The sequence below is a fragment of the Populus alba genome, chromosome 8 (genome assembly GCF_005239225.2).
Source record: "Populus alba chromosome 8, ASM523922v2, whole genome shotgun sequence".
Classification (NCBI taxonomy): Eukaryota; Viridiplantae; Streptophyta; class Magnoliopsida; order Malpighiales; family Salicaceae; genus Populus; species Populus alba.
In genome coordinates, this window is record NC_133291.1 from 9,963,175 (window position 1) to 10,104,029 (window position 140,855).

General features: G+C 34.2%; 13 protein-coding genes, 1 long non-coding RNA gene and 1 pseudogene across 23 annotated transcripts; 7 read left to right on the forward strand and 8 right to left on the reverse strand.

Moving 5' to 3' along the window:
• The first annotated feature begins 5,526 nt into the window (after nt 1–5,526).
• On the forward strand, nt 5,527–13,052 carry LOC118054873 (plant UBX domain-containing protein 7). Of its 4 annotated transcripts, none has more exons than XM_073411100.1 (10): nt 5,527–5,802; nt 6,213–6,340; nt 6,470–6,580; nt 6,785–6,980; nt 8,167–8,244; nt 8,336–8,404; nt 9,288–9,431; nt 9,581–9,680; nt 10,791–11,071; nt 12,576–13,052. In XM_073411100.1, the coding sequence occupies exons 1-10, from the start codon at nt 5,695–5,697 to the stop codon at nt 12,783–12,785; spliced, it is 1,425 nt and encodes a 474-aa protein (XP_073267201.1). In that variant the 5' UTR covers nt 5,527–5,694; the 3' UTR covers nt 12,786–13,052. The 4 variants fall into 4 exon arrangements, with proteins under 4 accessions (XP_073267201.1, XP_073267202.1, XP_034922541.1 ...); XM_073411101.1 differs by having other exon boundaries at nt 5,531–5,802; nt 6,222–6,340; XM_035066650.2 differs by having other exon boundaries at nt 5,537–5,802; nt 12,682–13,052.
• Nucleotides 13,053–13,572: 520 nt separating this feature from the next.
• On the reverse strand, nt 13,573–15,603 carry LOC118054890 (pentatricopeptide repeat-containing protein At5g13770, chloroplastic-like). The gene is given in 2 exon segments (XM_073410778.1): nt 13,573–15,229; nt 15,231–15,603. Coding segments are annotated over 2 exon segments (1,812 nt in total). The 5' UTR covers nt 15,507–15,603; the 3' UTR covers nt 13,573–13,693.
• Nucleotides 15,604–21,191: 5,588 nt separating this feature from the next.
• On the forward strand, nt 21,192–33,417 carry LOC118054932 (uncharacterized). The gene is given in 16 exon segments (XM_073410663.1): nt 21,192–21,513; nt 22,250–22,795; nt 23,309–24,526; nt 24,633–24,960; nt 25,413–25,662; nt 25,744–25,960; nt 26,079–26,431; nt 26,575–27,120; nt 27,454–28,651; nt 28,982–29,332; nt 29,690–29,765; nt 29,768–30,169; nt 30,172–32,027; nt 32,029–32,559; nt 32,654–32,802; nt 32,896–33,417. Coding segments are annotated over 16 exon segments (8,481 nt in total). The 5' UTR covers nt 21,192–21,387; the 3' UTR covers nt 33,230–33,417.
• Nucleotides 33,418–43,446: 10,029 nt separating this feature from the next.
• LOC118054901 (uncharacterized) lies at nt 43,447–55,491 on the forward strand. Its single transcript, XM_035066672.2, is given in 16 exon segments — nt 43,447–43,947; nt 44,686–45,231; nt 45,425–46,642; nt 46,747–47,074; nt 47,410–47,659; nt 47,741–47,957; nt 48,076–48,428; nt 48,573–49,118; nt 49,454–49,483; nt 49,485–49,941; nt 49,943–50,650; nt 50,971–51,321; nt 51,682–51,919; nt 52,058–54,687; nt 54,782–54,930; nt 55,024–55,491. Coding segments are annotated over 16 exon segments (8,493 nt in total). The 5' UTR covers nt 43,447–43,821; the 3' UTR covers nt 55,370–55,491.
• Nucleotides 55,492–56,365: 874 nt separating this feature from the next.
• On the reverse strand, nt 56,366–57,974 carry LOC118054910 (protein SLOW GREEN 1, chloroplastic-like; annotated as a pseudogene).
• Nucleotides 57,975–59,516: 1,542 nt separating this feature from the next.
• Nucleotides 59,517–66,205, reverse strand: LOC118054940 (uncharacterized protein At2g02148). Of its 4 annotated transcripts, XR_012170432.1 has the most exons (10): nt 66,086–66,205; nt 65,753–65,934; nt 65,458–65,581; nt 65,036–65,377; nt 64,702–64,864; nt 63,052–63,163; nt 62,633–62,698; nt 61,164–61,427; nt 59,952–60,042; nt 59,517–59,747 (listed from the first exon to the last, which is right to left on the reverse strand). XR_012170432.1 is itself a non-coding variant. In XM_035066713.2 (9 exons), exons 2-9 carry the CDS (start codon nt 65,921–65,923, stop codon nt 59,646–59,648), a joined length of 1,335 nt encoding a protein of 444 aa, XP_034922604.1. In that variant the 5' UTR covers nt 65,924–65,934; nt 66,086–66,205; the 3' UTR covers nt 59,517–59,645. The 4 variants fall into 4 exon arrangements, 3 of the variants coding, with proteins under 3 accessions (XP_034922604.1, XP_034922598.1, XP_073266780.1); XM_035066713.2 differs by lacking the exon at nt 59,952–60,042 and having other exon boundaries at nt 62,642–62,698; XM_035066707.2 differs by lacking the exon at nt 59,952–60,042.
• A 1,571-nt stretch (nt 66,206–67,776) lies between these two features.
• Nucleotides 67,777–69,388, reverse strand: LOC118054960 (F-box protein At5g65850-like). Its single transcript, XM_035066730.2, has one exon. The coding sequence runs from the start codon at nt 69,237–69,239 to the stop codon at nt 67,929–67,931; it is 1,311 nt and encodes a 436-aa protein (XP_034922621.1). The 5' UTR covers nt 69,240–69,388; the 3' UTR covers nt 67,777–67,928.
• Nucleotides 69,389–70,025: 637 nt separating this feature from the next.
• Nucleotides 70,026–73,377, forward strand: LOC118054970 (26S proteasome regulatory subunit 8 homolog A). The gene is made up of 9 exons (XM_035066740.2): nt 70,026–70,303; nt 70,577–70,674; nt 70,790–71,014; nt 71,137–71,199; nt 71,284–71,447; nt 71,974–72,130; nt 72,247–72,345; nt 72,430–72,540; nt 73,051–73,377. Exons 1-9 carry the CDS (start codon nt 70,078–70,080, stop codon nt 73,189–73,191), a joined length of 1,284 nt encoding a protein of 427 aa, XP_034922631.1. The 5' UTR covers nt 70,026–70,077; the 3' UTR covers nt 73,192–73,377.
• A 2,220-nt stretch (nt 73,378–75,597) lies between these two features.
• LOC118054978 (zinc finger CCCH domain-containing protein 17) lies at nt 75,598–79,192 on the reverse strand. The gene is made up of 3 exons (XM_035066748.2): nt 78,713–79,192; nt 77,958–78,068; nt 75,598–77,806 (listed from the first exon to the last, which is right to left on the reverse strand). The coding sequence occupies exons 1-3, from the start codon at nt 78,857–78,859 to the stop codon at nt 75,830–75,832; spliced, it is 2,235 nt and encodes a 744-aa protein (XP_034922639.1). The 5' UTR covers nt 78,860–79,192; the 3' UTR covers nt 75,598–75,829.
• Nucleotides 79,193–80,188: 996 nt separating this feature from the next.
• On the reverse strand, nt 80,189–86,669 carry LOC118054983 (uncharacterized). Of its 2 annotated transcripts, XR_012170440.1 has the most exons (7): nt 86,050–86,669; nt 85,665–85,806; nt 84,806–85,423; nt 83,232–83,724; nt 82,592–82,673; nt 81,405–81,709; nt 80,411–80,549 (listed from the first exon to the last, which is right to left on the reverse strand). XR_012170440.1 is itself a non-coding variant. In XM_035066762.2 (6 exons), the coding sequence occupies exons 1-6, from the start codon at nt 86,077–86,079 to the stop codon at nt 80,346–80,348; spliced, it is 1,569 nt and encodes a 522-aa protein (XP_034922653.1). In that variant the 5' UTR covers nt 86,080–86,651; the 3' UTR covers nt 80,189–80,345. The 2 variants fall into 2 exon arrangements, 1 of the variants encoding a protein (XP_034922653.1); XM_035066762.2 differs by lacking the exon at nt 81,405–81,709 and having other exon boundaries at nt 80,189–80,549; nt 86,050–86,651.
• Nucleotides 86,670–93,337: 6,668 nt separating this feature from the next.
• LOC118055000 (uncharacterized) lies at nt 93,338–101,774 on the reverse strand. The gene is made up of 3 exons (XR_004688587.2): nt 101,496–101,774; nt 95,766–99,064; nt 93,338–95,582 (listed from the first exon to the last, which is right to left on the reverse strand). It is a non-coding gene; the product is annotated as an uncharacterized lncRNA (long non-coding RNA).
• Nucleotides 93,406–101,252, forward strand: LOC118054993 (protein TOM THREE HOMOLOG 1). The gene is made up of 11 exons (XM_035066774.2): nt 93,406–93,570; nt 93,738–93,828; nt 93,927–93,979; nt 94,075–94,167; nt 94,247–94,318; nt 97,397–97,469; nt 97,564–97,609; nt 99,039–99,102; nt 99,443–99,496; nt 99,842–99,919; nt 100,716–101,252. Exons 1-11 carry the CDS (start codon nt 93,406–93,408, stop codon nt 100,806–100,808), a joined length of 882 nt encoding a protein of 293 aa, XP_034922665.1. The 3' UTR covers nt 100,809–101,252.
• Nucleotides 101,775–104,257: 2,483 nt separating the features above from the next.
• Nucleotides 104,258–108,444, forward strand: LOC118055005 (inositol oxygenase 1). 2 transcript variants are annotated; one of them, XM_073411157.1, is made up of 10 exons: nt 104,258–104,608; nt 104,739–104,853; nt 106,482–106,563; nt 106,726–106,930; nt 107,035–107,147; nt 107,271–107,393; nt 107,582–107,651; nt 107,743–107,821; nt 107,935–107,998; nt 108,164–108,444. In XM_073411157.1, the coding sequence occupies exons 1-10, from the start codon at nt 104,575–104,577 to the stop codon at nt 108,188–108,190; spliced, it is 912 nt and encodes a 303-aa protein (XP_073267258.1). In that variant the 5' UTR covers nt 104,258–104,574; the 3' UTR covers nt 108,191–108,444. The 2 variants fall into 2 exon arrangements, with proteins under 2 accessions (XP_073267258.1, XP_034922691.1); XM_035066800.2 differs by having other exon boundaries at nt 104,262–104,608; nt 107,917–107,998.
• A 4,869-nt stretch (nt 108,445–113,313) lies between these two features.
• LOC118055012 (aldo-keto reductase family 4 member C10) lies at nt 113,314–121,174 on the forward strand. 2 transcript variants are annotated; one of them, XM_073411162.1, is made up of 4 exons: nt 113,314–114,492; nt 116,028–116,279; nt 116,956–117,009; nt 120,753–121,174. In XM_073411162.1, the coding sequence occupies exons 1-4, from the start codon at nt 113,926–113,928 to the stop codon at nt 121,011–121,013; spliced, it is 1,134 nt and encodes a 377-aa protein (XP_073267263.1). In that variant the 5' UTR covers nt 113,314–113,925; the 3' UTR covers nt 121,014–121,174. The 2 variants fall into 2 exon arrangements, with proteins under 2 accessions (XP_073267263.1, XP_034922703.1); XM_035066812.2 differs by lacking the exon at nt 116,956–117,009 and having other exon boundaries at nt 113,323–114,492.
• A 5,377-nt stretch (nt 121,175–126,551) lies between these two features.
• Nucleotides 126,552–130,449, reverse strand: LOC118055031 (phytosulfokine receptor 1). Its single transcript, XM_035066821.2, has 2 exons — nt 126,923–130,449; nt 126,552–126,795 (listed from the first exon to the last, which is right to left on the reverse strand). Exon 1 carries the CDS (start codon nt 130,026–130,028, stop codon nt 126,951–126,953), a length of 3,078 nt encoding a protein of 1,025 aa, XP_034922712.1. The 5' UTR covers nt 130,029–130,449; the 3' UTR covers nt 126,552–126,795; nt 126,923–126,950.
• Nucleotides 130,450–140,855: the final 10,406 nt, after the last annotated feature.

A 140,855-nucleotide genomic window follows, 5' to 3' on the forward strand; every position in this document is an offset into this window, starting at 1 on the left:
TGGAGTGGCCAGTGACTCTCCGTCAGCTTTCATACCAAGGAGGCAAACTTTGGATAGTTCCTTGATTTCCAATGAAAAGGAGAAGAATTGGTGGATTTATCTTCAAAATGGATTTTCAGAAGGCCTTTGACCCTGTTTTGTGGGCAGATTTGCTTCATGTGTTCAGTTCTATAGGGTTTGGGCGTAAATGGATTGCTTGGATTCAACAATGTGTCTTCGTTGCTCGAATTTCTATCTTAATTAATGGGTCTCCACCTACTGAATTCAACTTGGAAAAAAGAGATTCGGCAAGGAGATCCCTTGTACCCTTTTCTTTTTTATATTGTAATAATTGAGGGCTTATCTGTTCTGTTTAAAAGTGCAGCAGAGAAGAGTACTTTTAACGGGCTGAATTTGAGTGGAAGTTTATGCATTTCTCTTTTGAATTATTGATTGTGAAGAGGTTGTTAAGGTAGTTTGAGTTGTGATCAGGATTGATGGTGAATTCTCATAACAGCTCACTTATTGGAGTCGACTGTGGGTTCTGAATTCTGTTCTAGTACGGCAGAAGTTCCGGGATGCCGAGTGCATTCTTTTGCTCCGGTCTGCCTTTAGGGGCTAGTCCAAGACATGTTTTTCAGGTCAGCCATCTCCATATTGGAAGGTTATTTGCTCTGTTTACTCTTCTTCAAGCACGTGTTCTTGGGTGTTAAACAATGAGTCCAAGTTCAGTATTGAAAATGGCTTGTCTGTGTCCTTTTAGAAAGATGTGCGGGTTGGAGATGCAAGTTTACAACCATTATTACCTAGTATGAATGGAATGGTCCTGCTCCAAGGTTGTCAATTCCGTTTTGTTCTTACTTGGAAAATGGCCGAAACATTTTACACCAATTTAAAAAACGGAATAAATTTCATCTCATGTTAAATTTTGGTTTGTTCCGGATTTTTTGACTAAATTCCACCCGAAACGTTCCGGTTTCATTCCACATATTTCATTCTACTCTTGAGAAGCCATTGAATCCGTGCTTAATTTCATTAATTAAACCACCCGATTATAAAAAACTCTTTTTCATTACTATTTTCAATAGCAATGATATTAATAATAATATTAAAAATTATTATTACTATTTTCATTAACAATGATATTAATTTTTTAAAATTAGATTTATCACTAATATATATGGTTTATATTCATTTTTTTTTTTTTCATGTTTATACTTTGTAGGAATTTGAGCAAAAACAAGGGATGTTTTAGATTTCATTAACTACTTGATAATATTGACCTTAATTTTAAATTTAAAATATTTTTAAAAAAATATTTTACTTTCATAATATTTTGTTTAAGTTGAATTAATTTAAGTTAAAGATCTATTTAATCTTGACTATTTAGAAATATTTTAAATTTTAAATTATATTTGTTTGACATTGTGTTTGTATGGTATAATTTATAATTAATTTATCTTGAATTTAAATTATGTTTGTTTATATATATATATATATATATATATATATATATATATATATATACAGTATAAACCCGAAACGGTACGCCAAAACACTTTAAACTTAAAATATTTTATTTTAATTAAAAAATAAAATATTTATTAAATAATTTGACAACTTGATTCTAGCTGGGTCTGGCGGTTTAAGTGAAGAAGGCAGCTGTGGGATACAGAACTTCAGCAGGTTTCAGACCTGGATGCTTCGATTTCAGAGGTTGTACTGTGTGCAGACATGAAGGATAGATGGATTTGGAAACATGATGGAAAAGGGACCTATAAAACAAAGTTTTGGAGCTATGTTCTTGATCCAGTACTGCTGGGAAGTGACTGGAATCTTTGACTCCTCCAAAGATTGAAGCTTTTGTCTGGTTAGTTCATGTGAAGTTACAAACAGGGGAATTTCTTCCGGGAAAACAATTGTTCAGTATGATGTAAATATTTGTAGAAAATAAGTATCTATAAATTTTAGAACAGTGTAAATATGTGCAAAATTTCGAATAGTGTAAAGAGACTACTTACTTGCTGAATAAATAGTGTAACCCTGGCCAGCGCGGTGAACGAAGTGCACAGTTTCTCATATATTCCTAGCAAGTTTACTTATCCCACATAGGTCCAACCAGGCATAAACGGGATTTCTTTACTTATTGATATTCATTTTTTAATTATTATTTATTTTATTTTAAATCAATATAACTAAAAAAATACATAAACTAACCGATTTAACTCGTTACACTCATGACCAGGTCATGAGACTGGAATAAATAAGCCCTATATTAAAAGTTGAAACTAAAAAAAAAATAATAATTTGAGTCAATACAAGATAATCTGTCAAACTTATTACTTAGATAATAAAACTAGAATAACCTCATATAAAACAAACCGAATAAAAAATTATAAAGTCTAATTCTAAATCAACAAAATGTTAAAAGAATAAAAATTAGAAAAAAAAAAACATGAATTAACTCTCTAAACTTATGATCTAAATCATAAGATTAAGATAAGTAAATTTAATATTGAAAAAAAAAATTAAAAAAAATTAAGTCTTAAGAAAACTCAAACTAACAACTTGGATCATAAGATTAAATGTTGAAGGATAAAATAAAATAAAAATTAAAAAATAACCCAAGTCAAGTCGAGATAACATGTCAAACCCGTAATCCAGGTAATGAGATCGAGATAATATCATAAAAATAAATTAAAAAGGATCATGAAGCCTAATTCAAAATTTATTAAATATTAAATGATGAAATTAAAAGAAAAAATCAACTAAAAATAAAATAAAAAATTTAAAATAACTCTTTAAACTTGTGATTTAGATTATCAGATAATTTAATAATAATAATAATAAATTATTAAAAAAAAAAGAACCACGGTAGAAGATGAACAGTGCTTTGGCCCTCCTCGATTAGTTTATGTTAAGAAGCTTTTTGTCGGTAACCATCTGTGCACACAATTTGACCTGCATTAAAGCGGAGGTGTTTTTCTCTAGACTTGTAATAAACAATAATAAAACAACTAGTACAAAATTATTAACCGATTTTGGCTACATCACCCTTCAAACTTTACTGGAAAAATTACACATACACAGTCATAACAGAAGCTTTTCAAGGATTAGGTGAATTACACACGCATCACTGCAAAAAGAAATCCAATAGAATAAAAACTCCTCAAAAGCATATGCATAATATAAACATAAAATCATTGTCCTCCGACAGTCAGCAACTGTCCTCGTCCCTTCTCGGACATTGCTTTCACTTTCCAAAGAGAAGGTCGTCGTGTATACCAAGAGTTTCTTGACACGTCCTTAAAGTTTGCACGGGCGCACCACCTTTTTGTGAGAATAGAATTCGATGAGACAAGCTCGAGTACTGCAATGGCGAGCTACACTTTAATGAAAAATAAAATATACTTGTTTATATATTTTCGATAGGCATCGAAGCTCCATGTTGTGCAGGACACAGATGCGTGTTCCATCAATGACAGTGGTGAGGTTATAATAGTCATCTTGTGAGTGCTTAGCATACAGATGCAGCAAGATCATAAGCATAGAATAATACTTGTTGACCTGTACTTGGTTAATTAACGGGTTATCGGCTCGTTGGGATCCTTTTTTTACAAGTCCTGGTGGAATTCTGAAGTCTTTTGCTATCAGTCCAGCTCCATTGCTGGCTACTCGTGCTTCCTCTGATGGTGACTTCTGCAAATGTCAACTGTATATAAACTTTTCAAACCCTAGTGGCGTTGAGTCTAATAATATAGTAAAGAGAAAGCTTAGGCGATGACGTTTTGTTCGTGGCACCAAGGTTAGAGATCAAAAAATGTCAATGGATGATGTGGTTAGGGCATACAAAATGTTTGAAGATTGAATTGTTCAAGTGTGAAGATATTATATATATATGGGTATATAATAATGAATTTAAAGTTTAAATCAAATATAATTAAAAAATACTTTTATTTAAAAATATATTAAAATAATATTTTTTTTTTTTTTGAATTTATTTTTAATATTAATACATTAAATAATTTGAAAATATAAAATAAATAATTTAAAGCAAAGAAAAAAATAATTTATTTTTTAAAATTATTTCTTTAGAAAAGAAAATATAATTTGATTTGAAGAGTAAAATTAAATAATAATAATAGTAATTAATAATATATAATTATTAATAAATGTGAAAAAAAAAATATTATTGCTAGTGGAAAAAAGTAGTGATAAGGTCACCTTGGTTTGACATAGCAAGATCCCTTGGGTCTTGTAACCCGCTTAACCCAAGATTTTATGATTTAGCCTGGTGTCCGAATTCAAGGCTCTTACATCTGTATCTAGACTAAATCTAATGGGTTTTGTGTCCGGAACTCAAAACTCTTGAGTCTAGCAGGGTTAAGAGGGGTTTTCAAAGCTTTTTCAGCATAGTATTGCAGCAGATCCCACTTAAATTGGGTTAAACAAGCTTAATATTATTAGTACTATTAAAAATATTATTATTTGTATTAAAAATATTATCATTTTTGTTATAATTAATATTATTAATATAATAATTAATAAATTTTAAAAAATATTATTAATATTAAAAAACAACCATAAATTTGATTTGAAGGGTTAAATTAAAAATTATTATTGTTATTATTATTATTATTATTATTATTATCATTAATAAATTTTAAAAAATATTAGTACTATCGAAAAAAAACTATAAATATTTTTTGAAGAAATTAAAAAAATATAATAACTTGAGTTAGACAAGTTAAATATTATTATAATATTATAAATTTGAAGTTGTAGCCAGAAAATTGCTCAAACCTAAGCATTGCAGCTAGACAGAAAAATATTGAGTATGACTTCAATGCCAAGTTCTTGAGTCTTAAATGAGGTTATTTTGATATTATATATATATATATATATATATATATATATATATATATATATATATATATATATAAAGGGGTTACATGGGAAAAAACTTGTCTGACTAGTTCGATAATTCTATATTTTTGCTTGAAGCCTTTTGGGTATAAAACTGGAGGAGGACCTGCCGTTTCAGACTCGATACACGGTTGCTGATAAAGAAAAAACAATAAGTTTATATTTCATGAAAAATATTTTTTATTTTATATATATATATAAATATAAGAGGGACGTGGGACAACAGTAACCCATTTAGAGATAATAGACTGGATAGAGCTGGTCATGGATTGATGATAGGGCTCAGACCAGACAGTTGCTTTCCAAACAGGTATAATAATGGGCCTACATTCTTTGGGCCTTGTTCAATCCTGATCATGATCTCTCCTTGGAAGGTATAAATTCTTCTTACCCAGGAGGTTGATGCCTTTCAGTTTTCAACTACCACTAGCCCAAAAAAAAAAAAAAAATTATCAAAATTCCTTTTCTTCTTAAGGAAAAAAAAATCACTTTCTGTTTCCACATCATTACATAAATACCCCCGGTTTCCTGGGAGTCGGAGCCTCGGAGGCATAAATAATGATAAAAGGGTACTTTCTTAAATTATTCATAAATTCCGAAATATCTTCGGATTGCATAAATTATATAAATAAGAATAAAGGTCGCATTCTCCATCAACCTCCCCCGCCCCCTCCCTCTCTAAAATAGTGTGGAAGATTGAAGACTGCTGGAGTTTAATTTATTCTCTTTGTGTGATTGATTGATCGAATTAGAAGTCAAATTAAATTAAATTAGGGTTTTGGATTTATAATGTCAATGGAGGGAATGTTATCTGCGAATGATGAGCAGAGTATGGTGTCTTCCTTCCTCGAGATCGCAGTTGGCCAAACTGCCGAGACTGCCCGTCAGTTCCTGCAGGTTTTCCATCAGTTCCCTCTCCTTCTCTCTCTTTGCCCCCCCCCTCTCTTTTCAGTTATGAATTGAATCTGTGAATTTTTTTTATGTAGTTTAGCAAGCATAGGGTTCTGTTTGAGGTTGAAAACATCAGTTTTTTTTTTTTTGCTATTTATTTTTCGAATCGTAAAAGCATATTTTCGTTGCTCAAAGTTTATAACTTTTTATGTTTTTGAGCTTGTGCTGTCCTACATTAACAAGTTCTTCGACTGCTTTTGGTTGTCAAGCTGTCTGCATTGAGGAATTTTATAACGAAGTCTTTTTGAATCTCGCCTTGGTCTAAATATTAGTGTTGTTGTGGTATGTGCTTGTATATGATTTTGGTCATGAAGTGTTGTTCTTATATTAAACTCGATTGATGGTGGAATGTTGAGGGTGGACAGGCCACAAGCTGGAAGCTTGAAGATGCTATTCAGTTATTTTATGTAGGGAATGAAGGTGGGGTGGTTGCATCTGCTTCACACCCTCCTCAAACTGAAACCCGGACAGATGTACATGAAAGGTATTTCAGGGGTGTGCTTTATTTTCTGATTGTTCAGAGATCAATTTGTTTGATATTGAATTTGTTGGTTTGTGTTGGTTTAGTTTCATTTTTCCTTAATATCGGTTTGGTGGTGACAAATTATTTCAGTGGATTGAAGGACTTCGGAAATGAAAATGTTGGACCTAGTGGTGGAGAGGAAGTACGTGCTCCTTTACCTGTTGTGAGGGATACCCTCTATGATGATGCCATGTTATATGGGTATGTTATCTATGTATGCCCACATATTGTGTTTCTGTAATGCTTTTTTTATGTATTTCCTTGAAAATTTCAGCACATGTTTTTCAAATGCTACTAACATGCGCTCCCTGCCCCCGTGTTTTTCTGGTTAGTCATTGTTTATTTTATCCCTCGTTGGTTATTTTGTCTGGTAATGGTTACTTCCTTTTTGTTCAACTAATCTAGAGCGTCAAGGATGGGACACCCACCACACGAAGCCAGTTCATTGATTGCATTTCGCAACTTTGATGAGGAAATGAAACATTCTGGGGTCTGGGAATCAGACCAAGGTTCTACATCCACAATAGATAACCCTCGAGATAATCTTGCTTCTTTATATCGACCTCCTTTTCATTTGATGTTCCATGGATCATTTGAAAAGGTAAAGGGATTTTCTTTGAGTCTATTGCTTCATGATTTAATTGAAATATTTATTATTCAGTTTTAATGGCTCTAGTTAGTTGCACTGGTTTCTTGTTGCTGTTTATGTTGAAGTATCGGGTTTCGTACGATTCTGACGCAACACATGCCGCAGTTTAAATTTCCTAGATTTCTGAAAAATGGCTTGAAGGCATGATTTTAGAGTACAATTGGGAACTTGGTGTTGGCTATATCCGTCACGTGAATTGTCGTTTCATTAATTACTCACACACACCCCCCCTTTTTTTTCCAAGTGCATTCCTTGTTTGGTGTGCAATTAAGGGACTAAGAAATAATATTGCAATTCGATTTTTTTTAAAAAAAATTCTGGACCTAGAGTTTCTTTTATTTTCCTCGGAGTTGGATTTTCGTTTCTGGATCAGAATTTCTTTGAGTTTAAATAGAATCATCATAATAGTTAGATAGGTATCTAAATCCCTACCTATCTCTTTTTAAGTCTTTTTGTATCTCTATAGTTTGGAATTAACCGAAAGAAGAATCCACACCAGAAATTTGCAAAAAACTAATCCAAGGAAGAAAACTTTGAATTTATTAAGAAACATGTTTGATACAAAGGAACGCTTCACCTTCCTGTGATTTGAACAACTCTATGGCCTTGATATACCTAAGAGCAAAGCTTAAGGTATATCGCTCTAGATCTTCATGCTCAGGTTAGTTATTTTTGTACACTGGTATGCTAACTATAAAAGTCCTATGGTTTAACCAGAGTTGAAAATTTGAACGAGATTGAGAAAACATCGTCTTAAATTTAGCTAATCCTATGTTAGAATTTATTATTATTATTTTTTTTAATTTTCTTCAGTTTTCCTTGGATGTTCTCCTGCCATTTCTCAATCTGTAGGCCTAGAGGGGACCTGTGTGTAGTGAAGATTGGGTTGGATCACCATTGGTTTAGTTGGAGAATGACTAAGTATGAAGCATTGACGGGCTGTGCCTGTATTGTTTTAGTGGAATTTATGTCATGTTATTATCAGTGGTGGCATTAATTTGGCCTTGGCTTCTTGTCTTTCTGGTTCCACATCAACCTTGATGTGCAACCTTAATAAATGTGAATGCTTTATCTGGTATCATTTGGTATTTTTCTATTTGACTTATTTGATTGAAAATTCTATCATTTTTTAATCCAGGCAAAGGATGCTGCTTCTGTTCAGGACAAATGGCTTCTAGTGAACTTGCAATCCACAAAGGAGTTCAGCTCTCATATGGTAGCTTTCAAGTGATTCTGCAACCTAGAAATGTTCCATTATGTTTAATGTTGAATCTTGATTTTGATGCTGTGAATATTGTCTTCTGAAGTTAAATCGGGATACATGGGCAAATGAAGCTGTTGCTCAGACAATAAGTACCAATTTTATCTTCTGGCAGGTGAGTATGATGATTTTGTTCAAGCACGTAATTTTTCTTTTCTACTCGGTGCTATGAAATGCTATCAATGTGTATAGCTTCCATGAAACCCACTAAAATTCATAAGAACATGATGGAAATTGATTTAAAAAGACGACTTTGTCTTTATCATGCCATACAAGTAAGAATAAATTCGAACGTAGGCCTTATGTGGCCTTATTGATTCTCTTTGTGTCTGTGCTCATGTTTTTTTTTTAGTTTTGAGGTATTAGATTGTTAGGAGTTAGGATAGGGTGGTCAATCTATTCCCTGAGCAGACCCTGTTGAGAAGGGAAACACTATTGATTAAATTGATTCAAGGAATGGAAGCAAGAACTATTTCCCATGGAGATGCTAAAGGTAACAGGAAAGGGAAAAGAAACATGTTCTCATTGTTATTAATGTGATATTTGATCTTGTCTGGAATCATTAAAAGGTTAAGTTGATGACTTAATAAATCAAACATGTATCCGTTCCGGCCATCTTGAGACTATGTGAGGGTTTAAATTCACCCTTCTGATTATTATGGCTGGTTAAGTTAGGACTGTTAGCTGTTGATAATCCTTTTATCCACTGTCCCAAAATGATCTTTGATTAACAAAAGGATTCAAAAAGGAAATATATCTAGCGATGAACATATAAATAGAACCATGGAGTATTTTACATGAAGTGTTTGCTGAAATTCCACTAATGTTTCATGTATGCAATGTTGCAATAGGTACTAATATGCTGTTTTCATCAGTTATGATCTATGGTGATGTCGTGGAGTCACAGTATTTGGAAATATGAATCAGTTTCTTTCGTTCTATGAATGTCAAGACTCATAGTTAGCACTCATCTTTCTTATTATGGTTTGTGGATGTAGGTATATGATGATACAAGTGAGGGAAGGAAAGTTTGTACATATTACAAATTGGATTCTATACCAGTAGTCCTAGTAATCGACCCAATCACAGGTCAAAAAATGCACTCATGGGTTGGAATGGTACAGCCTGAGAGTTTGCTGGAGGTGCGCTCTTTGTGTGTATTTTAATACTTTCTCTGATAAATCATGTAGAAAAATTGTTGACAGAAGAGGGGAACTTTCTATGTTAAAATTTAATCCAACTTTCAATTTGTTGCTCCACTGATATGAGGAAACACATGCTCAACTTATAGGATCTGGTACCATTCATGGATGGTGGCCCAAGGGATCATCACAAAACCCTGTCTCATAAACGTCTAAGGGGCAGTTCTCTGACTCCACAAAAAAGCAAAGGTCAGTTATGCATGCTAATGTTCTTGAATTTGTGATGATGGATTATTTAATTGGAGAGTTGTAGATGAGTTATCTAATACATGAAAACTAATTCTTGTACCTTCCATAGTGTTCCATTTCTAGATGTTGATAAATTTCAGTATTTAACCACGATGTCCTGGGTGCTGTTATCTATTGTGATACTTGTTGAATGACCAATGGTGGTATTATTAAGTGATAATGACTATGGTGGAGGTGATAGGATGTGAGTTATAATCTAATTTCGTGGCATCTGATATAAAAAACTAAGATGTTTGAAATAGAGTGTATAACAAAGTTCAATGCTTTTGTTAAAAGGAATTTTCTCCCATGAAATGGTATATTGGGCTCTTAAAATTTGTATTTGAGAGTTCAGTTGCATGGGTGCTTCTTGGTCTCATTTTCTTCACATTTTGATTTTCATTGCCAATCACCCAAATGCAGTGGATAAATTTTTGTTCTTTTACATTCTGTTAAGAATTATATATACATATTTATGTAGTGTTCCACTGGATTTTTCTCAAATTAGTGCATTTTAGTCGGTTCAATCTTGATGGTCCAATTTTTCTCGAGGCTCAAGCTGCCTCATTGAATGTTTGTACTGTCATTTCTTGAATGTAACTGTCCTTCATGTAAGCTGTCAGGGTGGAAGTTATCAAACGTATTTTGTCAGACAAAATGGACTTAATGCATGCAACAGTATCCATTTGTGGAAATTATGGTACCATAACATTTAGTGTAAATTTATTTTGAAACTCAACATGTCACTGCAATTTACCAAGCTCTCATCAAATAATTTGCTTGTACCAGGGAAGTTAAGTTCTTTTTTACCAAAACATTCCTAGATTCTAGTAATTTTAAGCATGAGGAGAAAAGTGTTTTCATCTTTTATTTCTTTTATTTATTATAAGATTCCAATTTTTCCTTGTATCTACAAATGTTATGAGGTGTGTGCATGCATTCATGTGCATGTATTGTGTTCTTGTTTCTCAATGTGTGCATGTTGCAGTAGGTGTGGTGTGATCCTTCATCCTCTGTATGAAGGTTTGTTCATTGTGTCTGCCTCTGTATATAACTATACATAATTTTCAGCTCCGGTGCCTGCTTATGAAACTAATGAAGAAGATGAGGAAGTGCAAAGGGCATTAGCTGCTTCAATGGAGAGCATGAAAGAGTCCAGTGCAGTTGCTTCCAGTGATAAAGATGAAGTCAGTACCACTCAGGAGGAAGAAAATTGTTCAAGTAGGATGCCAATGTATCCACCTCTACCTGAAGAACCCAGTGGTGATAAGAGTCTCCTTTGTAGGGTAGGAGTTCGTCTTCCTGATGGACGCAGAGTCCAGAGAAATTTCTTGAAAACTGATCCAATACAGGTGAGAACCTTGTTTTATTTGTACTTTGGCTATCCATGCTCATTTAATGCATAGCTGTAAAACCTGACCTAAGGGTTGACCCCTGATTTTTTTTATTTTTTTTTAAAAAAATGGATCAAAACACATTTTTTTGACCAAATTTTTTTTATATATATAAAAAATAGACAATAGGTTGAGGGCTAGGTTTTGACCGGGTCAGCAAATCAACCCAGTTTTTGACTAGGTTGGTTGAGGTTTTTTCTTCAACCTGTACTAGTGCACTGGGTCTCGAGTTGACATGCCAAGTCGGTTCGAGTTTTACAGCTATGGTTTAATGTTGTGGCCTTTTCTCTTTGTACATTTTACCCTTTCTTATTTGCATGCTTAGTTACTCAATCTTAGGCACATAACCTAGGTGAATAGGTACTAAATCTAGCAGTTGGTATTCTCACCAAAAGCGATGGCATGGTGCAAAATGTTTGCAATTGACGCATTCTTGGTTAGACTTGTAGAAAACTTTCTATATGCCTTGGTTGTTTTGAATCACAAGTACATGGAGATGAACTATTTTGGTGTTACTGGCCAGCTTATCTCAGTTAGGTAGACCAGTATACTGCATTGAACTGGCCAGGTCTTCCATTAGACTGTTTAAGAAATCCAGATAAAATGGTTGCTTCAAATGGTTTTATTTGACATATTCTTGATTAAAATGGTTGTTTTTTTCTTTTTTGCTATTCAATTTTTTTCTAGGTGAGTGACACTTGAAATAATTGCTTCTTGTTCTTTATTTCTTTATTTATTTTAGTTTTTTGGGTGTGAGATGGTTTTTGTTCAGTGGCGTCCATTGCAGAAGGAAACCCTGTATTAATTGGCTGTGCTCACTTTATCTGTGCCATTACGATTGAAGTGCCTTTTGTCTAAACATTGATGCTTTCTCTTGGGTTTTGTTTATCAATCTAATGCTTTATTTGTGGTACCTAACTTTCAGCAACTATGTATGCTATTTTAGTACTTGCTTTCTCTTGAGTTATAGATCCTATTCTCTGCAAACTGTGACCCGTTGTTTGTATCATGTCGTCTGGCTGCTCTCCTTTCTCTACTGCTTGTTTATTTTGTTTTCCCTCTTTTTAGTTATAATCGATCTGTTAATTGAATCACCAGCCTGTTGATCCAATTTCTTGACTGTTTTGGTTTCAAGTGTCTAATAACCACGACCCTTTGGAATTGAGTTCAGCTTGTATTGGAGTGCTTCAGGATATGTTCACTTTTTCCCTTGTATTAGGTTTCACTCTTCTGCAATTACAATAAACATTGGAACCATGCTATCTGATTTTTGTCGAAGTGTAGTTTGTAACTGGAGAATGATAAAGTGGGCCCCACTTTATCATTAAACTTTATCTGCGTGGGAGGGCGGGAAGATGGGTTGCATGATTTATTTCATGTTGTTTTATTTTCATGGTGAGTAACGTGCTTGAATAGTGATATTGTATCTGTGCCATGCTTGAGATGGGCGCTCCTTGTGCAGCTGCACTGTAAGAAATTTGTTCTGCAGATTAATAGGAGGGATCTACTAATGTTTTATCCCAAAAGAAATGCATTAGTTTCTGAGTTGGGATTTACTCTTTCTTCAGCTGCTATGGTCATTCTGCTATTCTCAACTAGAAGAAGCTGGGACAAAGCTGTTTCGTTTGACGGAGGCAATTCCAGGAGCAAAGAGGCTGGATTACGATGGTAAAATGACCTTTGGGGAGTCGGGCCTGGCCAACTCTATGATCTCGGTTGCTTGGGATTGAAATCAAACTTCAAGACCTCACTCTTGTTTTCAAGGCTTCCGGTTGAAGTTTCGTACATGTCTGGTCCTGTTTTGCTCTGTTTGGAAAGTTGACCTATGGAGCCATCGAGTCCTATTTAAAATTATTTACTGTGTACATACTGTTATGTATTGGACAATAATTTACAATCTAATGTACTACTGCTGCTGTTGTGGCTTTCACAGATAGAATGTGTCTTAGAATGTGGAATGATGTTTTTCAAAATATTTTTTTATTTAGAAATATATTAAAATAATATTTTTTAAAAAATTAATTTTTGATATTAGTGCTTTTTTAAAAATAATATTTTTTTAAAAAAAATTTTAAAATATTTTTTTTAAAATAAACAAGGATGCAATTTAATGCACGATCAGTAAAGTTGAGGCAGAGTAAAAAGAAACCAAGCAGCAGGGGACAAACTTCTGAATCTTAATTTTATCGCGTGGAGATAGATTCACGAAACATTAACTGATTGCGAGAAACCAAATCACTATTTTCTTGTTGATTTACAATAAATCAAACCAGTACACGTAGAGTGTAACTAATTTCTACACAGATAGCTTCAATTTGAAGAGTCTTTATATTTTTTTTTTCCAGTTTTCCATATTATTATAGGCACTAGATGTTATTTGAAAAAGCATCTACTGCTGATGTTCTCAAGTAACTTTTAAAATCGTATATTATAATTTTCACTTATTTATTTGATCTGGATAAAAGAATATCAATCTGTTTCTAATTTATTCTCATGATGAAATCACTATTTTTTCATGTAAAAAAAAACACTTGCTTCATTGTACTTGTTCACTAGGAAAAAAAACAAAGTGTAATCAATCTATGTTACTTTGCCTCTAAGCTCTTTTGCAACCATTGCATTCGTAGCAGATATATAAAGCCTCTCGTCGATCGGAGCTCCTTCAGATTTCATGTCCCTCAAGAGCTTCAGCAACTCATCAATCCGACTAATTTTAGAGAAAACTCCAACCATAATTCCTGCAATAGCCCCATCAATCACACCCCCATTAATTCTATACTCGTGGAAGAACCTCACACACATCTCATACTCTTTGGACTTGCTATAAGCACTTATAATACTAGTGTAAGTCACTTTATCTGGAGCCACTTTTCTTCTCTTCATCTCCTTCCAGAGCTTCTCCACCCTCCTTAAATCCTTGGCTCTTCCATGCATGTCCACCAAAGAATTGTATATCCATGTATTAGGCTGACAACCTTTTAGTTTCATCTTTGCTACAAGCCTCATAGCATCTCTTGGCCTCCCTGTTTTCCCATACATCGAGATTATGCTGGAGTATGCCACGACGCATTTGTCGAACCCCTTTGCTTCCATCTCGAAAAACACAATTTCAGCTTTAGAATAAAGCCCAACTCGGCAATAGGCATTTATCACAGAAGCATATGTCACCTGTCCTGGTTCACAGCCATCATACTTCAACTCCTCATAAACCTTAACAGCTGCATCGAACCCTCTTCTTTTAGAAAAGCCATTGACAACTGCACAGAAAATGCAATCAGACACCTTCAGTTTAGCAGTACCCTTCATTTCCTTGACGATTTCAACTGTCTTCTCCATCTGTCCTCCTTCCATATAGATCAACACAAGCTTTAAAAAAGTTTCTGGATCCTTTAACATTCTCTTCTCTTGAGCTTCTTTATACAGCTCCTCAGCTAACTTCACTTCTCGAATATTTACCAATGAACAGATCAAGGAAGAGTAAATTGAAGAGTCCTCCAGAATCCCTTTCTTTTTCATGTCTCTGAAGTATTCAAGAGCTTCAAAAACTTGGCCTGATCTCCCCAATGACTCGCATAATATCTTGTACATTTGACTTAAGATCATTGGTTTTGAATCTATTTTTCTACTTTGAAACTCATTAAACATTTCGACAACTCCCCCCGCATCTCCTAATTTATGGTGTGCCTTCATTGTCTGGAAGTAACACCCAGAATCCAAAGGAATGCCTGCTAATTTCATCTTTTCGTGTACAGAAAGTGTGCTACCATACATATGTAGCTTGTTATACCCTTTCATTGCTGAATCAAAAGCCAAAACAGCAATTTTACTATCAGATATAGAAATTTCAAGCAATCCCTCTACAACTTTGAATTTTCTAGCTCTAATGCAACTGCTAACTAGTGTTGAAAAAGTATAGCTATCTGGCAACACACTGTACTTTTTAAAATCATCAGCCACTGACAAAACCAAACCCCACTTCTCTGATTGTATCAAGTACCTTATTAGAAGCTTTAGCATTGGTCTTTCAGGCCTAAATTCTTGCTTTTCTTTTGCTTTCTTGTAGTACTCGTATGCTAGTTCTTCAGACTTGGGATCTCGCAGTACCCCACATAAAAAAATCATTTAACTTGTCTGAATGGTCTGGAATTGGATAGTGTTGAGTATCTTCAAGTCTCAAGTCTAATGGGATGACAGGAGAATTCGTGGATGACTCTTCTTCTATGATAGGGGATGGACAACTAGAAGAATTCACGTGAAAAACAGGAATATTGAAGCATGGAAGAGGGAGAAAGTGAAGGTTTTTGCATGTTTGAGTGAAGATAACCTTGTGAGGCTTTCTGCAAGAGTTAATGGAAGGTACTGACCAATCTGGAGAACTACTAGGAATGGCCATTGAAAATGAGGTTTCAGAGTTTCTGGATTGTTGAGACCATATGAAATTAAATTATAATAAAGATGCTCCGATCCGTTAAATACTGATGCGCACTTTCCCTTCCTCTGGATTTGTTTTCGTCTACGTTCGGATCTTATGAGCCACTGAGAAGACATGGCACGTGGAAGATTTCCGTACATAGAGATAACCTGCTCTATAAGTAGCCACGTCGCGACTCGCTCAAGTCCAAAGTTGAAGTTTATCTCTTTTTGTAAATAAATAAATAAATTTTAAACAGTAAAAAAATTGAAAACACGTGGTTTAATTTTTTTTTTTTAAAAAATCAAATCGGATCTATTTTAATGGGGTAGGTCAATTATAAGTTTATCTATTATATTAATTGGATTTAATTAAGTCGGTTCTTAACTAAATTTGATATTAAATTTAACTTAATCAAGCTCTAATCTAGATTAATAAATAAATGAATCAAACCATAAAATCAAATCAAGCTTTATACTATATCAATTTCAAACAATTTATTTAACTTATTGAAATTAAATACTTTATTGAAATCTCAAGAGACTTTCATTTCAACCTATCAACAATTTGAATTATTCTTTCACTGCCTCAAACTTATTTTGTAAATATATATATTTAGTTGATACTTATCCATGTGTTTATTCATTGATTGAAATGAATTTCTCCCATATAAAAAGTAAGAATATTAAAAATACCAAGTGAGTGTTTGTTTTTGTATTATAATATGTTTTTTAAAGTGTTTTTTTAAAATTATTTTTTGTTTAAAAAACATTAAATTAATACTTTTTATGTATTTTTAGATTTTTTTGACATGTTTATATCTAATAAATTATTATTTTAATATATTTTAAATTAAAATTAAATATTCTTTTTTTAAAAAAAACACACACCATAATAACAAGTACACAGCAAAGTCTAGACTGTTAACTTCATCAAAATCTACCCATTTCAAAAAGAATATATAGTAAAGTATCATTATTTATTCAAAAGGCAGAGGAGGCAACTAATTATGATCGTCAACCTTAAATTAAATTGAGATGGAGGCGCCAACCCAATTAATTTGATTTGCAAATTCTATCTAATATATAGAATGAACTCTCTGTGTGTTGTGTTGAGTCTCCCTGGCACAGACACGCTCCAAGCAAGCTCCAACCATCCGCTCCTGATGTGCTGCCATTGCTTGACAGTCTAATCGGATAGAAGCATGCCAATGTCCAGCGCTATTTTCACATCCTATTTCGATTTCCCTTTTTAAAGTCATGGAGTTTTTTATTGAAATTCAAGAAGAAAATAGAGGTCTTCTTCTTCTTCTTCTTAATCTTAACACTTTTAAAAAATGAGGAGAATTCTTGTATAGTTATCTGCTTTTAAGAGACATTACCTTTCTTTGCTTTTCTGTAGAAATTCGTTAGCCCTTCATTTTCTCTTATTCCAACAGCTAGCCTTAAATTTGTCCGCGAGTGTAATTTCTATGCTCTCATGTTGCTCCATTAGAGCAGACATTTGAGAGTGGCGGGTAGAAGAAATCGTGTTAGAGAGTGTGGTGTTGATAGAGCTTGTGAAATTTTAATGGGCAGCTCTAGTTTTTCAAATTGTAATCATAATAATCATAATATGGAGAAAACCCTCGAAAACTTAGGTTAGAGCTGATTACTGACTTGGTCCTTGAAGTGCTCGATAGGCTTAATTTCAAGGAAAAGATTGCGTTCAGGTTCCTTAGGTGGCCAGGGCATCAAGAGAATTATTCCCAGGAGCCTTATGCTTGTAATGAAATGATTGATATTTTAACTTGTACGAAATATAAGAAGCAGCAGTTTCGAATAGTTTGTGACATGTTTGATTACTTGAAGAGGAATAACAAGAATGTGGTTCCTGCTGAGGTTTTGTCAACCATTTTGAGGAATATACCGAGAAGTATATGACCGAGATTAGAAATTATACCCTTCAAATCAGGTTAACCCGTCAATTATTGAATTCGTGTCGTGAAAGTTTATTAACTAAATAAAAAAAATTTGACAGGTTACCCATAATTAACTGGGCTAACCCATCAAATCAGGTTAACTCGTCAAACCCGGGATCTATGTCATGAAAGTTTGATAAGTAAATAAAAAAAAATTAAACATTAACAAACTAAAAATTAACTCGGAAGAAAACTAAAGGCATCAAACTTTTCATTGTGGACTGCATATAATATTAAAAGATGAAATCGGAAGAAAAAAACTAATAATGAAAAAGAAAAAAAAATCTGAATCAAAGGATTAACTCGTTAAACCTAGGATTCGTGTCATGAAAGTATGATAACTAAATAGAAAAAAAATTTAATATCAATGAACTAAATTTGAAAAAAAAAAGGATTAATTAAAAAAGAAAAAGCAAAGAGAAAAAAACTCACATGAAGAAAAAAACTAATGAAGAAAAAGAAAAAAATTTGAATCAACTGGGTTAACTCGTCAAATCAGGGATCCGTGTTATGAAAGTCTGATAACTAAATAAAAAGAAAGTTAATACCAACAAACTAAAATAAAAAAAAATAATTAAAAAAAAAGCAATGAAAGAAGATAAAAAAATAAATAAATACATCAGCTTTTTCATTATGGACTGCACTGTGCAGTCCACAATAAAAACTTTAAAAAGGAAAAGAAAATGAAAAAAAAGATATATGTCACGGGTTAATTTTTTTCTTTCATAAAAAATATCAAAAACAACTAAGATTTAAGAGTGTTAGGTCTTTATGCAAAAGATATGCCCAAGAGCCTTGGATCTAGCTGCAACGATTGACTTGAGAGTAATATTTATAATATTATTAATAATATTAAACTTAAATTACTCAAGTTTAAGTGAGTCTGGCTGCAACACTGGACCCAATAGCCTTGGATGCGGGTTTGGCAGCAAGGTCGTGTTATAAAAATATGATAATTAAATAGATTAATAAAAAAACAAAGAAAAAAAACCAACAAGGAAAAAAAAAACTAATGAAGAAAAAAAAAAAAAAAATCTGAATTAACTGGGTTAACCCTTCAAACCAGGTTAACCCTTCAAATCTGAGATTCACGTCATGAAAGTTTGATAACTAAAAAGACAAAAAAATTGACAGGTTAACCCAAAATTAACTGGGTTAACCCGTCAAGCCAGGAATACGTGTCATGAAAGTCTAATAATTAAATTAAAAAAAAATTAACATTAACAAACTAAAATAAATGAAAAAAAATTAATTAAAAAAAAAAATAAAATTTCGGGTTCACTCGTCAAATCAGGTTAACCCGTCAAACTCGGGATCTGTGTTATGAAAGTCGATAACTAAATTTTAAAAAATTATTAAAAGAAAAAAGGAAAAAACCTTAAAGGCATAAAAAATGAAAAAAAAAAACTGCTCAGCTGGGTTAACCCTTCAAGCTGGGAATACGTGTCATGAAAGTCTAATAATTAAATAGAAAAAAAAATTTAACATTAACAAACTAAAATAAACAAAAAAAATTAATTAAAAAAAAACAAAAATAAAATTTTAGATTCACTTGTCAAACTAGATTAACCCGTTAAACCCGTGATCTGTGTTATGAAAGTCTAATAACTAAATAAAAAAAATTAACATTAACAAACTAAATTTAAAAAATCATTAAAAAAAAACACAAAGAAAAAAAAAACCTTAAAGACATAAAAATTAATAAAAAAAGCAATACTTAGCATTTCATTGTAGATTGCACAATAAAACACTGAACAGTTTTAATATATTTCCAATAAATCAGAATACTATGCTGATCTCAATGTTTTTAGAAATGGGTGATGTTGATGGGGGCATTTGAGGCTTGGAATGAGATGGATAAGAGAGGTTGCGCGCAGGATGTTGTTGATACTTGTATTCTGATGATCGATGGGCTTTTCAGTTACAATAAAGCAGAGGATGCTTGTTTTCCGGTAGAAGATATCGTGAAATTTCCATCTCAGAAATTTGACACTTTTCTGATGCAGCTTTCAGTGATTGATAATACCTGAGCCATCCACAGGCTCTAAGAGCACATGAGGATATTCTATAACCATCCCATGGCAAGACGCTTTGCACTAAATGAAAAAAGAACCAGCTTGAGCGTCAGAGGGAAGTAAGGCAATATTTTAAGTTACCTAGAAAAGTAAAGAAACATGCTTAATGTTCTTATTGATTGTTGCAATATTTTAAGGTGCACATGAGATTCCTCGTACGAAAATTAGGTTTGAGGAAAGGTTTCAAAATAATCATCCCGGGCTGCGAACAAACTGCTTCGACGCTAAGTATTCTTCCGACAAAGATTGCTGCTAACGAGAAAAGAATCAAAAGATAGTGCGGCCTTTAACAAAAAAAACAACACTGAACATTATTAACTTAAATTAAGGAAAAAATAATAGTACAAGTAAGTAATCATGTTATTCCACAGTGTAGTGATTTAATTCGCATTTTAAAAGAAGATGGTAATAACTACATAACTAACACTAACTAAGTAGACAAATAAATATTGATCCTTATCATTATATTTTTATAATTGGAAGTTAACCTAACCAACAAATTGGATCTCAAATTATACATTAATCCAGATCAATAAAAAATAAAAACTTAAAATTTTAATATTTCATTTAAAAAAAAAAAATCCCGTTAATATATATTATAAAAAATTACTTCATAAGGTTTTTATTCAATATTGAAAAGCTATTATTTTTTTTTTTAAATTACATTATTTAAATAAAAAATATTTTTTATTTTTAATTAGAAAAACACGACACACTAATAAGTTTTCAATTTCATATTTTAAAAAATAAAATATTATTGAAGTGTTTACTTTAATATAAACTAATAACCACCAAAAAAAGAAGAAGAATAGAATCACGCGTATAAGATGCCAAAACAAAAGGAATACCTTCGATTCCTCTGCACGAGACATCTCCTATGTTTTTCCCATTTGTCAACGATGAGCTCGTCTCTGTCATGTTGGATAATATTCGATTCATTCGTCCATTTCATACATCCCTGTCATTTGTTTCACAGCAAAAACCTTTCTTCGAACAAACCTAGAAGAATCCTTCCACTACTTTTGACGAGCTGATTTTAGTTTATAGTCTACACTCTTATCGATTATATATATATATAAATCCTTGTAGATGTTTACGAGTTTTTTTTTCAAATAAAAAAGTTATAGTCATAATTATGTTATTCATTTCTTATATTAAAAAATTAATTATCTATTTTGAAATAAAAAACTACATTATCTAATTTTATTCTTTAACATTTTATGTATTTTAAAATAATCATAATAATTTAATTTAATTTTTTTAAAAATTATCATAATTTAAAAAAAAAAACATCCTGAAAGTAATTTATGAGGCGGAGTTTAATAATAATAATACCATAAAGTTTCCCGTTCAGTAAATATTTTTTTAAATTAGAAAAATTTAATCCAATTTTGTAGTGGAACACAAGTCAAGAAAGTAGCATAACCTGAATGAAAACAAAGAATATACACATAGATGTTGAAGAATTCTTTTTTTTTTTTTAAAAAAGTTATACAACACCTTACTTCAAAGGAGTTACATTATTGATACCAATGACATTTCCATGTGCAGAAGGAGCACAAGAAAAAAAAAAAGGAGCTTTTTTAAGTCAAGAAAGGAACCAGAATACTGCAATATTGTATAGTGGTCCTTCTTTTCAAGAAACGAACCAGAATTTTCACAGCATTGTATACTGCATTTTAAGTCAAGAAGGGAACCACCTTTTCTTTCCTTCGGTGTTTATACCTGTTTCTTTGTGGCGAAGGAACTCCCCCCCCACCTTTTTTCCTTCCTTTATAAGTTTTAAAGTAGGAAGCTTTTTTCATCATCGCAGACAAACGAGAAATTGATGATGGAAAGATCAGAGAGTTCAAGCAAGATGATGAAGAAGAAGAAAATTACTAATGATCATGGCTTCGTTGACACCATTTTTTCATGGTCTCTTGAGGATATTTTCAATGAAAATCGTTTCAAGGTTTTTACCTTTTCTACCTTCCATTTTAATCATTCTCTCTTTAGTTATTTATTTTGTAAAATTAGATTGTTGGCATGCGACTATTATTTGCAGCTTTTGGATTATTTTACTGAGCTGTGAATTGACGTTTCCTTTATTAAACAACTTCTTGATTTAAGAAAATTATTTGGTTCTTACATCGATAGTGGGTTAGACCCTTACAAGTCCATTCCATTTTGAATTGCACATTGCTTGCCCTGAACGTAAGCTGAGGCAGAGCAGCTCCAACTCACCATAAAAAGGGAGTTTTGGAAATTCTTTTAATAATGGAGTTTGTTCTTGCATGCATGCTTGGTGTCAAAACATTTTTTAGGAGTTGACAATTGGTAGCTGTTTAGATATATGCGTTAGTCTTAATGCTACTACATGATTGATTAATTGTGCCAAAACTCTTGACATGGATACTCACTTGTTTATTTGTTGAGCATGTGATGTGATGCAATGGCGCAACCTGTTAAATAAATGTGTAATTCGATTATACAATTAAATATTGTTCAGTGTTGTTTATATTTTTGTGAAAGCTCCTCGCCTTTGAAACCAGCCGCTGTGTTCCCTGGAAATAATTTTGTTGCAGTTGAGCTGTCCTCGCATCGTGTAAAGAGATTAGATTATTGTAGCAGCCGAATAATTGGAGATAGCATGCTTTGAGGTGCCTTCATGTCCTTTGAATGACCTCGTGTTTTGCTTTCCTTTATAGGTGGAAAATATTCCGGAGTCATTTTACTCGGTTCGGCATTATCTCGGATCATATGTAACTCCTTTGTTGGAAGAAACCCGTGCAGAATTGAGCTCAAGCATGCATAATATATCCACAGCACCGTTTGCTGAAATGGTTGCTTTCTTTGAGGCCAAGCCCCACGGCACATTACTGTATGATGTTAATATTGATTATTGGAGAAACAGATCCCGTGGCAGTGGCAAGGAGCATTACAAAACATTGCCCGGCGACATCGTTATTTTAACAAGCGCTAAACCTGAAAATGTCTCTGATTTGCAAAGTGTTGGATGGACATGGACATTTGCTGTGGTCACCACTATAAGAGGAGATGAGACTGAGGATGCTGCTACATATACTTCTTTCACAGTCAAAGCGCAAAAAGACATTGAAATTAGTGATGGACTGCAGAAATCACTTACTGTGGTTTCATTGACTAATATAACAACTAGCAAAAGAATATGGAATGCACTCCACATGTCCGGAAACTTGAATATCATCAAAGAGATTCTGTGCACTGATTCTGTGGTAAGATATATATATATATATATATATATATATATATATATATATGAATGTGATTACTGTCTCTAGTATCATGTAGATTTTGCATTACCTTAGGTCACATGTAGATGCTATATTTTCACACGTGGAAACATCATGGAGATAGCCAGTTTGGCTTAAAATATGCTATTAATTTCCAAATTGTTCTTGAGGGATGGATTGGTGGTATTCAAAACCAAATTTGGAATAAAGCCGGAGAAAATGGACGGACTGAGTGGTGGATCTGCTCGCTTTTCTACTCGTATCATCATTTGAGCTTCTTGCTTGGAATGTAAAGTAAAATGTTAAAAAAATTATTTTAATCTACTTGTACCCTCACGCTCTCACTTTCTCTCTCTATAATTTTTATCTTTCTACTATTTTTTTCTGTTATATATATATTCAGTTGCAGACATAACTTCCAGGAGACGAATTTGTGTCTGTTTTGCATGTAATATATTGTTTCGAACTTGATTGAGTTTCCCTGTTGGATAACAGGTTGAGGAAAACTGCAACCAATATTCTATGTGGGAACGTGCAATCTATGATGAGAATGTTGTGAATTTGTCATCTGAACTGAATGAATCCCAAAGCAAGGCGGTTTTGGCATGTCTGCTTAAAAAGCAACGCAACCATAAGTCGACAGTTGAACTTATTTGGGGCCCGCCAGGGACCGGGAAAACCAAAACAATCAGTGTGTTGCTCTTTAGCCTCCTAAAAATGAAATGCAGAACTCTAACATGTGCCCCAACCAATGCTTCAATTACAGAAGTGGCCTCTAGGGTGCTCAAGCTGGTCACAGAATCTCATGAAGCAGATTCAGGAACTGATTCTTTGTTTCATTCTGTGGGAGATATTCTTTTGTTTGGGAATAAGGACAGACTCAAAGTTGATTCTGAAACTCAGGAAGTCTACTTGGATTATCGTGTCAAAAGGCTTATAGAGTGCTTTGCACCTCTGACTGGTTGGTGGAATTGTTTCAATTCGACAATTGATTTTTTTGAAGATTGTGTTTCTCAGTATGCCATTTTCGTGGAGAATGAATTAATCAAAACGCAGGAGCATGGTGATGAAAATGAAGAGAAAAGGGAATCCTGTAGCTATCAAGCTGGTGCCCTCAAAGGAGAGCTGAAAACGTTTCTCGAATTTATGAGAGATAGATTCCGCTCTACTGCATTACCTCTAAAAAGATGCCTCACTTTATTATGCACTCACATACCAGAAACTTGCATTCTCAAACATAACATTCAGAACATCGTATCTTTGTTTGGGTCACTTAACTCTTTTGAATCTTGTCTATTCCATGCGGCTGTGATTTCTGATGAATTGCATGAAGTTTTTTCACACCCAGAGTTAGATGAGGATTCTTTCAAAGGTTTTAATGATATATTGTTGCGGTTGAGGCTAAAGAGAAGTGAATGCCTTACTATGTTGAAAAGTGTCTGGGATTCTCTCCGCCATCTGGATCTTCCACGTGCCATGAGCAAGCGGTCAATAGAGGAATTCTGTTTCCAGAAAGCAACCTTATTTTTGTGCACAGCTTCTAGTTCGTATAAGTTGCATTTGTTGCCTATAGAACCACTGAACTTTTTGGTAGTTGACGAAGCAGCTCAGCTAAAAGAGTGTGAATCAACAATACCCTTACTACTTCCCGGTATTAGGCATGCTATTCTAATCGGTGATGAGTGTCAATTACCAGCTATGGTCGTAAGCAATGTAAGAAAATGCTACCTCGTTGTTTTATTAATGTCTTTTTTGTTGAACTGAATTTTAGATTTGTTACTTTCTACACTATTGGCTTCTTATAGCTTATGGTTCTTAGGTTTGTGATAAAGCTGGCTTTGGAAGGAGTTTATTTGAAAGGCTCGGCTCATTGGGTCATTCCAAACATCTTTTAGATATGCAGTACAGAATGCATCCATCCATCAGTTGCTTCCCTAATTCAAAATTCTACTTCAATAAGATCTTAGATGCACCAAATGTCAGGGCTAGAAGTTATGAAAAGCATTATCTTCCAGGGCCAATGTTTGGTCCCTATACATTCATAAATGTAATTGGTGGAAGAGAAGAGCTAGATGATGTCGGGCATAGCAGGAAAAATATGGTTGAGGTAGCCATTGTGCTGAAATTACTGCGAAGTCTGTACAAAGGTATATTATGCAAGAACATGAAGTTTCTGTTACCATCGTGTTTAGGACTTTTTATATATGATTACAGCCGAAGGCTTGGAATTTTTTTGTGCAAACTGATGCTTACAATTGTTTTGCTTTGGCATATGAGGAAATTAAATGATCTTCAACTACCAAACTTTCTCTGACGGTGTTTTCATCTTGCATTAAAAACACTTGTATGACTGTTTAGCTCCTTTAAAGTCGATGCTTATTGACATCTTGTTTTCAGAGAGACTAATAATAGAGAAGTGAGACAATGCAAATGCCCTTTCACTTTTGAAGAAAGCATAGACACAATGAATTTGATACTTTTCTGTGATAAACTTTTGGCTTAACATCATTTCATCGAAACAATTCCTGCCACAAGATTTTGCTATCACTTCTTATTATTGTTATTATTATTTGACATCCTTTGATGTTTCTGCATGCAGCATGGAGTGGACAAAAGGTTAGAGTTGGTGTAATATCTCCATATACTGCTCAAGTTGGTGCGATTCAAGAGAAGCTTGGTGAGAAGTATGAAAACATTGATGGTTTTTCAGTAAAGGTGAGTTCAATCGATGGATTTCAAGGTGGTGAAGAGGACATCGTAATAATATCAACTGTGAGATCCAATACAGGTGGAAGAATTGGGTTCATGTCTGATTCTCGGAGAATTAATGTTGCTCTTACACGGGCGAGGTAGTGCTTCCAACTAGCTCTTTCCTGGTGTCTTTTAATTGTTCTAACGACAGTTCTTACCTTTTTTTAATGCCATTTCAGGCATTGTCTTTGGATTTTGGGGAATGAAAGAACCCTATCAAATAGTAAATCTATTTGGGAAAACTTAGTCCATGATGCTAAGGAACGCAATTGTTTCTTTAATGCTGATGAAGACAAGGATTTGGCCAAAGCCATTTTAGAAGTCAAGAAAGAGTTTGATCAGCTGGATGATTTGATTAAGGGAGACAGTGCACTATTCAGAAGTGCTAGATGGAAGGTATTTATCTCGTAGTTACGTTTCTGCCATCCATCATATTTGTATTATGGCAGTCCTTATGGCAGATGTTTCGTGTTAAGCATCATAGTTATTTTCTTTTGATATTTGTGCGGTCCAGGTTGTTTTCAGTGAATACTTCAAAAAATCATTTGGCAAACTAGCATCAGTAAGAAAAAAGACACTTGTTCTGTACCTTCTACTGAAACTTTCCAGTGGCTGGCGTCCTAAGAAAAGGAATGTGGACTTCATTTGCGGAAGCTCTTCTCAAATCTTGAAACAGTTCAAGGTTGAAGGACTTTATGTAATCTGTTCAATTGACCTAGTGAAGGAAATACGCTACAAACAAGTTTTGAAGGTTTGGGATTTATTACCATTAGAAGATATTCCTATATTGGCTGAACGTCTAGAGGGCATCTTTAAGACGTACACTGACGATTTTATCAGTCATTGCAATGAGAAATGTCTAGAGGGGTATGCCTTTGCAATATTTATTCTATCTCTAGTTGTGCACTTGTGTTCTTAAATAATTACATAGAAATTTGCTTAAATTTGGCTGAAACGGTTAGATTTCCTTTTCTTTTGTTGAGTTTTTCTTATTGTTTGTTTTTGTTCAGAGATCTGGAAGTTCCAAAAACTTGGACAACCTCTTTTGATATTCCCAGATATAAGAGTTGCAGCAACAATGAAATAAGAAGCAATTCAAATCCTGATGGTCCTGATGGTTCCTATTATGTAGAGAACTCAAAAGTGAGTGATAGTTTGTTGTTGATAAAGTTCTACTCAATATCTTGTGGGGTCGTGAGCCACTTGCTTTCTGACCGTGATGGAAGAGAATTGGAACTCCCATTTGAAGTGACTGATGAAGAATTCGAGATAATCATATTCCCAAGAAGTACATTTATACTAGGACGATCAGGGACTGGTAAAACGACTGTTTTGACAATGAAGCTGTTTAAGAAAGAAGAACTATATTATACGGCAACACAGGGATACTTAAATACTTCAGAGGACAGCAGCAGGAGAAACAATGTTGCTGATGACATTAAATCTGTTGGGGATGGTGTTGGAGATGCCAAAGAAACTGTCTTGCGTCAACTTTTAGTGACAGCCAGTCCAAAACTCTGTTATGCCATCAAGCATCATGTGATACAATGGAAAAGGTTTGTATTGTTTTAGAAAATACACTGTACGCTAGAGCTGATACCTCCAGGTTAAATTTTTTTCTTGCAAAGTGTGCTTTGCATGATGCAACTTGTTATTAAGGAAATTTTATTGTCTAAAACAAGCATTTGTTCTTATGCATTGCTGGATTGAACTTTTAGAAATTTATAGCAGGCCCTTCAAATTAGCTTAGCTTACTTCTGTACTTCATAAACATTTCTTTTTAATCAGATCACCCCATTCTATTATTGTTAACCTTCGAAAAATTCTTCCAAAAATTACCCTGCTTTCTGCATTTGTTTTCTTATATTAGCGTTGTTGTGTGTGTACAGCTTTGCCTCTGGTGGAAAATACTCAGCAGAAGAGAGTTCAGTTGATATGGAAGATATTGATGACGCAGCACAATTCAAAGATATTCCAAACTCTTTCTTAGATATTCCTTCAAAGTCATACCCACTTGTTATCACTTTCTTTAAATTTTTAATGATGCTCGATGGAACAGTGGGTAATTCGTACTTTGAAAGATTTTCTGACATGAGGCAGCTTTTGCATGAAAAAGTGGGGAATACAGGATCAATCTCAGCACAAACTCTTATAAGAACAAAGGAGGTTAACTTCGAGAAGTTTGGTGCAGTTTATTGGCCACGTTTCAATGAAAAATTAAAAAAAAAACTTGATTCATCGAGGGTATTTACGGAGATAATTTCCCACATAAAAGGTGGCCTGCGAGCTGGAGAGTCTGGTGATGGCAGACTGAGCCGAAAGGATTATGTTTTTCTGTCAGAAGGTCGTAAATCCACTTTAAATAGGCAGAACAGAGATTTAATATATGACATTTTTGAAAAATATGAAAAGATGAAGGCAAAAAATGGTGACTTTGATATGGCTGATTTTGTAAATGATCTTCATCTTCGTCTTAAAACTTACAAGTATAAGGGTGTTGCCATGGATTTTGTTTATATTGATGAAGTCCAAGATCTTACAATGAGGCAGATTGCTCTCTTCAAACATATATGTAGAAATGTAGATGAGGGATTTGTTTTTTGTGGTGATACAGCGCAAACAATTGCTAAGGGGATTGACTTCAGGTTTGAAGATATAAGATCTTTGTTCTACAAAGAGTTTGTTTTAGCATCAAGGAGTGCAGGAAATGACAGAAGCGAGAAAGGTCAAATATCTAATATATTTCATTTGAACCAGAACTTCCGTACCCATGCTGGTGTACTCAATTTAGCTCAAAGTGTTATTGATCTTCTTTACCGTTTTTTCTCTTCATTTATTGATATTTTAAGCCATGAAATAAGTCTTATTTCTGGGGAAGCTCCTATTTTACTTGAATCTAGGAATGATGAAAATGCAATTGTAACTATTTTCGGGAATAGTGGGAATGTGAGAAGCAATTTTGTTGGATTTGGAGCAGAGCAAGTGATACTGGTGCGGGATGATGCTGCTAGGAAAGAGATTGATAACTATGTTAGGAAGCATGCTCTTGTTTTGACTGTTGTAGAGTGCAAGGGCCTAGAATTTCAGGTCAGTGGTTTACTGTACATCTTGTTTTTTCTATTTAGAACATCATCTTTGTTATTTGCACTTCTTTCCAGGCGCTTTTCCTTTTGTCCAAGTCAACACATTTGATCACCACATCCATAAATTTTTACCATGCTCGTAATTTCAGCCTTTCGATAATTTGTACATCTTTAGTTCTGAATTGTTGTTTGAGTTTATAGATGTGGTGCCAGAGAGCGGATATTTTTTTTTTTAAAAAATCTGATGGATGCTTACAATCTTGAAAAACATTTACATTTCTTTTAGGCACAGATGTCTTTGCCCTTTTAACTCTTTGCCTCATCATTTTTTTAGGATGTCCTCTTGTACAACTTTTTTGGCTCATCACCTTCGAAAAATAAATGGAGAGTTGTCTATGAGTTTATGAAGGAACAAGATTTACTTGATGCCAATTCCCCATCCTTTCCAAGTTTCGACCCAGCAAAAGATAATGTCTTGTGCTCTGAGTTGAAGCAATTATACGTTGCTATCACTCGTACACGGCAAAGGTTGTGGATTTGTGAGAATGTGGAGGAGTTCTCCAGACCTGTGTTTGACTACTGGATGAAGAAGGGCCTTGTCCAAGTGAGGAAACTGGATGATTCGCTTGCCCAAGCAATGCAAGTTTCTAGCAGTCCTGAAGAGTGGAAGTCTCAGGGTTACAAGGTTTGCTTCTTGTTATACTAATGTAGCATTTAACTTATAATTTCTTGATTTTTATGTTCTTAAAAAAAATTAATATGCAATCTCTATTTAATTATTTTTTGTGATTGATCAAAAGTTGATGCATTCACTTGAGGTAAAATTTGTCTTGGACTGGAGGTTATCCGTATTGTTTTACACAATTTTTTTTGAGTTTGGATATCTTGGTTTATTGCTTTCAGTGATATTAGATGTTTTCAACATCCCGTTCCTACTTGTTTGAAAGGACATAAAAGTGTCTTTCACACTGCATTCTTGTCGTCTCGCCATGCTCATACAAATGTAACTTGCCTTTTTTTACCTTTTGTTGGTGTCACACAGCTTTTACGTGAGGGTAAATATGAGATGGCAGCTATGTGCTTTGAAAGAGCAGGGGACGAATGGGGAGAAATTGTCCAATTACTGGGCTTAGAGCAGCTGCTGACAGAATGCATAGTTCAAATCCTGAAATGGCTTCTGTTGCCCGTAGGCAGGCTGCAGAAATTTTTGAATCAATAGGCAAGGAGTATGCTGCGAATGCTTTTACATGTTGACAGGTATGCTTTTGCTTGGGCACAGAATGGACTGACTTAACCTTACAGTTATTACCGAGTAGGATTTTCTGGCTTCTGCAGGTAGGAATTTACTTGCAATGTGGGGAATCTGCAATGGAAAGAGCTGGAGAATGTTTTTTTGCAGTTACTGTCTGCAGCTGAATATATGCAAAAGGCTGCAATTTCTTCCAAGTGCTTGTCTGCGGTACATCTTCGACACAGGGCTTGCATTATATACAGTGCTGGAGACAACACGGGACTGCAGATTCAATGAACAAGAGAGCTGTGCTTGTCATTATTACGAGCTCAATGACAACAGAGCCATGATGAGATATGTTAGAGCTTTTGATTCCATGTCTTTAGCTCGTACTTTCTTGACTAATTTAGGGTGCCTTGATGAGCTTTTGTCATTGGAAGTGGAATCAGGCAACTTCCTGGAGGCGGCGGGCATTGCAAAGCTGAAAGGTGATCTTGTCCTTGAGGCAGATCTACTGGGCAGGGGTGGACATTTTAAGAAGGCATCATTGCTTATTCTGTGGTTTGTGTTTGCAAACTCTCTCTGGTCAACTGGGAGCAAAGGCTGGCCATTAAAGCAGTTTCCTCAGAAAGAGGAACTTTTGACAAAAGCTAAGTTACTTGCAAAGGATGTGTCAGCCCAGTTTTATGAGTTTGTTCACACAGAGGCTGAAATTTTATTGAATAGCCACCACAACTTATTCAAGATTCATCAAAGTCTAGATTCTTCTCGGAGACATAGTAGTATCAGAGGTGAAATATTATCAGCTCGAAAGATTCTGGACATGCATCTTCATTTAAATACCTCAGAGTATTGGTGGGAAAATGACTTCGTGTCTGATTTAGCAAGGTTGTCAGAAAGAAACTTTTTGAACAACCAGGTCTCTGCTGAGACACTTGTTTACATTTGGAATTTTTGGAAGGATAAGATTGTGAGCATATTCAAGTTTCTTGGACGTCTTGAAAGGCAAGATGTAACTGAATATGGTGATATTGGTGAATTCTGCTTGAATTACTTGGGTGTGAAGAGACAGTTTAATAATCTGAACGCTATCTGTTTTCTGATGATCTCGGATGCTCAGTGGGTGAGGGACATACCCAGAAAATTTATTCAAAGGAAGGGGAACTTGGTTTCTGTAGATGTTCATGAGTTTGTCACTGCTGCTCAGGATTATTGGTGTTCGGAATTACTTTCTGTCGGCATGAATGTATTAACCAATCTTGAAGCCCTTTACAATTTATCAGTTAGGAATTCCTTGTCCCTCTTCTGCCAAAGCAGGTCTCTTACTCATATATATGAGGTGGCAAACTTTCTTTTGAATTGCCAGTTTCTAAGTAGTCAACACGGTGATATCAAGGCACTGCAGAAATTCACTCCACTGGCCACTAGATGCTTCTATGATTGCATCTATCCTAGGGACTGGAGAGAATCACTGAAAGAGAATATGATTTCGTTGAGGAGAACTGAGATTTGTAGGAATTTACTCAGGGAAGTTATCTTTGAAGATGTGAGCTCAACGAACAATCTGTCTTATGCGCAACTTGGAAGGATCACATCGATGATTCTTGGTTCTGGTGAGATGGTATGCGAACCATTTGAGAAGATGGCAGATGGTTTACAATGGAATTCTACATGGAAGGCATTCATTGAGGATCTCTGTAGGAATGTGAGCGAGGTGTCCTATATTGGGAAGTTGCATGAAGCTCTGGTAGATACTTATAATGCCAACTGGGGGAAAGGAGATTATATCTTGCCTGGTTGTTTCTTATACATGCTCGAACGCCAGCTAATTTTGTTATCCTACTTCGAAGGCTATTGTTTTACAACAAAGTCTTCTTTTGTGGAATGGCTTATCTACCAAGAAGGCCACGGGAGTCCAACTTTTGAAAGTTTGACGGGACTTGCACCCCAATCTACAGACAGCATCCTGAAGTTTATTGTTGACACTGTTCACCTGTTGCTTTATAATGAGAAGGATATGATGGAGTGGATAAGAGTATCGGAAAAGAACGTGAAGGTCCTGAATGACTACCATGCTGTAGTAGTGTTGAGATTGGTTGTCATAATATGTTTAATTTATGTGAACTTCGGATGGTGTGAAGGCTTGCTTTTCTGACTTGCTGGGTAGGACCTCTATCACCAAAAAACTGCCTAGTCAGTTTTATGATGCCATCCGGAAGAGGCAGAAGTATAATTCTCTGAATGTAAATCCAACTGTGGTCGCTGAAGCATTTAGCAAGATTGGCAATCCTCTGGTAGTTGTGAGTTTTGGTAAAAATTACTCAAGATTTTTATGTCCAGATGCTATTTTTGTGGACATGAAGGTCAATGAAAGCAAAGACAACGTATTAAGAGTCTTGTTTGCAAAGACTGATGCTACAGCTCAGGATCACACGGGAGATGTTGAAGCAAACACTGGGAGCTCATTCAAAGGAATAGTGTCCCAGGGCATTGAAGATTCAGGGAAGATACCTGAGCTTCCATCTAATGTTGGAGATACGGCTAACTGGAACTCGAGGTGTGGGAAGAAGGATGAGGGTAACCCTCCATTGCGCCAAGAACGGCTTTGGGAAATATTTGAAGCACTAAAATCTCCAAACGTAGATGAAAGAAGCAATATTGCATGCGATCCAACATTTAAGGTAATGCTGCTTTTCGAATTATTTTTTATTTTTTTAGCACGCTCAGAGACATGGTTATCTCTTTCTGCTAATCATTTTATTATTTATTTTTCAGGTGGATATAGACACAATTAGTTGCCTTTTAAAAGCAGCGATTGATGGAAATTTTCAGAACCCTCCCAGTGTTGATAATAAAAACCTGCTTGAGGAAGCTTCCACCATGCTTCACGAAATGCGGCAACTTGATGCTGCATTAGAAATGAGGTCAGTGTAAACATGATGCCTAGATCCATGGTATTTAATGAAGTATTTCATTCTACTTGCTATGATAATATTTCAAGTATATTTTATTTTCAGGGAACCAGAACATGAGAGCGACATTTCTACAATTGGAGAACTTCTCGAGAAGCTGCTGTCAAGAAGGCCCAGAATGGAATTTTTTCTAAGCCAGATATTCTTGCAACACGATGAAAATCTTAAAAGAGAGATGTCAGAGAGAAGCATTGCGTCAGATGGCCAACGTGATGAGGAATATAATAACAGCAAGGCTGAGGGGAGTTGCGTTAGCTGAGATAAACATTTCAGAGATACTGTTGAAACTGGAGGCAGCAATCGTGATATATAGAACAAGGGGAAGGGAAACAGCAAGTCGAATAAAAACAAGGGAAAAGGAGGGCGGAAACGCAAGTAGCCTTAAACCTTTAACGAATTAAGGAAATAATATTTCTCAAAAAAATCACCTTTTCTTCTGCATTTGTTTATAGCAGTGTGATTTTTCCTTTCCTTTTTTTTTTTTTTCCTGTATGGAGAAAGAAAAAAAGAAATATTATGAGGTCATAACACCTACAAAAAACTTGCAATATACTGTAATTATTTTCAGTTATTTATGTTGACTTGTTCATCTCTCCAGTGGCAGGATCGTCAATGGTCAAATCTTACACCATTCAGCCTCTCAAGATAAAAGAAAGTTTGCACTCCTGGTATAGTAGTAGAAGGAGCTTGTTTCTTTTCTCTGCACCAGGGTCATCCCCCGCGGTGCCTTACATGCTCACTGGGTTTACAAGATGTTTAGTGTACCGTGGAATTAGTCGTGATGCGTGTAAGCGGGCCCGAACATCTATGTAAATAAATAATAAAAAAAAAAGATTAAAGGAATTGTTCCCTCCATAATTGCATCCTGAATGTGCACCCTATTAATATAAATCACTTCAAAAACGTGAAAGCAATATCATGAAAGAGGAGCCCAATCCTGCCGAATATGGGCAAGGAAATTCCCCTAAAAGCATAAAAACCATGACGCAACGAAGAAGAAATGAAAACTATCCTATCCAAAACAATTGTCTTGAAGTGCACCATTTAAAATTCTATCATTTCTCTCCAACCAGGAACACCATTTAGACATCACAGACAGTACGGATACTGCAAAGAGGAATAACATTCAATATGCAAACATAATAAACTGTGGAGAAACTTTATTCCTAGGGTCCCCTCTCTATTGCTAAAATGGTATTTGCTCTGAATTAGAACTTCAAGTACCACTCACAGAGCTTTAGAAAGTGTTCCTTTAAAATTAAAAAAAAAAAAAAATAATTGAACTGTGGAGACAAATCTCTTCCTTAAATGCACATCATGGAGGTTGGATTATATCAAATACTACAAGAATGCATCAACTTCCAAGTCATGGGAGATGGACAATTCATTAAGGAAATCAGGAAAATCCGTGCAGTAAATATATTATCTAACTTATTCCTAAAAAAATTCCACATTTCAAGATTGATTCGAAGAATATTTTAAAACCACAATATTCCAAACACAAGAAATGCAGGCCAACAAGATATCATGTTTGCAAGTGAAGCCAATAGTTTTAGCATTAACATGGAGACAATCCTCAAAAGGAATGATCAAAACCATTGCTGTGGTAACAATGCAAGTGTCACGGCTCTATAAAACTCAGTTCTTTTTTCTTTGTTCCTTTTAATTATCCTTGGTGAAACTTCAGCCACGTTTCCAGATGAATCCTGAACAAAATGAGATGGAGGATTATTACCCAAAAATCCAATTTCTTCCTTCTCTATCTGGACAGTAGCTGAATTCTCCAAATCATTATTACCTCAAAACTTCAAAAACCAAAACTCAGTTCTTCTCATTTGACCCAAAAAGCTTCATCCTTGATAATGAGGTCTTCAAATACCCCTCCAACTCAAACTTCTTTGGCGAAAGCTCACGATACTTGGCAAACTGCTCTTTTGCCTCCTCATTTCTATCAAGTAAACTATATATCATCCCTCTACAAAAATAAGGCCTGAAATCTTTAGGATCCTCTTTTGACAACTCTTGATAACTCTTCAGCGCCTCCTCCACATTCTTTTGCAGGAACTGTATCTGTGCCACAATCAGCCTCACGTCCCTCGCTTCTTTCACTTTATTCTCCTCTCATGCAATATCTAAAGCCTCTTGTAACCTTCTAATAACCGCCTCTCCTTCTCCACAGCGGTCCATTAGTAGTGCATTCTCGGACAAAGCCTCAAAAGACAAAGGATTTGAAGGTGAGAGCTGCGGGGGTTTCGGCTTTTGCAGACAATACAGGGAATTTGCCAGCAATGGAAGCTGCGACGCCAATCAAAATTGCTGTTTTGGTGAGGGTTTTCAGCTTTTGGGTTAACGGGCTTTTGGAGGTGTGATTTGAGGAGGAGGCGGCTGCTTTTGGTATTTTGAGAGAAGGGGTAGAGATGGAATTGTGGAATTTGAGAGTGGTGGAATGGAGAAGTGAAGGTGAGGTGAAGGAAGTTTTGAGGTGGATAAAAGACGCGGTTAGAGTTGAGTTCATTGTTTTTTTTTTTTTTTTATTGTTTTTTTTTTATTGTTGGTTTGGAGAGAGGATGGTGGTTTTTTTTTTTTTTTTTTTTTTTATGGTTTTGAAGGTTCAAGGCTGAGTCGCGGAGGAGAGAGAGGGTTTTCTTGGCCTTTTAGTTGGGTGGGGAGTGGTGGTAGGTGAGAGAGCGGGAAAGTGCATGAGAGTTGGGAGGGTACAGGAGGAAGGAAGTTCTATTCCACCAATCACCGCATCAAATATACTATAGTTTCACGCATCATCGTCATAATAATAATAATATATACTCTTAATTTTCAGTCATTTTGCAGCAATAACTCCACAAGCAATGAATCCTGAAGCATAAATTTGCAAAAACAAAAATATGGCAAAAAAAAAAATAGCTGCGCCATTCTTGGTGGCACTTTCTAAGCTATTTTTCTCAATTTTTTGTTCAGCTTTGCTGGCTCTCAAAATATTTTTTTCTCACCATTCAATTTAAAAAAAAAAAAACTCAAATCTTTTAATGTCTTAAGCTTGAACCGATCCTTGAATAACAAGGTGCTGAGTAATGAAAAAAACTCGATCTTTTGATGTCTTAAAACTCAAACTTAGACGCACTTTTCAACTATTTATATGGCATAATGCACAAAGAAAAAGAGATGGAAATATTAAAAAAAAATGATTTAATATCTTATCCCCACTAAATAATAAGTTAATAACAGTAAGCGCCTCAAGAACACTTTTCATCAGAGGTACCAGTTAGCTTTGTCTTGGTTCCAAGCAAGATCCATTAACTATCCGCTCCTGATGTGCTGGCGCCATTGCTTGACAGTCTAATCGGATAGAGGCATACCAATCTCCAGCGCTATTTTCACATCCTATTTCGATTTCCCTTTTTAAAGTCATGGAGTTTTTTTATTGAAATTCAAGAAGAAAATAGAGGTCTTCTTCTTCTTCTTAATCTTAACACTTTTAAAAAATGAGGAGAATTCTTGTATATTTATCTGCTTTTAAGAGAAATTACCTTTCTTTGCTTTTCTACAGAAATTCGTTAGCCCTTCATTTTCTCTTATTCCAACAACCTTAAATTTGTCCGCGAGTGTAATTTCTATGCTCTCATGTTGCTCCATTAGAGCAGACATTTGAGAGTGGCGGGTAGAAGAAATCGTGTTAGAGAGTGTGGTGTTGATAGAGCTTGTGAAATTTTAATGGGCAGCTCTAGTTTTTCGAATTGTAATCATAATAATCATAATATGGAGCAAACCCTCGAAAACTTAGGTTAGAGCTGATTACTGACTTGGTCCTTGAGGTGCTCGGTAGGCTTAATTTCGAGGAAAAGATTGCGTGCGTTCAGGTTCCTTATGTGGCCAGGGCATCAAGAGAATTATTCCCAGGAGCCTTATGCTTGTAATGAAATGATTGATATTTTGACTAGTACGAAATATAAGAAGCAGCAGTTTCGAATACTCTGTGGCATGTTTGATTACTTGAAGAGGAATAACAAGAATGTGGTTCCTGCTGAGGTTTTGTAACCATTTTGAGGAATTATACCGAGAAGTATATGACCGAGTCCAGAAATTCGCCAAGAAGAAGAGGATAAGGGTCAAGTGCAGCCGGAAATTAATGCCTTTAACTTGCTGGATGCTTCATGCAAGTGTAGTTTGGTCAAGGATGCCGATGCATTGTTTAAGACGGTGAAGAACAAGGTTAAGCCTGATGCTAATACTTACAATTAATGAATTGTTTTTTCGCTGGTTTGGAGTTAGGAATCCGACTAGAGGAAGAAGGTTTTGGAGGAAATGATCCAGCCCGGCCATACCCCTGGTAGTTTTACATACACAACTTCCATTGATGCACTTTGCAGAGCAGGGACGGTGACCAACGCTGCTGAACCTTTTGTGTTCGTGAGGATAAGAGATTCAACCATGTCTTCGCCCACTGCAAGAACTCATGCAATCATGATTGGGGCTCTGGTCCGGAATAATAGAATGGACGAGTGCTTTAAGCTTCTGGAGGATATGACAGACAACGGTTGCCTCCCTGATGCTTTAACATACAAAGAATCGATTGAAGGAATTGTTCAGCTGGAAAAATTGCGAGGCTTATAAATTTTTGCAAGAAACGGGAAACATAGGTTACCCTCCTGGTATAGTTACTTATAAAAGCTCATTTGGCGAGGTAGAAGTTTTGTTTCTTCAAAAACACACTAGTTCAGTATTTGGTTAAGAAAAAAAGTTATTTATTATTCATGGGTTCCTCAATCTTTTTAGGAAAATAGAAAGCAGCAAATTGCTGCTTTTTACTTGGCAGACAACTATTCAATAAACAGTGGAGGTCACTAAACATTTTTTTTTTCCAGTGAAAAATGGAGACATGCTCCATTATTCCCTTAACAACTTTTTTTATTATTATTATTTAATCAGTGTAATTAATTGATTTCACTCACATTATTCACTGTTCATGTAAACAACAATTTGTTTTTTTTTTTTTAAATTAGTTTAAGGTGAATTAAAATTTACTTGTACTGTAATCGTAATTTTATTTTTGATAATATTTTATCTAATTTTGTAATTTTTATCGGATGAATTTTGTACATAATGGAATTGTAGATAGTTTTTTGTTAAAGTAATTTTTTTAAGTGTGATTTATTTCATGATGTAATAGCAAAGTTAAATCCATAAAATTTAAATTAAAAATTATCAATATTAAAATATATTTTTTAAAATTATTTTATAACCTCAATTTTAAAAAGCATTCTTAATCAAACACATTAAAACTAATTTTTTATTCAACCTCAATTTCAACCACATTTTTAATCAAATATTTATTTTTTCAAACCAACCTCAATTAAAAATATTTTTTATAAAACAATTTTTTTTCAAACCACAACTACAACAGCTACCACAATAAAATCAGAATAATATTTGATTTCAATGTTTTTTGAAATGGGTGATGTTGATGGGGGCATTTGAGACTTTCCATGAGATGGATAAGAAAGGTTGTGCACAGGATGTTGTTGATACTTGTATTATGATGATCGATGGGCTTTTCAGGTACAATAAAGCAGAGGATGCATGTTTTCCGGTAGAAGATATCGTGAAATTTCCATATCAGAAATTTGCCCATCCCATGGCAAGACGCTTTGCACTAAATGAAAAAAGAACCAGCTTGAGCGTCAGAGGGAAGTAAGGCAATATTTTAAGTTACCTAGAAAAGTAAAGAAACATGCTTAATGTTCTTATTGATTGTTGCAATATTTTAAAGTGCACATGAGATTCCTCGTACGAAAATTAGGTTTGAGGAAAGGTTTCAAAATAATCATCCCGGGCTGCGAACAAACTCCTTCGACGCTAAGTATTCTTCCGACAAAGATTGCTGCTAACGAGAAAAGAATCAAAAGATAGTGCGGCCTTTAACAAAAAAAACAACACTGAACATTATTAACTTAAATTAAGGAAAAAATAATAGTACAAGTAAGTAATCATATTATTCCAAAGTGTTACATTTTCTAATATTATAAAGGATTTCGAGATTCAATGGCATGCCCATGTTATGTCATTGGACGACAGTGTTGCGTCATTCTATGACAACATCCATGACAACACAACATTATAAAGTTTTATCGTGCATGGGAGGCCTAATATCTCTGATTTTATATCCACTGTAATTTGCATGCCCTTCAAGTGTTTTAGCCCCACCAAAATCCATAATTTTTAAAGCTTGCCCGTGTTTTTTTCTCTCTCCTCTTTCTCTCTTTTTTTGTTAGATGAACTTGGAGTTTGTTGAAGCAGTAATTTGAATTTAATTGTTAATTTATTATAATTTTTTATATTAAAAATAAAATATTAAATCACATAATTTAATTTAATTATATTGTTTAGAATACTTATGGAAATGAATTGAATTAAAAATTCTATTTATTTTACCTTTAATTAAAAAATCATCTCTTTTTATTATAATTTTTTTTTTTGGTTGCAGTGACCCTTACATTAATTTATTTAAAATAACATAAAATATAGACATTTTAAAAATATGTAAATTTTAAAAATATATAAATAAACATATCTTGTACTTAAAAGTATATATTTTTAAAAAATAAATCAAAATAATATTTTCATTGGGATGTTGAGAAAAAGATTTATAGAAATATTCCAATAAAAATTCTAATATCTTACTCAAATTAAACTTAAATAAAATAAATATCAAATAAACTCAAAACACATTAGCAAGTAGACTGATAACATGATTTTAGCAATGTTAATAATTTATAAATAGACAAGTCGATTCCATTAAAAACGGTTAAAATCTTATGAAAAAGAAAGCAAATAACAGAGATCGAGCCCCTGCAGCAAACCCAGCTAGGTAGAGCATTAATTCGGGAACGGCAAAGCCAGCACGTTACTTGGTCGAGTGCATGCGGATGTTATCTCAGGAATGTGAGTGGAGTTTCCTGCCTTCTTCTTGAAGAGATTCTCTGCTTACCAATCCGACAAGACCTCGGCCGAAAAAATCCTGGTCGGAGTCCATTTCAACAAATGTAAAAACCAGGCTTCAAGATGCCAGAATAATCTTGCAGCCATCAGGGCGATAGCATCCAGAAAGAATCCTTGCTTTCTAAAGATCCAACTGCTCTCGACCACGTACCAATACAATTATCAGAATTGTTGGATTTTCAAATATTACTTTGAGGAGGTGTTTGTTATTATTATTATTATTATTATTATTTTGCCTACGTACATAACTTTATGATATTTTTATGATAATTGTCCATCCCATTCATGGTTTCTGAGTCACTTCCTCATGGGTCAACATATATATATATATCCAGTACAACAACAGAAAGGGATTTATTCCCTGCCACTATAATCAATCCTCTACTTCTAAGATATAGTTCGGTATTGTGTTATTATTTTAAAAAAGTGTTTTTTTAATTATTTTTATTTTGATTGATGTATTATAAGTGTTTTTTTAATGATTTTAATGTGTTTATATAAAAAATAAAAATATATTATATTGATATATTTTTTAATTGAAAAATACTAACAGTTTTTTTTTTATAAAAAGTGACCGTGGGTTTTAAATGTAATAACATATTCCTATATTATAATACCAAACACTTACTATAGAAGAAGAGGCACAAGGAATAATGGAGAGAGGAAGGGTAAATAGATGTTTTGTTTCATCACGAGCGAAAGGAAAGTGACGGTGGGTTTTGTTTTGTTTTTTTTTTTAAATGAAAAATAAGGTTTGTATTATTAAAAGTATTTTTGAAATGTTGTTTCTAAATTCGATTTTAAAAGAAATTATTATTATAACAAATCGAATAGTCTCCCCTCTGATTTTTTTTTATATTTTTTAGAAACTAAATTTCATTTATAATTTAAAACCATACCATAAAAAAAATTCAAACATAAAAAATAATCTAACCTATGAATTAAATTTAATTCACATTTCAAAAGAACATGGTAATAACTACATAATTAACTAGACAAATAAATATTGATCCTTATCATTATATTTTTATAATTATTAAACTTGATTTTGAGGTTAACTCAACCAATAAATTGGATCTCAAGTTATATGTTGATCCAGGTTAATCAAGAAAAAAAAATACTTTAAATTTTAATATTTCATTTAAAAAAGTTAAGAAACAATCTACATGAATATATATTATAAATAATAAAATTTAAAAGATTAATTCAAAAAAAATTTATTTAATGTTGAAAAAATATTATTTTTTATTTTTAAATTAAATTATTTAAACAAAAATTATTTCTTATTTTTAATTAGAAGAACACGATTATATATATACACACACACTAATAAGTTTACAATTTTATATTTTAAAAAATAAAATATTGTTCAAGAGTTTACTTTAATATAAATTAATAACCACTACCACCAAAAAAAGAAGAAGAATAGAATCACGCGTATAAGATGCCAAAACAAAAGGAATACCTTCGATTCCTCTGCACGAGACATCTCCTGTGTTTTTCCCATTTGTCAACGATGAGCTCGTCTCTGTCATGATGGACAATATTCTATTCATTGATTTATTATATATATATAAATCCTTGTAGATGTTTACGAGTTTTTTTTTCAAATAAAAAAGTTATAGTCATAATTATTTTATTCATTTCTTAATTTCTTATATTAAAAAATTAATTATTTATTTTGAAATAAAAAACTACATTATCTAATTTTATTCTTTAACATTTTATGTATATTAAAATGGTCATAATAATTTAATTTAATTTTTTTAAAAATTATTATAATCTTAAAAAAACATCATGAAAGTAATTTATTAAGTCGAGTTTAATAATAACACCATAAGGTTTCCTATTGTAGCCGCTACAATTATTTTGAAACACCATTTTTAACTCAGATCAAGCAATTATTTTGTTAACTATTGTAGCCGCTACCTTCTATCTTCGGTGATAAATGTTTTTTCTTACCCTCGAACTTCAACCGCTATTTTAACTCACAACAATTTTTCTATTAATTATTGAAACCGCTACATGCTGTGAAAATTCTATTAGACCCTCACGCCCTCAGCCTATCAAAATTTTACACGCGGTTCGCATGTATTCATAAATTCATTTTTAGTTTGTTAAAAAATAAAATGTAAATAGAAAAAACAAATTCGTACGGGATCGCCCGAGTTTCTCGAGGCAAATTTGAAATTACAGAATACAGACCTAGATTTTTACCTCTCGAGAGTCGAGACCCAGCTCGTATCCCGGGTCAACCAGCCTGAGTAGACATGTATATAGCACGTGTCATTCGCATATTTGTTCTTTTACTGGCTTTATCTTTTTACCTTTTGTGAACGATGAGCTCATCACCGTCATGATGGACAATATTCGATTCAGTAGTCCGTTTCACACATCCGTGTCATTTTTCGTTTCACAGCAAAAACCTTCGTTCTTACAAACCTAGAAGAATATCGGTTTATAGCCTAAACACTTATCAATAATGATTAAATTTAAGAAAGTGTGATTTTGCATTTTTAATCTCGGAGTTGATTTCTGGCTTTATATCCAATAATAAAAGAATTTAATATTAATATATTTAACTTCATTTAAGAAAACTACGTCACCCAATTAACTACCTAAATTATATATATATATATATATAAATATATATATATATATAAAATCTTTTAGATGTTTAAGACTTTTTTTTTTCAAATAAAAAAGTTATCCAGTCATAATTATTTTATTCATTTTTAATTTCTTATATTAAAAAATTGCTTATTTATTTTTAAATAAAAAAACTGCATTATCTAATTTTATCTTTTAATATTTTATGTATTTTAAATTGGTCATAATAATTTAACTTATTTTTTTATGAAATTATTATAGTTTTTAGAAAATATCTTAATATTAATTTGTTAAACCAAGTTTAATAATAATGTAATTTTTTTTTAAGTTAAAACAAATTAATCCTACATGACATAAGCTGAGAAAATGGCATGACCTAAATTAAAACAAAAAATACCTATAGATGTTGAAGAGTTTTTTTTAAAAAAAAAAGTTATACAACAACTTACTTCAAGGAGTTACATTATTGATAAAATAAAACAAATTCTCAGAAACTACCCATGATTCGGGAGAAATTTTATGATGCTCTAACTAATGAAGTTCGATAGTTGGAATTTCAAGAAAGAAAAGTGAGATTTTTTTTTTTTTTTGAAATTGCTAACGTAAAGGTGATATGATATATTAATTAGTATCATTCTATTAATTATTAATTATTAGGCATGCCATGTGGGCGTTTATATCAGCAATTCCAAAAATAAAATTCTAATTTTCTTCTTCTCTAAATTCTCAATCCTTGAAATTCCACTAATTACTCCTTTTAGCACTATAAAATTTAAGGCATCGGTAAAGATGAGGTCAGGTGAACTACTCCACTTATTTATATAGATATATATAAAAAAAAAATCTACAAATCACCATCTATATAGCTGTACGGTATCTCTGTCTTGTGTTCTTTCGGTGATGTCAATTTCATGTGGAAAAGAAGCGCAAGAAAAAAAAAAGAAAAAAAAAAAAAAGAGGAGCTTTTTTAAGTCAAGAAAGGAACCAGAATACGAGAAGGCTCGAGGGAAGACCGACCTTTTATTTTCTTTCTCCAGCGATACAGTAGCACGGAAGACGAGAAGACTTTTTTCCTGTGGCTGCCTTTTTCTTTCTCAATAATAAAGAAGCAACACTCCCTCTTACCTATAATAAAGGCAACACAGAGATGGATAATGCTCGTCTCTTTCTTTCTTTCTTTCTTTTTCTCTTTGAATCCATAGCCAGGGAGCCTCCGTACTGCATTGTATGGTGGTTATTCTTTTCTTTCCTTTCGGTGTTTATACCTGTTTCTTTGTGGCGAAGGAACTCCCCCCCGACCTTTTTTCCTTCCTTTATAAGTTTTAAAGTAGGAAGCTCTTTTCATCATCGCAGACAAACGAGAAATTGATGATGGAAAGATCAGAGAGTACAAGCAAGATGATGAAGAAGAAGGAAATTACTAATGATCATGGCTTCGCTGACACCATTTTTTCATGGTCTCTTGAGGATATTTTCAATGAAAATCTTTTCAAGGTTTTTACCTTTTCTACCTTCCATTTTAATCAGTCTCTCTTTAGTTATTTATTTTGTAAAATTAGATTGTTGGCATGCGACTATTATTTGCAGCTTTTGGATTATTTTACTGATCAGTGAATTGACGTTTCCTTTATTAAACAACTTCTTGATTTAAGAAAATTATTTGGTTCTTACATCGATTGTGGGTTAGACCCTTACAAGTCCATTCCATTTTGAATTGCACATTGCTTGCCCTGAACGTAAGCTGAGGCAGAGCAGCTCCAACTCACCATAAAAATGGAGAGTTTTGGAAATTCTTTTAATAATGGAGTTTTGTTCTTGCATGCATGCTTGGTGTCAAAATATCTTTTAGGAGTTGACAATCGTAGCTGTTTAGATAAATGCGTTAGTCTTAATGCTACTACATGATTGATTAATTGTGCCAAAACTCTTGACATGGATACTCACTTGTTTATTTGTTGAGCATGTGATGTGATGCAATGGCGCAACCTGTTAAATAAATGTGTAATTTGATTATACAATTAAATATTGTTCAGTGTTGTTTATATTTTTGTGAAAGCTCCTCAACTTTGAAACCAGCCGCTGTGTTCCCTGGAAATAATTTTGTTGCCGTTGAGCTGTCCTCGCATCGTGTAAAGAGATTAGATTATTGTAGCAGCCGAATAATTGGAGATAGCATGTTTTGAGGTGCCTTCATGTCCTTTGAATAACCTCGTGTTTTGCTTTCCTTTATAGGTGGAAAATATTCCAGAGTCATTTTACTCGGTTCGGCATTATCTTGGATCATATGTAATTCCTTTGTTGGAAGAAACCCGTGCAGAATTGAGCTCAAGCATGGATATTATATCCACAGCACCGTTTGCTGAAATGGTTGCTTTCTTTGAGGCCAAGCCCCAAGGCACATTATTGTATGATGTTAATATTGATTATTGGAGAAACAGATCCCGTGGCAGTGGCAAGGAGCGTTACAAAACATTGCCCGGCGACATCGTTATTTTAACAAGCGCTAAACCTGAAAATGTCTCTGATTTGCAAAGGGTTGGATGGACATGGACATTTGCTGTGGTCACCAGTATAACAGGAGATGAGACCGAGGATGCTGCTACATATACTTCTTTCACAGTCAAGGCGCAAAAAGACATCGAAATTAGTGATGGACTGCAGAAATCACCTACTGTGGTTTCATTGACTAATGTAACAACTAGCAAAAGAATATGGAATGCACTCCACATGTTCGGAAACTTGAATATCATCAAAGAGATTCTGTGCACTGATTCTGTGGTAAGATATATATATATATATATATATATATATGAATGTGTATAATGTGGATTTTGCATTACTGTCTCTAGGTACACGTAGATGCTATATTTTTTCACACGTGGAAACATGGAGATAGCCAGTTTGGCTTAAAATATGCTATTAATTTCCAAATCGTTCTTGAACTTGATTGAGTTTCCATGTTGGATAACAGGTTGAGGAAAATTGCAACCAATATTCTATGTGGGAACGTGCAATCTATGATGAGAATGTTGTGAATTTGTCATCTGAACTGAATGAATCCCAAAACAAGGCAGTTTTGGCATGTCTGCTTAAAAAGCAACGCAACCATAAGTCAGCAGTTGAACTTATTTGGGGCCCGCCAGGGACTGGGAAAACCAAAACAGTCAGTATGTTGCTATTCAGCCTCCTAAAAATGAAATGCAGAACTCTAACATGTGCCCCAACCAATGTTTCAATTACAGAGGTGGCCTCTAGGGTGCTCAAGCTGGTCACAGAATCCCATGAAGCAGATTCAGGAACGGATTCTTTGTTTCATTCTGTGGGAGATATTCTTTTGTTTGGGAATAAGGACAGACTCAAAGTTGATTCTGAAACTCAGGAAGTCTACTTGGATTATCGTGTCAAAAGGCTTATAGAGTGCTTTGCACCTCTGACTGGTTGGTGGAATTGTTTCAATTCGACAATTGATTTTTTTGAAGATTGTGTTTCTCAGTATGCCATTTTCGTGGAGAATGAATTAATCAAAATGCAGGAGCATGATGATGAAAATCCAGAGAAAAGGAAATCCTGTAGCTATCAAGCTGGTGCCCTCAAAGGAGAGCTGAAAACGTTTCTCGAATTTATGAGAGATAGATTCCGCTCTACTGCATTACCTCTAAAAACATGCCTCACTTTATTATGCACTCACATACCAGAAACTTGCATTCTCAAACATAACATTCAGAACATCGTATCCTTGTTTGGGTTACTTAACTCTTTTGAATCTTGGCTATTCCATGCGGCTGTGATTTCTGATGAATTGCATGAAGTTTTTTCACACCCAGAGTTAGATGAGGATTCTTTCCAAGGCTTTAATGATATATTATTGCGGTTGAGACTAAAGAGAAGTGAATGCATTACTATGTTGAAAAGAGTCTGGGATTCTCTCCGCCATCTGGATCTTCCAAGTGCTATGAACAAGCGGTCAATAGAGGAATTCTGTTTCCAGAAAGCAACATTATTTTTGTGCACAGCTTCTAGTTCGTATAAGTTGCATTTGTTGCCTATTGAACCACTCGACTTTTTGGTAGTTGACGAAGCAGCTCAGCTAAAAGAGTGTGAATCAACAATACCCTTACAACTTCCTGGTATCAGGCATGCTATTCTAATCGGTGATGAGTGTCAATTGCCAGCTATGGTCGTAAGCAATGTATGAAACAGCTACCTCATTGTTTTATTAGTCTTTTTCGTTTAACTGAATTTTAGATTTGTTACTTTCTACACTATTGGCTTCTTATAGCTTATGGTTCTTAGGTTTGTGATAAAGCTGGCTTTGGAAGGAGTTTATTTGAAAGGCTCAGTTCATTGGGTCATTCAAAACATCTTTTAGATATGCAGTACAGAATGCATCCATCCATCAGTTGCTTCCCTAATTCAAAATTCTACTCCAATCTAATCTTAGATGCACCAAATGTCAAGGCTAGAAGTTATGTAAAGCATTATCTTCCAGGGCCAATGTTTGGTCCCTATACATTCATAAATGTATTGGGTGGAAGAGAAGAGCTAGATGATGTCGGGCATAGCAGGAAAAATATGGTTGAGGTAGCCATTGTGCTGAAATTACTGCAAAGTCTGTACAAAGGTATATTATGCAAGATCTTGAAGTTTTTGTTACCATCGTGTTTTGGACTTTTTATATATAATTACAGCCGAAGACTTGGATGTTTTTCTGTGCATACTGATGATTACAATTGTTTTGCTTTGGCATATGAGGAAATTAAATGATCTTAAACTACCAAACTTCCTCTGACGGTGTTTTCATCTTGCATTAAAAACAATATGAATTTGATACTTTTCTGTGATAAACTTTTGGCTTAACATCATTTCATCGAAACAATTCCCGCCACAAGAGTTTGCTATCACTTATTATTATTATTATTATTATTTGACATCCTTTGATGTTTCTACATGCTGCAGCTTGGAGTGGACACAAGGTTAGAGTTGGTGTAATATCTCCATATACTGCTCAAGTTGGTGCGATTCAAGAGAAGCTTGGTAAGAAGTATGAAAACATTGATGGTTTTTCAGTAAAGGTGAGTTCAATCGATGGATTTCAAGGTGGTGAAGAGGACATAGTAATAATATCATCCGTGAGATCCAATACGGGTGGAGCAATTGGATTCATGTATGATCCTCGGAGAATTAATGTTGCTCTTACAAGGGCTAGGTAGTGCTTCAAATTAGCTCATTCCTGGTGTCGTTTAATTGTTCTAACAACAGTTCTTACCTTGTTTTAATGCCATTTCAGGCATTGTCTTTGGATTTTGGGGAATGAAAGAACCCTATCAAATAGCGAGTCTATTTGGGAAAAGTTAGTCCATGATGCTAAGGAACGCAATTGTTTCTTTCATGCTGATGAAGACAAGGATTTGGCCAAAGCCATTGTAGAAGTCAAGAAAGAGTTTGATCAGCTGGATGATTTGATTAAAGGAGACAGTGCACTATTCAGAAGTGCTAGATGGAAGGTATTTATCTCATAGTTACCTTTCTGGCATCCATCATATTTGTATTATTGAAGTCCTTATGGCAAATGTTTTGTGTTAAGCATCATAGTTATTTTCTTTTGATATTTGTGCGGTCCAGGTTCTTTTCAGTGAATACTTCAAAAAATCATTTGGCAAACTAGCATCAGTCAGAAAGAAGACACCTGTTCTGAACCTTCTACTGAAACTTTCCAGTGGCTGGCGTCCTAAGAAAAGGAGTGTGGACTTCATTTGCGGAAGCTCTTCTCAAATCTTGAAACAGTTCAAGGTTGAAGGACTCTATGTAATCTGTTCAATCGACATAGTGAAGGAAATATGCTACACACAAGTTTTGAAGGTCTGGGATTTATTACCATTAGAAGATATTCCTATACTGGCTAAACGTCTGGAGGGCATCTTTGAGACGTACACTGACGATTTTATCTGTCATTGCAATGAGAAATGTCTAGAGGGGTATGTCTTTGCAATATTTATTCTATCTCTCGTTGTGCACTTGTGTTCCTAAATAATTACATAAAAAATTAGCTTCAATTTGGCTGAAACGGTTAGATTTCTTTTTCTTTTGTTGAGTTTTTCTTATTGTTTGTTTTTGTTCAGAGATCTGGAAGTTCCAAAAACTTGGAGAACCTCTTTTGATATTCTTAGATATAAGAGTTGCAGCAACAATGAAATAAGAAGCAATTCAAATTCTGGTGGCCCTGATGGTCCCTACTATGTAGAGAACTCAAAAGTGAGTGATAGTTTGTTGCTGATGAAGTTCTACTCATTATCTTCTGGAGTCGTGAGTCACTTGCTTTCTGACCGTGATGGAAGAGAATTGGAGCTCCCATTTGAAGTGACTGATGAAGAACTCGAGATAATCTTATTCCAAAGAAGTACATTTATACTAGGACGATCAGGGACTGGTAAAACGACTGTTTTGACAATGAAGCTGTTTAAGAAAGAGGAACTATATTATACGGCAACACAGGGATACTTAAATACTTCAGAGGACAGCAGCAGGAGAAACAATGTTGCTGATGACATTAAATCTGTTGGGGATGGTGTTGGAGATGCCAAAGAAACTGTCTTGCGTCAACTTTTTGTGACAGTCAGTCCAAAACTCTGTTATGCCATCAAGCATCATGTGATGCAATTGAAAAGGTTTGTATTGTTTTATTACATACACTGTACGCTGAGCTGAATACCTCCAGGTTAAATGTTTTTTTCTTTCAAAGTGTGCTTTACATGATTCAACTTGTTATTAAGGAAATTTTATTGTCTAAAACAAGCATTTGTTCTTATGCATTGCTGGATTGAACTTTTAGAAATTTATAGCAGGCCTTTAAAATTAGCTTAGCTTACTTCTATATGTCATAAACATTTCTTTTTAATCAGATCACCCCATTCCATTATTGTTAAACTTCGGAAAATTCTTCCAAAAATTACCCTGCTTTCTGTATTTGTTTTCTTATATTAGCGTTGTTGTGTGTGTACAGCTTTGCCTCTGGTGGAAAATACTCAGCAGAAGAGTTCAATTGATATGGAAGATATTGATGACGCAGCACAATTCAAAGATATTCCAAACTCTTTCTTAGATATTCTTCCAAAGTCATACCCACTTGTTATCACTTTCTTTAAATTTTTAATGATGCTGGATGGAACAATGGGTAATTCGTACTTTGAAAGATTTTGTGACATGAGGCAGCTTTTGCATGAAAAAGTAGGGAATTCAGGATCAATCTCAGCACAAACTCTTATAAGAACAAAGGAGGTTAACTTCGAGAAGTTTTGTTCAGTTTATTGGCCACATTTCAATGAAAAATTAAAAAAAAAGCTTGATTCATCCAGAGTATTTACGGAGATAATTTCCCATATAAAAGGTGGCCTGCGAGCTGGAGAGTCTTGTGATGGCAGACTGGGCCGAGAGGATTATGTTTCTCTATCAGAAAGTCGTAAATCCACTTTAAATAGGCAGAAGAGAGAATTTAATATATGATTTTTTTGAAGACTATGAAAAGATGAAGGCAGAAAATGGTGACTTTGATATGGCTGATTTTGTAAATGATCTTCATCTTCGTCTTAAAACTTACAAGTATGAGGGTGATGCGATGGATTTTGTCTATATTGATGAAGTCCAAGATCTTACTATGAGGCAGATTGCTCTCTTCAAATATATTTGTAGGAATGTAGATGAGGGATTTGTTTTTTCTGGTGATACAGCACAAACAATTGCTAAGGGGGTTGACTTCAGGTTTGAAGATATAAGATCTTTGTTCTATAAAGAGTTTGTTTTAGCATCTAGGAGTGCGGGAAATGACAGAAGCGAGAAAGGTCAAATATCTAAAATATTTCATTTGAACCAGAACTTCCGTACCCATGCTGGTGTACTCAATTTAGCTCAAAGTGTTATTGATCTTCTTTACCGTTTTTTCCCTTCATTTATTGATATGTTAAGCCCTGAAACGAGTCTTATTTATGGGGAAGCTCCTATTTTACTTGAATCTGGAAATGATGAAAATGCAATTGTAACTATTTTCGGGAATAGTGGGAATGTGAGAAGCAATTTTGTTGGGTTTGGAGCAGAGCAAGTGATATTGGTGCGGGATGATGCTGCTAGGAAAGAGATTGATAACTATGTTGGGAAGCATGCTCTTGTTTTGACTGTTGTAGAGTGCAAGGGCCTAGAATTTCAGGTTAGTGGTTTACTGTACATCTTGTTTTTTATATTTAGAACATTATCTTTTCATTTGCACTTTTTTCCAAGCGTTTTTCATTTTGTCCAAGTCAACACATTTGATCACCACATCGATAATTTTTACCATGCTCATAACTTCAGCCTTTCGATAATTTGTACCTCTTTAGTTCTGAATTGCTGTTTGAGTTTATAGATGCGGTGCCAGAAAGCGGATAATCTTTTTTAAATCTATGGATGTTTACAATCTTGACAAACATTCACATTTCTTTTAGCACTAATGTCTTTGCCTTTTAACTCTTTGCCTCATCTTTTTTTTAGGATGTCCTCTTGTACAACTTTTTTGGCTCATCACCTTTGAAAAATAAATGGAGAGTTGTCTATGAGTTTATGAAGGAACAAGATTTACTTGATGCCATTTCCCCATCCTTTCCAAGTTTCATCCTAGCAAAACATAATGTCTTGTGCTCTGAGTTGAAGCAATTATACGTTGCTATCACTCGTACACGGCAAAGGTTGTGGATTTGTGAGAATGTGGAGGAGTTTTCCAGACCAATGTTTGACTACTGGATGAAGAAGAGCCTTGTCCAAGTGAGGAAACTGGATGATTCGCTTGCCCAAGCAATGCAAGTTTCTAGCAGTCCTGAAGAGTGGAAGTCTCAGGGTTACAAGGTTTGCTTCTTGTTATATTAATGTAGCATTTAACTTATAATTTCTTGATTTTGATGTTCTTAAAAAAAAAATTAATATGCAATATCTATTTAATTATTTTTTGTGATTGATCAAAAGTTGCTGCATTCACTTTTCGAGATAAAATTTGTCTTGCACTGGAGGTTACCATGTTGTTCAAAAAATTTTTTTTGAGTTTGATATCTTGGTTTATTGCTTTCAGTGATATTAGATGTTTTCTTCATGCCATTCCTACTTGTTTGAAAGGACATAAAAGTGTCTTTAACACTGCATTCTTGTCATCTCGCCATGCTCATACAATTGTAACTTGCTTTTTCTATACCTTTTGTTGGTGTCACACAGCTTTTACGTGAGGGTAACTATGAGATGGCAACTATGTGCTTTGAAAGAGCAGGGGATGAACATGGGGAGAAATTGTCCAAGGCTTCTGGGCTTAGAGCAGCTGCTGACAGAATGCATAGTTCAAATCCTGAAATGGCTTCTGTTGCCCGTTGGCAGGCTGCAGAAATTTTTGAATCAATAGGCAAGGCTGAGTATGCTGCCGAATGCTTTTACATGTTGAAGGAGTATGATAGGGCAGGTATGCTTTTGTGCTATCTTCACTTCTTTTTGTGTGAGAAAATTATTTATGAAATTCACAGATTTTCAAATTAGTTGACTGGATGATCTTAACCTTAAGTTTCAGTTATTACCGAGTAGGATTTTCTGGCTTCTGCAGGTAGGATTTACTTGCAATGTGGGGAATCTGCAATGGAAAGAGCTGGAGAATGTTTTTTGCTTGCTGAAAATTATTGTTCTGCAGCTGAAGTATATGCAAAAGGCTGCAATTTCTCCAAGTGCTTGTCTGCGTGTACCGAAGGAAAACTCTTCGACACGGGCTTGCATTATATACAGTATTGGAAACAACAGGGGACTGCAGATCAAAGAAGCAGAGAAATGGATACAATTGAACAAGAGTTTCTGGAGAGCTGCGCTTGTCATTATTACAAGATCAATGACAACAGAGCTATGATGAAATATGTTAGAGCTTTTGATTCCATGTCTTCAGCTCGTACTTTCTTGACTGATTTAGGATGCCTTGATGAGCTTTTGTCATTGGAAGTGGAATCAGGTAACTTCCTGGAGGCGGCGGGCATTGCGAAGCTGAAAGGTGATCTTGTCCTTGAGGCAGATCTACTGGGCAGTGGTGGACATTTTAAGGAGGCATCATTGCTTATTCTGTGGTTTGTGTTTGCAAACTCTCTCTGGTCAACTGGGAGCAAAGGCTGGCCTTTAAAGCAGTTTCCTCAGAGAGAGGAACTTTTGACAAAAGCTAAGTTACTTGCAAAGGATGTGTCAGCCCAGTTTTATGAGTTTGTTCACACAGAGGCTGAAATTTTATTGAATAGCCAGCACAACTTATTCAAGATTCATCAAAGTCTAGATTCTTCTCGGAGACATAGTAGTATCAGAGGTGAAATATTATCAGCTCGAAAGATTCTGGACATGCATCTTCATTTAAATACCTCAAAGTATTGTTGGGAAAATGACTTAGTGTCTGATTTAGCAAGGTTGTCAGAAAGAAACTTTTTGAACAACCAGGTCTCTGCTGAGACACTTGTTTACTTTTGGAATTTTTGGAAGGATAAAATTGTGAACATAATCAAGTTTCTTGGACGTTTTGAAATGCAAGATGTAACTGAATATGGAGATTTTGGTGAATTCTGCTTGAATTACTTGGGCGTGAAGAGACAGTTTAATAATCTGAAAGCTATCTATTTTTTGATGATCTTGGATGCTCAGTGGGTGAGGGAAATACCCAAAAATTTTATTCAAAGGAAGGGGAACTTGGTTTCTGTAGATGTTCATCAGTTTATCACTGCTGCTCAGGGTTATTGGTGTTCAGAATTACTTTCTGTTGGCATGAATGTATTAACCAATCTTGAAGCCCTTTACAATTTATCAGTTAGGAATTCCTTGTCCCTCTTTTGCCAAAGCAGGTCTCTTACTCATATATATGAGGTGGCAAACTTTCTTTTGAAATGCCAGTTTCTAAGCAGTCAACACGGTGATATCAAGGCACTGCGGAAATTCACTCGACTGGCAACTGGATGCTTCTATGATTGCATCTATCCTAGGGACTGGAGAGAATCACTGAAAGAGAATATGATTTCGTTGAGGAGAACTGAGATTTGTAGGAATTTACTCAAGGAAGTTATCTTTGAAGATGTGAGCTCAAAGAACAAGCTGTCTTATGCGCAACTTGGAAGGATCACATCGATGATTCTTGGTTCTGGTGAGATGGTATGTGAACCATATGAGAAGATGGCAGATGGTTTACAATGGAACCCTTCATGGAAGGCATTCATTGAGGATCTCTGTAGGAATGGGAGGGAGGTGTCCTATATGTGGAAGTTGCATGAAGCTCTGGTAGATACTTATAATGCCAACTGGAGGAAAGGAGATTATATCTTGCCTGGTTGTTTCTTATACATGCTTGAACGCCAGCTAATTTTGTTATCCTACTTCCGAGGCTATTGTCTTACAACAAAGTCTTCTTTTGTGGAATGGCTTATCTACCAAGAAGGCCACGGGAGTCCAACTTTTGAAAGTTTGACGGGACATGCACCCCAATCTACACAAAGCATCCTGAAGTTTATTGTTGAGACTGTTCAGCTGTTTCTTTATAATGAGAAGGATATGATGGAGTGGATAAGAGTATCAGAAAAGAACGTGAAGGTCCTGAATGACTACCATGCTGTAGTAGTGTTGAGATTGGTTGTCATAATATGTTTAATTTATGTGAACTTTGGATCGTGTAAAAACTTGCTTTCTGAATTGCTGGGTAGGACCTATATCACCAAAAAACTGCCAAGTCAATTTTATGATGCCATCCGGAAGAGGCAGAAGCATAATTCTCTGAATGTAAATCCAACTGTGGTAGCTGAAGCATTTAGCAAGATTGGCAATCCTCTGGTAGTTGTGAGTTTTGGTAAAAATTGCTCACGATTTTTATGTCCAGATGCTATTTTTGTGGACATGAAGGTCAATGAAAGCAAGGACAACGCATTAAGAGTCTTGTTTGCAAAGACTGATGCTACAGCTCAGGATCACACGGGAGCTGTTGAAGCAAACACTAGGAGCTCATTCAAAGGAATAGTGTCCCAGGGTTTTGAAGATCCGGGGAAGATACCTGAGCTTCCATCTAATGTTGGAGATACGGCTAACTGTAACTCGAGGTGTGGGAAGAAGGATGAGGGTAACCCTCCATTGCCCCATGAACGGCTTTGGGAAATATTTGAAGCACTAAAATCTCCAAACCATGGAGTAGATGAAAGCAGCAATATTGCATGCGATCCAACATTTCAGGTAATGCTGCTTTTCGAATTATTTTTTGCTTTTTTAGCATGCTCAGAGACATGGTTATCTCTTTCTGCTAATCATTTTATCATTTATTTTTCAGGTGGATATAGACAGAATTACTTGCCTTTTAAAAGCAGCAATTGATGGAAATTTTCAGAACCCTCCCAGTGTTGATAATAAAAACCTGCTTGAGGAAGCTTCTACCATGCTTCACGAAATGGGGCAACTTAATGCTGCATTAGAAATGAGGTCAGTGTAAACATGATGCTTAGATCCATGGTATTTAATAAAGTATTTCATTCTACTTGCTACGATAATATTTCAAGTATATTTTATTTTCAGGGAACCAGAACATGAGAGCGACATTTCTACGATTGGAGAACTTCTCGAGAAGCTGCAGTCAAGAAGGCCAAGAATGGAATTTTTTCTAAGCCAGATATTCTTGCAACACGATGAAAATCTTAAAAGAGAGATGTCAGAGACAAACATTGCATCAGATGACCACCGTGATGAGGAATGTAGTAACAGCAAGGCTGAGGGGAGTTGCGTTTCTGCTAAAGGTGAGATAAACATTTCACGGAGTAATGTTGAGACCGGAGGCAGCAATCCTGATATGGAGAACAAGGGGAAGGGAAACAGCAAGTCCAAGAAAAACAAGAGAGGAAAAGGCGGGCGGAAACGCAAGTAGCCTTAAACCTTTAACGAATTATGGAAATAGTATTTCTCAAAAATATAACCTTTTCTTCCGCATTTGTTTATAGCAGTGTGATTTTTCCTTTCCTTTCCTTTTTCTTCTTTTTTTTTTTTCCCTGTATGGAGAAAGAAAAAAAATATATTATGAGGTCATAAAACCTACAAAAAACTTGCAATATGCTGTAATATATATTATGTCGACTTGTTCATCTCTCTCCAGTGGCAGGATCGAACTCAGAACATTGTTTCCTGAGTCCGGGATTCACTTCATTTTTAATTTTCAGACTTACGTTCATTTTATGCACATAGCAATTGTGCATGTAACCGGAAATTATCTCCTTGTTTATTTTGAGAACTCTCTGATATCTTGAGCCGCCTAAGTTTGGAGCCTAGTTGAATGAGTTTTAGCTGAAGGGTAGAGAGGCTTTGGCAAGAGCCAAGCCATAAGCCAGCCTCCATTCTCTTTCCTAATAATCGTTAATTGGTTTTTCCTGCTAATCATTAATTGGTTTTGTATGGCATGACCCAAAAGGTCATTGTAAAGAACCAACAGGAGGGCCTTTGGCCAATTTTTTCCCAAAGTAATGACGCATCCACTGCATAGTTCTTGTGTAATGCTAGCAGGAATAAGTACACACGAATGAATAATCTATATAAGCCACATAAAAACTAAACAAATTTCAATAGCAAAGCAACCAAGACATAAGAATCCACAATTCATGCCACACTCAGCAACCCTTCACTTTTCATAGTAAACAAAATTGAACTGTGGAGACAAATCTCTTCGTTAAATGCACATCATGGAAGTTGGATTATATCAAATACTACAAGAATGCATCAACTTCCAAGTCATGGGAGATCGATAATTCATTAAGGAAAGCAGGAAAATCTGTGCAGCAAATATATTATCTAACTTAATCGTAAATTATTTCCACATTTCAAGATTGATTTGAAGAATATTTTAATACCACAATATTCCAAACACAAGAAATGCAGGCCAACAGGATATCATGTTTTGCAAGTGAAGCCAATAGTTTTAACATTAACATGGAGACAATCCTCAAAAGGAATGATCAAAACCACTGCTGTGGTAACAATGCAAGTGTTACAGCTCTATAAAACTCAGTTCTTTTTTCTTTGTTCCTTTTAATTATCCTTGGTGAAACTTCAGCCACGTTTCCAGATCAATCCTAAACAAAATGAGATGGAGGATTATTACCCAAAAATCCAATGTCTTCCTTCTCTATCTGGAGAGTAGCTGAATTCTCCAAATCATTATTATCTCAAAACTTCAAAAACCAAAACTCAGTTCTTCTCATTTGACCCAAAAAGCTTCATCCTTGATAATGAGGTCCTCAAATACCACTCCACCTCAAACTTCTTTGGCGAAAGTTCACGATACTTGGCAAACTGATCTTTTGCCTCCTCATTTCTATCAAGTAAACTATATATCATCCCTCTACAAAAATAAGGCCTGAAATCTTTAGGATCTTCTTTTGACAACTCTTGATAACTCTTCAGCGCCTCCTCCACATTCTTTTACAGGAACTGTATCTGTGCCATAATCAGCCTCACGTCCCTCGCTTCTTTCACTTTATTATCCTCTTCTGCAATATCTGTAGCCTCTTGTAACCTTCTAATAACCGCCTCTCCTTCTCCACAGCGGTCCATTAGTAGTGCATTCTCGAACAAAGCCTCAAAAGACAAAGGATTTGCGACAAGAATTTCTTCAAACACATTGCGAGCATCTTGTGCTCGACCCGTTTCGTTCAGCAATCTAGCCATTAAAAACTTCCATTCAGTTACCTCCGGTTGCGCAGATACGAAAAGCTTTATAATCTTTAAAGCCTCTTCGTCTTGGCCATTTTCAAGTTTTTGTTGTAAAAGTGATTTCAGAGACTCGATCGCTTCAGCATTAGATTCAATTAATGCTTGTAATGGCGTTGATGGGTCACTTTGGTTCTGGTTTTTATGTTTCTCTATATCTACCTCTTCTTCTTCTTCTTCTTCAAGGGCCGGGTTTTGTTCAGTGAGAGCTGCGGGGGTTTCGGCTTTTGCAGGCAATACAGGGAATTTGCCGGCAATGGAAGCTGCGACGCCAATCAAAATTGCTGTTTTGGTGAGGGTTTTCAGCTTTTGGGTTAACAGGCTTTTGAAGGCGTGATTTGAGGAGGCGGCGGCCGCTTTTGGTATTTTGAGAGAAGGTGTAGAGGTGGAATTGTGGAATTTGAGAGTGGTGGAATGGAGAAGTGAAGGTGAGTTAAAGGAAGAAGGGGTTTTGAGGTGGATAAAAGAAGCGGCTAGAGTTGAGTTCATGGTTGGTTTGGAGAGAGGGTGGTGGTTTTTTTTTTTTTTTTTTGGTTTTGAAGGTTCAAGGCTCGAGTCGCGGAGGAGAGGAGAGGGTTTTCATAGCCTTTTAGTTGGGTGGTGAGTGGTGGTAGGTGAGAGAGCGGGAAGGTGCTTGAGAGTTGAGAGGAGACAGGAGGAAGGATGTTCTATTCCACCAATCACCTCATCAATTATGTTTTAACAAAATTAAAAACATTCAACCTCGTCACCTAGAACTCGATGTCAGAATCAAACAACCGAATAATACCTTGGATCTGGATTTACATTTACATTAGCCGCAGCAGGAATCTCCCTATTTGTTTCCCTGTTATAATCTGTTTTTAATCTGAAAAGAATAATATTAAAATAAAATTATTTTAATTCATTATTAATTAAAAAACACTTTAAACCACTATAACAAACACTTTCCAAATATTTTTCATTCAAAAAATTATTAAAATAATATATTTTTATTTTTAAAAAATTATTTTTAATTTCAACATATAAAAAATTTTTTTAAAAATACTAAAAATATTAATTTAAAGAAAAAAAATATAAAAAAATTCTATTTTTTAAAAAAATACTTTTAAAATACAAAAATTTACACTAACCAAAAATAAATTAAGAATCTAGTATAGTTTCACGCATTATCGTCATAAGAATATATACATCTCGCGAGTTGAAAAAAAAAATGCACTATTAATTTTCAGTCATTTCGCAGCAATAACTTCACAATCAATGAATCCTGAAGCATAAATTTGCAAAAACAAAAATATGGCATGGTTTCACTGGCGCAACCTTGTTGAGTCATTTCATTGGGGCACAACCTCACCAAAAAAAAAAATAGAAAAACAAAATAGCCGCGCCATTCTTGGTGGCACTTTCAAAGCTATTTTTCTCAATTTTTTGTTCAACTTTGCTGGCTCTCAAAATATTTTTTCTCACCATTCAATTTTTTTTAAAAAAAAAAAAAACTCAAGTCTTTTGATGTCTTAAGCTTGATCCGATTCTTCAATAACAAGGTGCTGAGTAAAAACCAATTTCGAAAGTCACTTTTTTTCTTCTTATTTTAAAGAACTCGGAAATTTTGTTACGAGTTTTATTTATTTATGTTGTGAAAACTTGTTATGAGTTTTCACCTTTCGTTTTCAAAATTAAAAAGTAATAATAATAAATAAAAAAAATGAAGAGGTATTTTACTATTTTTAAAATTTTTGCAAGTACGTTTAGAAAAAGGCTGCAATTATAATTTATATGTAAGATATTGCAATTTTTTGGAAAAGAAAAAAAAATATCTAAATGACGGTCTAACCAGCATCTAGACAGCACAGTACATTGTGGTTCATCTGAATTTTAGGCTTACTTCTGTATAATTGCTTATAACTAATGTTTCAGTTTTGAACATTCAACAAATGAACGTATTTTTAAATGGTCATTGATGAGATTGTGACATGTACGAAAACAACGATGAACCCAAAATCAAATGGAAAATAAAAATAAAAATCAGTAAATCTTCTATTATTTGCGTGTTAGTTTTTTGGTTGGAGATTATCTCTTAAGCAACCATACAACTGAATGATGTATTCATAAAAAATCATTTTCCTATCTTAATCTCTGTGCTTTTTATGAAATAATTAGTTAATTTTATTTTAATTTTTTTGAAGATCCCAGCACCGAATCCTTGTATTTTCATAGTTGATTGTACTTAATCTTACTCTTAATTTTCCTTGATAATTTAATTGTTTTTTTTTTTTTTCTTCTAAAATGTCCTTCATTTGTAGTCAAGTTTTCAATCTCACCTAAAACATAAAAAATACTGAAAAAGGGAAGTCTAGATATTTTAAAAAAAGTTTACAGTCAACTCATATCAAGCACCTACAATTTTACAATGGCGGAGATGAGTATATCATAGGATCAGAAAAAAGATATTTTTTACCATAGTTTCATGTTCCTAGCCTCTTTGTACCACATTCGGAACAGAACTTGGAGGTTTCTCTTAGATATGGAGCTCCACATTCATCACAATACTTCGGAGGACTCGTAGGCTGCAGTTTGTGAAAGGTTAGTAAACACACTACTGTCATGTTCTAACTTCTACGTAAAACTTAAACGCATTTTCAACTATTTAGATGGCATAATGCACAAAGAAAAAGAGATGGAAATATTAAAAAAAATAAAAATGATTTAATATCTTATCCCCACTAAATAATAACAGTAAGTGCCTCAAGAACAATTTTCATCAGTGGTACCAGGTAGCTTTGTCTGGGTTTGTACAGAAGAATTTGGATCATCAGATCCTGCCTTTGCATGGATTCATTCCATGGGAACGAGGGGTTCCAACTTCCAAGCGAGGAAGAGATTGACAAGCAAATGAAAAGGGAAAAGATATACAGAATGAATAAACGGATTATACTCATAAAGATGAAGCACCAATCTTATTTACTATAAATTGTGGCAGGTTGCAATTCCTACAACATGCGTTCACGAGAGAATATGTACATTTCAGGATGCTGACTACGCTATACATGCTATAACCACCAAGGAATAAGATTAGGAAGGAGAAGAAGGAAAGACCGACACTATGATTGCTCGGTGCAATAGCATATTCTTACCAAATTATACATGGATTTACTTGTAAAAACAAAAACCAATCATATAACTAGATATTGCACCAAGAACCAGAATGGTGACAAAATGCATTGAGAAAAAAATAAATTGAATTTGTCAGCATTGAGAACCAGAATCTAAAAACGCATCTCATCATGCAACAATTTTCGTTATAAATTTATATGGTGACAAAATGGTTGACGCTTTGTTAAGGGTATCCCTTTTAGTCCTAAATGTTGTGACGGAACCCTTATTTTCTTCCTAGAAACTCGTCCTGCATGCATTTAGAACCCCAAGCTACACCAATGATACCAGGAATATCACATCGTCATAAAGAAATCTTGCACTGGTTTTAGGACTGATGTACAAGTGAAATCTTCAACATTATCAAGCAAAATGCAGAAATAGAATTTCACCTTTCCCGGTGGCATTCCATGCTTGAGAATGCATACTCATTGACATGATTAAATTAGACTGTTAGCAATGTTTAATTCATCAGGAGAAGAACAGTCAGCAAACTGGAGAGCTGAGATTATTTTCTTTAGGTATGACGTAGGAGCATTGTCTAGTGCAACAGAAAAAATAGTTGTACTTGCTAACAGGAGTGTTATAGATTGACGGCATCAAGAGCCACTTCGTGCAAAACTAATGAAGGATAGAACTATTCCAGAGTGTTAGGAACCCTATCTGTACGACAATAATTAAAAAAGGACTGTCAATAACGTAGGAACACATGTCAGCAATAATAGGCTATTTTTAATTAAAATAAGGACTTGGCATGGCATTTTCTCAAACTTGTATTTACTATATCATTAATTGAAATAGAAGAGGAAGTCCTAGCAAAGAAACCTCACCATTGAATGCAAGCGCCCTCCAACATGGCCTCCTGTGAGGGGCTGCAAGTAGACCATGTGCTGAGGAATGGTTGGAGACTGGGTAGCATGAGCAATTTCAGGCATGTGTGAAGGTGGCCCACATTGATGATTTTGAGAAAATTGGGTTGCATGTTGACTTTGGTGAACTTCTTGATGATGGTTCTGGTTTATTGGGTGAAACTGAGGTTGATGTGACAAAAGTTGCACATGATGCTTTGAAGGAGTCTGCTGCTCGTTTTGTGGCTGCAAAAATCAAAAGGCAAGAAAATATGCGCACATAAATTCCCACAATATAGTTTATTTACAAGTGCAGTTCATACAAGGAATCTTATATGTTAGCAGAATAGCAAACAAAGAATATGAAAGTGAGATGTGTCAGATAAGGGGTGACATTTTTTATTGCATCTTCCCTCCTTGTGAATGTTAGAGAAACTAAAACTGAAAGAAAGAATTCTTCCATGTCTGTAACAGCCTCGTTGCTGGCCCGCCATAAAACTCTTAAAACAAAGCATTAAATGCATTAAGAAGCAAAAGTTAATTCTGGCAAATAATACCATCAGCATAATGATTCTGGCAATAGATTTTGAAGCAAAAATGTAACGTTGCCAGGTATCATGCTCAACACAGAGAGTCAAAGGAAGCTTCAAGCATGTGGATCAGTTGTAAATTAAGAACAGAGTCAAAGGAAGCTTCAATCATGTGGTTAAGTTGTAAATTAAGACAGCACAATGAGATTCAAAGTAGAATTTGGGAGATAGCAATAACCTACTATCAAATGAGGGGCAATGGTTTTTTCTAAAGTATTTTCCCCACAAAAAAATCTCTTTGGCTAGTTAGCAGCTTTAAGTAACCATCACAAGTATCCTCTTGGTTAGCACATGTAAGGAACCTCCTTGTTACCTCCTATCTAAGCAGAGCTTTAAGTAACCATCACAAGTGTCCTCTTGGTTAGCACATGTAAGGAACCTTCTTGTTACCTCCTATCTAAGCTTTAAAGGACTTAATGTATTTAATGGATGGGTAGAGAAGACATGCATCTTTTTTTTTCCTTTCATACTTTGTGACAAAAATCTGTCATGGGTTAGTTATTTATACCTGCACAGAGAAGTTATTCTAAATTAACTACAGAATGCTATTATTAGGATTTTGAAGACCTCCTACCAATCCTAGATAGTAGATAGTATCCTGATTTTGACTTCTTCATTGTCTAGAGGAAGTCAAACACCAACAAAGAATAAACATACTCATGGTAGTACTTTCCAAGAACGGCTAAAAAGGAAAAAGAAAACAATAAAAGATTTTTGAAATGTGTTATGTCATAGCTGATTACTTTCGGACTCCTGATTACGGCCTGTGTACATATACATTTACTGATAGACAACCAAAACAATTACAACCCTGCATAGAAGACAACTCACAGTAATTGCAAAAAAGGAGCTAACTCATACTTCACTTACAGATCGGAATCCTTGTGCAGTAGTCATTGTTGAAGAATTATCTTCTGAAGGAAGTGTCTGAAAATATAAATATACGATTGTGACATTCACCTTCAAATATAGGATAAAGGAAGTGATTATGTATACAGTTAAATAAATCTGCCATTATGTGCTCACACGATCCAGTGAATAAATTTTTCATATGTAATGCGGCAAACCAAATTATGTCAGCCATCATAATAGGAAGATGATGGACCTTTAGAATTGACATCGTTTAAGCAATGCCTATTTTAAAAAAAAAGAAAAAAGGAAAAAAAAGGTTCCTTATTCCTTTATCAAATTATTATGCCATCAAAAGAGCTCCAAGCTAGATCCACATCTTAAAATAGGGTAGATCAAATCTTGCTAGCATAGCAGGGACTCAAACTTACAGCCAAACCAGGAATATTAGACAAAACACGCCTAAACTTGTGCCTCGGGGAGTAGAATTTATAATCTTGAGCAGAGACAGCAACTTCACTCCGACCTGTCAGTCGTCTAAACCTGTCATATGAGCATCATAGTCAGAGAGCCAAAAATGCTGTAAACTTCATCGCCATCCTAAATTTGTCATTCATTTTTCAAAACAAAAAAAAAACCTGTTTAAGGAATTTCATTTACCCCTTGAACTTTTAATACTGAATACAGCAACCTATATAGTCTCCTGGTGAACTTCACTCAGTTTAACAGGTTCCTTGATCCTAAATGGAACCATTTGTAAGATGGATCATTGGTGATCCATATATTCCGGTAAGCAATTAAAATCAAAAGACACATGATAATTTAATCTGTTCTTGCATTATGGATCTGTTCTTCAATCTGGATGATATCAATCATGCAAAAAAAAATGTTCTCTCAAGAAGGCCTCAGAGAAATTGGGGGATTACATAAAATTGGTTTCTGACCTGGCAGCAAATTTCTTTATTCGAGTTTCCCATTACAGGTTCCTGTCAGCGGTTTCTGCATGATGATAGCTAAACCCCCTATAATTCCAACTTGGTAATTCTGCTAGTTTTAGACAGATAATTTCAACATTCAATTCTATATAAGACAGCTCGTACATTAAGTACGAAATTATACTTGATGGTTCCACAACGCTAGAAGATAAATAACCACTTTCATTTCTTTCTCCAGATAAGTAAAGTATGATCTTTTCATAGAATCTCCTTTTATTTCAGGACATAAATATCAAATTAATATTTGTATCTTAAATGAAGCTCTTTGCTTAGTGGAAGCAATGTCTGTGTAACGAAGCTGTGGGAACCATTTTTAGCTTCTCTATCAAAGTGTTATCTTTCCAATACATTCAGGCTTTTTCAGAGCACACTTTAAATAAAATTTCCAATATAGCCTCTCCTTGTGGCCCTAAACCCTTACATTCCCCAAGATAAAAATGTTGACTTGTTTGAAGATACAATAATTGGCCTTCCATTGTGCATCTAAATCAATGTCCATTTGGCTTGAACTCAACTCTTGATCCACATAACAAGGATATGTAGGAGTGATTCAGAATTACAGCAAATGAAGAAAATCAACAAAACACGAGAATTGATGAAGGAATCAAAACCAAAATCACCAACAAGCGAGAGACACTTGATCTTGAGGGGACCAAACCAAAAGAGACACCCTCAATCTTGGAGAAGAAATACAAGAGAGACACACAATTGAAAGAAAAAGCTCCATTTATTTTATATGATTCAACAATTTCAGGTGCTTAATTATATGCACCAAACCAAATAAAATAGAAAAACCCAACAAGTCTTAATTGAATAAAAAAACTAAAATTCTAATTTAACTACTGCATAATAAAAACTAATATTCCTAAATAATAATAATCTAGAATAGTCATACAATATTATAATTTCTAAATAAATAATAATTCCCATTGTTGCACTTCATTCTCTATCAAATTCAGATATCATGCAATAACTATGGAAAATCACCTCATAGTACTGGCAAAGAATAGGAATCAAAGAATGAAAATAGTGCAGCAAAGTAGCCATGAGATTGAAATCTATGAGCAGTTAAATAGTCCAACTTACCACTCAGCATCTACAATAGGCATGCTACTTGGTTTCTCGACTATATCCAAACCATTGACCACCACGAAGCGAACTCTCTTCTCTTCTTGTATTACTAATTCTGGAAATCTGGTCCTTGTTTCAAGAGAAGTTGCCAATTCTCTTCTTTTAAATATACAAGAACCTTCAGCAAATAGAATAATCAGAAACCATTAACTTCTACTTGGAATTTCCTTATCCCTATTCCATATACTTTCAAAAAGAATCAGATCAATTCGTTTTATGGTAATTCACAGATAAAACAGTTCAGTTGGTCAACTAAAAAGGCTCGTGAAGAAGAAGAACGTTTTAATACCTTTTTTGGGAAATTTCTTGGCCATTCTTCTATACAAACCACCAGCTGCTTCAAGGGCTACTCCAATGGTCTTATCACGAACACCATTCAAAGAAGCCAATCTCATATTCACATCATTCACTAGAGTTTCATACATATTAGCAACATACATCAACGGCAAAGCGAACCTCGGATCACCTTCATATTGCACATCTCCAGATTTCCTCTTAGTTAGTTTATCCTGTCCCGGGTGAGCAGCATACTCTGACTCATTATCAGCCACTTCAATCACATGATCACTAATAAAGTGATCCACAATTATTTGCAAAAATCTTGCTCTTGCAGATTCGATAGGTGAAACATCTGCTTGGAAATGAAATCCAATTGTAAACAAGAATAATTGAAAATGAAGTGTGAATGGTTTAATTCAGAAATGCACTTACCATCAAATGTCAATATATCGTATGCACCTCCAGAAGACCCAGTATTCTCAAGGCTAGTGTGATCTTCTTCGACTCCTACACTGTGAAGTGGTAAGGAATTGCTATAGGAATCATGAATGCAGTCCTGGAAAGACCAAAATTACGTGGAATTCATTATTCATCACATAAGTTTAGCTTCTCTCTCCCTCTCTTCATAAACAAAGAAAAAATGACTCTCTATTTAGGAATAATAATGAGAGTATGGATCGATGAGAAGAGATGAAACAAAAAGAGAGTGAGAGCGGTGTTGACTTACAACAGCATCGGAATCATCGTCTGCGTTCAAGGTATGATCGGCGTCTGCGGACATGGAATCGATGTTAGATGGACGAGAATCGACGGTGTTGAGATCATGGAGAGAGTTGGTGGCAATGAAGGATCCAGCTGATCTCAGGTTGCAGTGCTGCACTGGAACCCTACTCCCCATTAATTTTACCACTGAATTGAAGAAGCTATTTGAGTTAGAGACTAGAGGGATAATTAGCGGGAGAGCACGCAGGAGACAATCTTTCCTTTTCTTTTCTTTTATTTTGGTTTGGAGAAGAGCAAGTTTTTTAACGGCTATACAGACTGAGAGAGATAGACATACCTGAGAGAGAGTGAGACTGCGAGAAAACAAAGTGTCCAAGCCTCTCTCCGATCTCCGCACCTGCTTCCAAACCGCTAGGTTTTGTTGGACTCTGGATGACCTCAAATTTTGTAATTTTTTTCTTAAGTGAATCCCTGACATATGCTTTATAACAATCGAGTCCCCACTTTTCAAGGAATTCTCAATTAGATCCTTCTACTGACAAATATGCCTAAAGATGTCTCCTAAACAGCTAAAGAACTCTAAAACCCTCAGATTTAGCACCATAAACAGGCAAAGAACACTATTCTATCCCGCAACGGCCACTTCAGGATAAGAAAATAATCATTTCCCTCAATAGCTACTTCAAAAGGAACTGACTTTAAATTAAGTTCTAGAGTTCTCTGTCCAAAATCTTTTTTGTCTGAAAATGTAGCATGTCTTCATATGATCAAGTTAAAGAGTTGCGTATCCCAAGCTGATTCCTTCAAAAATAGTGTCAGCTTTTTATTTGTGCTATAGATTATGATAACTAATGCTTCTTCAAATCTTTTCAATACTGATGATAAATTATAGCTTCTTCATGATAAAAAGTCTGGTAATAATTAATGGTTGGAGGTTATTTCAAGGGTTTGGTTGGAAAATGTTGATTGTTGAGGTGATGAATGCAGGGTACAGGTTATGGATCCATTAGCGAAAAAATGAAAATTGTGTTTTTGTGCATGCATTTATAACTTTTTGCTGTCCAGCTGAAAAGGAATCGTTGTTGAGATGGAAGGGAATTGCAGCACATATACTATGTGCAAAGGTAGGGCACAGAAACTCATTGCGGCTTTATATCTCCACACTGTGTTCTCATGCCTGCTGTCTGTAATTTTACCTTATTAAGAGTTATAATGATACACGGCCTCGTCTGGCTGTCTTCAGATGTTTCGGTAATTTTTATTATTATTATTAACGTTGATGTCCGGACCAATTTGTGCACATCTCGACAAATCCCACGAGCCTTGAAGTTAACGATGATGTAAGTCTCCAGTAATCCTGAGATTTATAAGACTTAAACTGATGATCTCTAGAGAACAAATAATTTAGGATCTGATCAGTTGAGTTACATCTCAAGGTTGGTATTTCTGTATTTTTTTCATGGCTTGGTGGTGGCAGCTCTGTTGATTCATGCAAGGCATCGATTCATTCATAGCTCCAGTTTTATATAGGAGTTTTAAGATATCTTTGTTCAAAATTCAGAACCCAAAACTAGCTTAAATCGATTTTAAGCACATCGTTGTCCTTACCAATTAATTTTTTAACACACACGTGCCATCATACTTGTGAATGTATGTAATGAGAATGCTCTAGTGCCTCTGGTTTACTGACTTCTGCTTATGATGGTTGACTAGAGCAGTGTTGATTCACATCTATACAGCCTTCAGCACATTTTATGATGTATTTGGCATGACAAAACTCGCTTAGGTGCCATCCTCAGAGTCAATTAGCTGATGCAGTACCAATCAAATTGTCCAAAATGAGCGTATTTATCCCTTTCCGAACTTGAAGCAACCAGAAGAAACATGAAAAAAAAATTCATGGGCAGGTCTATGTGAGCCAAAACAGTTTGACTGATTGTTATAACGCAATGCATCCAACTGTTATTGTTGATTGTTGCAGTAAATCGCGGTATTAATTTATTGGTTTTTATATGCTGTGGTAGATAAGACTCTTTCAATGGCACAATAAGAGTATGAAAGGAAATGAAAAGAATAAAACATCCATTATATGATCTAGAAAGGGAAATAAATGTTGAAGAAATTAACTCGGGTGAAGCACAGAATGAATCTTACATAAAAACTCTCAAGCAAAGCGTGGTTCAAAAGAAAAATCCTGCAAATTGCTTAACCTTTTCTTCTTGAATGCTTGAGTACACATTACTTGTTAGCGACAAAAGATTCTCAGTGTGCTCTGTAAGAACAACATCAGAAGGTTTTCCAGCTTCACCGCAAGGAAGTTTAACTGACTTCAGCTCGGGGACTTGAATCATGCATAAATTCTTTGTCTCAAGGTCACAATAGTATGCCGCCCAGGCAGCCGGATCTGCGTATCCATGTTGCGCAAGCAAAATCAGTCCCGTCTTGAAACTGCCGACAGGCCACAGACATGGGCTATGTGAGGGGAAAACAACGTTCTCCTTCATCCAGATTTGGTTATGTCGATCCTCTAGTATCCACAGAGCAATTTTATTTCGATTATAACCACTAATTACATGACCCATTAGCACTAGACATCCTTTGACTTGTTTCATGAGATGAAATTCTAATGCTTCTTTTGGGACTTGGATGATTTGGAACTTCTCCTGTTTAAGGTCGAATGCGAGCAAAATTTCCTGGTCAAAAACTCTGTGCCTCCAATGTATAGCTCCATCAGCGCAGACACTTTCACTTGATAGACCATGAAGTTCTTGATCATAAGGGTAGCCAGGATCAATTTTTCTCCATGAACCTGCGCCCCTGTCGCAGCCTATAGTGAAAATCTCGAACTCCACAGTTCTCTGGCTAACTTCCCGAGTGGACAACCCATTGTTAGGATTGACTTGCAATTTGTATCTACTGATGCTACAAATATTAAGAACTTTGTAATCCCTTGTAGAGGAATTGAAACCGAAAGAATATCGAGGTTCATAAACAATATCGAAATCAACACCAGCACCCGACCTAATTGGTATATTTGTACTCCGTGGAAGGGTTATAGTCTCTTGAGTGGTGATATTACATATGTCAACACGATGGCTTCTGCGATCATGTATGCAGAGAATGCCTCTAATGATTTCAGAAAGGCGAGTACATTGTTGGTCGACATTGGAGATTTGAAGGTTGCGAAACCCTTGTTTGCGTTCGAAAAAAGAGAAAGATGTTGATGAGGATGATGGATCAGGGTAGGAAAGAAGGAGAGCACTGCCATTATCCCTTGTTAAAGAACGAGCGTGATGCAAGCTAGCAAAGAAAGGATCGTGAGTAAAGGAGTACCAGGTCCTGGATACACACCTGCATCGTACAACGGATTTAGCGGGGAGTCTTGAAAGGATATCAAGAATCACGTCGCCCGGAATCTGCTGGCGATTAATATTAATGGATTTTCGTGAAGACGACGACGATGTTCTCATCTGGCTAATGCTATTGCCCATGGCGATCAATCTGCTTCTTAATTAATCTCGACTCTTAATTGTGTTTCTTTCTCTCTGTATATATACATATATTTATAACAGGTAGAGCTTTGATTTACTCTCATTATCCGTCATGGATTAGGATTGCACCTTCAATTTTTTCTTCTATTTTTTTTTTCTTTTTTAGACTTGATGTTTCTTTATTGTAAAAGAATAAATAAAAACTTTTGTCCTTTAATGTAGGGTGTCAAGAATAAAAAAAAAATTTAAAAAATTATTTTAATAAATATAAATTATGATTTATTATTTCAATGCAAAGTTTCTTCAGTTAAAGGATTGATTTTCTGTTTTTCAAGCTAGTATCTTCAGACTAAGCTTTAGAAAAATATATTTAATGTTTTTTCAACTCTTTTTCCATCATTGTCCAAAATATTATTATAATATTTTCATATTTTATCGATATCTTGATTTTTTAGATATAAATTTAATATAAAATAGTCCTTTTTTACCGACAAGTAAGGATTATAACACCATCTCATAATGAAATTAAACTCTATGGGAAAAGAGATAAAACTTTGCAATCCAGTCCCTGGTGGGGGAAGAAGATTATATTGAAATGAAATTTGGTTGGCAAAAATAAATAGAATGGACCACAATACTACCAAATTTGGGATGGGGTATGGGCCCGATGGATCAGCGATTGATTAAGGGATTAACCGACTTCGGCCCAAAAAACCATGGGATTGGACTGCCTGGCCTGGTACGGACTACGGACTACTGACTTTCTATAAATATGAATTATATCAGAAAAGGAAAGGGAAAACAAACCTTTAAACCAGACCGAACCCCATCAATCGCGATGGCAACAGTAGCAGTGGAGAGTAGGCAGCAGCAGCAGCAAACAGAATCAGCAATGACGATGACGGCGGAGGAGAGCTGCTTGGCGAAAACGGGGGCGGCGAAGCAAGGAGAGGGATTAAAGCAGTATTACATCCAACACATCCATGAGCTTCTGCTACATGTCCGTCAAAAAACCCACAATCTCAATCGCCTAGAAGCTCAACGCAATGACATTAATTCCAGAGGTGGGTTTAATTCGATTTAGGTTTGTCAATTTTTGCAATTCTTTTATAGATAGATAGATAGATCAGATCTTATTAGCTAGCTAGGGTTTAATTATTTTTATTTTTTTCAATAATCATAATTGAAAACCAATATTTTGGGGAGAGGAAAAGGCCAACAGGATACAATCATCTTTTTTATAAATTCATAATCTTAGGTCCTTTATTTGGAATGCCTAATACCAAACCTGCCCTTGGGATATATATGACGTTTTATTTCCCGTTTGATATGCTCAGTGAGGATGCTTAGAGAAGAGTTGCAGCTACTTCAAGAACCCGGGTCATATGTTGGTGAAGTTGTCAAAGTAATGGGGAAGAACAAGGTGTTGGTTAAGGTACAGTGTTTTCTTTTTCTTGGTTCAATGCTAGTTGAAATATTGATGTGCTCAATATGTTTAACGGCCTTGAAATATTGATGTGTTATTGATAAGAATAAGCGCCTTCATCCAGGTTCATCCAGAGGGGAAGTATGTTGTTGATATTGATAAAAGTATTGATATCACAAAGATCACTCCATCAACAAGGGTTGCCCTTCGCAACGACAGCTATGTTCTTCACTTGATCTTGCCTAGCAAAGTGGATCCTCTGGTCAACCTCATGAAGGTTGAAAAAGTTCCAGATTCTACCTATGACATGATAGGTGGTCTTGACCAACAAATTAAAGAGATAAAGGAGGTTTGTATATTCTTTTGTTTTTGGCTGTGCCTGAGGATTCACTTGATCCATGAATATGACTGTAATGTTATGCTGTTGATTTTCTCATTGTTTCCTGGTACTTTGTCTTGACTCCTTGGTAGGTCATTGAACTTCCAATTAAACACCCTGAATTGTTTGAGAGTCTTGGAATCGCTCAACCAAAGGTATTATGTAACATCAAGCTTTTTCCATCTGTTATTCACACTTTGGTGCATTTGGATTTTGGACCAACGCTCTGTCTCTCTTAGGGTGTCCTCCTCTATGGGCCTCCTGGCACTGGAAAAACTCTACTGGCTAGGGCAGTGGCTCATCACACTGACTGTACTTTCATCAGGGTTTCTGGTTCTGAATTAGTTCAGAAATACATTGGAGAAGGCTCTAGAATGGTCAGAGAGCTCTTTGTTATGGCAAGGTCTGTCTTTATTTTTACTTGACTGCCTCACTCTCAGTTGATTCTTAGTTTCTTAAGGTCTTTTTCTTGATTAAATCCATGCCCCCTGTTTCAATTGCGGTGACAGTATGCAATAGGGCTTGCTTTTCTAATAAATAAACCATAATCAGGAAAAAAGGGGCTATGTCGCCAGATTAATTATGTTTGTAGGATTGTTAAACTACAATTTTGGCATGCTAGACAGCACACCTTAAGCCTCCATTTTAGAAAGTTGCTGATTGGGAGAAATAAAGCAACCTTTCTGGTTTGAAAACTGTGATCCATTAGAAAGATAAAATTTAATAATTTTTCCTATAGAGTTCATCTCATATGCTCTAATCTTTTACATTTCAAATGCGTAGTAGTAGCCTAATATACATCAATGATCATCATTTGCCTCATCTTTTGTAGCCTTATGCTCTGCTGCACCGATGTTTGGTTATATACTCTGCTTTGTCTTTCACATCCTATATCTGGTATGGTTTCTGATTTTATGGTTTCATCACAGAGAGCATGCTCCATCAATCATTTTCATGGATGAAATTGACAGTATCGGATCTGCTCGAATGGAATCTGGGAGTGGCAATGGTGACAGTGAGGTTCAGCGAACTATGCTGGAGCTTCTAAATCAGCTGGATGGATTTGAAGCATCAAACAAGATAAAGGTACTGGAGTACCCTCAGAAGACAATAGAACAAACAGGGGGAAACTATGCATTGTATTGACACAGTTATTCATGTTTCATGTTACTCAGTACCTTTTCTGACCAACTTTTTAACAGGTTTTGATGGCTACAAATCGGATTGATATTCTGGATCAAGCTCTCCTTCGGCCAGGACGAATTGACAGGAAGATTGAATTTCCAAATCCCAACGAAGACGTAAGTAACATTTTCACTTGTTTGACTATTTTGTTTCCTTGTGCTGTTTCGTAAAGAGTGATGTTCAGAGTAATGAATATGCAGTCACGTTGTGATATCTTGAAAATCCATTCAAGGAGGATGAATTTAATGCGTGGGATTGATTTGAAGAAGATAGCTGGGAAGATGAATGGTGCCTCTGGTGCAGAGCTCAAGGTATTATTCTCACTGTATAAGTATATTTTATACCTCTTGCTTTTAGTGTTCACAGATCTTAAGTGATTGGAAAATTATAGATCTCCAAGAGCAATTCATTAAAATTTGGAAAGAGATGGTGTGGATCTAAGCTTGATTTTATCTCAATAAATGAAATTAAATTAAATTAACAACAATAAGAAAGGGGGTAGCTTGATTTTATTTTAATAAATGAAATAAAATAAAATAAGCAAAGATAAGAAAGGGGGTAACAGTAGATCAATCAAAAGCTGTTTAACTTGATCTTGTGATTCATACAGTTTTCTTCTTTTTTTCCTTCTCCTGCTACCGATGACTAATGTATCAGGTAGTTTTTCTTTGAATGTGAATGCCCTTGGTGAAAAAAGGTGGGGGGAAATTGTTTTGTTGCGTGTATCATGATAAGCAGAAAAATGTGTCCGCACAGATGCACAAGTGGCTTTGACTAAATAGTGACTGCGATGGTTACTTGCATCTTGTTATGTTTCACAGGCGGTGTGCACAGAGGCTGGAATGTTTGCTCTAAGAGAGAGGAGGGTCCATGTTACACAAGAAGATTTTGAGATGGCAGTGGCAAAGGTCATGAAGAAGGAGACAGAGAAGAACATGTCATTGCGGAAGCTCTGGAAGTAGACTGTAACTTGATTTCTGTTTTTTTGTTTTTCAGTCAATGAAAATGTCAAGAACAAGAATCAAACACGACAGCACTTTATGCATATGGAATATTTGCCCACTGGATTTCCTGCCTGGGCCTCGGCAGTACCGTGCGTGTGCTTTTTTTTCACAAGATTAAGGATTGCTCGTGGACTGTATTTGAGATCCTGATTGTACCAGTCCTGATATGAATTATATAAATTATGTGCGCATGCGCATGTCTGTGCCTGTAGGCCTCCATAGCTTGACGTCATCCTTCGCGGGTTTCTGAAGTCTCCTAACCAGGGCCTGAATAGCAGAAAATCATGGTCCTGGGGCTCCCGGTTATCCATGAATGCCATCTCCAGGCGCTATTCATTTATGGTCGTTCACCATATGCGTTTTCATTTTAAAAAAATACTTTTCATAAAAAAAATAATAAAAAATAATAATAATAACATCCGTTTAGTCAATACTTCATCCGCATCAACAAGAGAAGTTTGATGGTAAATTTGCTTGTGTTTAGCTTGGGGTTATGGCAGTGTGGATGGTGGTGTTCAGCCGCATATATGGGTGTGTCGTTGCGAGGCCGTTATAAGCATGCCCCTAACTATTTTACTTAGGAGCCGTATCCCCATAATGTAGAGGAGTGAGGACTCGTCTACCATATCTTGCTAACAAGAATAAATGAATAATATATTATTCAAATTCATACGTGTTTCTTTCCTCCTTTTTTTTAAAAATCTTTATTTGAGAGTCATCATGAATGTAATTTTATAAAACAGTGACTCACATTTAAAAAACTCATTCACGGACTATAAATTATGAATATTTTCACTGTTAATTGAAGCAATGTTTATTAGAGAAAAATTAGTTAGTTCTTGCGGCAGTTAGTTTTTTGCTATTTTTTTGTAGTGTGTGTGGCATGTTGTATAGTCTAATATTCATAGTTTTACCTATTACTCTCAATCTATCAATTTGGTCTCTATATTATTAAATTGAGTCAACTGAATTATTCAATTGCAATCACATAATGCCAACTAGATCAATTAGCTAGATCATGAAAGTCTTTGTCAAGGAGAGCGTATACGTGAAACTATCTTCTTAATCATTTTTTATTTTTACAAAAAATAAAAATAATCGTTTCATTATCCGCATGTCTTTGTAAAATGTTATTTTATTCAAAGATAAATCCATATACACACATTTATACAATAATGAAATTTCTTTAATCATATATATGTATGAAATGTATGAAATCTCTTTAATCATATATATATATATATATATATATGTGTGTGTGTGTGTGTGTGTGTGTGTGTGTGTGTGAAATTTCTTTAATCACTAGCAAAATACTCATAACATCAATATTCTTTCAAAATCTGGTTCAGACTTGAGACTCAATTGGCTTTATCTTATCATTGACTCAATTAATCTCAATCAAATTATATTTACAGATTGAGGAAATCATAGAAGATAGATTATGGATTTAGCCTCTGGTGATATAAAAAAGATATATATATGAAAAAAAAATACTGTAGACAAAAAAGTGACTCTAAGCATACAAATGCAAACCGAGGTGATTACATGACTAAAAAAAACTAACTTTTTTTTTTACATTATAATTGTAAATTTTATTTACGAGAATAACAGGTACATGATTTAAAAGAAAGAGGAAAAAGAAAGAAACGTCCATCAAAAGTATAGCATATCCAGGAGCAAAGATAGTAACCATGTCCGGTTATGGCTTATTAACACTCTTGTTGAGTACAAATTGCAATTTTATTGAGAAGAAAAAAACTAAGACAAGTAATTCAGCCAATCATTGTTTCTTAAATCGTATTTTAATTGCCTTATTTGCAATAGTTGCATTACTGGCTAACTTCTTCAATATAAAGAAGATGCACCATACTGATTCTACTGAGAAAACAGCATCGTGTAGGCTACGGAGTAAAATTATCTTTAAATTTTTTTATTTTTTAAAATATATTAAAATAATTTTTATTTTTATTTTTTTATTTTAACATATTAATATCATTCAAAAACACTAAAAAAATTAATTTTAAACTAAATATTTTTACCACAACTCAAAAGCAACAAAATGCAGGAGAATATAAATGTATTTGAAAATGTGATCGTGGTTATTTTTTAAAATATATTAAAATAATATTTTTTTATTTTTTTAATTATTTTTAATATAAATACATTAAAATAATCTGAAAACACCAAAATAAAAATATATTAATTTATAATAAAATAAATTCAAAATTTTTGGCGACATGTAAGTATAATTTTATTATCTAGCAAGCGACGTGGTTGTATAAGCATGCTGCGCTACCAGATCCAAGCAGAAAAATAAAATAAAGAATCAAGTACTGGTGCCAAGTTATGGCTTTGCAAGCAAAGTAAAATGCCCGAAGCACAAGCAAAATTCTCATTCAATCAGTTTTAGATACAATAAAAGGAGTTTCTTTCAATTAATACAAGAAACGAACTTGATATCTCTACTTTTACTTCTACAAGGAAAAATAAATCCATAGCAACTACCCCTTGCTCATGAAGAATCCACTACTGATGTAAATGATCTTGCAAGGTCGTCAAAAAACACAATTAGTGCTCCTTAACTATCTATCATCCTTCATGAGATCACTGCCCCAATTTTCTTGGCAAAGTCTTCTCCATCTTCTTCATCTTCATATTCCTCTTCACCATCTATATTTTCACCCTCTTCGTAATTGTACTCTCCTTCATCAACCTGCTCATATTCATAATTTTCATCCCTCTGATCATCACCTTCGTACTCAAGATCTTCCATTCCATCATCAGCAATCATCCCATCTTCAGTCTCAATCTCACTTGGATTTGGAAGTTGAGAAGAATGACCATGAGCAATTTCAATATTTTCTTCTTCTGTTCCAATGGCACCATCAGTTGCAAGCTTGGATTCTTCTTTATTTTTTAGCATGTGGCTACTGTTATCATCCTTTGATACAGAGGAAATGCCACTTTGCATCTCTGCATCTGCCTTTTTATTGGAATTGCTGATGAGGCTTTGCCTGCTTTCCTTCAGATTGTTGTTGTCCTTAATAACAGATGATATTCCACTGCCAGAGGCTGCAGCTCCACCCTCTCTCTTTCTCTTGAGAATCTCACTAAGAGGCATTGGCCCTTCAAATGAGAGATCAGCATCAGATGATGGATTATCTTCCAAGTGCTTGCGCTTTCCAAGGGATTGCTGCAACTTACCCTCAGCATTTTTCCCACCTTTCAGCTCTGCAAGACGTTTAGGACCAGCAAAATTAGTACTTCTATCATCCATTAATTCTCCTCTCACTTGAGGACCTCTGAAACTTCTCCCCTCATTGTAATCCTCTTCCACCCTAGCTTTCATTCTGTCTCGTAGCCTCCCTTGTTGGGAGGTGACCGGGGACCTCACCGGTGACAATCTTCCCCGATTCCTGCCCCTGTCAATTTCCCTTTCTGCACGCACATCACCACCATTGTTTGGAGATCTTCCCGGAAGCTTGATTCTGCCACGAAGGCGACTGCTAATGGAGCTCTCATGTGAAGGTAAGTGATGAGAGTCTCTTCGTGAAGAACCCCGGTAACCTCGCTCCTCAACATGGTTCTCTGAGACAAAATCATTACTAACAACTGATCTCAAGCCATTAACCCTCCTTTGTTTCGATAAACGATAACGCAAATCTGATTCCTCAGTGTGCTCAGGGCTATCAGCTTTCAAGTAACCTCGCCTTTCTGGAAGAACTGGTGCCATTAACATTCTTTCTGATGAAGCCCTGTGCTGCTCCCAAGCATGCTGCCCTGGCGTGAGTTCATAGGAATCATAGCCTCGCGGATCACGATACATTTCTTGGTCATCATGTAATAAACCATAATCAGCAGAATGACCCGTGTCATATTCATCAACAGAGTTCAAGTTCCTCCCTTCATTTCCTGTTGTTCTCCCAAGCTGCTCTTCACTGTGGTAATAATCTGAATCCCTCAACTCATTGTCCACAAGAACATCAAAACCAGGAGAGGACTCCCTCAAATACTCATCAGCATCCTTGCCATTCTGGACAACATGATCATCTGCTACCTGTAACTGATGCAAACGACTGGAACGGCTTAAATTTCCATTGACCGTGAGAGGAAGATTTGCTGCTTTATATCTAGGAATTTCACCATCCATGCTTTTAGGTGGCACTGCACTCCTTACAACACCGGCAATGTTTCTTGCATGAACAATTTCAGCTTTTGACACAGGTTTAGCCACAGAGGGTGCTTCAACAGCCTTTGAGATTTTTGTTTGTGGAATCTTATGTTCTTGAGTACACTTTTGAAGGCTGCCAAAAGCCTTTTTTGGAGGAAGGGCCTCAGCCCCAGGGGTAGGTGCCATTGGTTGAGAAACTTTATTACCAGCAAGATTTGGTCCATGGGAGAAAGCACATTTGTCACCTTTTACACATATACCCTGCTGGAAGAAAATGCAGGGGACTGCCTGTTTGCCTGGATTGTGAGGAGCATGTGTGGCAGATGCCACAGCAGTATGCGATGGTGGCAAGGAAGATCCAGCAGAGGCTATTGCTTGGGTTCCAAACAAGCCATCCAGGGGCTGAAATAAGAGCATAGGTATTAGATACTAATAAGTTGGATAAACAATTTAATCAAGACAAATTTGCAAAATTAAAAAACCCCCCACTATCTTAAACTGAAACCAAGCAAGAAGAGCGTTACATTAAAACAAGACAAGGAAAGGGGCTTACAGGATGACGAAACCCACACTTGGGATTCAAGCAATTACCATTCAACCAAAAATAGCAATCCCTGGGATTAACCCTGGCATATTCACTGTGGCGATATTCACACTCACTTCCCTATTGAAACAAAGAACAAGTGGGCTTCAGTTAACAAAAATTAAACTGCATAACTGAAAAGCATGGCGGTAAGATCATAAACTTAGAGAGCAATTGGGACACATGATATTGATTTCATAGAAAGATGACAGAAACGCAAAGTACAACTCGGACACTTTATGCACAGCCTAGCAAATATTACTATTCATGTAGCAAATCATAAATACGAATGCATTATAAAGACTTCAAAAACAAAGCAATTAATGAAAACAGCAGTAATATCACTAGAAATTTCAGAAAACAGCAGTACTATCACTACACATTTCAGAAAAATTAGCATTCCTGAGGAAGCCCAGCAAACATAGAACATATGAACTAACTAACACGGCTGGATAAGGATCGGAAAAGAAAACCCACAAGGCAAATGATACTTACAGGCCCAATTGAACATTGCCCACATAGATTCAGTAAGAAGACATTGGAAAAACAAATCGTACGATAAGATCTAGATCGACAATTTTATATCGAGAAATTGATTAGGGTTTTCACTCAAATTCAATTCAAGACCCAAGATAAACCTAATTAAAATATAAAACAAAGCAAATTGTAAATCCGAAACCCTAGTAATTAGATCCCTAAAAATCGACAGAGAAAGAAAAGCGAACCTTTTTGCAGGTTAAAGGAGAAGCAAGAAAGTAAACGCAATCAGTATTCCTTTTCAAGGCTTCATCTTCAACGGATGTTGCGTTTGCGGTTGTTGTCGAAGCAGCAGCTGTAGATGGGTGCTGCTGTGGTTGGGTGGCTGCAACCATGGCGGTTCTTCTCCTTTATTATTATCAATTAAAGAATTGGATGCAGATCGATATATCAATTTGCAGCAGCAGCAGCTGTACTGATAGTGGGATCGCGCGAGTAGTAATGATAATAAATAAAAGGAGAAGCGATCCTCCAAGAATCCTTGCACCCAACGGAGATTATTATTTACTTACTATTGTTATTACAAGTAAAACTAAATATAAAAGAAGACGAGAGAAAGTATATATATGAGGAGAGCCGCCACGAACGAGGACAGATAAAAAGGGTGAGAGAAAGGGAATGGAAAGGGAACGAAACGAGTGTGTTGTATGCTGATGGTGCTCGTATGCGCGTGTGTGTCTCTATATATATATATATATATATATATATATATTCTTTTGGTGCTGTGAGACGTGAGCCGGACAGGTGGTGTTTAAAAGTTATTTGTTTTGTGAAATATTTTTTATATAAAAATAATATATTTTTTATTTTAAAAAAATATTTTTAACATTAGTATATTGAAATAATTTATAAATATAAAAACAATAATTTCAAGCAAAAAAATTCAAAACATTACAAAACATGATTTCAACTGCAAAAACAAACAACCCCTATAATAATTTTTTTGAAAAATAGATAACTTTTCAAAATTATTTTGCAAATTAACACATTTAATAAAAAAAAAATTAAATGTAAGAGGTTTTAAAGAAAAAACATGGTTTTTTGTTTTTTTATAAATTTAAATATTATATTTAATGATTTTTTTGTATTTAGAATTTTTTTTTTCTTTATTTTCAACTTCATGGTAAACATTTGAATGAAATATTCCATATAATTTTGTGTTGATTGCATTTATTGTTTTTCTTTGGCTTATACTTATTGCTTTTTTATATATATTATTTTTGTCTACATTGGTTGTAATGCTTTTAGATAGTGTGTATTATTTTAATAATAGTTGTTTTAAAGGTTTTTTTATTTAAAAATATATTAAAAATAATATAAAAATTCAAAAAATAATTACTACTAAATGATGTTCGAACCACCTTTCCAAATCCTATTGTCTTTGAATGTTACTGATGCAGAGAGAGGAGGGCATGAAGTAGAGCAACCAGAGGAGACTTCATTTTAGATTCACTGGTTCATTACGATTCTTCGTAGTAAAAGACCATCTTAGAGCATTTTGTTTCTACATTTTAAAAATATTTTTTTAAAAAATTAAAATTATTTTATTTTTTTATTAACTTCAAATTAATATATTTTTAATGTTTTCAAATTATTTTAATATACTGATGTCAAAAATAATTTTAAAAAAATAATAATTATTAACATATATTTTAACACAAAAATTATTTAAAAAACAGCACCAACCACACTATTAAACAAGCTAATTTTCAAAGACTGGCTTTTATGTACAAAGGGCACAGGGTAGTAAAGTAAATGGTAGGTTAGGACCAAAAAATCCGAGAAGGAAGACTAGTTCATTTGAGTAATATGTTTCAGGTTTCACCAACACCAACCACAAAAGGTAAACGAGGAAGGAACACGACCAGTTCTACGAATGTACTCTGCCTGTTTGTCAGTTTTCGCAGCCTGCCTGTTACTCTTGGCTTCTGCTGTTGCTCGCTTCTCTTCAGCCTTGTGCCTTGCTGCTGCTAGTTTGTTCATAAGCCTATCTTGGGCCTGCCCCCTTATCCTTTCAACCTCCACCTGAAAGGAGTATGGTCAATGAGATGAGTTTCACAGTTCACAATCTCGTACATATAGCAGCTAGAGGCAAAGACAGGGCATTTTATTTTTTAAGGAAATTAGCTCCTGGTATGTTGCAGTATCAGCTGCATGAAAAGCACAGTGCACTGGCCATAGAGCACAATATCATGGAATCAGTGTGCAAGCATCCTGGGGTCCTACTATCTTGAACATAATGATTTTGAAATGTGGAAGTAGATTTTAAGGACTTGCAACTGAAAAAATGAATAACAAGGAAGGCATAGGCACCACTAATGTTACCAGGATGCTCAATACAGGTTCCTGCATATCTAGCTGCAACGTTTTAAGAGATATAGACAAGTAGAACTTTGCAGGAAGACAGACCACACAACACCACATTCACATCAAGACAGACAAGTTTACAATCATATGCATGCTCTCGCGCAAACATGGTCGGCACAAGGATTTCTAGAAATTACTAGTGTAAAATCAATACCTGTTTGTCACATGCTTATTGTTGCAATCTACTGCTTTGCAATACTAGTTACAACAAAGAAAATCACCGAGGAGCTAATGTACCATGCTCCATTCGTATCACCTACTTGGCATGCTTGGAATCACAACACCTATCCAGCACGCTTATTATGCTTATGATTTATGAACAGGAAGGAGCCAGCTCATCACCTCCTATAGCCAGCAGACAGAACTACAGGGGGGATGGAAACAGTCTCCGGCCCTTCATTTGTATTCAGAGTGAGTTCCACATTATATATTGGTGGGGCACTGGACCTATAATTCATGAAAGCAGACTTCTAAATTAATTTGACCATTGCTAACCATGTCAAATCAGCCCACCTGCTCTTTGCTGATTTCCAACATCAGAATCTTCTTTCCCAAGTTTATGTGGTTGCATGTCAAGCTCTCAATCTTGCACTGGAAGATCCTTTTCCAACATCCAAAGAAAACTCTATTTCCAACTCATCATGTATTAAACCCTTCCTCTTATCCCCCTCACACACAAATGATAAACGATGTCAAAGCTCTACTTTCTAAACACGTGCTACATCTTTGGTGAAAACCACTTTAGCTGTGCAGCTTTGCAACTGGATCTTTGCGTACACCAAAGTTTCAATAACAGGAAGGCAGTAAAACACGATGAACTGTTCTCCAGCCAGAACATACCAAACCAATTCAAACTTCAGCACTTCAGTTTTAGGTGTCAACTCACATGGTGCATGGCTGAGTTGCATGGATCAAATAACGTTGTATCCAAACCATGCACAATTAGCAACAAAATTAAGATACACTAAAAATCATCTACATTCACATTTAATCCCAATGTTCGCATAAAAAAAGATTTTAACTTAATAAAGTAACCTTTTTCTAGTAAAAAAAAAAACATTTATATTGTAATTCTAAATATCAACAATGCTTTTAAGTTCATATCACCAAATTTGTCATCGTTCAATTTCTTTTGAAATAACCATCCAAAGCACTTATATTTTTTTTGGTCTTGCATTTGAGTCAGAATACTATACAGGTTAAAAGTCAAGAAAGTGAGGATTAATATACATAGATGACCTATGAACCATGCTTTAAGCTTCTGGTTTAAGACCCAACATATCAAATGACTCGTGCAAAAGGACTTTACAGTGATTTTCCCTAAAACAATTTTGATAATACAACTAGTCAAAACCACCAGGAGGCTATATGACCAACACTACCCAAGGGTAACAACAGAAACTGGTCCAAACCACTAGGGGTTTTGCAGCAACTTTCTCCTTTTACATACATAGAAGCAAGTTGGCTAGTCTAATAGGATACAAACATGCATTAGCACTTAGCTGAGTTTCAAGATGTTCAAATTTCAGTAGCATACACATACAATTCTTTGTATAGGAGGGATTCAATGCATTCCTATGCACCAGGTGCATCTTCCCCCTTCGTATATTTTTTGGCCAATTTGTTTTTCAAAGAAAGGTAAAAGAGAATTAAAAGATAAAAACATTGCTACAATAGGGAAGAAAAAAAATATTAAATACCTCAATTTTTCTCATCTCAGCTTCAGTTTTTGCTTTTTGATGATTCTCCCATGCATGAATTTTCATCTCTTCACGTTTAAACCTGAGGAATTGCAGGTATTTCCTCTTCAAGCCACATATTGAAAAATAGTAAGCAAATATTAATCAAGCAAAAGTAGTTGTGTGTCCTTTACATTATGACCAGAAAGTCCAGAGAAAACTTTTCAGATACATCTTATATTTCCTTGCTTGAAAAACATCATCTATCCAACAGGGATTTCTACAAGTAATGCAGAGCAACTACTTTCTGGAGGCCCAAAAGGAAATCTACCGTGTTGCTTATTCTGGATGAGGCAATGTATACCATGTTGGACATCACCAGATTATTCTTTCACCTATACCTGGTTTAAGATGTCCCTCAAATTTCTATCTTGTCCAACAGAAACACATCCACCTAATTTCTACTCTATATGCGTATAACCAAAGTTATGCCATGACAGAGGAGTGAAGTTCAGTCATGTTACTTAACTTCCTATTAAGTCAGGTAATGTGTTTATATGTTAAAGATGTCATGTTAAAGGTGAGTGATAAAAAAATATTTGAGAGGGGATAAAAAGAAAGGGAAAGGAAAATTTTAATTAATGGTTTATAGTGAAAACACCTGGCCATATACTTGGCCTTCTCCGCCTCCTCCCATGCTGCTGCACGTGTTTCAATCACAATTTTACTCTGTTGATCAGCTGCTATAATTTTCTGTGAAGTGGATGCGTCCTTGTCCTCCTCCTCTTTGCTAGCCCAGGCTGCAATGTTCATTTTACCTAGCTGTGTCCCTAGAACCATTATTTCTCTCTTGGTTTTCAGTTTTAACTCCTTTTCAGACAATCCCTTGTTTGGATCTAGACGGTCATTGGGAGGATTTGTTGGAGATGAAGCTGGTGCGGTTCTGCCAGGACTTGAAGGCCTGGAAGAAGTTGGACTGCGAATTGGTGTTGTTGCCCTCACTGGAGTTCCTGTCCTAGAAGGCTCTTGACTAGCAATAGGAGTCATTTCTGTACCCATATCTCTCATTGACACAGACCTAGCAGTTGAAGGAGGCGGAATAAATGTAGTTGCACTGTGAATAGCCAAAGATGAATCATGCCTGCTGAGACTGACTGCGAGGGAAAAAAAAAAAAGAATATGATATACATTCTACAACATTAATCATTCTCTATGCATAAAAGTATGCATGGATTAGATCTATAATGTCACAATACTTTCTTCTATGCTAAAGGATGTTAATATAATAATGGAAGTAAGAACCTGCTTCTACAGCAGTTGCCAACACTTTCAGACATTTTACAGCTGCAGGTAATACCAGTTTTGTTTTGTTCCATATTTTCACGCTTGTATTGAAATCCAAAAATAATATCAATTTACTATAGAAGAATATTGAATCTATCAGTTTCTACCGAAAACTTAAGAGGAAAAAAGGATAGACTCGTCATCTCTAGCAGCAAAGACATATTGTACAGCCAAAGACCATTTGAATTTAGGAGAATCTGTTACGGAACCTGGAAAATAATTTAGGGAAAGATATAGAAATCAGACGCATGCTACCAAAAAATGGATTAACAAAGTGCAGAAATACCACCTTCATGCTCTCATCCACAGATTTTATTTTTCTAGGTGTGCAAAGGAAATAATAAAAAACCTACTAACTAAACACCAAAATGAAATCAATGCTGTTTAAACATCAGCAGTGAGCGTGAAGAGCATTTGCCGTGAAAGAGATTCCTAAGGCTCTGCTATGCAGAGATGCTACTAGCTACAATATAGTGGAGAAGATTAATGGAAGACCTAGGATCTGAAAAGGACCCACATAGAACGTGAGAGAGACTGTTTGCATTAGGCAACCTTTTCAGCTACCCGAACAGCTACTTTAATCACGATCAATTTGAATGATAAAAAGTTTTTCCTGAAATGGCTGAAGTTTGGAGGAAAGTTGAGAAGCAATGCACATGGATGTTGATTCATGTTTGCACGTATGCCATCAAATCATCAAATTAATATACCATGAGATTGTAACCAGTTCTACCTGATCCATTTATCCAACTATGTTTAACACCCAATGTAGTAAATCTTTGCGATATCGAAAGTGTGGGCGATATGAACAAAAAGCAAAGCACGAGTACTATATCAACTGCAGAAGATGTTTAAGCATATGAACCAAACTCATTAACAGTTATTTCTTACTTGCTGATTGCCCAGCAGAATTCTCATTCATAAGCACAGGCTTGCCATAGGAATCAACTATTGGGTATGAATCAGCCTCCCAACTTTGAAGTTTCTGCAGACAAGTTTCCTTCTTAGCCTGACTAGTATCAACCCGTTTTGTATCTGGTTCTTCAAATGTAACCACCTTTTGTTCTGGAACTTCTACAACAATCTTTGTAGAAGATTGCCGACTCAGAACATTTCCCGTCTTCCGTGGTCCTTGTCCACCTTGCACCTGAGCATGCCCTGTTTTAGGCCGGTTCCAAGTGGGGCTTGCTATCCACTTCTGGGCATCATCCCATTTGGATGGTGCTGGTTTTGAGAACGGAGCAAGGGGTACTCTTTGTGGGGCCCACTCAGCCTTTTGAAAATCAGAAATCGAGGAGAGCACAATTGCAGTTTCATTACTTTTATCATAATCAAAAGATGGGACTTCCTGGCTCCTGATTCTTGAATTGACAAAAGATTGATCCTTCAATCTACTACCATCACTGACCATCTGTGATGCAGCCCTGGAATCAGCTGTCGTTGAAGCAGGGAATTCAGGAAGCACATTGAAAACATCTACATCTTTGCAATTATCAGAACTGCCGCCACCTACACACGTTATGAAATATAGAATCGGATATCAAATGCAGAAACACAATCCAACTGGATCCCTTTATTCGCATTTTAAGGCCTTGTTTGATTGAATATCACATTTCTTTTATTTCTTGTTTTAGTGAGCGTGTGATCAAATCTAACCCCTATCTCCCCAGCTCGAAAAATAAAAAGAAAAGGAAAACAAATCACAGATGCAGACATAACAAGAATAAAAAAAAACAGGCATCTTCCCAACCAGTTTCATCGAGGTGATTAAGTTGAGATCTGCACGCGTAAGAGGATTCAAGCTCTTCCTCTTGTTCTTGTTGATTCCTCTTCTTTTCCACTCCTAGTAACATGCTTCTCAGTTTCCCCGGTGACAATCCTCCCCCTCCTCCCTGTTTTCCACCCCCAATATACATACAGCTAAATTAGTACAGGGTCCATCTTTTTTTTCTCACAAAAATTAAAAAGAAACTATGGTAGGGTTCTGGCGTGAATGTGTGTGACAGACCAAAGGGTGAGAAAAAAGAGAGATCATTATTTCTTATAAAAGGAAATGGTGAGCCATTAATAAAGCACATTGAATGAAGAGAAAGTGATAAAGAAAAGAAAGAAAATCATGATGAATCAGTAAGTACCTGAGGCTTTTCGATCCTTTCGTAATCCATTCTTTCTTAACGCTAAGCTATTTCAAGCAAAATCCATGCTGTTGCTGCTGTGTTTGTACATTGTGTGTGCTGCTCGCCTTCCTTTTCTTGCTTGCTTCGGCTGCTCTTGTGTTTCTCGGACTGGTGACTGAGGAGTCATTTCAGCTGACAAATGTTGGAGTTTGGGCCTCTACTCTGGTCTGGACAGACAAGCAATCCTGACAAGAAGAAAATCCCTCTATACTCTACAAGTGTCTGTTTTTCATGGGATTTCTCTTGGACTCTGGTCAAAATATACTGACGACATATTTGGTAACTGGAAACAGTAATGAATCCATTTGTAAGTTATTTTCCCATCCCTGACGTTTTGATGATGTTAGACTTTAGTCTCTAAGTTCCAAAAACCCTGCGTTGTAGACTTGTAGTTCCTGGGGGTCTAAAACAGTCACAATACTAAACCATTCTAGGTTTTTTATAAGTTTTATAGGACGAGAGAATATAAGTATCTTCTCTTTGTTTTACATTTTGTGTTGTCAATTTATATTAAAATTGACAAAATGTTCATCAATTGACCTCAATCAATAAACGTCATCATTTAGGGTTAGGCTATTAGAAAGAGATCGAATTACAATTTTCAGATTTATAGGGACTGTAATGAACGTTTTGCTAAGAAATTGAGCTTTTCGTCCTCTAGCCACTATCGGAGTGATTTGGTGGCCGAGCGGTTCTGCACCAAAAATAATGATTTTTTATTCGTTTTAAGTGTTTTAAAAAAAATATATATTTTTTTATTAATTTTAAATTAATATATTTTTAATATTTTTAAATTATTTTAATTTTAATGTACTAATGTTAAAAATAATTTTTAAAAAATAAATTAAATTATTTGCATGTATATTAGTAAAAAAAATTATTTAAAAAACAATCGTAAATACTCTACCAAAAAGCTGTCTCGATTAATAACGGTTCTTTTTTATAAAATTTACAATTAAAAAAAATATTTTTTTATATTTTTACATTGTTTTGATATTTTGATATTAAAAAATATATATATATATATATATATATATATATATTATTTTAATATATTTTCAAGAAATATTTTTTAAAAAAAAACTATTATTATAATATTAACCACTACCTGAACAACATCATGCAAGGAGGGGTTCTTTGATAAATTGCTTGCATGATTTAGGTTAGTTGCTTGGTATTTGAATGTTAAGGCGCTATGAATCCTTTAATCCAAAATCCACTTGTTTTTTATTTATTTATTTTGAATCTTAAACGGAGAAAGATACATATATCAATTTTTTATTGCTTCCGATTTTAGAAAGATAGGAATACATTTTTATTGAATTTTTTATGAAGTGATTAAAAAATGATTTTTTTGTAAATACTTATTTTTTTTATTTTTAAATTTTAAAGTATTTCTTAGATTTTATTTATTAATTAATTGCTGGGAATTAAATTCATGCACAAAAAAATAAAAACTACATGGAAAAGTTTTTAAAAATAAACATAACTGGATATTTATAGTCTACAACCTGCTATTTGCGTAGCTATATCAAAACCTGCTGTTGCAGATTGACAGAAACATAACTGGTGATAGTAAAACACTATCGATAGAGAAAACATTTCTCAGTTGTGTAGTTTAATTTATTAGGATTTAAGTTTTCTCATAAGAGGTTATTAATTTGTGTTATAAATTTTAAAACCACTGAATATTTATATAGTTATTAATTTTAGGGTTTTGAGAGATTAGTTAAGGTATGTGTAAGTTAATCCGGACACATATGGTTAACAAAAAAAAACACTATAGTTAATTCTAAAGGGTGTAGCTCATCTAATTAGGCCCTGGATTTGCTCTTCAGATATCACTAATTTGAGTCTCGCAAATCTTAGGGTCATTGAAGACTTATATAGTTGTTAACTTCAAAGTCTCGAAGGATTTATTGAGGTACACATATGCTGGTCTGAACACTCACGATTAACAAAAAAAACCACTATAGTTAACCTTGAGGGATGTAGCTCATCTGGTTAGGTTTTAGATTTGCTTATTAAATATCACTAGTTCGAGTGCTACAAATCTTGGAGTCGTTGAAGACTTACATGATTGTTAATATCAGAATATTAGGGGATTAGTCAAAGTACGTATAAATTGGTCCGAACACTCACTGTTAACAAGCAAAACAATATAGTTAACCCTAAGGGATGTAGCTTATTTGGTTAGGTCTTGATTTTACTTGTTAGAGTTTACAAGTTTGAGTATCAGAAATCTTAGTAAGCTTATATAATCATTAATTTTAAAATTTTAAAAAATTAATTTAGATGTGGTAAACTGGCGCATAACTGCTGTAAAAAAAAACTATAGTGTACAAAACATGCCATGCCAAGATGACACCCCGTGATTGATTGAGGGTTTTGATCAGAACAGCTGAAGCTGTTGCGTGTTACTAACAGGAACTTGTCGTCTCTGTGAAGGACAAACTTTCCTTCCCTCACTTTAATTAACTCGGGGCCAAACTTTTAATTATCCTTGACTGTAACTAAATCCAGTTGGCATGGATATATTGGCGAGTCCGATACGAATTTTTTTTAAGTATTTTTTATTTGTAAATATATTAAAATAATATTTTAAATATTTTAAATTTATTTTTGATATTAATCTTATATATATATATATATAATTTTTATTTTGAAAAAATATGAAACATATCGAAAACATCTAAGTTTCCCACGGGGCCATGGCTTCCATTATCGACGACGACAGACATTTCTGTGTATTCTTTGTTGTGCACGCACCTTGAATGGAAACCACCGTTGCATCCCTGGTTTTTAACTAACAATATTATTCGCGCAATTCTGCATGGTTGTTTTAAAATGTGTATTTATCTAAATATATAATAATTAAAATAAATATTTGTACATGTCTTGATAATTTAAAACTCAAGAAAAAAAGTGTTTTTTTAAATTCTCTTTTCTTATTTATGTATTTCATTTTTGCTTTGGAAAAGACATATATTTTTTTATTGGTTGGTGTGTATTTATCTTTTTCTTATTTTTTTAAATAAGAACTTGAGATAATTAAAATAAATATTTGTAAGAATTTGAGTGATTTAAATTAAAAAACAATGCTCCTTCTTTATTCACGCACTTCTTTTTTGTTTTGATTAAAATCATGTTTTTATTAAAAAAACAAAAAAAAAAAACCATCCATAGCGTAGAAAGCAAATTTCAATAATAAAATTAAAAATTAAACCTTGATAATTTTCACCCAACCATATGAGAGAAATAAAATAATAATTAATGTAATAAAAATATATAAAAATAAATATAAATAAATATTTTAATTCATTTAATTATTATGAGCCATCTTTTTAATGCATACATGATAATTTATTAAGTAACTACTAGTATTACCAAGAAAACTGTAATTTTATTGGGAAAATATGATATAATCAAGTGATTTTTTAAATATTATAAGGATATTTTTATTCAAAGAGAAATTTATTTTAAAATATAAAAATTAATTAATTAAATAAAAAAGCTATTGAAATGTTGAAACAACAACTTTGCTTTTCTTGAAATTACGAGCTTATATAATATTATAATAATATTTTTAAAAATATATATATAAATAATTTTTAATTTTTTTAAAATTATTTTTAATGTCAATATATTAAAATAATTTAAAATTTAAATTAGATTAAATTTAAAAAAAAAACTTTCAAAACACAAATATAAACATGTTACATGAAAAGGGTTAGATTTTCAGAGCGCACAGTTTCCCAATAATGCCTTTTTATCCCCAACGAACAAGACAATTTTTTTTTTTTCAATCTCTTGCCCTTTCCCCGTCTCTTACCAAGACACCGTGCAAAGCAAGATAGTAAATGATGGGTCATGATCTTCTTAAACCTCCCTCTTTTAAAGGTTAGCATAAAAGTTATAATTAAAACTGTAGTTATATCTTTTGTGGTGATTAATTTTAGGCTGGGTCATAGCATACCAACGCTCGACTTCAAGTTACGTAAGGACATGTTAGGCGTCCAATCCCATATAAAGTGAAGGACGTGTCCACACCTGATTCTATGTTGGGTTAGAATATGTCTACATCCTACTACATGTTGGGTTAAGAACACTTCTCGCCCAACTCCACCTTGGGCCATGGGAGGTTCCGCACTCAATCCTCTATTGAGTTCAAGATGGGACCATGCCTAACTCCATGCTTGGTTATGATGTGCCCGTCCCTAATTATTCTTGGATGTAGTCGCAAGTTGAACTCAATTTATTTTTGATTTAGTGTGTGAGTTGAACCCAACACTTTTTTATATTAAGTGTGGATTTAGGTTGGTAATTATAATACTCATCGCATCTTATTAAATACGAATAAGTAGTCTATGCTTATGTTAATTAAATGTGATAGTACAAACAATAAAATAATATTATTCTATTGGTACAAGATTACATTTCCACTCATTTTACATTGCATGAAGCATGTTGAGTCAGGTAATATAAAAGATAATAAGAATATACATAAAGGGGTTCGAAATCGTATACCTTGAGACATAAACACACTTCTTCTTCTTCTTCTTCTACCTGAATTATACATCTTCTTCCTTTTCTTATTTTCTATCTTCATAAAAGCCCATTAATGTATTTATTAATGTCATTTTACCACATAAAAATACCTTATACTAACTTAATTTTCAGAGGGTCTCCCATCAACACATTTAGGATCTCAATGAAACTTTGTACATGTATTTATTCAGAAAAATTTTACATCCCTTTACAAGATCCATTAAAAAAGAAACCAATATATTAACAATATCTAAATGGTGTGGGGGAATCACTGTTCCCCCACACACAAAGCACTGTGGATTACAACAGTAATCCACAGTGTTTTCCTTCTTTTTCTTTTTTTTTTTTTCTTTTCTTTTTTTTTCTTCTTTTTTTTTTCAACTTTTCAACTTTTTCATTTTTTAACAGTGCTTTACTCCTTTTTTGTTTTTTTTTTTTTCTAACTTTTCCTCTTTTTTTTTCCGTTTCTTTTCTTCTTTTTTTTTTTTTCAAATTTACTTTTTTTTTTTCAACTTTCCTATTTTTTTTTTTTTTCATTTTTTATTATTTTTTTTTCAAAATTATTTTTGTTGATTTTAACTTTTAAATATTGACTTGGTTAAAATGTTTTCTTTCTAATTTTTTTCATTAAAATACTGTGGAGTGCTGCGATGTTTTTTCACATATTTTTTTATGTTATTTTTTTATTTTTTAAAATTATATTTGTCGATTTTTTTTTTTTAATATTGAGCTAATTGAGAGTTTAGTTTTGTAATTTTTTTTTCTTTAAAACATTGTTGATTTCTACAATGTTTCTCTGCATGATTTTTTTTTTCTCTGAAATTATCTTTTTTATTTTATATGGAGCTGGTTAAAAATTACAGTTATAATGTGGGAGGAAAGCACTGTAAATTTCCTCAAAAATTACTGTTGATTGCTACAGTTTTTTTTCTCACATGGTTTTTTCCTGTTTTTGTTATGTTTTTCCCTAAAATTATCTTCATCAATTTTATTTTTTAAAATATTAAGCTGGTTAAGAATTGCAATTACAAGTTTTTCCTCACAAAACACTATGGATTAATACAATTTTTCCTCATATGGTTTTTTTTTCCAGTTTCTTTTGTGTGTTTTTTTTTATAATATTTTTTCCAAAATTATATTCGTCCATTTTATTTTTTCTAATATTGAGTTGGTAAGAATTTAACTTTGTAATAAAGCTTAATCATGTGGGGAAAGCATTGTAGCTTTGCTCATAAAACATTATGGATTGCTACAGTGTCTCTCCGCATGGTTTTTTTTGTTATATTTTTTTTTCAAATTATCCTTTTTATTTTTTTTTAATATTAAGTTGTTTGTGAATTACAATTATAAGTCATTACAAATAAGATTAAATAATGTGGGGAAGCACTGTAGCTTTCATCACAAAACACTGTGAATTGCTACAGTGTTTCCAACATGATATTTTTCTCTTTTTGGTGTTTGTTTTGGTTTTTTTTTTCCTAAAATTGTCTCTATCGATTTTTTTTTTTAATATTGAGCTGATTAAGAATTTAGCTTTATATTTTTTTTTTCTTTAAAACACTATGAATTGTTGCAGTGTTTTCCCATTGATTTTTTTATTATTTTTTTCAAAATTATCTTTGTTGATTTTTTTTTTAATATTGAGTTGGTTAAAAATTATAATTACAATAAAGCTAAATCATATGAGGAAAGCGTTGTAGTTTTTCTCACAAAACACTGTGGATTGTTACAATATTTTTCTAAATGGTTTTTTATTTTATTTTATTGGAAAAAAAGCTATAGTTTTCCTTACAGAACATTGTCAATTGTTGCAATATTTTTTCTCATGGGTTTTTTTCCTTCCAAAATTATCTTTATTGGTTTTTTTTAATATTAAGTTGATAGAGAATTTAGCTTTGTAATTTTTTTTTTCTTTTTATTAACTAAAAAGCTAAATCATATTGTGAAAGCATTGTATCTTTTCGTCATGAAATATTTGCTCTATCATACCTTTAATTTCTATTACTTATCTAGCATTGGTTCACAGTTATAATATTATCAAATGTATTTATTTTATAAGCCCGCGGCAGCGCGCGGGCATGTCATCTCGTAATATTGAAATGAAGATCATAGAATATATTATGAATGACATCAGGGATTTTTTGGAGTAATTCATCCCAGAAGACCTCTTATGATTTTGTATCCTCTTCGGCAAATATATTATTTTATGTATTCTTCATGAATTTTCAACAATGAATCAACCACGGCATGGATATATCATTAAAAAAAAAACACTTCCAGCCAAATACAGATATTGTAACAATCATATTTTAAAAAGGCATGCAAGTTTTTTTCCTACTAAACAACCCCTCTAGTTTTTTTCACTTTTTTTTTCACCCCTTCGGTATAGATACTGTTTGTTGCTGTATTGTTGTTTACATTTTAATTTAATTTTTATTTAAAATATATTAAAATAATATTTTTTAATTTATTTTTTTACATTAAAACAATCCGAAAATAATTAATTTGAAATAATAAAGCTAAAGATTTTTTAAATTATTTAAAAAATGTTTTTAAAATAAAAAACAAACAAGATAAAAATGGGCAAATAACCATTTCCAATAAAAACAAAAAAATTCCTAAAAAAAAAGGCGACCTGATTCCATTTTCCTCCCCTCACAATTTGTTTTTTTATTAAAAAAACACAAAAATCGAGCTGTTTTCTTCTTCTCTATTTCAAATTGATTAAAAAAAGCAATCGGCGTAAATCAATATCTCCGGCGAGTAATGGAGGAAGGAAGCAGCAGCGTAGAAATGGCCGGGTCGGTTATCGCTTTCAAATTGAAAGATGCGTCGAGCTGGTGGCAAGATATTAACGAATCACCGGTCTGGCAAGATCGCATCTTTCACGTCCTCGCCGCCCTCTACGGTCTCGTTGCCGCCGTTGCTCTTGTACGTCCGCCACACCTCCCTTACCTTTTCTTATGTCTGCTAAACTAGCCCTATATTATCTATATTTTGTCAATTTATGCACGCGGATGATGAGTCTTAGGAATTTCTAGGGTTCAAATTGATGAATGAAGAGGTGGGTAATATGAACTTGTTTGATCGTGTTGTAGATTCAATTGATAAGGATACAATTGAGAGTTCCAGAATACGGCTGGACTACGCAGAAGGTTTTTCATTTTCTCAACTTCCTCGTGAATGGGGGTTTGTATTTCGACACTCTCAAATTTCACGAAGTAAACAAATTTGGTTTTCATTGTGATTGTATTATGTTATATCCACCGGTTCATTCTGTATCGCAGTTCGATGCCTATTGTTTGTTTTTCGCCGGAATATAGAAAGCATCCATCCATCGGTATGGGAGTGCTCGACTTTTAATATATTTTTTTTATAATTATCTTGGTTTATAATGATTTCTGATTGGTAAACTTGATGATTTTTGTTACTCAGATTTTCCAACATATCCTCCTTGATTCCCCTAGTCTTGCATTCTTTACAACATACGCTCTTTTGGTTCTGTTCTGGGCAGAGATTTATTATCAGGTTGACATTTTTTGGCAGTTTAGTTAATTAATTTAATATCTGGTCCAACTCTGTTATGACTTTGACATATATTAAACAGGCACGTGCCCTATCTACTGATGGACTCAGGCCAAGTTTCTTTACAATTAATGCGGTGGTTTATGCCATTCAGGTGAAATTTCTCCTCCATGTTTTCACTATTAATTGAAGTGAAGGGGAGGATTCAAAGTCGAATACCTTCTTTGTGGAAGCTAGTCAGCTTCATTAAAGGCGTGATATTTAATGTAATATTTTGCAGTTCTTTTTGTTACATTCAGCTAATTGTTTTGAATGTTATTGAAGAGTATTGATTAAGGCAAACCCTTAATCAGGAATATTCTTAAGATGAACCCACACAATAACTTTGTAAATACTAGATACTGTGATTTAGATTATCTGGGTGACCACTTGTGTGTAGATATTTTGTCTTTTACATGCAAAGGAGATATTATCTTTTACCTTATTTGGCAGATTGCCTTTTCATTATTAAGGTTTCAATTATTTCAGAATCAGATGCATGAAATTTTTTTGAGGTTTGCATATTTCACCCCATTAGTGTAATGACTAGGAACAATTGGGATATCTTGTGATTTGTTGACGAGGTAGCACTTAGTATTGTTGCATGGGATTCCAGACATGGAATCTGAGGATTAGGGATTGAGAAAGTGATCTAGCATAAAGAGCATGCCCAGCTGAGCGGGGAAAATTGGTAAATGGAGATGGTGTGTTGGAGTTTCTGATGTCAATTGGGTTTTGTTTGGTTTAGAAGTCCTATGACTTCATAATCGGTTTTGATTTTTAGGTGTGAAGATATAGAATTGAAGATCAAGTATAATAGAAGTGACGGATGCTATGATTTCATGGAGAACATTGTTTTTCTTGCCATGTTGCCTCCTTGACAAAGATTTTGATAATAAAGAAATCATAATGACCTGCCGTTGATGCATACTACTCATTTGGATGTCCTATAATTGATTGCCTTGACAGTGTTGGCTGGTTGTATGGAATTTTTTTCACGTGTACATGTAAGCACGTATGTTTCTGTATAGTCCTTTTTTTGGAAGTTAATGATTGTTGACTGGCAAGTCCAGTAGGTCTGTCGTCTGTTTTGGGCTTCCTTAAAGCTTATAAATGGGCTTTTTTTTGTGGAATAATGGAATTATGCACAAGTATGACCAAAATTTACCTATGTGCTCTGTCTCTTGCCCACTTTTCAAACTCTCTCTTCACACCCTTCCTTATTCTTCATAATTTTCTTCTACCTCGTTATCTTCTTTTTTTAAGTTCTTCATCCTGTTATGTTATTTTTTGGGAGGTATGGAGATGCTTTGAGCTCTTGGTCTTGTCTTCTCTCCTTTTCCTTCACACCCTCCTCTTTTTATGTGCTCGCATCTTGCCTAATCAAAGGATCAAGGTGAAAATTTCATTTTATGCTTTATTGAGGGTGCAAACTACAGCTAGAGCATGTGATACCAACGTTTCAATGCGATCGTTAGTAAATGCAAGTATGAAGCTACTGGTTAATTGACACAAGGAATGCATAAAAATGTTTTTAAAGTTAGACATGTAGATTTTCTTACTCCATATCAGGTATCAGGTACTATGAAACTTGCGATCATATTTCTCGGCACCCTCTAATGACACTGAAGCGTTGATGAAAGCTAGGGAGTGTTTGTATTTTAGGTCCAACTTGCTTTCCAAACTACCTTTTGCTTGAAAAGGCATCAAATTGATGCTTTTTTAGGTGCTTTTCGTTGTTCTTGATGTGCTGATGTAAAAAATGAAAAACAAATATGAGAAAACATCATTTTAATGCATTTTCAATTAAAAAGCATTGTTGAAAAACACCTTGCACCACATTACCAAATACACGCTTGGGACCTTCCCTATCCAATTCTACCTTTTAGAAAAGAAGTTACATTTTTTATTACTGTTGCTAGTGGGTGTTAACTTACTTGTGTTTGTAGCTGAACTGATAAACCAAATATGTTAGCAATTTCTTTGGCATATATATTCCCATCAAAAGGGCTGCTAGTGTTCATCGTAGATGCTTCTCTGAATTTTTGAATTATGAACTTGGAAAATATGTGGTGTTCTTGGTCAAAGCCTTTTTTTCTCAAATGGTGAAACAAATTGTCTTTTTTGGGATTCCCAGGAATTGAAATTTTTGTAATCTGCTGCATAGTTCATTTGAGACTTGATTCTTGTACTTCCAATTTCAGTTTTCACCTCCCTTGTACTTTGGACCATTTGAAATTGTGTCTTTCTGTTAGGTTTCCATTCATTTTAATGACAAAAAAAGAGAAGCATCAAATCCCCTTTTGTTTCTCTTTCTCCTGTTCTTTTCTTTTCTCCACCCTCCTCTTTCACTTTTCTATCTACCTCCCTCACCAGCCACCACTTTTATCCTCCCTCCTCTTTCCCTTCCTTCTGCTGTTATGTGTCTAATCTTTGTACAAATGTCGGTTTTGGTCTTGTTGGGATTTTGCGTTTTGGAGATGGTGATTGTGGACAAAAAGGGTAGTGCTTGTTCCTCCTCCTCCTCCTTCCCTCCTACATGTCTTGAATTTGGGACTATGTTTTGAAGATGATGATGATGGGGTCTTCTTGGGGAACATCCTGCAATTCTTTCATTATTTTGTAGTAAAAGAGAGAATGGGAGTAATAAATATTGTTTGATGGCTGGTGAGAGAGAGGAGAAAAGAAAGAGAAGGAACAAAAAGAGAAAAAGAAAGGAGCAAAAAGAAAAAAAAAGGATTTTATGTTTTTTCCATTAAAATGGATGTAGACCTAATAGAAGGATCCAATTTCAAATGGTCCAAAGCACATGGGAGGTGAAACCTGAAATTAGAAGTGCCGAGACTAGGTCTCAGATGACCTAAATTTCAAAGGAGGTTAGGCTAGTTTAGCCTTTTCTAAGCCCGTCATTTGGTCCGGACCATAATCTGGCTATGCATAGGAACATTTGTAAGATTTGTTGAAGGATTGAGAATTTTGTGTGATACTTTATGGACTATCCATTTATATATCCGGGCAAGTTCAGTTATTACTGGACTGTTTGCCAAATTCTTTGCAGGCCTGGTTTTTGTTTGTTGGTCCATACTTATGGGCACACTGGGGTATTGCTGTATTGACCACTTTGCAAATTGACCAGAATGATCTGCAGCATATTAACTTTAACTCTGGTTTTCTTTGATTTAATCAATTCCAGATTGCTATGTGGTTGGTGTTGGCTTGGAAAAATATTCCGATTGCTGTCATCCTATCAAAGATGTTCTTTGCAGGTTCTTTACTTTACACAATAAACTTCTCTGCATCCCTGGTAACTCTCTAGTGGTAATCCAGACAGTTTGTTCTTAACATCGATATTCTTGGCAGGCGTGTCTTTGTTTGCAGCTCTTGGTTTCCTACTCTATGGAGGAAGGTAACACACTTCTGTTTTTTCATTGCTATATATGCTTGACGCACAAGCAAGTTCAGTATATGCAGCGTGTCATATAGGGTATTAGCACTTGGAAAATCTATCAATGCTATTTCAATTCTATATGAATGTTTGGAAAATCTATAAATGGTATTTCAATTCTATATGAATGTTATCGGTGGGCGTGGATTGAGCCCCTATTCTATGCTAGTCAACATATTTGTTTATCAGAATACTCAAAGCCATGGCAGTGTTTTAATATCCGGTACTAAATTATTGTCAATGACACACAAAATAGTGATACTTCTGTTGGGCATTGATATAGGTTCAGATATCCTTTAAAATGCAACTATCCTACCTGTCAATAACTATTTGTTTGTGACATCATATCCATCTGGAAGTTTCAGGGCTATGTTAACTGGCTTGCCAAATTCATGTGTCATTTCACCATTCTCTTACCTGGAATGAGGTGTAAAAGTTAATTTATTTCAGGTCTAAAACGGATCCATAGCTAGTTGCTAGTTACTGGTGGAGATTAGTTAGGTTGAGAGCATGGTTTTTTTATTTTTATTTTTTATTATTATTAAAAAAAAAGAAGCAATTGGAGATCTTATTAGACATATTTCTACGGTAGCAAATGCCAACTGCTATTTACTTTGATGATTTGATCTGATGGGATGGGATTTTCCTCCAAGCGAGTTCTGGTGGGATTTTCTTATGAAGGGACTCTGCTGGAGCAATTTTTTAGGTGTTCTAGTTGTTGCTTAAGTTGTGTTAGTTTCTGGGCATATTTTCATGTTTCATACACCACTCTATAAAAGATGCTCTCAATGCTCGGTTCATAATGGGTTGTGAGAATCAGATGCTTTCTGTGTCCTATCCCACCTACTATCTTATTTGTCTAGCCTTCTTCCTGCAGAGGAAGTTAGACATTAAACATATTTGCCAAAAAAAAAAAAACCAAGAAGAGATGGTGGGTTCTGACATCGCTGCTGCATCAGATCTGGCTGGCAAGATTGTCTGACTTGTCTATGATGTCTCCAATTGTTAGGATCCTCAAGCTATTCGTGTAGTGCATTTTGATCATCTTAATCCTAGGGTAAACATTCAACCAATAAATTGGTTCCTTTATGGGTCCAATCATGGTTCTGTTTTTCGTGGAATGGGTTGAAATAAAGTCTTAGTTGCTTGGGGCCACTTTAAAAGTTTCATGAGGAAGCCAGTGGTTGCTGCTTATCTAGTTATCTCTGTTCAGAGAGCTGTGTTTCTTCTAATTGCAATGTGTTTGCACAGTTGTGCAAAATGATTAACTTGTATGTGAAAGCCTTTTAGCATGTACCTTTGATTCCTCTTCTTGCTTGATTTTGTTCTCCTAGAAGATAAAGCATCTCACATAAATATCTGTACCTTTTGAATTGTCATCTTTTGGCAGGCTCTTCTTAATGTTGCGGCGATTCCCTGTGGAATCCAAAGGGAGGCGTAAGAAATTGCAAGAGGTAATTATAGTTTAGAAGTACATTTCTGTAAATCAAGTTCCTGAGTTTCTTGCGTCATGATGTGTTAGTTGCGCAAATGAACCCAGTGTATATTATATGATTCAGATTAAACAAATTACTCAAAACTTAGATTTACAATCTAAACCCGTTCAAATCTCGTATTAATCAACTACCTTGATAGTAATGCAATCTGTATGACCCTCCACTATCTTGTTTTGCCTGCTGTGGTAGAAAATATTTTCCATTAGACTATATGATTTTCTTCTTTAATATATCTCTGTGTACACGGGTTTTTCATTTATCAAGTGTTTTTCTTTTCTTCTGTTTGGTTTTTGAACAGGTTGGCTATGTGACCACCATATGTTTCTTTTGCTTCCTCGTTAGATGCATTATGGTGAGTTTATATTTATGTTTTTGCATATTCTCTTTTCTACCCAACTTTTGGGGGGATGATGTCTTGTATTGGATAGAAGTTTTAAAATGGTCAACTAAGTGCTTGCATGAAAATTAGAGTCTATATTTCTGTTTAACTATCGTAAATGACAATGTTTCCTTTAAATTGGTTAGCTGTTTATTATTAAATGAGAAATGGAGTCCGTATTACTTTATGTTTCTTGTAAATTGGTTACCCCTGAAAGTTACATTTGCTTTGCTAAGACCTAAAACTCTTTTTGTTTCATGATGTCTAGATCTGAAGTTTCTCTAAGTTTAGCTTGTACTGTTTTTTTCTTATGCTCAGATATGCTTCAATGCATTTGATAAAGCTGCAGACCTTGATGTGTTGGATCATCCTGTTCTAAACTTCATATATTACTTGGTAAGTTTGCAATGTTTTCATACAGACAAGCTAGTGAAAGTTTGTGGCGTGTTTTGTTTATCAAAACATTAATTTTAAAGGCTGCTTCATGATGGTTTTCTCACTGGTAGCTAAACATAAAGTAAAAGGTGCAGACACACACATCACAAACATCAAGAAAGTTCCCCTTTATCAATCTTCTCATTGAATTATCTTCAGCTGTTTGCAATTTTTTCTGGTTTATGATATGAAATATCTGGATCTATAGATGTTGGAGAGTTTGAGAATGATAGGAGTTTGGTGTTCCTAAATGGACCTTGTTTGAACGCGATCAGCTCTGCTGGAATTTATATCAAATATTATTTTGAGGTGGCTTGGCATTGTATTTGGTGAGATTTTGCTGTGAAAATATAATTTGTGAACTTAGAATTCCATATGCTTTTGAAATTTGAATAGAATCATATGGATGATAGTTGTGCATCTCTGGATTTCCAAAGGTGGTTTTTTGAAGTTCTCGAAGAATTGCTTACCTTTTTCCTTTGATTCTAAGATTTCATTTCCTCATTGCATCCTTCACAATATTCAATGATTCCTATTTGAAGTGGACTTCTACACAATGGCTCTTGCTTCGTTAGTTTTTGGTTTTTGGGATTTTTTCTCTAATCTAATCATGTGAGTTGTGTATCTATGGCTTGCTACGGTGTTCTGATTGCATGGTTCTGATGTTTGTTTTTGAACCGCTAAGAAGTGTAGTTTCTATCTACCTCTTAAAGAGAGTGCTTTTGATATGTCTGTCTTTCCATGTTTTTCCTTGCAGCTGGTGGAGATTTTACCTTCAACTTTGGTTCTTTTCATTTTAAGGAAATTGCCTCCAAAACGTGGTATCACACAGTATCATCCCATTCGTTAAAAGAATTGGATGTAGTGTATGGTGGAATGGAAATCTCAAGAATAGCTTTTAATGCTTCCATTCATTTTGGAGATGCTGTGATCTTACAAAGAAGAGACGGGGGAGAGCCAAAGTGAGTTGTTACTTTGGAATCTGCAAGCTATTTTTATAGATGTAAAATGACACTTATTCTTGGTAGGAGGCCATGGATGTGTTGAAAAAGCAATGACCTTCCAAGTACTGGAGTATTTCTTACAGTTAGTGTTCTAATCTGTGCTTCATGTCCTGCGTTGTATGCTTGGTGCTCTGTTGTGTCTACAAGTTTGCAAGCAACCATACATGCACATGAAAATAGTGGAAAAAAGTTGTTTGTTGTACCATAGGATTGTGTTTCTTATACTGGATTCTGTAAAAAGTTCTTCAGTGCTCTGAGTTCTGTGAATGGATGGGTATATTCTCTCTTCATCTTGTCTAATTTGTTAGAGAAAGATGTAATTGTTTGTCCTAACAAGCCTTAAAATCAACTCTAATGGGCCAATTGCTCTTGAAAGTCGTAGTAAGCGAACAAAATTTAAATTGAGCTTTCGGAAAATTTCAATTCTAGTAAGTTTTTCATATATATATATATATATATATATAGACAAATCTAATCATGAAAATTCTATTAGAAGCATTCATGAAAATTATCCACAGCTGAGAAGAACGTACCTGGTATATTTCCTGTGCAAGAACATCTATGAACTGGTGGTGCTGGTTCTTCTCCCCATGCTCTGCTGTGATTCTTTCACCAAGCTAAAAAGATTTTCGATCTGAGGAGTTTGGTCTCTTCAAAAGGAGTTTTGAGTTTCACGAAGTTTGACTGGTAGATAATTGCCTGTTTGGTTCCGAGCTCTTCCTCTCTGGTCTTCGTAGCATTCTGAATGGTAGGTTTGCAGGCATATGCTTCACGCGTATATTTCCTTCTTCCACACCGTTTGGAAATGGAGTACAAATCATGTTTTTAAAAAATTTATTTATTTTTATTAAAATTTAATATAATTTATATTTTTTAAATTGTTTTGGTGTGTTGATATTAAAAATAATTTTTTAAAAATAAAAAAATATATTATTAATATATATTTTAACACAAAAAATTATTTAAAAAATAACTATTACAACGCTATAAAAATTTACACGTTGCGTTGCGTGCTGATTCATAAAAAATCTACTGCCAGGTTCACATTTTCATTGTGGTCTAGAACCACAGGAACATATAAATAAAGAGAGAAAAGGGCCGGTTATAGGCAAGAATTAAACAAGATAAACAAAGAATAAGATCGTGAAAAAACAAAAATAAATAAATTATGATGCAAGGCTCGAAGGAAGCGTATATTTTTGGGCTAGGCCTAGGACCAAGGAGAATAGTTTGCTGTTGATATAATATTAATTATTATATTACAATTACAATTGTAGTTGTAATTTTATGATATAATTATAAAAGAAAATGTTTGGGGTGTTTATACAATGTTTTAGTATTGCTCATATACTCAAAGATCATTATTTATTGGAACTTGTTTTTGCATTCTAATCTTTTTAGTTTTTAAATTTTATGTTTGGGTAATATAACTTAATTTTAATAATTATTTTTGACAATCGAGAAATAAGGAAGAGGAGAGAGAAAAATTTTGATCTGTCATTAAAATATAACCATGATTTTGGTGTTAAAGTTAGTATTCAAAAGAGGAGTTTAATGAGATGATTTAAGCTTTAAATTGAATTGAAAAAAGCAAATCAAAACTCAGAAGTGTGATATATTTTAATTTGATTTTGAGTTCTTTAGATTAGTTTGATTTTTTTGTGGCTTGAAAATAAAATTTAAATGTTTATATAATGTGTGTACGCACGTGTGCGTATGCACGAGTATGTCAAAATAAATTAAAAATAAATTTTAAGGTACAAATAACCTAAAATTTTAATTTTTTAATAACAGGACAAGTGAAGTCTGCATTTCTTTTTTAAAAAAAGCCAGGCATGATGGTTGTGCCTTCCAAGTATGCGCACAACTAGCATGTTCTTTTTCAAGTAAAAGCACGATTGGTCTGGCTCTTTATTCTCTTTCATTAATTTATTTTTATTTATAATTTTATTTTTCCAAAACTTTCTACTGAAATCTACCATTTTTATGGATGCAAATCATTTAATTTGTTTTTTGATCCGCTGTTTTTACACTGGATAATAAAATCACGGTTTCAATAAGTATTTTTTTCAAAATTGACAACCTTCAATCGAGCTATTTTGTTGCTCGTAGGAGGATCATGTCTCGTGTTATCTTCATCTTCATGGCAATTCTCCTATCAATCTCAAACACATGGGTAAACAAGAGTGCTCCGTAATCTATCTCGAGTCAACCGAAATGATTTGACGACCTTGTTAAATTTATCGAGCATGTCGATTCTAGCCCCCTACACTGTATGCTCATCAATTGAAGCTGAGTTTTCCATCTGATTCTAGACTCGATTCTATATATAACTGATGGAATTCTCCATCTGCGAATGCAATGATCCAATCTGACGATGGTTCTGATTGTTTATCCGAAACAAAATGATTTTTCTGATCGAAGATAAGCGAACCCAGTTTTTTTGAACACGTTGATTCTCTTCCTGAAATGTATGTCGACTACAAACCTGCGAGCTGCACTCTCGAACTAGCTCAAAGAGCCGCAACGGACGGTACACTAGAGATTCATCGACCCTCATGGTCGAACAATCATTAATAAGCTGACCTCAACACTCCGAGTCCATCTTTAAAAATCCACCCACGTGCCTATATATTTATCACCTCGTTGGGAAGCAATTTCCGGCCCCAATGCAAAATAGCCCATGGCTCTGCCTCGAGACGAGCACCATTCTACATGGCAATGTTTGGAGCGTTTTCCGAGTCCATATTCCAACGTTAGTTTTTTTTTAAAAAAATACTGTTTTCAATACTTTTTTAAAAAAAAAAAACAAGTAAATTACTGTTTTCGAGTTGGGTTTGTGATCTGAGACTCACCGACGTAAATTACTGGTAGTTTTAAAGAGAGGAGGGACTTGGTGATAATAATGGTATCTATGTATGTTATAAGATAAAACACGTAACTGCATGGACTAAACAATTAGCAACCCACATTTTAAATTAAAAAAAATAAAAACGTAACGCCTTCCAGCCAGAAATCCCAGATAAACAAAAGCCAAAAACTGTAAAATCTAGGAGTGAGGTCATTGTCATTCGAGTAGATGCCACGTCAAGTAGGTCCTGGTAAATAGTTCGAGCTTGCTTAACAACCGCTGATTAGAGACAAAAAGGCAGGGAGTCAGCAATGACAAAGAGAGAGATAAGAGAGAACCACAAATATCTCCGAAAGCAGATGGATTTCTTGCTTGACAGCTAACACAGAATAAGAACAAAATACATTGTCAACCTGTCAGCCAGCTTGCACTGCATGGCTCTCTTTCTGCTATAGATTTCGTCACAGACATAAGTAGATGCTATATTTTATTTGTAAACCAAGATTAAGATTTTCAGGGAAGGACTCCGTCCTTCCCAAGAAAATGTGGCAAGGACTTGCATCCTGGGCTAATCTCAGGGAAGGACTCTCCGGCTATTATAAATACTTACCACTTTTGCTTACCCAAAATGCACCGCAGCTCGATTTAATTCCTCCTAATCCTCTACCTCTACCTCTGCCTACCCTCCTTTTCCTTCCCTGTTATACTTAGTTTCTCTGCTTCTTTTCTTTGGCTTCTTCCTTCCCGATTCTGCTGCAGATATGACTATCCTCTGTGAGCACCCTCCAGCTTTTGGTAGGTTTCCATTGTTCCTCTCTCTCTCTTTTTCATTAATTATCTTCAAGTTCATGTGTGTGCATAAGTATGTATCTTGTTATTAATTGCGTTCGCGTTGATTAATTGTTTCATTCACTTAAATGTGTAGGAGTTGAGCTCGAGGAGAAAAACATCCCGGTTGATCATGATGGCCAGGAAAATGAATTGGTGCTGGATGGAGGATTCGTTGTGCCCGACACCAACTCGTTTGGTCACACTTTTAGGTCTTCATCTAATTATTTCCTTTTCTTTTAATTAGTGAGATAATTATTTTTATTTTTATGCCATTTCGCGAGGCACCCAGGCAGTGGTGCCAGCTTTTTATTGCTATTAATTATCATTTTCATTATTCCGGATGGGTTTGGTTCTCAAGGAGGAGGTTAAATGGATTTTAAACTACACAGTAAAATGGTTTTTTTTCCTCTTGACGACAAAAACTCGATAGAATTTTCGAATGTTTCCCATGAGCTGTCACTTGAGGACCTTCGAAGGAGTAAAGTACATGGACGTACTTAGCTTCGTAGTTTTTTATGGTTTAATTAGTCTGGTAATGTGAATTAAAACTAGATTTTCTATTATTTAATAAAGTCTGACAGGAAAATTTGTTGTTCAAGAGACCGAACTAATCCATCGAGCCAACCAGGTGACTAGTTAGATCATAGGTTAGTGCCAGCTCGAGATATGGCTACCAGATTCGATTCACAGTCCCCGATCAAATCATCTAATGATAGATCAACGTGTCGGATCAACATGTTTACTTATAATATGTCGATTATTATATTATAACTAAATTCTTTTATGCATGATGACAAAGAAAACTTGGTCAAGAAAAAACGCCAAGGTTTGAATCTTTTACTCCAAGCGATTTTTTTTCTTTTTCTTTTTTCTTTCAAAGTCAATTCTTGACCTAGTAGATAAGTTCAAGTCAATTAATTAAATCCAAACCTGACCCAGATCGACTTAATGAATTTTATATCGATCCATTAACAAGCTGAGTTTGACAGCCAGTCTCTATATGAAGTAATCAGTAATAAATAACATTTTAAATGTTTTATAAATTAAATCAAATCCTAATGCAAAATCATTTACATTTAAATCCCACGTTGTAGGTGGGTAGAGTTTGGTTTGGTTTGGTTTGGTTTATCTCAAAATTAAAAATTATTTTTTTTTTAATTTAAAATACCTTTATTTTATTTATAAAAAAAATTGTGAACATAGGAGGTAACGATCCATAACCTATATTATGTGCCGAGAGTCGGTTTTAATAACAACAGTGCTTCCTATTCTAGTATAATTAATTTTAGTGAAAAAAATTTCAAAACAAAATCTAGACAAAATCATTTATGCGATAATTTATTTTTCTTAATAAAAATGAAAATAAAAATAAAAAAAATCTTGCTTCACTGTTAATGGACTGTTGTAATAAATAACATTCCATAAAGATATGATAGGTTGATGGGCCGGTCCGCATGTATCCTAAGTCCAACTTAAAGTCTCGTTGATCCAACTAGACAGACCTAAGCCGACAAGCCTTCCTCTCTTCCCTTACCAGCCTTCGTCCAATCCATCAAACAATAAAACTTTTATTTAATTAAATATTCATTTAAATTTCAAATATTTATTGCAGCTACTAATATAAGAGGTTTGCCTCCTGGTAACGAGAGAAGAACAAAAAAAAAAAAAAAAACAATGTCGCCTCTTTTTATTTTTTGTTTTTAGAAAACTATGTCGCTTCGTTTCTTACAAGTCTTGACTTTTCTGTCTTTTTTTCTGTTTTGTATTCCTAGTATTAATTGTACTGTCTCTTCCTTTATTATTTATAATGTCTAATAACTTGTGAATTATGAAACAGGGATTATGATATAGAAAGTGAACGTCAAACGGGAGTGGAGGAATTTTATCGAACAAATCACATTAACCAGACTTATGGCTTCGTATGCTACTCTGCCATGTGTATTTTTCCAGATATATTATAATTAACAATTTGCGAGCATCAAATTCTCCATTTTAGCAAAATTAATTGATGATATTCATGGACGTTCCTTTTCTCATATATGGTTTTTTTTTTTTTTTTTCTTGTGATAATAAAAATGCAGGTAAAAAGGATGAGAGAGGAGTATGGGAAATTGAATAGGGTGGAAATGAGCATATGGGAATGCTGTGAACTCCTTAACGAATTTATAGATGAGAGTGATCCTGATTTGGATGAACCTCAAATTGAACATTTACTGCAGACTGCTGAAGCCATCAGAAAAGACTATCCCGATGAGGACTGGCTGCACTTGACTGGCCTTATCCATGGTACACAAAATCATGGCAGCATAGGCTATAAGAATTTGAATACTTCTGCTGACTTCGATTAATAATAGTCACGTCTGATTAACTTGCTTCTTGATGCATCTTAGATCTTGGAAAGGTTCTTCTCCATCCTGCTTTCGGGGAGCTTCCTCAATGGGCTGTTGTAGGCGACACATTTCCTGTAGGATGTGCCTTCGACGAGTCGATTGTTCATCACAAGGTCTGCTCTTGATCTTCCGATCGATAAATTTGATATTTTCTTGTTGGTCAAACATGCTTCGTTAATTTTTTTCTCCCCCTCCCCGTTCAAGTTTCTAATATAATCTGTGCATATTTGTATCAGTACTTCACGGAGAATCCAGACTGCAACAATTCTGCTTACAACTCTAAATATGGAGTGTATTCAGAAGGTTGCGGGCTTGACAGAGTGTTCATGTCATGGGGCCATGATGACTACATGTATCTGGTACTAATTTCTGACTTGGTTTTTCTTGCAACAATAAAAATCCTTTTCTATCTGCTTATAAAGAAAATAAAAAAGAAGGGAACGATCCTGTTCTTTCTAATTGTGATGCGTCGAAGATTAAAAATTCAGACAAGAATCTCATTGAGGTCACAGGAGTCTAATTTTCTTTCGGGTATTGATCGTTACAGGTAGCCAAAGAGAACAAGACCACTCTACCATCTGCAGGTCTTTTCATTATAAGATACCACTCTTTCTATGGTAAGTAGAAAAAAGATGGATTGCTTTAAGTGTGTTAATACTCTAATTTATAGTTACAATATTTAACCATCGAATATTGTCTAATTTGCAGCTTTACACAGGGCAGGCGCATATAGACACTTGATGAATGAAGAAGATGTTGAGAATCTGAAATGGCTCAAAATATTCAAGTAAGAATCTTCGAGATGGATCCTGTTATTGGATTTTGTGATGTATAGGATTCTATTCAAGGGATAAATATTCTGTTTTGTGCTGTAATATGCAGTAAATATGACCTTTACAGTAAAAGCAAGGTGCGGGTTGATGTTGAGAAAGTGAAGCCATACTATCTCTCACTCATTGAAAAGGTAAACAACAGTTGTCGGTCAGAATAATTTTCTATGAGATTCATATGGGAAATTAATTATTTAACGTTGGAAAAATTTCACCAAACTGGGAGCCTGATTATCATGAAGTCTCTCTTAAATGCCAGTTTTCTTGTTCTTGTCTAATCCTCCTATAATTTATTGCAGTACTTTCCTGCAAAGCTAAGGTGGTGAATCGGTCGGGAGCTGGATACAAGGCAGTGATCGTCCTGGCAGTAGTTTTGTTCTGTGTTTTTTTTTTTTTTTTTTTTTGTCTCCTGTTACGGGGCTGGTCTGCGTGGTTGGAGATTAGGTTGCCGTTCCTTGGCTTTTAGTTCTTTGTAATAATCCGAAGCAGGTCATCTATATGTGGTTGGCTTCCTGGAGAAATCGAACCCTACAGTTTAGTAATGGTATCTCCTTCGAGATTTCAATCTCGTTTTCTAAAATATCTATGCTTGAGGGTGATTCTATACATGCTGTGGCATCGATGCATAAGCTCAATTAACCATGAGAATTGAGCATTGGCGTGGCAATTTCACTGGGTTAATCACGTATTCAATATCACTTAACTTGGCTGGATTGGAGTTGGAGCATCTTTTGATACAAGTTAAAAGGAAAAATAATATTTATAAATACAAAAATTATATATAAATATTAGATGATAATAATATAGATAATGAGATTTCATTTAATAGCTTAAACTTTTAATAGTTCTGGAATTAAGATGGTATTTTTAATATGATATCAGAATCTTGATAACTAAGCAGTTACAAGTTTGAATCTCACTATCCCTATATATTTGATAAAAAATTAAACACAAGATAAGTTTCAAGTCTAAAAAGGGCTTTTTACTTTGAGAGAGGATGTGTTAGAAAAATAATATAATTATATATTGGAAACTCACTTAATAGCTTAAGTTTTTAAATATATTAAGTTTTTAGATTGTGATTGTTCTTTCACAATACAATTATGCTAATCACTGATGATTTATTATATAAAATTATATTTTTAAATTACAAGAATTAATTTTTAAACATGATTATTGGTTGGATAAGTAAGATTTTCTACATGAATTTATTAGGATATGATTTTATAAAGTGCTATAAAAAATAAAAAGAAATGTTGAAAAAATCAGGTTAATTAATAGGGCTGCCTAACAAGTGAAAAGGACCCTTCACCTAGATCGATACGACTAATTGCCATCCCTTGGCATGACCCTCACTCTTGGCTACCGCACGGCCTCTACTCGTTTCCTCGACATCGTTTCCGTCCTCAAAGTCCTGTCTCTTTGCTGTAAGATCTGGTTGCTGTCCCGAAACAACTGTGACAAATACGAGATACAAACATGCTTTAGGTTGTAAGGAACAGGTTTGTTGATCGGAGGAGATATCGAGCAACGTGCTGTAGTAGCTCCCGAAAAAAAACAGACGCGACTCGAGAAGATACAACACATGATTGAAGTGTTTTTCTTCCAGGATTTCATAATTTGGTTTCCTCTCGTCGTGGGCAAGAGGAATAATTTTGTATGTTAGCTTGAGGAAATTGGATAGAGAATTCGTCAAGGGAAGAAAGCCAAGATGGACACCTTGTACCGACTAAACATATGAGATAACATAGAATAGCACGCCGCCTCTTTGAAAATTTTACTTGAAATTAGAATTAGGTGGAAAAGAAAATATAATAGGGTGTTTGATAGTCAGTTTAAATATGTTTTTTTATTAAAAATATTATTTTTTTTATTCTAATACGTTGAAATTAAAAATAAATTTTAAAAAATATATATTATTCAGGAAATGCAGTTGTGGTTGAAGTTGCAATTGCGAGCTGGGTAGGTAGTCGGTAGATTTTAATTTTAAGCCCACCATTCTATCTCTCTTGTTAGGTGTATTTATGTGTCTATGGCCCTTCAGTTGATTTGATGTGAAGGTTTTTTTTTTTTTTAAAAGGGTTTTTTATTTCTCTCACTCTTACGTTTTAATTGGATGCCGCCAGTATTTATGAGTTAATAATAACTTTTATTTAAACCAATTTATTACGTCATGTGGTGCTGAAAATAATTAGACAGTCATTTTCGCCAATTTTCCATCTCGCCTACTTTTATTTTCCCTTCTCTCCCCCTCTCTCTCTCTAAGTAAAAATATAATAAATTAGAAGGGAAAAAAACATAAAATAATGAAAAGACTAAGCTATAAAAAAAAAATTAAAGCACAAGAATTAAATTTTTAAAACACGAGGGCAAAAATTAATTATTATTTTTTGGCCATAGGAAATAAGTTACGATTAACTCTCTTTTTTTGGCATATACTTGGAGAATAGATCATTCGATTTAGTTTTTGGTTTATTTTATTTGTTTTTCTGAACTGAAATCAAATCACACTTATACAAGACTATATTATATAAATTATATGTTCAAGTAAAACTTTCCAATTCAAGATTTTATTGTTTTTTATATTTTTTTTAGTTTTTTTTTCATTTTAAACATGGTTAAATTGAAAATAAACAACTAAATGGAATAAAAGTAACATGAAAGAAACCAGATCAGACTAAATAACGGTGCTTCGATATGGTTTTTTGGTTCAGATCAAATACTCCACAGTCATGGCTTAATTGAATATTTATAAATCTAGCTATGATTCATCCCATATCGATTCCCTTTGGTATCACAACTTTTTCATTTAATCTATTTTAAAATAAAAATAAAAATCACACGAAAAAAGAGAGGAAAGTAGTCTGACAGGCAATGCAGAAAGTGCCTTTATGTGCCTTTATGCAGAGGCTTGAGCATAGCTGTTTATTTATTGAACATTTCTGTCTACGGCATTCTTGCCAATGCAAATTGATTTCTCCTCACAGCTCAGCATGTTGTAGAGTTTTACCTTTTTATTTCTTCTTTAACTGTGTTCAAGCACCTTTTTAAAATGTTTTTTATTTATAAATATATTTAAATAATATTTTTTTATTTTTTAAAAATTATTTCTCACATAAACATATTAAAAATAATCTAAAAACATTAAAAAAATTATTAATTTAAAGTAAAGCAAAAAAAATTAAATTAAAATTTTTCAAAAACACTTTTGAAACGCAAAAACAAACATGTTATGTTTATTTACACGGTGGATTTCACGTTTGCGATGAACCACAAGGTAATAGTTATTTGGTAATGCTAAAACACATTTTACTATTCACATGGACCCATATAAAATTTATTTAAATAACAAGTTTGCGGAGAAGCAGTTCTCTCATCCGCTTTCCGCAAACCTGTTCACTCTCCATTATTCACGTGGACAGTGGAGTCACTCTGCACTGTTCCAACCAGACCGGGTCCGGTCCAAAGTTAAATGCATTAAACCAGGTCTGACCCGGTTAAAAAAATATCAATTTTTATTTTTATTTTTAATTGTGTTTTATTTGAAAAAATAGAAGGATATTGCTTGATAATGTAGTATTTGCAGAATTTGATCACAATCTCAATTTTGTTCCTAGTGATATTTTACATGATGTTATTGTGCGCTTAAGAAACCAAGGAAACTGTAGTCCTTATCGGATATATTTCGTACGTGATGAAATTATAGATAGTTTAATGGAACAATAAAAAATATTTGATATAAGTATTATTTATTTCATGATATAATAGCAGTAGTTAAATCTACAATATTTAAATTAAAAACCATCAATTAACCTTAATTTCAATCACAATTTTAACTAAACATATATAAATATCAAACCAACCTCAACTAAAAATATTTTTTGTAAAACAATTTTTTTCAAATCATAACCACAAAATCTATCACAATACCAAACACACAGGTGCTCTTTCCTGGTGTCATCTTTGATCACCATGACCAATTTACCGTTTTATAAAATAGTATTTTTTTTCTTTTTAAAATCTGTATTTTTATTCTAATTTTACAATTTAATATTTAGTTTATTAAAAATCAAGGTTAATGATTTATTATGGTTTGCTTTATATATGGTTAGCTTGATCTTGTAATTCATGTTATGGGTTTGACAAATTAACTCAATTTTTTTAATTTTTTTTAATTAACATTTTAGAAAAAAAAAATATCCTTCAACATTGATTTGGTTGATAAATTGAGGTTAATGACTTGATGATTTATTTTAGTTTGTTTTCTATAAAGTTATCTCGATTTTATAGCTCGAGTTATGGATTTGACAGGTTAACCCAATTAACTCGAGTTTTTTTGTCTATTTTAATTGATATTTTTTCAATTTGATCATTCAGCATTGAGTTGATTATAAATCAGATTTCATGATTTTTTTTGTTTATTTTATATGAAGTTATCCTAATTTTATAACTCAAGTTACATATTTTGCGAGTTAACCGTGTAGATTAATATCATTTTATTATGTCCTATCTTTAGATTGATTTTTTTTTTCCAATGTCAACCTTTAACAATGGATTTATTGAAAACTAAGCTTTATAATTTGTTTTTATTTACTTTTCATGAAGTTATTACACTTTCACAACTTTGATCACGAGTTTAATAAGTTAAACTGGGTTAACTTGAGTTATTTTTTTGTTAATTTTCTTCAAAGTTATTATTTATTTGATTTGGCAGATTGGAATATATATATATATATTTGATATATATATATTTTTTTCTTTTGCTTTCTATAAAGTTATCACGATCTCGTCACCTATATCATGGGTTTGGCGAGTTAGCTCAGGTTGACTTGAGTTATTTTTTAAATTTGTTTTTATTCATCTTGTAATATTGAGATTGTTTATCTCGAGTTGCGGGTTAGCTTTTTTTTTTTATTCTTTTTATATATTTTTCTTTTTCATTTTATCATTTAGTTGATTAGGAATCATGCTTATTATTTATTTATTATTATTTCTTTTTATAAGTTTATCTTGATCTTATTGCCTTGAGTTGACTTGGGTTTTTTCTATTATTTTTTTTCAATTGATATACATTTTTTTAATTTTATCATTCAATATTTTATTGATTAGTAATTGAGCTTTATAGTCTATTTTAATTTACTTTACGTGGAGTTATCTCAGTTAGGTGATCCGAGTTGCAGTTTTGATAGATTAACTCAAGTTTACTCGAGTTTTTTTTTAATTTCATATTTTAATATTAGTTTAATTAAAAAATAATTTTTATATTTAGTTTTGATTTACTTTTTGTATAATTATTCTATTTTTATGAACCAAATTATAAATTTAACAAATTAATTTAGATTTACTCGTGCGAATGCCATATATTTTCATTAGATATTAAAAACATGTCATAGTGCAATTTTTTTTACTCAAGCAACATTTTTTACAGTTTTCAAATTATCTTTAAACTCGTCTGGTTCACTCTACCACAATTTTTTTTTTTCCACTGAAAATACATCAACAACTTCTAAATATTTTTTCACTTCAAGAAAAGTGATCTAACCCGCAACACCTTGCGAACAATGATCTAGTTTTGCTAACTATTTTACAAAGGCATCCATCCATCCAACTAGTATTTATTTATTAATATTGTTCCAGTCTTTGCAATTTCGTGACGGAATTAGCGTGTTCTGAATTGAATTTCCTTTTCTTTTAAGTTTTAAGTTTTAACCGGTAAACGGACGAAAACTCTCACTTGGATAAATTGACAAACACGAGGTGGGCCTTATTTTAGTCTACTTCTCTTCTCTTTTCTTGGATCGAGAATGGTTTATTGTTTTTCTTCTTTTAATGATTCGGACCCCATTTCAATTGGGTTTTCTTTCTTGTACTAGTTGATTGCTGGGTTCCTGTTTGACTCTTGTATTTCATTTCCATTAGGATTTTGGATTTAACACTCTCTCTAGTTGCTATTTGCTGTATTCTTGGTTTTGGATTGAGTTATTGCATCTTTGCAAATTCTGGTTTCTGGGTTTTAGCAATCCATCGTGAACTCTTTGCTGACTGAAATAAGATTTAAGAAATGAAAGGGAAGACTGGGGCACCAGGAAGTCACTTTGTGTTGAACACAGGAGCCAAAATCCCTGCCATTGGACTTGGAACTTGGCAGAGTGGTGGAGACCTCTGTGTCGAAGCCGTGAAAACTGCCTTGTCTGTTGGTTACCGTCACATAGACTGTGCACATCTTTATGGGAATGAGATTGAAGTTGGGGAAGCCCTGAGCGAAGCTTTTAATGCTTCGCTGAAGAGGGAGGATGTTTTCTTGACTTCTAAGCTCTACTGCACTATGAATTCCCTTAATAAGATTGAGAACTATGTGAGGGTTTCGCTTAAGAATCTTGGAGTCTCGTATTTGGATCTTTATTTGATGCATTGGCCTGATAGCTCGGCTTTTGGTGACGCAACCGATCCTCCTTCGAAGTCGGGGAGTGAATACAGGCAGTTTTTGAATCGATTGAAGCAAGCATGGAAAGCCATGGAAGGTCTTGTTGACTTGGGTCTTGTCAGAGCTATTGGTGTCAGCAATTTCAGTGTCCAGCAGATCAAAGAGTTGCTGAAATTTGCAAAAGTTGTGCCTGCGGTCAATCAGGTTGGGCCATCATCCTTATTGACTTCTGTTATCCATTTGAACAGATTTACATTTCAGGTTGTTCCTTTATTGATTTAGACAAAAGTGTGCTGTTAAATTAAATGTACAAGGTATAAGGTCCGACATCTATCTTCAAATAGCAGATTCGTGTTTTACTCCTTCCTCCACAGAGAATCATTTTCTTAGATCTAAAGATGGCCTGAAATGTGACTTTCCAAAACCACCACAACCATCCGATGCTTCTTTCTTTTGAGGCTGACCTTACACTTAAAACTTGAAACAGTCTGTTTCCTCTTCTGGACTTCTTTGAACCATCAATATAACATAGTTCATTGTCTCGAGGCATTGAATTTGTTTTAAGCAAGCAGAAGAAAGGAGAAACTAGTTGAAGATGCATGGATAAGAAATTTATTCATCTAGTTCTGTGGCTGCTGGCAAGTATATACGCTTTCATGGCTTATCCGTGACTATACGTTGGTAACAAATCAACGGAAGTCATTTAATCTGTATTTTTTTTTTCCATTACAGTTTGTGCGGGATGTAATTGGTAGATCTCTGTTGCAAATCTAATTTCATATCTGCCCATCTAATTTTGACTTGTTATATGCATGCTGTTCCTTAAAAATTTTCTGGTTAAAATGTGTGAATATAAGAGTTAATACTTAGATTCAGCGCATCTTCTCCTTGTAAGTGAAATATTAATTTATGAGAAGTTAGAAGAGGCAATGCTGCTTACAATAAATATACAAGGAGATAGAAAGAGTTGAGGAAAGGATTTGTCTAGGGAGCCCAAACTTCATAACAAGTGAGAATGGCAGTTAGTGTATGAAGAGTATAGAGAAATTCTTGAGTGATTTTACATGGTAGAATGATAATTAATTAGGATGAATGACTTAGCTGTTGATGTATAAATTACTTTGCATATAATATTACAATAAGATAATTCAGAGAATCTAATCATATAGAACGAGCCCAAAAAGTCACTTACTGACAATGAGGGGATTCATGATGGAATGGAGGTGGCTTCCACATACAAGAAAGTTTTAAGGTTGGCATATTATATGGTGAAAAGTAGCTCTAGTTTAGAGACAAATAAAAGAGTAACATGTTTCATGAATGACACATGGTTGAGATTTGAACATTCTTAAAGTCAAGAAGAGCGTAATTTGAGCCTGCCATGATGGTTTTCCCTAAGACATCCGATCATCATTAAATGAAATTTCATTCTAGTATCCTGCCACAGATCTCTAATTGACTCAATTTGTTCCATGTTATGAGATGAAAACAGTGAATGTTTTCAACAAAATAACTTTTACATATAAGTATACACATTAATAATCATGATTGCCATCAAAAGGATTAAACAAGTTCTTTTTTTCTTTTTCTTCTTATTCCTAAATTTTTTCTTCATTATTTCCAAACTATTTTATTTAACACCTGCATGTTTTCAAACCAGTGTGATATAATGACATTGTCATTGAAATATAGATTTTTCATGAATGTGAGTTTCTTGATTGATTTATTCGTTATATTAGGTTGAGTTGCATCCTTTTTGGAGGCAGGAAGAACTGGTAAAGTTCTGTCAATCAAAGGGTATTCATGTGTCTGCTCACACACCTTTAGGGGTTCCCACATGGAGCCCTGGACCATCTGATAGTGGATCAGGGGAAGATGAACCTGGCACTCCTCGCATATCATTTAGGAGGTCAAGATCAGTACACGGGCCCATGCTGAAATTGTGTGTCGTTTCAGAGATAGCAGAAAGCCACAAAAAGACTCCTGAACAGGTAACTTTTGCTCTGTTATGCATGTCCTTTTCTTATATCTGCCGTGTTACCTCCTTTTCCCCTACATGTTATGTTGAATATTTTTTGTTGTTGCCATGCTTGCCTTGACCCTGCATTTTATGTTGATTTTTTTTTTGTTACCTTGGTTGCCTTAAATAGCCAGTCGCTTGTATACCTACAGTTGCAATTTTCTTGTTTCTGGTTATCAACTTCATCTGCAGTGCTAATATTTTTATTACTGATAGAACACCTGGATATATTGACTAAGAATATGTGTGCGCTTATCTGAATGTCAATGTTAAGGGCATTGATTTAAAAACTAGGGCATTCACCATACTTATAATTGGTTCCTGAAACTAGAGAAAAACATGCTGACAGAAATTTGTCATAGCTGCATAATAGCGAGGACTTCATTTGCTTTGGATTGTTAAGAGGATACACTTAAGACCAACTTAATTGTGCAAATATGAATCCACTCACCAACTATATAGCATGAATTGCATGGATCTTAAAAGTGAGCATGCGATCACTTCCTCACAAAATAAGTCCTAGAGGAAAATTTGTGCACCACACAATATGGCAACATGACTAAAGGATCATTACTTAAGAGCAACTAACAAACTACTATACAGTTAATAATGGTGCTTGCATTCATTTTGCTGTATATGTCTAGCAGACATGTGGCTTGTCCAGTACCTTTACCAGTCACAAAAGCTTCAAGCGTCAGTGGGTATTGTCCTTGTACATGCATTTGCATTCCATTCTAAATGCTTCTAAAACTTCCCGGATGTTCCATTTGCTGTGATAAAATTTAAAGCTACCTAGTTTTTTTTTCCATATCCATCAAGGTTGTATGAAATGGAAAGTACATCACACATGGTCATTTGAAGGTCACATCTCATTTTAGTTTGTTCTGGAAGTTGACTGAACTTGAATGGATCAAAACAACCCAAATATGAAGCATTATTCATAGATAGAGCCAATGGTCCTTTAACATCCACATAGGTTTGAATGCCAAACTAGGCTGAAGTCATATTGACAAATAAAAAGATGGATTTGGAAATATAACGATTCTCATACAAGCAGTGGTAACTAATAATCTGGAGATCCCCGATACATGGATAAACTTCACATGTTCTTTTCTGTTCAGGAGTGTAGACTTATCCTCATCCTCCTCTAGTATATAGATCAAAGTTCTCAAATGTCATTGTGGTCATCGGGCATGCATGGGAAAAGCTACCATTTAGAGTCATCCATGATATTCCATCATAATCTCAAAACAGTAGTCATCCATGATATTCCATCATAATCTCAAAACAGCGTGAATGCTTTATGGCAAGTCATTTGTCAAACAAACTTGGTGTCTTTCATGGCATTAAAGGTTACTAGGATTAATGATTGAATTCATTTGATAGTTGATGTAGGATTTAGATTAGAGATTTGACCTATTATTTGAAATATCCCCATGTTTGGTCTGATTAGTGATTTTGCAAAACAAGAATATACAGGATTAGTCAACAAGTCCTTCATTTGTGGAAACCTGTTTATAGAGGACCTGAACCAGCTGAACAGAAGCTCTAAAAATCTGGTTTAATTTCTGAAGAGCAGCGGGATTAGATATGAGAAATTAAACTTGATCTTACTATCTTAATAAAGCCATGAAATGTTAAAATTTGCTTTCCAGTAACCTTGAAACTGCAACTCGAGAAATTTCTGCCTTAGCAATTGAAGAAAAAATGTTGTGCAGGACAAGAAATAAAAAGAGAAAGAAGCGAGAAAAAGTAAATCTGTAAGTGAAATGCAATCAAGGACCAATTAGATTCCATTAGTTATTTAATTTATTGTTTTTCAGGGACTTATCAGACCTTTCTATTCTTTTAAGTTTCTATTTTGTTTGGGGTTATGTTAGGGTTTGCTTCCAGCATAAGTGCATCTACCACTTTGTTTTGGATCTGCTATTTTGTGATGATTGATTATCCAACTGAGAATTCGAGACTACGATAATTTTTCTTTCTTGTGGATTCTATGAAGACCCTAGTGGGTCTCTAAGGTTTTATTTGGCATTTCCACTATTATTTTATTACCCTTTTCGACATCAATGTGCTCGAGAACAATTCTGAAGCACAAAGTGAAGTGCATTTATTGGAAGCTTGTAGTTGAAGCCAATGTCTTCACTGCTGAAAAATGCACACTATTTGTCCAATTTATGGTGGTTTGGTTTTTGGTCTCAATGTTGCTTTATCCTAAGGAAGAAAAAAGGATACCTTTTTTCTAGAAAAGGGGAAAGGATAACTAAAGTCAGGAATTATTTGTGCCTTGTGTGAATTGATGGGAGCAAAAAGGAAGTCATTTACCCTTGTTTGGTTGGAAAGTTTAAGCACAAATATCTAAATATGCTCTGCACTATAGGAGGATGCATGGAATTCTATGGTTGATAGTAATTGAGAAAAAAATAGAAGCCAAGTTGTATTCTAGTTTCTAAGGTTGATTGTAATTAAAATAAAAACCAACAAAGTTGGGTTTCCAATTTCCTCCCCTCCTTAACAGTCAACTTGGGATTTTGGCTTCTTTCACTGATTGGACTGACAGTTACATTTAAGGAAAAACCCTCCCATCTCTTTCAGTATCCTTCCTTTTCCCTCATTAAAAGTCTACCAAACAAGCTTGAAAGGTTCATTTCTCTCTATTTGTTCCTTTCATGTTGAACCCACTGATGGAAACATAGTGAAAATCATTATAGACTGTAATCAAACATATTTATGTCACTATCAATCTAATGTGCTTGAATAAAAAATTAGAAATTGAAAATTCTCTAAAAGCTATCTATGTTTTTTTTTTGTCACCCTAGCATCACTAGGGTCAATGGTTCCGGTTGTTGTAGTTTGTTCAAGAAAATTTTACGATCATTTGGATCATTAAAGTTATATCTCTGCAACATGTTTGATGTTCCTAGAAATTATGGTTATCAATATAGAAAACAAGAAGATAAAATGGGAGAAGAAAGAATAGAAGAGAATTAAGGGAACACAAAAAACACAAAAGAGCAAAACAGAATGGCAAACCCTATATTTTGATCTATTATATGGTTCTATTATTTTTGTTTGACATGGATATTATTTGGAACCTTTTTGCAATACTAAGTCACTTTATTTCTGTCTTGGTCATCTGTAAGTCAAGGGTGGTTAAAGCAACTATCGTTTGATTCATGGAGCTCAAAAGTGTAATTTGGGTGCCTGCTGATGATCTCAAGTATTCATTTCGGTTTTATTTTCTGTGTGTCATTTCTAATTGACATCTGTTTCATGTTTTGAAGAGGGTAGTAACAGTAAGTTGTTATAAATCTCACTAGTGACCATCTAAACTAGTTGAAGTTCATTTTTGAAAGTTAATATAAGCATTGAGCTCTTTTCAGTTAGCAGGATATTGAAACTTTAAAGCTGTCGCTATAATGGTCTGCTTTTTGGAGAAGTTCATTGAAAAAACAAATTGAGAGTTATTTGCTGCTGAAGATAAGCTAACGACTGAAAGATTCTTCTTTTATAATCTTAGTTCGGGCTATTTTATTTGTTTTTATTAGATCATGATTTTCTTTCAATAACTAATTTGTGCATGCATTAGGCTTTTGCTTTTTGGCGTGGTGGCTGATATGTTGAAATTTCAATTTTTTTTTTTCAGAAACAATTAAAATATTATGCTTCTTGGACAACCTTGCCTGGCAGTGTTTTTTTCCTCCCCACAGTAATGACTCGTGTTATGGCCAGTTTTAGAGGGTGTTGAGAATTGAGAGTGTAGTAACGGTTATTTTTTAAAGTGTTTTTCACTCGAAAAAATATTAAAATAATGTTTTTTTTATTTTTAAAATTCATTTTTGATATCAAAACATCAAAATGATCTAAAAACACTAAAAAAATAATTTGAAGAAAAAAAAAATCAAATTTAATGAAAAGCAGGTTGAAACTCACTCCCACTTAGTCAGCATTTTTCTGCGAATGTCATCCTATTATTTCATTTACTCCCTTCTCCTTTGCATTTACAGACTTTCTTTTGTATTTTCCAAATTCTTCTCTGGTACAGAAAGCTGTATTTTGTTGCAAATCCAACTTGCTTGACAGATTTATTCCCAGAGCAACGGGAGGATTTTTAAATTAATGTTTTTTTTTTCTTCTCACCCTCTGATTTTCTAACTTTAGGCGATGTGTTCACAAAAACACACACTAATGCCCCTGGTGACCTATGGAATCTGACCCTAAAACATCAACTGGCCACTGCAAAATGGGAATCTCCTACCAATTTTTGCTAAACCAAGAAAATGGGCCTGCCTGATGAGAAAGCAGACTCTGAACCTAGAGCTCAAATAATATCAACATGCTTTTTTAACTTTTAAATATGATTTTACGTTTCATCAAAGAGTTAAATGAAAAATATTGCATTCCTACTTGTAGCTTGACAGGTTGATTGTCTTCTCTGTTGTAGGTTATTCTACGGTGGGGAATGCAGAGAGGTACCAGTGTCCTACCCTGTAGCCTTAAGCCCGATCGCATAATGAAAAACGTAGACATTTTTAGTTGGTCTCTGTCTGATGACGAGTGGAACCGCTTGAATAAGATTGAGCCACAGGTATGTTTATTTGGAAATGGCCCTCTAAATAATCTATCAGACACTGGCTACATGTTTGGTAGTGGTCCCCTTCAAGCTGTGCGTGAGATAGAAGACGATATGGAGTCCAATGCCTGATATTTGATATTATTTTCTTGAGATAGTGTGCCATTTATGTTGAAAGATGCCATCATTTTATGAGTGCTCACTGTTTGTGAGATTTTAATTTCGTGGATGCCGAATAGGAAATCTAAAGTGACATTCTTATTGATTGAAATCAAATTCTTTTCGTTTGTAAATATGGGTGTTTCATATCTTTCCATATGGTTGTATGCTTGAATGCAATCATCAAGAAGTGTTACTCTCAATGAATCTCCAGAGCAAGTCACTCTGTAAAGTTCTAATTTAAACTGCAAAGTAAACCCAGCAAATGATTGCTGTTACATAATACGCTGAAATATAGAGAATCTACCACATGATTTATTTCTGAAAGTTGCGTAAGATGATCACGTATTTGTGTTGTCCTTATGTTTTGTGATTGCTATTATTTAAAAGAAAAAAGAAAAGAAATCCTGGTTATGGAAATGCTTATAAAACTTGGTTATGGCCTTTCAGCATCACTTTTTTCTATTTACTTGTCAATTCTTGGACTTAATTTTTCATTTGAATATTCCTCATCGATTTTTTGTTAAGATACATACGTTTTTTTTTATTCAGAATTGAATTGAGATGTGTATTTCGCACGTTTCAACAGGAAGTGATCTTTTCTTTTAAAGTTTACTTTGTGGGATATCCATAAACTACTACTACTACTTTTGTAGGATTCGGAGGAAAGCCTGTTCTGTTCCATGCTGCACTATTCATTAATCTCAGCATATTTTTTCTATTTCCAATTAGATTTAGTTTGTTGGATTGGTTTGCTTCGCAGTCTGGAATCTACTTGGAACTTGGTTTATTGATCTTGCGTTGAAGGTCCATGTATATTTTCCATCTTCGTATTGGGTCTTTCAGTTACTGGAGTCCACTATGGAAATGGATTGTTTATTTATTCTCCTCCTTCTTCCTTGTTTTCTGTTTCTCTGTCTCTTTTTTTTTTTTTTTTGTGTGTTTCCATTGTGTTTTTGAAAATAGTTTTTAAAAAAATTATTATTTTTTTATTTTTTTCTTTGTTTTAAATTAATATTTTTTTATGTTTTCAGATATGTTAATATTAAAAATAATTTTTAAAAAAATAAAAATATTATTTTGATGTGTTTTAAAATGAAAAAATAACACACACCAAGCACAGCACCCGAACGATTTACCAAAAGGGGTGAAGATTTCCTATTTAACTTCATCACCCATCATCTGAACCAAAAAAGAATGGGCCTTCCTGCACCATTGATATGAGTTCTTGACATAATTTTTAGCAAATAATGCAATAATATTCAATGGAGCTTGTGATCTTTGAATTTCTGACAAGAAGTTGGAAACCAGTGATTCCACTGCATTCCGTTTGCAATCTACTACTCTGGTATAGCATAAAGTTTAGAATTGAGGTTGAACTTGGTCTGTAATAAAATTTGAATTTTTTTTGTTTTAATTTATTTTTGGATGTATTAATATTAAAAATAAATTTAAAAAAATAAAAAAAATTTCTGAAACACTCACAAATTCACAATGAAAATCCTCTTTATTCCTTCCAGTACGCGAGTCAATGCTACAACTGTCAGTTTATTCTTACAAGTTTTGTCATCATCAATGTTCAAATTTTCTTTCTTGTTGAAATTCTCGCCTCATGAATACTGCAGATGCCCAGACATCACATTTTCACACATACATCCGCGTTCGTGATCCTAAGCATTTACTTTTAATGAATTGAAATTATTGGATTAAATAATTGGATACTTTAGATTAAGGTACACGTTCAATGACTTTCATGTTTCGGATCAATTTCACATAAACCCTAAATGTTTGAATTTCATCATTACTATTGGAAGAACATCATAAGATGAAACGAACAATATTTTGTCAGAGAGACACGGGAAGGAGGTGAAAACTTTCAAGTTTCTTATGATGATATTGTGACGAAAACAAGTGCTGAGCGCAAATCGCCGGCTGTCACACGATAAATTGACCAGATCATCTGGTGGGCAATAAAGCTGTCAGTCAGGCAGGCACTCTATCTTAGCTTATGTAAGAATGAGTGACTCCACTGAAGAATTCCCCGACAAGGCTCAAGATTTTGTCTCGAAAACCCTTTCATCTAGCCTTCCTAATTAGGAAACTTACTAAAGAGAGCAGATTCAAGGGTTTGTGCGATGAGGCTCCTGCTAATTTTTGGAGCATTTTCTTGTCAATGGTCAAATCATCCATGCGTCGTGGTCTCCAAAATCTTTTGGAGATTTTGGCATTGATTTCAGTGCTGCCTTTTGTCAACAAAAGCATCAAGTGAGAGCATGCCCGATGCCCCTACCTCTCTAAACCGGCTAATGGAGCCTTTTCTTTTCGTTTTTTAGTTTTTTCTGCGCGGGAATATGTCTCCGCTCAGGGAGAAACCCATAATCCCTATGTTAATTTTTCGTATCAGTACAGTGCTTGAAGCCATCAAGAGCCATGGATTTAAATAAAACAGCAAATCCAACCATTGGTGTATTGTACCGGTGCTAAAACACAGGAATGAGACGAGGATGCATAATAAAGAGGCTAAACAAAATGCTGGTTTGAGAGAAATTCCTGGAGAAATAATTCATCACGTATTGGGTAGTGAAAGATACTTTGTGATGGTGCTTTCGCCACCTGAAAGGACTTAGAGCAACATGTTTTGCTTTCTTTGTGAATGGATCTGGCACCCCCACCTCTAGTAGTGGAAGTAAAAGGCACCCATTTCTTGTCTGGATCCATCTGCTGCAAAAGGGAATCAGATGTTCTTGTTGAACATGATGAACGTGGATCCCATGTCATGGTGGCTCGTTTTCTTACATGTTTTGCATTCTCTACCGGTCATTATCATCATATTAATTGGTGCGCGCGCAGATGGCAATGAGATTGATTGCAGGGTTTGTGTTTATCTAGCAGAATTCTTTATGGCCTAAACAAACCAAAAGTTATCTGCACTCGCTTGGGATGGCTATCGAAGGAAACGAGAGAAGAAAGGATAGCTTGGCAATGGCCAATTGGCGTCTTTTTTTCGCCGCCATGACTTGTAAAGGTACCTTACAGAGCATTCTTTGGTCTCCATGTTCAGTGGATCGCCAAATTAATGGCCCTTCTTTAGCATTTATGTTGAGACTCTTACGCAAGGTGCCATAATTTTTCATGCTTCTAATTTCTAATTTCCAGAAAAAATATTGGAGAAATAATTTCAATTTAATTTCTATTTTTGACCCTCCAATTCCATATACATTAAATGCCGAGTTCCCACTGTTTGGCAGAAAAAAGAAATGGGAAAACAAATAGCGAGGGGAAAGAAAAGAATATCGTGCCCTCCCATTCACCGGAGTTGACCAGCAACTTGCATGACACATGCATGTTACGAAGCTCGAGATCAAATGCTTGGTAATAAAATAAAAAAAGAAAAAAAGAAAAGAAAGAGGAAACAGTCAAACTTTAGAAAGGGCATAAAAATAGCACACAAGTTGGTCCTTGGTCTTGCCGTAAATGAACGAAGCTAAAATATTTATTCTACAATCATACCTGTGGACCGATAATTTATTTGGTGTGTTCCATTATTGACTTTTGATTTATGTAATTTTTGGTGGACACGCTGCAAATACCTTACGTAATCTAAAGGACTGACCCACCCCCAAAATCAGTGGATATCCACAGTTCAAAGGGGGATATTCCAGTATAAAATTCGGTTTGATTACCTTTATTTTACTATTTACATACATTAACAGTGATGCTTTCTTGTTTTACAATGCAGTCCCCTTCTTTTTTCCATTTCCCTCATCTCTTTTTTTTCTCAATCTCATCCTTTTTTTTTTTTTTCCAATTTCATCCTCTAACTTTTCATTATAGCCATTTAGGTTGCCTTTATACCAGCTAAATCAAATGGATCACATTGGAATAATTCTCACATGATTTAATTTTAAACCCGAGTTAAACAAGAAGTTGGGTCGAGATGTTTTTTTCCTGTTAATTTCACCTCTCTCTTTTTTTCTTAATTTTATCCTTAAACTTTTTTTATCGATCAACCGAGTTGTTTTTGGCTGGTCAAATTGACCGGATCATGTCAAGACAATTCTAATATGGTTTAATTTTTAACCAGAACTGGATAAGAAGTTGGGTCATGAGGGTTTTTTCTATCAATTTAAAAAAAAAAATTAATTTCATCATTATATTTTTTTTTTATCAACCAACAAAGTTGTTTTTAAACTAAGTAAGTTGAATAAATCATGTCAAGCTAACTTTAATAAGGTTTAGTTTTAAACTCAAGTTAGATAAAAAATTATATTAAAAAATTTCAAAGTTAATCTATTAAACCTACTTTAATAATAGCAAAGTAAAATAGTTATGCATGTCCTATATATTTTTTTAATACGTCCCAAAAAAAAAAAAATCCTACCCGTCTAAGAGGCCGTTTGGCACTGCGGTCCAACCTACTTGTTGCAAAATTTTAAAAATTGAGTGCGGTTTGTACTTTCTAGATCGTTTTGATGTGTTGATATTAAAAATGATTTTAAAAAATAAAAAAATATTATTTACATATTTTTCGGCACATGAAAAGCTTATTTAAAAAGCAATCCGATAACCACACTCCCAAACACCCTCTAACTATGTAAACTAGTGATGATCCAAATTATTTGCTATGCCTAAAAAGTCCCCTGTTTAAAAACAAGATTCGAAAAGGACATTTGATTGTTTTCTTTGGAAAAGACTGAAGAAACCATTGACTCTGACTTTGCAACCAAGCTCTAAAATGAACTCTACCCTGTTAAACCACTAATGAATTATACAACACCTTAGATTCTGATGCAACAAACAAGTATTTAATTACTGAAAATAAAAGTTTTCAGTATATAAACCCTAACATCATGCTAAGGTTTGCCTCTGTAATATATATATATATATATATATATATATGTAGTCACAGTTTATTTTGATATACTAGAAGGGCCACCGGCAACGTGAATTGTGAAATAGGAAGGCAATAATGACTACTTGTCAACCTTTATTTCCATTGAACTATGGCAGTTCTCTGGCCGAAATTTTCAAGTTAAGAAATCCTTATCAAGCAGCCACACTTACAATGTAAAAACCCCAAAGCCAAAAGGTCAATAGCATTGAAAGGCAAAAACGCGGTGACATCCAAATGAGGCTGCACGGCACTGAAGCACAAAAAAGAAAGCATTGTATGGATCAGAGACGAACAGAATGATTCTTTAGCGTTCACATGGAAGCTAATGAAGTTCACCAAACTCTTGGAATTTGCAATCAGTATGTGTTCTTTAAGTTTGACTTTACTCTTTTCAAAGAACTGCGACACTCGCGTTTTTTTTTATACACAATTTTCTTCCTGGATTTTATAGCAAGGTTTCTGACCTTTTCAAGGGAATAATAGACCAGTTCTCTTTGCAGCCAAAACTGGCTTATTTGTGTGCTTCTAGGGTGGTCCCTAAACAAAAAGGGGAGCTAAATAACGTCAACTAACACAGAATAATTTTAACCAAAAGGCCCAGAATTTCATCGTGCAACTGATAAGCATGGTTAACCATGATGATTTGCATAGATAGACATGATAAGTGAACAAACTCATTCTACATCAGGGATGAACCACCATCGCAAAGAAAATGTGGCAGAAACTTTATTGTGTGCACGTCTGAGAATTAACAATTTTCTCTACAAAAGAACTGAATTCCAACGCAAAGACTTCCAATATAGCTATTTTTCCTTGCCTTGGTTAGATCCCTACCTCTCCTCCACCCTGAATAGCAGCAAACTGTGAGAACCCAAGCATGTGGTTAGTATTTACAGCAGGATCATCAGCTCATACAAAAAACACCAATGTGATGGGTTATGATGGACTTTCTATTTTGTGTACAAGGAATATATCTAGCGGTACAAACCAGAGTCTCGATCAAGTAGATAGCAAAGCTAGGTGTTGGTGTCGATGCTGTCAAGCCAAGAAACTAACTGCTCTGTTGAAGGCCTGAGCTTTGGGTATTCGCTCAAGCAAAGGCATGCAATCTCGAGAACTCGTTGCAACTCCTTATCATTCTGCTTGTCATAAATGAATGGATCAAACACCTCGCTTTCTCTATTTTCCTTCTTCATCTCAATCACCCAAGAGATCAAATCCCGTGATCCTTTTGGTTTGCACATATCCATGGGCCTTTTCCCGGTAAGAAGCTCCAAAAGAACAACCCCAAAACTATACACATCCCCCATGTAAGTAGCCACTGCAGCCTGGCCATATTCAGGAGGAATGTAGCCTAATGTACCCACAAGATCAGTTGTGACATGGGTATCATAAGGTAATATGAGCCTAGCAAGACCAAAATCAGCTAAATGAGCTACAAAATTCTCGTCTAAAAGGATGTTACTGGACTTTATATCCCGGTGAACGATATGTGGCTCGCATGCTTGATGCAAATATGCAAGCCCCCTTGCAGCCCCTTGAGCAATTTGGAGCCTTGTATCCCAATCAAGTGAGGATGGCCCGTCCACTTTTTCATGCAACCAATAATCCAAACTGCTGTTTTCCATGTAAGAGTATATTAAGAGTTTGTCATTTTTTAACATGCAAAAGCCTTGGAGATGCACAAGATTTGGATGCTGAGCTCTTGACAGGGCTTCAACTTCAGCACGGAATTCCCTGTCCATTTGACCAGAGTCACCAGAGAGACGTTTAATTGCAAGCTTCCTACCATCAGGGAGGGTAGCTCTGTAAACTAGACCAAAACCCCCACAGCCAATTATATTCGCCTGGTCAAAATTGTTGGTGAACTTCAAAAGGTCCTCCAAGGAGAGATCTTTATAGCTCTCCTTATTTTGAAGCAGAACCACTAACCTTGATCTGAATTCTTCTATGTCTTTGTCATTTGTGTCAGCATCCACCTTTTCAGGATCAACCTCGCCTCGGCTATGTGCTCGCAGCACAATCATGCTCATGAGGGTAAGAAGAAAAGCTGTACCAAAAAAAATCCCAACAGCCATTCCAGTGATAGCAACTTTGTTTCTTCCTGATTTTCCGGATGCTTCAGGTGGAACCTGATCGGATCTTGGGCAAGGAGGAGTACCATGGTCGCCACAAAGATGATTCCCTTCAAAGCTTGAGTTTGGGAAGGTCATAAACTGACTTCCAGTAGGGATCTTCCCATGGAGCTGATTGTATGCAACACTAAACTTGGACAGAAAACTGAGATTTACCAAGGACCAGGGTATGGTCCCAGAAAGATTGTTATGGGACAAATCCAAAGTCTCCAAGCTGGTCATCCCTGATAACTCACTTGGTATAGGTCCGGACAAATTGTTAGAACTCAACTCAAAAATATGGAGTTTTTTCAAATTACCGAATTCTGGCCAAATTCGTCCAGTGAGGAAGTTGTCACTGAGCGCCAAAGTAGATGGAAAGCTCCAGACCTGATTATACTGCAACCCCCTCCCACTTTCATTCCTTGTCAGGAAAAATGGGAAATCCGGTGAAGGGTCCTCGATTGAGATACTCCTGTTGATGAGGCCTGGCAATCCAGTCAAGTTCTTTGGAATCTCGCCAGTGAATGAATTGTTTGATAAGTCCAAGTAAAAGAGATTTACAAAACCACCAAACCAGGAAGGAATAGACCCAGTTAAGCGGTTCCATGACAAATCCACCAACTGCAATTTGGAGCTGCCGATCAACCATTGGGGTATTGACCCTGTGAGTTTACAATTAGCCATAACAAGAACCTTCAAGTTCGCAAAGTGAAGCACAGGATCATCGGGCAATGCTTCACCATGGAAGTTCAAGGTGAGGACCAAGGTCGTTAAATTCTTGCATTGCTGGAGGATTTGAAAGGCAGATGAAATATTGGCAATGCTGCAATTTGAGAAGGAAAGGAAGGAGAGGCCTTGAAAATGCTGGAAGCTTTCTGGGATTTGTCCGGTAAACTTGTTCCGGGCAAGATTAATATTCTTCAAATTCTTACAAGAAGGAAGATTAACAGGCACGGGCCCACTAAAATTATTAGAAGCTAAATCAAGAGATGACAAATTAGTCAAGGCAGAACAATTCAGATCAATAATGCCTCCAAATGAATTGTTCCTCAAATTAAGCAAATTGAGAGATGGAGAATTTGCCAAAGAGTGGGGTATGGTGCCAACAAAATCATTAGAATGGCCCAGGAAAAAATTGAACTTTGATAAGCTATGAAAAACATCTGGAATTGTACCTGAAAAACTATTGGAGGAAATGTCTAAACGTTCAAGGCTACGGAGTTTACCAATACCAGTACTCAAATTCCCAGAAAGCTTGTTATCTTGGAGACCCAAAAGCTTCAATTTCTGAAGCTGAAAGATATCCTCACTTATACCTCCAGTGAGGTTATTCATGCCAAGACAAAGGTGCTCCAAGTTAGCGCAATTCCCTAATCCAGGTGAAAGAATACCAGAGAAGTAGTTGACTGCCAAAACAAGAGCCTGGATTCCAGAAGAGTTTTGGCATATATGGGTAGGAAGCGAGCCATTTAGAAAATTTGAGGAAATGTCAAGGAAAATGATCGAGGGAAGATTAATACTTTGTGGGATTGAGCCAGTGAAGTCATTGGAACTCAAGTCTAGAACCTCTAGTTTTGGCAAATGGAACAGCGAGAGAGGAAGTGAATCTTTGAGGAAATTGTGGGAGAGATTGAGGGTTCTAAGCTGATCCAAGCTGCCTATTGATTCCACAAGTTCGCCAGCCAGTCTTCGCTTTGGGAGCTCTAACTTTGTCACTCTACCAGAATCGACAGAATCATTTACTAGACCAAGAGAAGAGGAAGATTTGCAAGTTATGCCTAACCAGTTGCAGCAATCAGGAGATGATGAATTGGTAGGACCCCAATCTTGAATGGGTAACTGCAAGCCTCTCATGAAACCCTGCAATGCCTTCAAGTCATCCTGGTTGCATGTTAGGTTCTGTGATTGCAGGACCTGAGCTCGAAACATTAAGATTCCAAGAACAAGAAAGAGAACCCATAAATCTTGGACCCCCATAGCAGTTAAGGAGAGAGAAGAAAGTTGCACAGAGATGGAAGACAGATTGAAGAGAGCGAGATAAGGCGTGAATGATGATACTAAGAGCCAGTGTAGCCATTGAAAGAAATGAAGACGGGTGAAGCACCCATTTTTTTTATGAAGAAGAAAGGAGCAGATAGAGAGAAGGGAGGCGAAGATGGGTTTGTTTTTGTTTGGTATATCTATTGAGGAAACCTTCAAGAGAAGGAAAGGAAAGGTAGAGCTGTCAGATGGAGAAATGAGGGATGGTGGGCTTTTGACTTCATCATACAAACACAAATGCGGGCGTCTCTCTCCTTCTCTTGTCCAGTTGTTGCATACTTTGCATTTATTTTATGTATAGAGAGAGAGAGAGAGAGACAGATTTTTATTACAAGTCTCTCTTTTGCTGGTGGAGAGAGAAACTTAGGTGGATGGGTTAAGAAGAATGCTCTTTTTTATGTTCAATTTTATCTCGGGTTGCAAGTCTTTGTTTTATAAGCTTTATTTAGCGTATAAAAATTTAATTCATGAAGATTCACGCACGACCCCAAATACCACTGTGTGTGTATTGAGCCGTTGGGCTGGGACATGGGAGGGAGAGAGCGACCTTCTGGATGAGCACATGATTTGATGTTTCATATTTTTTATTATTATTATTATTATGAAAAGAGAAAAAATAAGTTTTATTTTTAATTTATTTTTTTAATTTTGAGTGTCTGAACTATTTTATATCAACTTCAACTATTTTTTTAAGGTTTTGAAGTTAATGATCTGATAGGTATTTAATAACTTTAAAATTTATAATATTTAAATTGATAATTTATAAAAAATAAATTTAAAATTTTATCGGTTAAATTATATTTTTTAAAATTTAGTAAGAATATATTTATTATTAGTAGTAGAAGGAGGTTTTGAGGATTTCGTATATTCAACGACGCTGAAGGTGATCGATCATAAATCACAGTCATGCATATTTCAAAATATTCTAATTCTATTATACTTTATGGAGAAGTCAAGACGGTGTATTTGTACTAATATAATCTATTAATTAATTAATTGATTGTTTTATGGAGAAGTCAAGACGGTGTATTTGTACTAATATAATCTATTAATTAATTAATTAATTAATTGTATGCGACTATATCTTTCCTATGAAGATCACAATTTGCACACGACTCTACCCATCTTAACTAAAGTCTACGAGTAAGTATTTTAAGTATTTTTTATTTAAAAATAAATTAAAATAATAATGTTTTATATTAATACATCGAAATGATCTAAAAATATATAAAAAATTAAATTAGATATAAAAAATTAAATTAAATTTTTATAAAATATTATTTGGAATGCAAATATAAACCGTGTGTTTAAAGGAGAAGTCTCTTTTCTTTTCTTTTCTTTTCTTTTTTATAAATCTGTTTGGAGTAAGTTAAAAGTGTCACAATTGTTTTTGATAAACCTCCTCGAAGTGTTCCACGGTCAAAGAAAAATTGTAAGTGCAGTGGCCATATCAAAATAAATGCTTCATACATTTTGAATTCTTAAATATCAATAATAGATTCCAAGGAGTTTGTTGCTTGGGAGGTATCCATGTTTCTTGATTTTTTTTGAGTTTAGATCTTGATAGCAACATTTAGGATTCGTTTCGAGAATATTTTTTATTGCCAAACAAAAAAATATTTTAAAAAAAACCATGATGACACTCTTTACACACATTATATCATATCATTGTGTTTTAAATGATGTGTCAATTTTCTTGACAAGTTTAAAAATACCTTTGGATAAATTTTTATTTATATTGTATTTTTTAAAATTAAGTTGTTGATAAATTACACTTTGATAATACATTTATTTACCGATAAAATTGGAATAATGTTTTGATAATATTTAAAATATGTTTTTTTTAGTATAAGAACTTGTCTGATAGTACGATTATAGTTATTTTTTAAAAGAGTTTTTAACTTGAAATATATCAAAATAATTTTTTAAAAATAATTTTTAATATCAACTCATCAAAATGATCTGAAAATATTAAAAATTATTAATTAAAATAATTTTTTTTTAAAAAAAATTACAATGTAAAAGTAAAGGCTTGAATCCTATTTGATGCTGGGACGACTGGTTGTGGACGATGAGGTTGAATACGTGGATAGATCGAAGTGGCAGTCAAAGGGCAGGTGGCAACACATGCACAAAAGTCTTCCAGACGATGCCAGGGTGGCCATTATTACTATAGATATTCAACAAATCATAGTTTTAAGATCCGGCCTGGTTCAAGGTTCAGGTTTCAAGTTTTGATTGGGTCAATTTAAAAAAAAATCAAAACAACATCGTTTTAATAAAAAAATAAAAATCAATGGATTTGCGGTCAAGTCTTGCCAGGTTGTCGGGTCACGTCATGTTTTTTTTCTTTATTTTTTCTTCAATCCAACCCGGTTTTAGTCCCGGATCGACCCGTCGAATCGAGTTGGATTTCAAAACTATGCAACAAACAAAGCAGCTAGGGAATCAGCCTTCTTTCTTTTTTAACATATTTATTTAGAATTTAAAACGTGTTTGTGAGAATACAATGACACCGATCTATGAAGGTATGAGAGGAGTGACAGAGAAATGAGATATGAGCAAAAAAGACTTTTTTGCTAGTTATTTAGGAGTAAAGGACTAAATTGAGACTTAAGAGAGTATAAGGGTAGTGGCAGGAAACCTAAACTACGGGGATAGAAATAGAAATTCATGAATTTATAGGACCGAAAATATAATTTATCCATGGAAATTTTACCTTCTAGCATTTAGTTGATGCAAGGAATGTTTAAATTCCCTTTCTTTATGCTGGATGTACTCTTCGGCCTATCTTTTTATACTAGTTGTTATTAAATATTTTTAAACGACGGTACATCACTTTCACTTTCTTTCTTTTTTTTTTGGATTAACGAAGGTGTTGGAATAGCTTGTGTGGCTTCGATTATTTTTATGGGTCTTGAAATTAATAATCATGTAAGTTTTTAATAATCATCATATTAACAATCACATGACTCGAACCTGAGATTATAGAAAAAATAAATCTCTTAATCCCAAACTCTTACAATTAGACCAGTCACTAGATATTGAGGATACATTATTTTATTATAATGTTGTTGTTAATTATTTTTCTTTATGTAAAGTCAATAAAAACAACAAATCTCCTTGACCAAAAATATTAATTTAGAGCAAAATAAAATAAAATAAATAAATAATTTTTTTAAAAAAACATTAGTCATATATTTAAAAAGAAGGCAAAAAACGATTTGATTTTCCGAGAAATCTTATCGCTTCGTCGTGGCCTTGTAATTCATGGTCTATCTTCCACCACGAGCCGAATATAGTGTGGGAATGGATATAAAAAGAAGAAAAATCAATCTGAGATGAGCGTAAAGTCTTTCTGTTTTTTTTTTATTATTATTATGAAGATCTTCATCTCTCCAACAGACACGCTTTTGAAAATTTGTGGTTGTTCTAGGAAGGCAGTTGCGATTCCCTCAACAAATTAAAGTCTCGGTCGTATTAAACAAGCAGGTCCGAGCTTTATATATATATTATTGTATCGAATAATTTAGCAATACGCCGAAAAGTTGAGCGAAGTTCGGTCATGACGTCTAGCAGTCAGATGGAGACCGCAAGCCTATAAGCATCAGAAAATCCTGTACGAGCTTCGAACACAAGCCTGCTCGCGGATCTTGTGGGCAACGAATGCCGGGACACTGGATTTGCTGAACCTGTCCATAGTAATCACGATGTGTATTTTATAAGAGTATGTTTCACAATATGATAGGTTGATTTTTATATAATTTTTTATATTAAAATATATATTAATAATGTATTTTTATTTTTTAAAAATTATTATTGATATTAATGTATCAAAACGATTCAAAACATATAAATTATATTAAATTTTAACAAAAAAAATTAAATTTTTTAAAAAACATGGTTTGCACCGCATTTCTAAACATTATTTTAATGTTCAGGTTGTGGGCTAGGGCTCGACTCACAGTAAAAAATATAAAAACTGATGTGATTTTGGTAAAAAACTGGTTTGATACAAGACTCGAGTCCAGAAAGATTTTGGATTGATACATCAGTGGGTTAACCCATCAAGGTCTTATAACTTTGCCTGTGGTCAAAACTTCGTAAATTCCAGGTCCTTCAATGGCAAATAATACGGGGAAAATAGATTTGCTCTGTTAGTGTAGTTGGAGCTGGACTGGGCAAGACCACAGCTGTTCAAACGGTCTTCGACAATAAATAAATAAAAATAAAATATATGGAGCTGGATTTGCGTGCTCAAACATTTGATGAAGGTAGTGTTTATTTTGCGGTGTCATCTCGTTATTTAAAAAATAATAATTGTTTTTTCTTTACATATTTTTTTATAAAAAAATAAAAAATATATATAATTTTTGATATCATCCGCCTCACTATTTGTTTGAAATGTAGTAACGGTTGCTTTTCAAATAGCTTTTTGTGCCAAAAAAACATACCAATAATATTTTTTATTTTTTAAAAATCATTTTTGATATCAACACATCAAAATGAATTTAAAAAGTACAAATCACACTTAATTTTAATAAAAAAAAAATTAAAATTTTTAAAAAAACAGATTCAATCGCAAATGCCAAACGGCAGTAAGGCTGAGGAGATGGTGGTAGAAGGAATAAGATTGTGATGGATGACGTGTGGAGCCCGTGTTCGATCAACGGATGAAAACTCATGAAGATTTCATGTTTGAGTTTCGACACTGTCTCTGGATCCATGTGATTAGTTCTATTAAAGCCTATATCGTCAGTGTGTTCGAAAGTTTGATTACAGTTATATTTAAAAAAAAAATCAATTAAAAAATATATTAATAATATTTTTTATTTTTAAAAAAATATTTTTAAAATTAACACATTAAAATAATTTAAAAATATCAAAAATATATTAATTTAAAATAAAAATAAAATAAATTTTTTTAAAATTATTTTTAAAACATAGTACCAAACATGACCACCGCTACGTCAAAATCTTAGAAGTCCGTTGTCTCGTAATCTGTCGTGATAATCATGATCCATGTAAAAAAAATCACGTCTGATTTGATTGATGGATAAAGTAAAATAAAAATAAAAATAAAAAACTAAAAAATACGTACAAAAACAAGGAAAAATAAAATCACCAAATCACAGCGTCTTCCTCCTCCTCTCTTCCTCGCCATCACCACCTGCAAACTAACCAACAACTGTTCCAATCAAACTATTAGCTATTCGAAAACCTAGAAAACAAAGAGTGACAAAGGAAACAAACACCATGAATAGCAGTTGTTGCCTCTCTCAAGCCACATCAACAAAAATCTTTGACGTGAACCAGTAGCGTTGAAATCCATGGCATTGACTACTTTATGAGCTCTCCAGGCAAAATCAAGTGCACAAACACCAAAGACTCTTCGTCAAACCAAATCAACGAAAAATTTCCAACTGACATCCCACCCCAAGATCCATCATCACCACCAGGAATACTTTCAAGACAAGAAAGAAGGCTTTGTGTCGTGGGATCCAAAAATTGATTTTTCTTTTGAATTTTGTTTTGACTTCTCGATTGTGGTGAAATTTGTTTTTGCCTTGTTACCTGGGATTAGGAAAGGTTGGTTGGTGAGGTTCCATATGTGGGTGTGGTAGAAATTGGTGTTTGGAAGATGGTGGCGTCAGCTGCAACAAGAAGATGGTGTGATGCAAAAGCCATTGAAGAATCAATCTGGTGATTTTAGGGTTCGTGAAATTGGAAAGAAGTTGTGTTTTTTGGGTGGGTTCATGATTGACTTGGATAAGATTCGAAGTTTCGGTTTCCAGTTCTTTCTTTTCCCTTTCTTTCAGTTTTGTTTGTCAGAGCAAAATTTAATTTTATGCTGTCACGTAACAAACATGAATGATAAAACTTGTGGGGTTTGGAAGTGCGGTGGGTTGTTTTACACATTGACATATATTTTATGTAGTTTATGTTTTTGTATAGTTATTTAAAATTTATTTTTATTTTTTTGTACAAGTTGAATTATATTTTTCACTATGAGAATTTTCTCGAGCTGTAAAGAAATATAATTTTATTTTATTTTAAAATAAATTCTTTATTTATTAAAATTTTAATAGTTGAATAATTTTGAGACTTTCTATTTTTAAGATAATTTGAGCAATCTTGAGTAATATTTCTATTGCATGTTTATATAACTAGAAGAAATTTTTTAGATATAAAATATAATTTACTAACTTGGATGAAAAAAATTAATAAAATAATACATTAAAGAATCTGATAATATTTTATAAGAACATGCCGAACATGATTAAAAATATAAAAATATTTTTAAATGTAAATATAACCCAAGAAAATTTCTTATAAGATATAATTATATCAATCTAGATTAAAAAAAAATACAGAAAAATGTATCAAATAATTGACAATACTTTATAAGAACATGGTAGAAGTGATTAAAAATATATTGGAAATTTGTTCGAACATGGAATAGATGGCGTAAAAATTAAAATTATCACATTCTCTTTTTAAAAAAAAACCCAAGTCCAAGTACAAGTCCAAAACCAATGCCCTTGATGCCGATATATGGGTCCTAAAAACCAAGCCTGAAAATAAATCATAGAGCCCAGAGTAAAAGCCCAGTCTTCAGAAGCCATAGAATTTAAATGACACGTCGTCCATCTGGTTCTAAATTCGAAGTTTGCTTGATTTCCTCCATTTTCGCCACCAACCTTCCGTGTTCCAGACATATTTTACAATATCACTGGTATTTTAGCACACTTGGCAGTTAATATTAATTTTTTAAAAAAATATTAATTGTATGAAAAATATTTTAATAATGATATTAAACATATTTAAGTGGGTTAATTTTTAAATCTTTACTTAACTCTTTTTTCAAATTTAAGTAACATGGGTTAGATAATCATGTCAGATCGACATGCTTTGAGTTTGAAATTAATACTAGATTCATACACTTTTTTTTAAAAAAATATATAGAAATACACTTGTAATTTTTATAAAAACATTTATTTTATATTTTCATCTTTGTCTTTTTAACAAAATACATTTTTATCTTTTATATAGTTCTTTTATTTTTATTTTAGAACATTAACAATACACATCCCTAAAATTCACTTAATTATTTTTATTAATTTTTATATTTTAGTAAATAAATCATTTATAAAATTGCACAATTTAAGATAGTAAAAAAAACATTAAATCTTTTACATTTATAATATTTCTTTTTTCTACAATATAATTTATCAATTTAAAAATAAAGTATATTTTTGAAGACTTGAAATAAATCACTTTAGAACGCAACATTTTTTTCCCCATTATTTCTCTTCGAATACAATAAATTTATAAAATAAATTGCACAAACAAAAAAAAATTTGTATTTAATTTTCACTGCATGGGAATGAAAAACACTTGTTTAAATGAAGCAGTCCAATCGGGCTTTAGAAAAATTTTAAATTTTTTTACCCATGCTCGGGCCCGGCAGATATAGACATGTAGGTCTAGCAGACATAGGCACACGGGTATGGCATGGTTGGCAGGCCCAGACTCATGGATCGGGTGGACCGTGCCAAAACCAGGGAGCGTGAGTTTAACAAGCATGCTAGACCCAAGATAGGTGACAATGACAAACTTTTATACAAACAACTAAAAAAAAAAAATAATCGTACATTTTAGTTGCCAGGAGATAAAAGAAAGAAAGAACATAAATAATTGATTATCAGTGGCAATCCAACCATTATCTATCTATAAACATCACATTATGTGAAAGAGGACACGATTGTGCTTTCAATTGGATGGTGGATGACTATATTTGGCAACTAGAAAGTGTTATACACACCTCCTTAATGGTACAGGCGCTGCCCATTCATTGGGGGCTTAAAGAACACGTACCTATAATTTTTTTATTTTAAAATAACAAATATATCGTAAAAATACTAAAATACGCCTCATGGTTCTCTTAACTATACAAAACACTCATGCAAAGATACCAAAATACCCCTCAAAAGCAAAGTTTTTTTTTTTTAATCTTTTTAGAGGCTAAAAACGTTATTTAACTATACTTGAAAATTGGTAAAACCTGAATACTCTTATGAGAAAAAGTCAAAAAAACATTTATCCGCTTGTAAAAAGATGAGAAATTAAAAGTAAAATCACTATTATAATTCACAATAAAAACTTTCTTGATTTATAATGATTTCCTCATACAATTTAACATTTGTTATAATTTGTTGAGTCGCGGATGTATTGTGGTTGTTGTGTGTTGTATTTTAATGTTTAATATTTTATTTTGAAATAAAAGCATTGTTTAATAACCTACTATAATATTTATAAAATTTTAAAATAAGTAAAAAAATGCTCGGATATTAGATGTATTCTTAACACATTGGATTATTATTAAGGACCATAATACATTCAAAATATTCTAACTGGATTTCATTTATATCAAATGATATATAACTTATAACCTTATATTCTATATGTGTGTGCATATTTACATATTTTTTTATTATAACATTCTAATAGCCAAATTAGAGAAAAAAATTTAGAGATGTGAAAATCTAAAATTTTCGAAGGGTGCGGGAAAAAAAATTCATCGCAGGGCCTGTCCTGCCAGCCCCCTAATTCCGCTCTTGTTATTAGCTACAGTTTATTTATATAAACTGATTTATGATTTATAATCTTATATATTATATATGTGCATATTTGCACATTTATTATTAGAAAAACTATTTGATTTTAAAAAAGTCAAGTCACTGACGTAAATAGAAGGTTTTCCAGACTCCAAACGTATCCCAAAAATATCATTATTTCCTGGGACTAGTAATCCGAGTGAGTTTGTAACTTGAAAAAAATATCATGATTTTCCAAAAAAATAAAGAAAGAAGTGGTCGTGCAAGTCGGTCAGTCCTCCCTCTAGTTTTTCCATCAAGAAACAGTCTCGAGTCTGGATGCACTCCGGATTGCGTCAAACCTTTGGTGGAGAAGGAGATTTATTAGTGATTTTTGGGATAATGATAGATTTTATTTTTAAAAATATTATTTATTTAAAAATATATTAAGATATATATATTTTTTTTTTTGATATTAACATATTAAAACAATTTAAAAAATAATTAAAAAAAACTCGAGGACAAAAACCCTCTTACATAAAATCATTATAATCGAACTGGGTAGGTGATATTCCCGTGAAAAAATCAAACAATCCACCTTTGATATGGAGCCATTTGGATCCCAAATCACAAGTGGATAGTGGACACCATTACCATACCATTAACAATTTAGTGATTTACCACGTCACAGCCTTCCAAAACCGTTTGCATCTCCGCGTGGACCGGATCATTGTCAACGAAACCTTGGACGTTGATTGATTCAACGGCGATCGCGGCCGACAAAGCCAAATTACATGGAAGCCCTTTCCCTTCAGTTAGTTATAGCTCAGTCCTTGTAATTTCACAGATCAAATTAATCAAGTCAAAATATTGTTTACAATTTGATCGCCGTGAGGGGTTTTTTGTTATGTTTTTGTTTCCAAAATGCCCTCGTTCACTAATCAGATTTTTCATCTTATGAGATAAAATATCTAATATTAACAAATTAAGGGCTCACTTGCCTTGCTAAAAATATGTTCTCCTATTAACCAAGTTATTTTCATTTGTTTGGACTCATCGAGACAAATATTTCTCTATAAAACAATTTTTTTTTTTTATCGTAAACGGTGATGGAAAAAGTTGAAATGTGTACTATATAAAAATAATAATGATAATAATGATAATAATTATAGTGATTGGTGTTGTGATAACAACAACAACAATAATATTAATAATGTCTACATGATAATGGTTACTATGTTAACAACGATAGTGATAACAGTGATAAAATGATGATTCAATATTAAAATGATAGTTATGAGATAATGATAGTTATTACTGTTATGTTGAAGATGTCAAATGATCTAATAAAAATAAATTGATTGTTATACTGGTAATAAAATAATAATTGTGATGATAAGGATGTCAATGTGGTGCGATGTTGATGGCAATAGGTTATTGTAAGATGATGGTAAAATAAAAGTCACACTAATGACATGATAAAAGGTTGTGAACTTGTAATTGTAATTGATAATGGTGCTAAAAATTATAAATTAATGATATTATATTAATATGAAAACTCAGACATGAGACCCAATACAAATTGAGTTTGCAACTAAATCAAAAAAATTGATCCCACCATCTTCAACTCAATTCACATGACCTAGTCACATTTAAATTTAATTGAATTAACTTTTGTTTATAATAAAAAACACTCCAAACAATATTATTTTATATTTCATTTTTAAAAAAAATGATTTAACTAGGTGATATGGCCCTTTACTACGTGACCTTGGAATGAATGGAAAATATCCATCCTCTTTCACGGAGTTAAAATATTTTTTTTCCAATTAAAGCCATCAAGAATTGGTTGAAAAATATTTTATATAGATTTAATTGAAGGAAAATATTTTCTCACAAAACAAACCGACTCTATACATAAATGACAAAAAAATCCACCGAAATCCAATCAAACAGGCAATATATAATATCAACACGACTCCAAGCCATCATAAAACCCGGGTCATTGACTTCGTCACGGGTCGGCTGGTTGACCTGGTTAACCCGGGTCAACTCAATAAAAAAAAAAAATGGTTGTCTTTAGGGGGGATTCGCTGGATTGAAAAAGAGCTCATTTTTTCTACTCATCGCCCGTATGGAAAGTAGCAGATTTGCTTTTCCTCTCTCC

Bases quoted from the DNA above. Each gene is read 5' to 3' on its own strand.
- LOC118054873 (XM_073411100.1), top strand. From the start codon at position 5,695: ATGTCAATGGAGGGAATGTTATCTGCGAATGATGAGCAGAGTATGGTG. The intron at 6,981-8,166 runs GTAAAGGGATTT...TTTTTAATCCAG, and splicing joins TCCATGGATCATTTGAAAAG to GCAAAGGATGCTGCTTCTGT. The intron at 9,432-9,580 runs GTGCGCTCTTTG...CTCAACTTATAG, and splicing joins AGCCTGAGAGTTTGCTGGAG to GATCTGGTACCATTCATGGA.
- LOC118054940 (XM_035066707.2), bottom strand. From the start codon at position 65,923: ATGGGGAGTAGGGTTCCAGTGCAGCACTGCAACCTGAGATCAGCTGGA. The intron at 65,378-65,457 runs GTAAGTGCATTT...ATTTCCAAGCAG, and splicing joins CGATATATTGACATTTGATG to ATGTTTCACCTATCGAATCT. The intron at 61,428-62,632 runs GTATGAGTTAGC...TGATTTTTGCAG, and splicing joins GATTCCGATCTGTAAGTGAA to CCACAAAACGAGCAGCAGAC.
- LOC118054960 (XM_035066730.2), bottom strand. From the start codon at position 69,239: ATGGGCAATAGCATTAGCCAGATGAGAACATCGTCGTCGTCTTCACGA.
- LOC118054970 (XM_035066740.2), top strand. From the start codon at position 70,078: ATGGCAACAGTAGCAGTGGAGAGTAGGCAGCAGCAGCAGCAAACAGAA. The intron at 71,448-71,973 runs GTCTGTCTTTAT...GTTTCATCACAG, and splicing joins GAGCTCTTTGTTATGGCAAG to AGAGCATGCTCCATCAATCA. The intron at 72,541-73,050 runs GTATTATTCTCA...TATGTTTCACAG, and splicing joins CCTCTGGTGCAGAGCTCAAG to GCGGTGTGCACAGAGGCTGG.
- LOC118054978 (XM_035066748.2), bottom strand. From the start codon at position 78,859: ATGGTTGCAGCCACCCAACCACAGCAGCACCCATCTACAGCTGCTGCT. The intron at 78,069-78,712 runs GTTCGCTTTTCT...TTGTTTCAATAG, and splicing joins CTCCTTTAACCTGCAAAAAG to GGAAGTGAGTGTGAATATCG. The intron at 77,807-77,957 runs GTAAGCCCCTTT...CTCTTATTTCAG, and splicing joins AGTGTGGGTTTCGTCATCCT to CCCCTGGATGGCTTGTTTGG.
- LOC118054983 (XM_035066762.2), bottom strand. From the start codon at position 86,079: ATGGATTACGAAAGGATCGAAAAGCCTCAG. The intron at 85,424-85,664 runs GTTGGGAAGATG...TAACGTGTGTAG, and splicing joins TAATCACCTCGATGAAACTG to GTGGCGGCAGTTCTGATAAT. The intron at 80,550-82,591 runs GTATTTAATATT...TACTCCTTTCAG, and splicing joins CTGAGATGAGAAAAATTGAG to GTGGAGGTTGAAAGGATAAG.
- LOC118054993 (XM_035066774.2), top strand. From the start codon at position 93,406: ATGGAGGAAGGAAGCAGCAGCGTAGAAATGGCCGGGTCGGTTATCGCT. The intron at 93,571-93,737 runs GTACGTCCGCCA...ATCGTGTTGTAG, and splicing joins TCGTTGCCGCCGTTGCTCTT to ATTCAATTGATAAGGATACA. The intron at 94,319-97,396 runs GTGAAATTTCTC...AATCAATTCCAG, and splicing joins CGGTGGTTTATGCCATTCAG to ATTGCTATGTGGTTGGTGTT.
- LOC118055005 (XM_035066800.2), top strand. From the start codon at position 104,575: ATGACTATCCTCTGTGAGCACCCTCCAGCTTTTG. The intron at 106,564-106,725 runs GTATGCTACTCT...ATAAAAATGCAG, and splicing joins TTAACCAGACTTATGGCTTC to GTAAAAAGGATGAGAGAGGA. The intron at 107,148-107,270 runs GTCTGCTCTTGA...TATTTGTATCAG, and splicing joins AGTCGATTGTTCATCACAAG to TACTTCACGGAGAATCCAGA.
- LOC118055012 (XM_073411162.1), top strand. From the start codon at position 113,926: ATGAAAGGGAAGACTGGGGCACCAGGAAGTCACTTTGTGTTGAACACA. The intron at 114,493-116,027 runs GTTGGGCCATCA...TCGTTATATTAG, and splicing joins TTGTGCCTGCGGTCAATCAG to GTTGAGTTGCATCCTTTTTG. The intron at 117,010-120,752 runs GTATTGTCCTTG...TCTCTGTTGTAG, and splicing joins AAAGCTTCAAGCGTCAGTGG to GTTATTCTACGGTGGGGAAT.
- LOC118055031 (XM_035066821.2), bottom strand. From the start codon at position 130,028: ATGGGGGTCCAAGATTTATGGGTTCTCTTTCTTGTTCTTGGAATCTTA.